Source organism: Coffea arabica, chromosome 2c, assembly GCF_036785885.1.
Source record: "Coffea arabica cultivar ET-39 chromosome 2c, Coffea Arabica ET-39 HiFi, whole genome shotgun sequence".
Lineage (NCBI taxonomy): Eukaryota > Viridiplantae > Streptophyta > Magnoliopsida > Gentianales > Rubiaceae > Coffea > Coffea arabica.
Window position 1 is genome coordinate 23531969 of NC_092312.1, and position 144179 is coordinate 23676147.

The 144179-nt window shown below is 36.2% G+C and overlaps 9 protein-coding genes, 3 long non-coding RNA genes and 1 other non-coding gene across 13 annotated transcripts; 5 read left to right on the forward strand and 8 right to left on the reverse strand.

Moving 5' to 3' along the window:
- Positions 1-17563: 17563 nt before the first annotated feature.
- Positions 17564-25993, reverse strand: LOC113726906 (dihydroxy-acid dehydratase, chloroplastic-like). The gene is made up of 14 exons (XM_027250824.2): positions 25337-25993; positions 23735-23806; positions 23099-23146; positions 22258-22412; positions 21953-22147; positions 21776-21887; positions 21615-21684; positions 21351-21409; positions 21121-21244; positions 20944-21014; positions 19637-19738; positions 19327-19407; positions 18094-18252; positions 17564-17996 (listed from the first exon to the last, which is right to left on the reverse strand). Exons 1-14 carry the CDS (start codon positions 25880-25882, stop codon positions 17946-17948), a joined length of 1845 nt encoding a protein of 614 aa, XP_027106625.1. The 5' UTR covers positions 25883-25993; the 3' UTR covers positions 17564-17945.
- Positions 25994-28559: 2566 nt separating this feature from the next.
- LOC140035875 (uncharacterized) lies at positions 28560-29805 on the reverse strand. Its single transcript, XR_011839777.1, has 2 exons — positions 28998-29805; positions 28560-28905 (listed from the first exon to the last, which is right to left on the reverse strand). It is a non-coding gene; the product is annotated as an uncharacterized lncRNA (long non-coding RNA).
- A 5330-nt stretch (positions 29806-35135) lies between these two features.
- On the reverse strand, positions 35136-37854 carry LOC113726907 (uncharacterized). The gene is made up of 2 exons (XM_027250825.2): positions 37533-37854; positions 35136-35810 (listed from the first exon to the last, which is right to left on the reverse strand). Exons 1-2 carry the CDS (start codon positions 37606-37608, stop codon positions 35212-35214), a joined length of 675 nt encoding a protein of 224 aa, XP_027106626.1. The 5' UTR covers positions 37609-37854; the 3' UTR covers positions 35136-35211.
- Positions 37855-40110: 2256 nt separating this feature from the next.
- Positions 40111-42471, forward strand: LOC113726908 (10 kDa chaperonin 1, chloroplastic). The gene is made up of 7 exons (XM_027250826.2): positions 40111-40286; positions 40398-40459; positions 40630-40680; positions 41642-41707; positions 41798-41845; positions 41974-42003; positions 42167-42471. The coding sequence occupies exons 1-7, from the start codon at positions 40199-40201 to the stop codon at positions 42233-42235; spliced, it is 414 nt and encodes a 137-aa protein (XP_027106627.1). The 5' UTR covers positions 40111-40198; the 3' UTR covers positions 42236-42471.
- Positions 42472-43231: 760 nt separating this feature from the next.
- Positions 43232-48980, reverse strand: LOC113726909 (protein TRIGALACTOSYLDIACYLGLYCEROL 4, chloroplastic-like). The gene is made up of 5 exons (XM_027250827.2): positions 48586-48980; positions 47298-47547; positions 45492-45876; positions 43911-44230; positions 43232-43616 (listed from the first exon to the last, which is right to left on the reverse strand). Exons 1-5 carry the CDS (start codon positions 48858-48860, stop codon positions 43419-43421), a joined length of 1428 nt encoding a protein of 475 aa, XP_027106628.1. The 5' UTR covers positions 48861-48980; the 3' UTR covers positions 43232-43418.
- A 5213-nt stretch (positions 48981-54193) lies between these two features.
- On the forward strand, positions 54194-54922 carry LOC113722819 (putative invertase inhibitor). Its single transcript, XM_027246044.2, has one exon. It carries the CDS (start codon positions 54304-54306, stop codon positions 54859-54861), a length of 558 nt encoding a protein of 185 aa, XP_027101845.1. The 5' UTR covers positions 54194-54303; the 3' UTR covers positions 54862-54922.
- An 8946-nt stretch (positions 54923-63868) lies between these two features.
- LOC140035876 (uncharacterized) lies at positions 63869-66403 on the forward strand. Its single transcript, XR_011839778.1, has 2 exons — positions 63869-64057; positions 66185-66403. It is a non-coding gene; the product is annotated as an uncharacterized lncRNA (long non-coding RNA).
- A 2913-nt stretch (positions 66404-69316) lies between these two features.
- LOC113726912 (acyl carrier protein 1, mitochondrial) lies at positions 69317-72400 on the reverse strand. Its single transcript, XM_027250829.2, has 2 exons — positions 72087-72400; positions 69317-69645 (listed from the first exon to the last, which is right to left on the reverse strand). The coding sequence occupies exons 1-2, from the start codon at positions 72282-72284 to the stop codon at positions 69469-69471; spliced, it is 375 nt and encodes a 124-aa protein (XP_027106630.1). The 5' UTR covers positions 72285-72400; the 3' UTR covers positions 69317-69468.
- A 1788-nt stretch (positions 72401-74188) lies between these two features.
- Positions 74189-78310, reverse strand: LOC113724094 (vesicle transport protein GOT1-like). The gene is made up of 7 exons (XM_072077254.1): positions 78178-78310; positions 77047-77107; positions 75427-75518; positions 75235-75315; positions 75052-75149; positions 74870-74951; positions 74189-74502 (listed from the first exon to the last, which is right to left on the reverse strand). Exons 2-7 carry the CDS (start codon positions 77075-77077, stop codon positions 74464-74466), a joined length of 423 nt encoding a protein of 140 aa, XP_071933355.1. The 5' UTR covers positions 77078-77107; positions 78178-78310; the 3' UTR covers positions 74189-74463.
- An 822-nt stretch (positions 78311-79132) lies between these two features.
- On the forward strand, positions 79133-85088 carry LOC140035877 (uncharacterized). Its single transcript, XR_011839779.1, has 3 exons — positions 79133-79491; positions 79659-79707; positions 84888-85088. It is a non-coding gene; the product is annotated as an uncharacterized lncRNA (long non-coding RNA).
- A 16799-nt stretch (positions 85089-101887) lies between these two features.
- On the reverse strand, positions 101888-101994 carry LOC113728282 (small nucleolar RNA R71). Its single transcript, XR_003458011.2, has one exon. It is a non-coding gene; the product is annotated as a small nucleolar RNA R71 (small nucleolar RNA).
- A 21249-nt stretch (positions 101995-123243) lies between these two features.
- On the reverse strand, positions 123244-124973 carry LOC140035559 (putative F-box protein At1g67623). Its single transcript, XM_072076829.1, has 3 exons — positions 124777-124973; positions 123971-124133; positions 123244-123642 (listed from the first exon to the last, which is right to left on the reverse strand). Exons 1-3 carry the CDS (start codon positions 124971-124973, stop codon positions 123244-123246), a joined length of 759 nt encoding a protein of 252 aa, XP_071932930.1.
- Positions 124974-132816: 7843 nt separating this feature from the next.
- LOC140035560 (putative F-box protein At1g67623) lies at positions 132817-134546 on the forward strand. The gene is made up of 3 exons (XM_072076830.1): positions 132817-133013; positions 133657-133819; positions 134148-134546. Exons 1-3 carry the CDS (start codon positions 132817-132819, stop codon positions 134544-134546), a joined length of 759 nt encoding a protein of 252 aa, XP_071932931.1.
- Positions 134547-144179: the final 9633 nt, after the last annotated feature.

Here is a 144179-nt window from a genome sequence, read left to right on the forward strand (position 1 = left end):
TAGTTCTCCAAATATTGGTGACAGTGATTGTTTGGTCATCTGCGACCGCAAGTGGTCCACATTTAAGAAGGTCTAGGCTAGGATCATGTGTATATATATATTTTTTCTAAAGTTAAAAAAAAAAAAAAAAAAAGAAGGAACATGTATATATCTTTAAAAAAGAAAAGAAAAGAAAAACTTCACTTTCCTATAAACATGGACCGTTTGTCTGTGTCCAAGCTCAACACTCTCATTATCCACGTCTGCCCAACTAACTATTTTCCTGATCCAAATTTTCTAATTTTTTCAACCACTGAATGAATCCAAAGAACACCATGGAGGGTGCCATGTAAATAGTTTTGGGTAATGCCACTTCCCCTTTTTTCTTTTTTGAAATGGAGGCCCACGGATAGCCAAGTTACTGTTACTTCAGAAGAATTAAATAGGGTTAAAAACAAAAAAGTTTTCTATGATAAACTTAATATACAGAAAATTTTCAATGGTTTCAAAACATACAAAAATGACATCCCATACTTTGAACTAAATTGTAAAGGTGATGAAATTCGTTAAACTTAACGGGGAAGGACGAAAGGGCAAAAATGCCCGGATATAACCAAGTAAAAGACAATTCAGCAAAATCATTTGTTTCATTTTTTAGAGAGAGAGAATTGGAAGTTAAAGGGTAGAACATGTATATTTGTTAAAAATTAGATATAAATTTTTTTTTTAGATTCTATTCAGTCATTTCTGTCAATTTTAACGGATTCCGTCACCTTTACAATTTAATTCAAAGTATGAGATTTCGTTTTGTACGTTCTGAAATCATAATTTACGGGGGCTTTTTGTATATTAGATTTACCATAATGTGCTTTTTTGTTGTTTGCCCAATTAAATATGAGGCTTTCTCCCCACCCCCTCCCTTTTGCCAAAAACCTAAAATAGGGACTAATAAATTCCTAAACTTAAGTAGAATTAAACATGAGGACTCCCCTTCTATATATTTTTAGATACTCCCCGGAATGCCAAGGCCGAAACACACTTACACGAGAGGGGTAATATAATTATTGTAGCTAATTATATTTTGCATTTCAATTGCAAGGTGACGCCAAAGGTTATAAAGTTGTCTTTTCATGAATTACTTAATAATGAGATACATTTTAAAGACCATCAAGGGATCAGAGGGGGTTATGTCTCTGGAAATACTTATCGAATGGTGAAAGTATATTAAAGCCAACACAAGTACCCTAACAAGTAAGGGTTAATTCCGTTTTATACTTGTCAATTATATAAGGTTCCCACTTGACTAATTTAGTTCTTAAACTTTAGATGAGGACACTTTGTCTCTAAACTACACCTCAATTCCTATTAATTTGGCTTCCGAATTCTTAGATTGAGACACTTTAGCCCCTCCTCAATTATACTCTGATTCACACTTAATTTAGTCCTTGTACTTCTTTGTTCCCTCTAATTTTAGAATTCCTTAGTTACTGTTTAATTTTTTTAATTTGTTGCTCAGGTGACTAGTATTTTGTTAATTTTGGGAGTTCATTTAATGATTGTGCTTGATTAGGACGGTTTTTACAGTTTAAGATCTAAAATGTCTCAATTTATAGTTTAAGGACTGAAGTTGGAATTGAAGTATAGTTGAAGGTGCAAATTGAAATTAAAATACCAAGTAGATATGCGAGGTCACCAAACAGTTCTCTGAAATGTTCTACGAAGACAAACATGCCAGAAGAATAGTACTGAGATCAAAGCTTTTGCTATCTATCTGTCTTTGCCAAGAGAGAGGCGTACGTAATTACTTGCACTGCACGCCCTGTCTTCCACCTCTCTCTCGTATCTTTATAACCAAAAGCACCCGTTGAATAAGCAGCCTATATATACTAAAGCGAAATTCGCCGTCGAACTTTTTAATTTTGTGCGACCATAATGATCCCATTGAAGTAACTTTTTTCTCACTTTAGTTCATACTCAGCTTTCTGCATTAGACCCATCCATGTTTTCTTGGGTTATAAGATATACATTTAGCTCCCTGGACTGGAGTATTATGAACTCAATTCATGCTACGTATGTTAATAAATGATCATACAATAGATTTTTGAGGTTTGGTTGAGTGAAGTAGTGGCAATCAACGGGAATATATATATATATATATATATATGGGGGGTGAATTTGTGTTCTAGTAAATGTTTTTTGTTATTTCTATCTTCTCTTGGTGATTTGTTTACGGGTGATTTTGAGCATGTTGAATAGTGTGAAAGATTAAGTTACTTCAAGAAAACATGTCATACACTGTTAACCTGCAAAAAATATGTTCATTATAATTATTTGGTGTCGACTATATTACATCAAGCACTAGTTCGTGTATCAGAATATTAATTACTCCTAAATAAAAGCTTAGAAAACATCTGTTATCTAGGAGTTTGAGAAATATGTACATTTGAGACTTTAATATCTAACAAGAAAAAGATAGGAATCATGTTTTTTTTTCCCCTTTTTTGGTACAAAGCAGATAAAAGGATCACAACAATTTAGATAACTTTAAAATTTTATTTGTTTAAGGTTGGTAGTTTTAAAGATGCTTGCAGCACTAATTGGTGATTAAAGAATGAAGATATTTCTGTAAATTCAAATATACAAGAAATTAACTCATGTTTGTATTGTCTGAATCCTGTGTCCCTTAAAGAGATGGAGATCTACATCAAAAACTTTTTGTTTCCAAAAATTTGTAAACAAGGTTTTAAACTATTCGTAAGGTGTCTGTGCACAATATTTAATAAAGTGTTACAATGGAGCCATACATGCAAGCCATGTCTTAATTTTATTCATTCAAATTGCTTTGAAAAAAAAAAACACTATTTGGCATTGAGTTATATTTGGAATTTTTGGAATTAATCAATTCAAAGATTGACAAGAAACTATATCAAGTTTTAGTGACAACATATTAAAGTTATCAGCATTCAGGCACCAAAAAGTGTTGGTATCTAGAAAGCTTTCTTGAGATCCATCTCTCCGCTATCTAGAAAGTTCTGGTATGCTCCTAAGAGTCTCAAACAACTCAAATAACCATTAAAAACGTAATTTGTCCAAAAAAAACTTAAAAAAATTGTCCAAATTATGCAGCAACACATCCACTTGGTGCCAGTAGTCGGAATACTAGCCAATCTATTTCAGCAACATTGTTAAGAGTCTTGCCGCAACACGAATAACCATTAAAAAACGTAATAAGTCCAAAACAAAAACTATTCAAATTGTGCAGCAACATGATCAACTATGTGCTAGTAGTCAAAATATTGAACAATACAATGCTTTGACCCTACAGATATAGCACTAAAATAAATATAAAAATAACACAAAAACACAAAAATTTAAATGGTAGTACTAAATAAGAATAACAGCAATTGGTTAAGAACACAAAAAAAAATCTATACCAAGTATGCCTCTCAATAGGGCATATTTTATCCAACAAAGCTCCTCCAAATTTCTTTTTATATCCCTTACCATGCTATCAATTGGGTTTATTAGATGGCCTATTTTTTCCCGTTTTACAATAATAAAATTTGTTTAAAACACAATATGATGCTTTAAAACATTTACAAGTTTTCAAAAAATAATAAAAAGTTAAATTAAATAGGGTAGTGATGATGGGCAGTAAGTGGTGGAGGCTCTATTTGGATGGCTGATTTTTTGGCTATTTTAGAACAATAAAATTTGTTTAAAACACCATCTCCAATATACTTTAAAACAACCATAGTTTTTCAAAAAAAAAAATTAAATAGGGCAGTGGTGATTGGCAGCGAGTGGCAGAGGAAGGGATAAGTGGTTTTCTGGAAGATAGAGAGGAAGTTTTGAGTGATTTGGAAAAACATCAACATTTTTTTCTAAAACAACTACATTTAGTTACACTAAAATTTGAGATAAACACCTAAAAATTACATCATCCAAAAGAACCCATATATATAACTCACAAAAGAAAGTTGTTCAACCATATGTATAGTTTTTAAAATGATTTGTTAATAATATGAAAGTCTAGATACCTTACACTTATTGTATTTCTTAATTGAAGGTTAAAAAGAATAACATGAATGATCTAAAAAAATTACATACAATATTTGAAAAACTAAACCATCAAAACATTCTCTTATTCGATAAAATATAGACATATATCATAAGATTCTAATGTCCATCTAATATTCTAGAAAACCTTGCATTTCTATTGGGATCTAGCTCAAGCTTGTAATTTTGAGTTGTAAAATCATGCGCTAGAGATCCTAATAGATTTGATTGAAACTTGACCCTCAGAAATATTATCTTATGATTCTATGAAGCCTAGTTATTGCTTTCGGAGATTTCTCTATACAAGTGTATCAGGTTTATGAGTAAAAAATTATGTCCTACATTGATTCGAGAAATAGAGAAAGAGCGGTTAATATGTAAGTAAGGATTCGACACCTAATAGTTTAAACTTTTGGGTCAAAGATGAATTCCTAACTTACATATTAGACTCTTGGTAGGCTCTCTTGAGACGTTTCTCCCAATCAAATTGGTATCAGAGTTTTAGATTGCGAGAGTGGGCTATTCATGAGTAAGTGGATTCTTCCAAGAGTTGGACCGGTGAAAATTTTCTTCTTGATGGTGAACCGAAGTGTCAAAGTGCTAAGGAGTTTGGCTAGTGTTGGACCAGATCTGCCATGGGTTTGGCAGGGAGGTCTAGTTGGTGTTAGACTAGGGAGCCAAAGGTTGGTAGGAGTCCAGAATGCAGTTTAGATGTTAAAAAAAGTGGGTCCATGTTTGGAAGAAGAGATGACATTAGATGATAAGGTAGACTTGTATTGAGTATTAAAGTGGGATCAAAGAAAGGTTTGTAAATTTGGATTTAATGTGAGGGGTTATTCATGAAGGGGAAGGTTTGTTAGGTTCATGAGTAAAGGTTTATATCTCGCATTGATCCGAGAAATAGAAAAAGAGCGGTTAATATATAAATAAAGACTCGGAACCTAATAGTTTAAACTTTTGGATCAGAATTGGGTTCCTGACTACTTATATATTAAACTCTTTGGTTGGTTCTCTCGAGACTTTTCTCCCTATCGCAAGTGATTTAGATTCCTTATCAGAGTAAGTATTCTTACCCGAGATGAGTTAATAGTGTACTGTTATGTTATGCTTGCATTTTTTGGCTTTAGTTCAGTATTTGATTTTCTGCTATTGAGTTTTAAGCAACTTTTTCTTTAGACTTTATACATTTATTTCAAGTTTCCTGATTCAAACTTTATGTTTTAGTGTTTTTTTTGGAAGTATAAATAAAAAAAAAAAGAAGCAATGCCATTATCCCTAGGGTAAAACACAAACCAAACACTTAGAAGAACATTCAACTCCTTCCAACAGTCGACCCAGATCTAACACAAAAAAAAAATTCAGGAAGCAAAATATATTACCCTTTTTTTTCCTTCCCAAAACTTCCTTTACATGTTGATCACCTTTTATCATTACACAATAGGTTAAAGGAGGCTTTTAACTCTTCTCTTAGTTGATCAAATAGTAACTTCCTCTTTTTTTTTCTTTCCTTTCTTGTTGGTTGATAGATTAAGGAAATAATAACTGGGAATAATTAAAATGATGAGAAAAATATTGTTTAGAGAATCGAACCAAAGGGATGGGGATTATGTGCCGCAACTTTGTTGAGGGATTTTAATAAAAAAAAAAAAAAACTATCTCAACTTATTAGTTCATATTTCAGTTATAATTTCGACAACAATTTTAAGACAATTCGCTTATTATAGAATTTATATAATACAATACTTCATCTCATATACAGCACTCTAACAATACAGTTCTTTTAAAATAGCGCAGAAAACGTCTGTTATCTATGACTTTGAGAAATATGTACATTTGAGACTTTAAAATCTAACAAGAAAAAAAGGATCGGAACAATTTAGTTTACTTCAAAATTTTATTTGTTTAAGGTTGGTATAAAATTGGATGGTTTTTATAGTTTAAGATCTTAAGTGTCTTAATTTGTAGTTTAAGAAATAAAATAAGAATTGAAGTATCAAATTAGCCTAACAAGTAGATATGAGAGGTCACGAATCAGTTCCTTAGAATTTACTTGTCCCAGGAAAGCATTTGGACGGCCTTAACTCTTAAGAAAAAGCTGAACTGTTCTACGAAGACAAACATGCAAGAAGAATAATCCTAAGATCAAAGCTTTTGCGAACTATCTATCTTTACCAAGAGATCAGAGGCGTACGTAATTACTTGCACTGCACACCTTGTCTTCCACCTCTCTCTCGTATCTTTATAAGCAAAAGCACCCGTTGAATAAGCAGCCTATACATACTAAAGCGAAATTCGCCGGCGAACTTTATAATTTTGTGCGACCATAATGATCCCATTGAAGTAACTTTTTTTCTCACTTTAGTTCATACTCAGCTTTCTGCATCAGACCCATCCATGTTTTCTTGGATCATAGGATACACATTTAGCTCCCTGGACTGGGGTATTATGAACTCAATTCATGCTACATACGTTAATAAATGATCATAACATAGAATTTTGAGGTTTGGTTGAGTGAAGTAGTGGCAATTAACTGGGGTAAATTCATGTTTTACGTACATTTCTTGCATCAACTTGAATTTGAGCAGCCAACGCTACATTTCATGTTCTTTTTTCTTTCTATTTTCTGTTGGTGATTCGTTTACGGGCGATTTTGTGCATGTTGAATAGTATGAAAGATTAAATTACTGATAACATGCAAAAACAGGTTCATTATTGTTGGGTGTGGAGTGTGGACTATAATACTTGGAGACTTAGTTCATGTATTAGTATATTAATTAGTCCTAAAAAAAAGGCTTAGAACTGTTATCTATGAGTTTGAGAAAAATGTAGATTTGTGACTTTAAAATCTAGTAAGGAAAAAATAGGAATCACGATTTTGTTTTTCCTTTTTTGCTGTAAAACTTTTTTTTTTTTTTTTACGCAAAATTGTAAACTTTTCGTTGATGTACGAAATTGTAGCTTTGCAAGAGAAATAAGAATCTCAGGTACAAGAACCTATAATAAGCATATGCGTAAGAATCAGGGAAATTAAACATTTACGGGGATAAGCCCCATTCCAGGCCCAACTTCCAGTTTTCTTGAGTTCTTGGAATTTTTCTCCAGCCACAGCCAAGCACCACACGTTGGATTTCGTCCAAAACTTCCTTCATAATACCCACATTTGTTACTGGTTTAGATTGAAACAAATCAACATTAATTCTGAACTCTCCAAATATGATATGCCATGACAGCAAATGCAAGTCTTTTGAATCTAGACAGAACAATTTAGTTTATTTTAAAATTTTATTTGTTGGAATGGGTTGACTTGTTTGTTTTCTTCTCTTGGAACAAAAATGTTTCTTATTGTAGAAAATGCCGACTGTTGCAATGACCATCAATCTTACTGGAAGTCTAGATTTTATATGGAACTTAACTGAGGAATAATAGTGACACATGAACTAAAATGCAAATTTGAGAATTATCTATTTCTATACGTACGTACTCTCTTAGTGTTCCAGAGAAATTTTGGAAATTAAGAGAAGCATTATTGATAACTTGAGGAGAGAAATACTATACTGCCACATGCATGGGTTATGAATTAGTTTTTTTTTTTACAGTGATTTTGGTAACCTGAGAAGGCATTGTAAATTAGAATTTTGGTTTGTGTAGCATTACATTTACATTTGTCTTTTGCGTGTTCATCTATCAAATTATCAATTGATCTTTGATAAACTACGTACCACAAAAGCATTGATTAGCTTAATTAATCTCATCAATTATGTTTTTTCAGCTCCAAGAATGATGAGAACCCATGGCGGAGATGGTCATGGCCCTTGCAGAATGAATTCCCTGACCCTCTCTTGTTGGCATCTTTAACAATTATCCCAGAATGAAACTTTGAAAAAAAAAATTATTTGAATCTTTTCGGTAATATGGGTATCAGCACCTCTATTATCTAGGGGACTGAAAGAAAAGTATTGCAACTTATTTGCCTTGATGAGAAATCGCCAAAACTAATTAACATAAGAAAGTGCATGGGAGTTGGTGCAGAATACCCTAAGGAACTCCCAAGCCATCCCCCTCCCCCAAGGGATAAAATTGCTTTAAACTGTCCAGCATTTTCAATGGTGAGCAAGTGGGGCAGTAGGAGACGCGAATAAATAACCTACAAGTCCGCCTATCAAACAAATTAACCATTTACCCCTCCAGAACCCTAACTAGGGATGGCAATGGGGGCGGGCACCCGCGGGGATACAAATGGGGCGGGGGATGGGGCGGGGGCAAAATACCCTAATTAGGTATTTTTGGTTAGTGTTTGAGAATTCTTTCTCTCTCCTATTAGTTCTGAAAAATGTTTGGACATACGAGGAGAGTTTTGCTTTTCGTATAGGCTTGCTTCTGATTTTTTTTTGCTTCATGTATTAGGCTTTTGTGTGCATAAATTTCTGAGTTGTTCAATCCTTTTAGATAGCCGTGGATATAACTTATTATGGTGGGGGTCATCTTTAGCTAACTAGTTTAGGAGACCTGTGAATGCTATTACTTAATGGGAAAAGCTCTATGTTGTTGTAAAGCTATGCTATGGTTTTGGATATGAATCTCTGGCATCTTATGTACTAATACTCGTTTTACGGCAATTAAATGGTTTAAGATTTTAGTATTATAAAAAAAAAAGATAGCCATGAATATATGTATAATGCTGAAATAACTCCAAATGATATATTTCGGTCAGGAGATGGGCTGGTAACTGAAAAGTCAGATATACATAGAGGGGCAATCAAGTGCAACCTAATAAAAAATTCAGTGAATTATTGTAAATGAACATTTTATAATAAGTTGATTTCTTTTCTCACGGGGAACCGCGGGGGAAACGGGGCGGGGCGGGGGACGGGGGGCAAGGGGCGGGGGATGGGGTGGGAGACGGGGGGAGTTATTTGACAATGGGGCGGGGGATGGGGGAAGGAACCCCCGCCCCATTGCCATCCCTAACCCTACCCTTTACGCTATTGTTGGCTCTAGGACCAAATATTATCAACTGATTGAAATAACTTCTCAAGTTAACTAATTGAACTAATAAAATTTTTTTAAAAAATTAATCTTACTTTAATATTACATATATAATGTAGTATATTACCACTTAAAGTATATTAAACATTCAAATCTTTAAGGTTGATAACCACATATCTAGCAGCAACTAAAAGGTTCGGTAAACCAGAGACCGGAAAAAGATGCTTTGGCTTAATTTTGACTGGTGAGACTTGTGGTTCCGTGGAGACACAAGTAGATCACTAGATCTTTTGCTAATTTTTTTTCGCTTGCTATGCTTGTGAGTAACTTAAAAAATTTTGCGATAAGAATATTGTATGGCATGTAACAGTATCTGGGCAAAACTGGGGGGGAAAAATGTGCTATATGTGCACGGTCATGTTAACCATTCATCTTTATTTGACTTTGTGGTAGTAATTATATAATGCAGCTTTACAGTCTCTTTGTATGTAGTCATGTTTATAGACTGAAGTTAGTAAGTAAATGAAATCCAACTGCATGTTTCTGAATGCTATGCTATTAGGAATTAGGACGCAAGTAATCCATTGCATCCGGAACTTATTCTTAGGAGTACGTTCATGGTACTGTAGATTTGAATGGCCAAGTCAAATTTGATCCTGATCTGGAATGGATAGATTGCACAGACAACATTTCAAGCTTCCTGAATTTTGTGCTTTAAATTTTTCATACTAAGGACGTGATATAAGGTAATGCATATCTTGGTGATGGCAATTCGGATAATGATTTCTCTTCTATATATATGATGAATGGCTCTGGTTGCAAGGAAAAAGTTTGCATCATGAAATAGAACGAAAGAGGGAATTGATTAATTCCAAGTACTTTTTTTGTAATCCTAATGTCAAGCAGCATCAAGATTTCGAGTTGCTATTTAGCTATAGCTATAATATTTGTATCTATAGCCACAGTGAGTATTCATGAGAAATTGAAGTAGTTTTGTAGTGAAATGCAAAGTATTCATTCTTCATGCTTATGATCCTATAGAAAATATTACAGTGCATGATTGTGTTATTTGTGTTTGTTATTAGTTTGTACAAGACTTAAAAATGTTACGGGTAAATTGCTAATAACGCCCCTGTAGTTTCATCTATTGTCATCCACTTCACCTCCTATGGCTTCATGTAAACTGAAAATTTAATGAAAAGTAGTCTATACAACGTCATTAGCTAACATGCCAGTAATGCACTTACTTAAGTGTTAAATCAGACGACGACTTAACTATCTTATATAAAATTATAGAGGAATTATGTGGATAAATGTAAAAATTATAGGAATTTAAAGTGGATATTTATGCAAATCATAGAAGATTAAGTAAATATTATGATTTCATCACACATATTTTCAGAGTGTGTGTGATTCAATCGCCATAACTGAGTATGCATTCCGTTTATTTTTGACTTTACATAAAATCATAGGAAGGATTATGTGGTTATTTTGAATCTTAGAGGGGTCAGTTGACACTTGACATTATGCAAAACCACGAGAGGTTATTAGTAATTTATCCAAATGTTAATTCCCTCTATTTTTTTAATTTAATTAACTTTTTAAAGTGAGTTCGAGATCTCTTACTTACACTTCCTCCCCCGCTTTAGTTTGTTGAAAAACATGTTTCCATGCACTTAGATTATTCACCAATTTTCATAGTAGGATCTTTCTCAGATATCATCTCTCTGAATTTAAACAAAGAATTGAGTAATAAAGTGCTCATTGATCAAACTTACCAGGCATGGACTCCTCAGGCTTCTATATATATATATATATATATATATATATATATATATATATATATATATATATATATCTCCAAATAGAACTGTATAGTTTTAGTTGATAGGAATAGATTAGTTTTGAGGTGTTTGTCAATATATCTGGAATTGATGATGGCATACAGCTCTTAAGCACCCAAGACATTTCGTGCATGGTAGTAGTAAGCTCAAAATCAGCTGTCTCAATACTATAAATAAAAAGGTCAGTATAATATGAAAAAAATTACACCACGGGCTATAAAAATGTGACAAATAATGGGGGTTTATAATTCCTGACTAATAGGGATTTTGAAATGTTATTTGCATTTGATTTGCCACAATGTTTTCAAACCCAAACCACTCAATGAATCAATCAGCCTACCCGTTCCCGGTTCAACTGGTTCAATCGGACGGTTCACTGATTAACTTTTTTTTAAAAAAAAAATTTGGTAATCCTACAAAACACATGAAATTAATTACGAAGAAACAATTTTAAGCAACGAAGACCCTCAAATCCTCAAGTGCAATGGTAAGCAATAAAACTCATAAGAAAAAACAATAAAATTTGAATCTTGTGCCTTAAATTACAATAACCCAATAAAATTTTGAAATCTGAGTTGAGAAGCAATAGAAAATGAGCAAATTTAAGAATAAAAGAGAAAAAATTAACGCCAATCACTCATCTTCATCTTCTTCTAGATCAAATAATTTCAAATCAAGATCTTCTCCAATTCTAAGAGAAATTATCATTTTCATCATAAAAGGCAAAATAAATGCTATACCATTTAACCAAAAAAAAAAAAAAGAAATAGATCTGATTGGATACAAAAAAAAAAAAAAAAAGTAGAAGGCTTTTTTTAAAAAAATAGCTCCGTTTGGATTGGTCATTTTTTGAAAAACAAAATTTTCACATATAATGCTACAGTAATACACAAATAAAAACAATTTCAAAAACACACAAAAATACCCAAAAAAATACCAAAAAAACAAAAAACAATCTCAAAAATATCAAAAATAGCCTCATCTATAGTTAAAATTTTTCATCTATATTAATACAGTAAAATATTTCAAAAACACCCCTAAAAATAAGTAATCCAAATGTAGCTCATAAGTAGCTTATTATTAACTAGTATAACTTAAAAAGTTGTACGGACTTTCCATGGAATAAAGTGTAGAAATAATTTTGTTACATATAGTTTGCCACCCGAACTTCTTTTACCACACCGAAAAAGCACGCGCCACTGTCTTCTCACCAACTCTTCGTATTGTCTGATCACTTTCTTGACTATGTCATCTTCGCATGGAGTTGCAGACAAGTCGGGCATAAAACACAAAACTTTTGAAAACTCAGTCTTGAACAATTGTAAAAGATTCTACGCAATTTTTGAAAGAAGGTGGCTGTTTCATAGTAAATTCCAGAATGTCATTTCATGCTATGATACTCATGCAATAGTTGTACTTTTTTCTTGAATCAGTTGTATTATATTTACTTGGAAGGTGAACATTGTTGTTACCTGTCACTTTCAGATGAAATGAAACAATAAACATAACTATGTTATCTTTGTTCCCAATGAAATTTACAAGTTCTTCGCATGCATAAGCATTTTTTAAACATTTACTGAAAATTATTGTGACTTTTCGTGAGACTCGTGCTTCGGCTTAGCCGAAATAAGTACGCTCCAAGAAATTCAATCGTAATTAATAATTATATTAGTTGTCACTTATCCAATGATCGAAATGTGTACTACATATTTTCTTCACTGTGTTTGTATTCGATGCTAAAAACCTTTAACATATTAAATTATTTCTAAAAAAATCACACGGCAGTCGCTTCAAATCTTTTGTCACCAATTTTGTCTCTATCCTATTTGTCTCGTCTTTGTTTAACTTCCACATGTATTGTGTTTTCAATAGAATCCTAAATCTGTTCATCTTTGTTTAACTACCACGTGCATTGTGCCGTTGGACTTATATTCCAATAAAATCCTAAGAGTTATTGATTATTGAACTTATTCACAATAAAATTTTAAGAGTTATTAAGCAGTACACATGGTAATTAAATAGGGACAAGATAGACGGGACAGAGACAAAATTCGGGACAGACGATTTCAAGCGCACTGTAATAGTATATCATTTCGGATAATTTTCAGACTTCTCCAAAACACAGGCTAATAATTGTCCTTAATGGATGTCTTAAGTATCGATGAGATTTCAAGCAATTTTGCTTTCCAATCTCAACTCGAACGCACAAATGCCATGATTTAGTGATTTAGCCAATTCAGAAGCTAGGATAGACGGCAGGGCTTTGATATATATTCTAGGCTTACACTTGGCTGGAGCAATTACGCAGGAGTTTCAGATACTTAACTTGTGTTTTGAATCAATTAGGATAATACAAATAAGTAGGACAGCCTATGTTGATCAGTTTGCACGCATAAGCATTTTAACTTAATAAATGTTAAGCACAGAAAATTTTCATGCAACAGTCTTTTGAATTGATTGAGTACAATTTTCACTTGCAATTTAATTACATTTGATCTAACAAATTCAGAAGGCAAATTTCGCAGGCTTGTGCTTAATATTGACTTGGGTATGATGCTACTTTCTGAAGTTTTTCTAGAAAAAGGCATTGTAGCGATTTAATGTATATAAAATAAAAAAATTAAAAAATATATTCACGAGAAACGTAAAAAATTTTTGGTGAAAAATGAAAATCCAAACAATTAGGCTTTTGAATCTGAAAAATGCACAATATATAGCAAATTGCGGAAACCTTTTTTCACCCAAACTTGTGCTTTTAATTGACCTACAATGCGAAGCTTTCCCCTATATAATTAAAGTGAGAAGCTTTACTCTATATAATTAAAGAATAAGGATTAGATAAAAGTTGCAAAATATTTTATCCTAATAGAGTTTTAAAGTCTCAATTTGCTATCTAGACCAATAATGCCCTTAAGCTATTGCTGTCCATATTTGATGCTTTTATTTCTGAAAATTATATGCAGATTTCCTATGATACATCTCCTGCTCAAATTTAACTTGCGAATAGAGTCATTTGGTTGAAACATAAGTAATATACTTTGAAGAAGGGGAAACAAATCCCTCCTCCTCCTCCTCCTCCTCCCAAATAAAAAAAATTAATGAATAAATCCAATAGAGAAGGATGTCTAACTTACCAAAAGTACATTCTTGGTGAATGCAATGCACTTACCATGGTTGAGATACCATGCTACTTGCTACCTGGCTAGTGTTCTATTTTTTCTCAATTTGCATGCAAAACATGTTGCTTTAACTTATTATCTTTGGATCCTCAAATCCCATCTGGACTAATAATTATCCTTCATCAAAAGCAAACTAAGGCCTCATTTGGAGCTACGTTAACTTACAGGAAGCACTACTGACACAGTTGCTTTTAATAAAAGTGCTCTTAAATTATCAAAAATTGGACTCGTTAAATTACGAAAAATTGGTTATCAAACACCCTAAAAGTACTTTTAGTGTTTAAAAGGGTTTTTTTTTTTTTAAAACGAACCGCAATCCTAAACAGGACTTAAGAAGTATCATTAATTGATTTTTTTTTTTTAAAAAAAAAAAATAAAGGGGGAGATGATATCTAGATACCCCTAATACTATCTTAATTTTCATTGCATTCTTAGCCAAACTAAAATAGTTAAGATCTGAGATATGAAATAGGGTGTGTGGATATCATTTCCTCACATAAGACACTAATCAATCTTGACCAGATTTTTCAGTTCAATATCATGCTAAAAGATACCACCACTTGGGCTTCAATAGTAGGCTACTTGGCTGCTTATCTACGTAATTACTGACCTAGCTATTGTGAATTATTGATCACAACACAAATAGCTAGAAGTTATTAACTACTAAGTACCCATAAATAGTTGGATCCCAATAGCAGAATTAGGTTGTTTTTGGCCTAAACAAGCCAACCATTTGACTTCCAAGTAGCTTTTGTGCCATAAACACTTTATTATATCCCAACTTCGGCGAATTTCTTAGAATATTGTTAAATTTGAAAAAGCTCAGAAAATTGGGTCATCCAGGGGGACTTGCTAATTAAGGGGTCGCCGCAAGTGAGAATAGAGGCTACTAATAAAAACCCTTTTAATTCTCATTTATTTTGGTTTCATGTATTTTGGGTCCCTTTTTTTTGTTTAAACCCCTTTGCTGCACATGAAATGAGCGGAGAAGGAATATTGGTCAAATTGCTTCGCCGCTCATCTGATGAGCGGCTAAGCTTTTGTCCTTATTCGCTAATGGAATTGGTTGATGGGACTGTGGAGGTCAAATTGCTTCGCCGCTAATCAGATGAGCGGCTAAGCTTTTGTCCCTTTTTTTTTCCTTTTTCGAAGCATTCTTCCTAACTTTTATTATTTCATACTAACTTTTATTATTTCATATGTAATTTTTAATAAGTTATTTAATATTTAATTTCATATGTAATAAATGTAATAAGTTATTTATTATTTCATATGTAAATTTTAATAAGTGTCACCACTCATTCTAGTTTATTTTTTTTTACGAAGCATTCTACCTACCCATTATTATTTTATATGTAATTTTTAATAAGTTATTTAATGTTTAATAAAAGGCAGAGGGACCAGGTGTTTTCCTGACGTTTTTATGTAACCTTAAATAGGCGTAATTAGGATTTTACGTTTTACATGAAATACTAATTTTCAAATTACAGTGTAATACTTTTAAATTAAAATTCTTAAATCATATTACTAAAATTCTATTATAAACCAAAATTATCAAAAATTTAAAATATGATATTAGAATAATGAGAAATTTATAAATTAACATGATAATCGAGTATGCTATTAAATTACTAATAAAATTTACTTAAGTCATATTTTTAAATTTTATAATATTATTATCGCAATCAATAATGATAAATAATACAATAATATGACTTAATATAACACAACCATAAACAATACAATAATATGACTTAATATTGTATTATTAATATGACTTAATATAACACAACCTCCCAATATATTGTATTATTTATCATTATTAATTGCGATAATAATATTATAAAATTTAAAAATATGACTTAAGTAAATTTTATTAGTAATTTAATAGCATACTCGATTATCATGTTAATTTATAAATTTCACATTATTCTAATATCATATTTTAAATTATTTATAATTTTGGTTTATAATAGAATTTTAATAATATGATTTAAGAATTTTAATTAAAAAAGTGATATACTGTAATTTGAAAATTAGTATTTCATGTAAAACGTAAAATTCTAATTACACCTATTTAAGGGTAACGTAAAAAGGGCAGGAAAAAACTTGGTCGCGCTGCCTTTATTAAACATTAAATAACTTATTAAAAATTACATATGAAATAATAAAAGGTAGGCAGAATGCTTTGTAAAAAAAATAAATTAGAATGAGCGGCCACACTTATTAAAAATTACATACGAAACAATAAAAAGGTAGGAAGAATGCTTCGAAAAAAAAAAGTAAAAAAACTAGAACATAAGGACAAAAGCTTCGCCGCTCAATTGACCAACATTCTTTTTCGCCGCTCATCTGATGAGCGGCGAAGCAATTACTTAACATTCCTTTTTTTTTTTTTTACAAAAACTGACCCAAAATACATGAAATTAAAATAAATAAAAATTAAAAATATTTTTATTAGTAGACTCAACTCTCAAGTGCGGCGACACCTTACTCAGCATCCCACCCCGAATACCCCCAATTTTGTGAACTTTTTCAAAATTGGCAATATACTAAGAAATTCGCCCCCAACTTCATTATTCAAATTTACATTGTCATTAGCGAGTTATTACAAAAACACCAACAATGAATCCAATCCTTTGCCACAATTGTTCCCTTGTATATTTGTTTGACCATTATTCATGGCACTCCAATTATTACTAATAATACTACATCCTTTTCTTTTCTTTTCTTTTCTTTTTTTTTTGGCTGTAAAAGCACATGAATAAAATAAAGTGTCATTTTAAAATGTGAAGTGACAAACTACCAACAACGTTATCTATTATTAACTAGTATGCAACCGATTTTATTGTGTGATTCAAAAGACAAGTTTTTATTCGAAGGGCTTTTCACATGTGTTTTTATTCTATTATTTCACTTTGATTTTAACTTCTAGTACTCCGAAATCAGTTTGTTTGATGCAATTATTTGCTATTAAACCTAGATTTTAGAATGCTTTTAAAAGACCAAAAAAATTAAATTTTAAAATCTAGGAAGGAATAGCTTTTGCTCATTCTGATTGAACTATGCTTTGCAAAATCTAAAGCAACAGAGAAAAGCCCCTATTGGTTTGTCTATTCTTCTGCAGAAATTTATTTATTTTATTTTTTTAACTTAGGATATCCCAACCTTTCGATCAGACCAATCCCCTAAAGTTATATAGAGTCTTGACCTAAAAATACAGACCAATCCCCTAAAGTTATATAGAGTCTTGACCCAAAAATACATAGCGAGATAGCACACAGGTATCGATCAGAGACCGACAAACATTTATTTCATTAACCCTTATTTTAACCAACACATGCATGTACCATTTATCTTTTTCACTTCCTTTCTTGTGTTATATTGCTACCTTATTATGATTTTTATCGGTTGTTTGTTAATTAGGTCCCCTCTTGGATTGCATAATTACTACTTCAATAATGCTTGAGTCACTTTTCACAGAGCATGCTAATTCTACTTATCTTAGAAATCTGCTTGACAAGGGCAACTGTTTGGATTGCATCTTCTGTAGAAAGCATAATTATGTCTTGGAGAACACCATTATACGTGTTATGTAGTATTCAACTAAACTTACAATCATCCAAGGTGAGCCAATATCAAAAAAATGGTTACATTCACGTGTGCAGGTGAACAATTCAATCATACTCCGAAGCGAAGCTACGAGGAGGAACAAGAAAGAAACAAAAACAGATCAAATCATTCCCACACAACATATTACAGGAACTAAAACTAGGAGAGAATTTTGAGCGGTCCCTTTGTAGCTTTCCCTAAAGAGCCGAGCAATGTTTACCCAATTGATGCATGCAGGATATTGGCCATTGCATATTTGCCTTCTTAACACACGTAGTATCTAGTATTATTCATCAGTGACACATCCCCTTGAAGCTGATTGCACATTCTTGATGTACTGGCAGCAGGACAAAATGGCATAAGATTCGAGTCTCAAATCTTTGTCTGGTAGAAGGAAATCAACTCAATCAAAAGATACAAGGAAAACTGCATACCTTGTAAAGTACCCCTCGGTCGGCCTTATACGTTGGTGGTTTCCATTTCTCTCTTCTGTCATCTAACTCGGTATCTGTTAAATCAACATCCATCCTCCGTTTTTGGATGTCTATGGTAATGATATCCCCATTTTCTACAAGACCAATTGGACCACCTTCCTGCAAGTGAAGTGCATTCCACTCAGTTAAAGAACAAAGCTTTTGCTAAAATAGACTTCATACGATACATGTCGATTTGCCTGACATTTCGGCAGAAAGAACCCTATCAAAAGCTTAGTTGCCGCACTAACCAACCTATCATATTTGGAGTACCATTCTTGCATCACGAAACTACCAAACATTGAAGTTCACTTGAGGAGGAAGGGAAGGGAAGGGAAGGGGGAATGGGTTAGGTTTGTTTAGAATGTGTTCTCTTCAAAACAATAAAAAGTTAGTTCTTCTTAATCACGTTATTCATTTATTTATCTTTAAACCGGGAGACTTTTTAAAGGATCTGCAGAGGAACAAAGGTCGCGTTCCTCTTCTTCAACAACATCATCTGTGGATGCAAAAAAATTGATTAAAATCCACACATAGCATGCAAGAAAACACCAAGCATCTTATCCCTCCTCTAGGTCATGGCTTGTCTAAACCAACGTCAAGTAGCCACAACTATCTTTTGATTGGTATGCAGCTGCGACATGGTCAGGTACTGATGCAACATTAACTATTGACGAGTTCCTAACTTAGGTCCTCTCAGTTCAAATTGTTAAACAAGAATATACATGTATTTATCTTCAATGCCTGCCAAACTAAGGCTCTGAATTATCTTAACTCTTGCATAAGTTAGTCAATTAAAATGCAAGCAATGCAAAGCAAAAATCATAATACAGAAATGTCAAATTGTTATTTTCTTTATAAATGAGAACAGCGCTGCTTAACCAAGTGCGCATCAAGGAAACCCATCTCTTTTACAACTTCAAGTTGTATTTATGATGTCCTTGGAGCAATGTGATGAAGAAGATGGTCAACAGAAGAGAAGACAAGTTTGAACTGCAGAATAAAAGGGCTGACACAACTTGATCATTTGCATAAAGGTAACCAGATACAAGTTCTGCACGTTGACAATTTGAGCCAAAAGCAACAGTACATCAATGTTATCTATTAGTATTTTCTGACTCGTTCCTTGCTTTCTTTAATTATTCATGACCTCCATTATTCCTTCAACACATTTTAGACACAAAACCAGTATACCTGTGCTTCTGGACAAATGTGTCCAACGACATATCCATGTGAGCCTCCAGAAAATCTTCCATCAGTCAGCAGTGCAACATCCTGCAGAATTTAAATTGAGCCACAAATTTTGTTTAGCGTAAAAAGTTGCCACCACTATCATTTCAGGTCTAGACACAGCTAAACCAGAAAAACATTTTAACAAAAGTTTCAAGACAACAAATAAACGTTTTGCAGAACTTCCTGTTCCATCCCCATTATATGCTGACATCATACAAGGAATACATGAACCCAAGTAGCCAATTGTAACTGTAATCAGAGGATAGCACACCTTTCCAAGACCTGCACCCATTATTGCACTAGTTGGTGTAAGCATTTCAGGCATGCCTGGGCCACCCTTAGGCCCCTCTCCTCTAATAACTACTACTTTCCCCTGGAAGATGAGAAATATATAAAAAAACATAAAAGAATATTCCAATTAAAGCTAGTCAATATATCATACCAAAAAGATACGTTTAATTATAACAGTTTACTTCCTGAAGTATAAAGAGGAGAGAAAGTAGGAGCAGCTAAGATTATTGAGCAAGCTGCTCACATTCCAAGTACAACTTGGCTCAAAAAGGTTCATTTTTCCACTAAACTACAAAGAGATCAATCTTTCTTCAACTCATTTAGCACTAATTAACTTATGAACCTGGACCATGGCACAATAAACCATAGGAAGTTACAGGAGAAGGTAAGAGAAAAAGCCAATCAGGCTTTACTCAAAGTTGCAAGGGTTAAATGTTGTTCAGTGTGGCTTGAAAATAAAACCAATCAAGCTTGAAAAAAAAATACAGGTCTGCTTATTGTTCTCTTAGATGTGATGAAAACATAAACGTAAGCAATCATTCAAATCAGAGGATACTGCCTACCGGTATCAGCTTAAACAAAGACAAATATTGGGAAAGCATCAAAGGAGAAAGAATCCAAAGTGGAAAAGGGGAATCATTTATTAAGAACTCAAGAGTTTTCTGTCAAATATATGAGAAAAAGATTCAAATATGGTTCCGTCCCTGCTTGAAATTGTATATGAGAGGCAAAGAGGTGCACATTCAAGATAAATAGCATATAATTGTACACAAATGGGCTGAGAAAGTGTACAGTTTAACAACTACACAGAAAACAGAGAGTGAAATGCCATGAAAAATATTCAGTTTGTTTTCCTCAAAAATAGCGGCAGGCATGAGATCGTAAAATGAACCAAAAATCATGTTTGCGGCAAAACACAATAATGCCATGTACCCTTGAATAACAATAAGTTACTAGGTCCCTATATGAAGAAAGAAAGAAAAAAAGTATTAAGTGGTTTTTAAAGAATTTTACTTTTTGAATTGGCTAACTTCCAATACAGAACTTGTGGAGCCATTTTAAGTGCCAAAAAAATTGACCATGAAACTAGACCAAAATCTAGCAAAACCCAGTCTTTGAAGTTTAATAACATAATCAAGCAGTAACAGGAAGGAATAAATAGGCCATCAGCAATTAAAGCAGGGGCTCAGCATTACACCTTCCGTAGACAGATCTTTTGTCCTGTCTCCTACTCCTAAAAAGCAAGTACACGGTAAAAAACAGAAGTCACACAAGTAGAGACCTCACCTTAAAACTTGCAGGATTTTCTGAGATAGCCTGGAGCATAGATTCCTCTCCTTCAAAGACAAGAGCCGGACCTGATAGATAAATGCATTACAATTTTCTCTTTAGCATGGTAGATATGTTCAGAAGAAAAGGTATAGATTTCATCAAAAGCAATATTATGGTTGCAACACAGCTCACCTGAAAAATATAGCCCTTCTTTTCCTGTAATTTTTGCCACAGAACCCTCAGGTGCAATATTCCCATATAATATTTGGATGTGACCAGTTTGTTTGATGGGGTTTGCCAATGGTCTTATAATTTGCTGTGACAAGAAAGATGGCCTTAATTTTGCTTCTACCAATACCAACAGATAATAACAATACATCTTTGCCACAGATTGACATTATCTTCTGCTGACAGGAATTTACCTGACCCTCAGACAAAGATGGGAACAGTTTTGCATTTTCAGCCAAAGTCTTTCCAGTCACTACACAAAAAACAGGCATAAAAGATTGAAGAACACCAAATCAACTTTTAAGAAATTTAAAGCCACAATAAGGGTGGAATGCACATTTCAACCTATAAAGCAGAATTAAAAAAAGAACTGGAAATGAAAGAGAGCTTTGAAGCAGAATTAGAAATTTCCCCCTGCTACCATTTCCCGACACCTAAAAAAATGACAATAAGCATACCAGTGATACAATCCCCATCCAGAAATCCAAGCTCTAATAGGTATCTGATGATTGCAGGGGTACCTCCAATCTACAAAATGTTCAATGAGAAAGTAATTCATACAGTAACATCATAAAGACGAAAACTGGAGCAAAATAGTCACCCACAAAAGTATACAAACCCTGTGGACATCCTCCATGACATATTTGCCACTTGGCTTTAGATCCGCAAGGAATGGAACCTTGTCACTGACTTTTTGGAAGTCATCAACAGTCAACGGCAAACCAACAGACCTGCCAGCATCTAGCATGTGTTACTTTCCATTAACTGGTAAGAAGGCTAGCATTCGGCATCTCACCTTGCAATAGCAATCAAATGCAAAACAGCATTTGTGGATCCCCCCAATGCCATGACCATCACCATTGCATTATGTAGTGATTTTGGAGTGATAATATCTTGTGGTTTCAGGTCCATCTTTATCAAGTCTAAAAGATATTTTCCAGCAAGGCGGCACTCATCCAACTTGAGTGGGTCTTCAGCAGGTGTTGAAGAGCTTGTTGAATAAAGAACATAACAGTGTCACATAATAGCATCTAGGCTAAGAACAATACAACCTGAGTAACCTGAATCAAAGATGGGAGAAGAATTTATTAAATTCTCTACCTGTAAGGAAGGGACATTCCCATAGTCTCAATGGCAGACGCCATGGTGTTGGCAGTATACATTCCACCACAGGCACCAGCTCCAGGACATGAATTGCGAACTACATTCATCCTCTGTTCATCACTGACAGAACCACTGACATACTCCCCATAAGCCTACAGCAAGAATTATGGCAAGATTCATGGAATCCAAGTATTTACGGATATAGAAATTGATCAATCATTAGTAAGAGAAGACAGAAAATAGAGAAACAGGAGGACAACTAAACTACATGCTCCCCAGACAAGGATTAGCTGAAGTCGTTCCCAGTAATTTTAATTAAAAGAAGGAGATGCATAAGCTTTTGCAGGAGTAGCAAATTAGTTCAACTCCAAACAAATCCTCCAAATCAGCTTGCATAAGATTGTGTTCTGGCAGGTAGACCCTATTTATCTGCACTAGATGGAAATTAAAGGAAGAATGAGGGCAACTTCACTATTCTTCATCTGCTTCCATTTTTTGAAATCTTCTAAAACAAGAAAAATAGAAAAATATTAACGAAGTTATTTTGTCTTCTAAACCTCAACTTTCAGTTGTATGAAAACTAACTAAAATTATCCAAGGAAAACTAAATTTAGTTTCAGCTATGAACTAACTCAAATTATCCAAGGACAATTATAGTTGACATTGTCCATCAGTAAGCCTGTATGAAAAAGCGAAAAGCACTCTAACAAGCAGAAAGGACACAGGAAACAAGGAAGGGGGGATGGGGGAGGACAGAACATAGGAAAGCAAGAAAAACCACCTACCCAAATCAAAAGATAAGCAAAACTTCAGCAACACTGCAATGCAGCATACATACCTGGAAGGCAGATATTATGTCGTATGTATGGCCTTGAAAATGCCCAGGCTACAGAAGGAAACAGAAAAAGAAACTTTAAGCAATACATCCTGAAGCAAAAGCATGATTCACAGGCATTTAATTTAAGAATCATAGCCTACATAACAGATACAACAACAACCAGTTCAACAGCTTATTTGTTTATATCCTAAAAAACAGACTAATGACTTTTATCCTGACACTATCTGCAGACTTTTTCAGCTTTTACAATTAAAGAGCGGATATCTCAAGGTATAATGTCAACATTGGATATTCACACAATATAGAGTACTGACCAAATATCCTACTTGGTAGTATTGTTTTTTGCATCATCTTCTAGACTTTTAGACTCCATGTCTCTTGGTGTCAACTTCACCAGGTAAAGTCTTAAATAACCATCCATGTGATTCCCAGAAGACATAATCTAGATATTAATCTCAATGATGGTCCACGACATAAAAATTTGCAAAAGAAAAAAGAGAGAGGCCCAGGAGCTTCTTGCTTGAAGTTTTACTAGATGATTTGGAAAAGCACCACAGGATCCTTAACAAGCTTCTGTTTTTAACTAAGAATGGAAAGAATAGTTAAGAGTATTAAACAGAGCTAAATAAAACTAACCTTTATGGTTCCCCCATAAACCATAATGCTTGGCCGATTTAGCCGTCCCATTGCCATAATTGTTCCGGGCATCTGCAGCATTAATAACACTAAACTGAATTCATTTCACTTTGAGATTTGTTTCAGTAGTACTTCATCTATAAATAACTTAAAAAATTTGACTCTCCTAGAATGAATTTCCAATGTACTAATTACCATAGATACATAGAAGGCAAAAAGACTGGAGTCAACTATGGCAAATTTATTCAGCAGACAAAAGTATATCCCACAAAAATCAGGGAAATGGCGAGTTCTAATGCTCAAAATTACAAAAGTATCACGCTTAACAAGCAAAAAGTCTCTAGAAAATTAAACAATCAAAGTTCAAAACTTTCTGTATTTTGAGTCTGAGGCCATGATTTTTATATTACTTGACCATCATGAGCTCAAATTGATTCAGCATTTCAAAATGTGCTACAACTAGAGGACTTTTTGCAATGAATCATTTCCTCCAACAAGTAAATGCTTAAAATTCTCAAACCATGCTTTCTGGAGGTAGCCAGCGGAAGTTGTAAAACATATTGGGGAAGGGACAACCAATCAAGAAAAAAAATGCAATGTCTACATATTTCCTTCTATTAAGTTGAAAAGGTGCAAAGAAGCCTATCATTTATCTGTCTGCTTAAGTACTAAGTTTATCAGACAAAGTATTCAATCTCCAAAAATGTCATATCCCATCATGGTAAAAAACATAAAGATTTTTCCTTCCACTTTCAGAAATAATTCTTAATGGCCTCCAGGCTCAGAAAATCTGATTCTTCATTCACCAACAAAAATATCCACAAAGAGATAGCGTCTGCGTTGACATTCATAAATTCAAGTACCTCTTATAATAAAATTAAAAAAATGAAAAACAAGACAACTAGAAATGATTGTATTCCTAAATCACATTCTGGTACCACTACACTAGTGAAAGGATTTGCTCAGAACAGAAGGCAGGTTGAAGAACATTGACAATTTAAAAGAGAAGGTTATTGAGTATTTGAAATTAAGCTAATCTGTCCCACTGAAAAGTTAAATTCAAACAATTTAAGATAAGACCTCACAGACTAGTGTTGCTAACTAAAATGACTACCCATTGCTGGAAAATCAACACGTAAGTTCCAAAAGGAGAACTACTTACCCCTCTGTACAGAAAAACCATGAATAATTCAATAATCGAGACTTTTACATTAATTGTTAAAGTCTCTCATCAAAGCTCAAGCTTCCAATGCAACACTCATCAAAAGTTCGAGCAAGTTGCAATATTATACTAATGTGTCCCTTTAAAAAATTAATCAACATCAAAAGCGAATATCAGCCCGCGCATGCTAACAATATAGCAACTAGGATAAGTTCTCCATCTGAAAATTCAAGGTAATAGTTCCAAAATGAGAAAATGATCCTCCATATAGAAGACCCAAAATGCCAAAAATCACAACTTCTATACAAACGATTAATCCCTCTCTACAAAGGTTAATCCAACAATGAAATAGCATTGAAACGCTCAAATCTTTACCTAAAAATGCTGACCACATTTCATAGAAAAAAGGCGTTACAGCGGAAAAAGATGTAAGGCCTTACATTTTTATCACAACCCGGTAGGGAAATGTTTCCATCATACCACTGCGCAGCCATAACAGTCTCAATACTATCAGCAATCAAATCCCTTGACTGCAAACTATAGCACATTCCTCTAGTCCCCATAGAAATGGCATCACTAACTCCAATAGTATTGAACCTAAATCCCACCATTCCAGCCTCTTTAACTCCTTCTTTAACAGCTTCAGCAAGTTTCAACAAATGCATGTTGCATGTATTCCCTTCATACCAAACTGATGATATTCCAATTTGAGGCTTATGCAAGTCATCATCTGTCAATCCTACTCCATAAAGAACTGCCTGTGAGCCCCCTTGGGACTTGGGTTCAGTGATTCTTGAGCTGTATTTGTTCAGCTTCTCCGATAAAGCGGTAGTTTGTGGTGGCGGAGGTGGTCGTTCAGTCTGAGTCGTGGATGCTTGGATGGTGAAGTTGGGAACCCTTTTCGGTAAAAGATTGAATTTTGGGATGTGGGTTTTGAAGGGAGCAGGTGTTAGGGTGGTTGGCGGGGTTAATAGAGCAGCTTGCATGGTGGCAGCGGTGGTGGTGTGTGCGCCGGAGTTGGTGAGAGGGAAAAGGACAAAGTAGGGGTTTAGTTAGGGGATTAGGACACGACGATGTTTGCTCTGCCTTTTGGAGGACTAGGCCGTCTAGGCAATCTTATACCTCGCGCCGCGCGGTAATACAAGATTTGAGCCCACTCATCTTTGGAGTGGAAAAATAAATGGTTTGTTTGGATTGTGTTTTATTTTTTCAATTTTATCTGCTTACATCATCATTACAATTTTCAATACACCTTTTTATCTTCTCAATTATCTTTTTATCTCACACACATCACATCACAAAAAGTGTTACAGTAAAAATATTCCAAATAAAACACAATCCAAACAAACCCAAATTTTATTGTATTATAGGTGTTATGTGAATATTACTAATTGTCTGTGGACGTACAAAGGTTGAGGAAGAAGATCATTAGTGTTTAATATAAATTTAATGTACGAATGTCGTATATGAATAATAGTTAAAGTGAATAATAATTTTTTGCCAATAAGATAGGTATAATTAGTCATGTTTAGATAAAATAAGATTTTTAATTTTTTGTTTGAAAATTTGTTTCGTTGTATTTTATACCAAAGCATTTGGAATATGATTGTTTTTTTGACAAGTATTAATCTTGTTATAAATTACTTAGTAAAGGCATATTAAACTAAGTGTTTACTTATGAATATATAGCATAGAATAGGAGAGTTTGTTCTTAATTAAACATTCATAATGCAAAATAGAAAAAACTTCAATCTCAAATTTTAATTTAGTTTTGGAATATGAAATTAAGAGAAGAGGGATGGATTTGAATTAAGGTTTGATTTTTTTAAAATATAAATATAATGTCTTGTATAAATATTGTAAAATGCAGTTGTTTTGAGTTTAGTTAGAATGGATGGATATTTGAAATGTAAAAGAGAGAGAATTGATTAGAACAAAAATAAAAAAATGGTAATAGGTGATTAAAATATCTAAAATTAATGCAATATATTATTTTCTTATACATTATATTTGTTATTTGTGTGGCTTATCTATTGGTAAATGTATTGATACAGGGGCGGATTTAAAGTGGGGGCACGGGCCCCCACTGCCTCCCTCAAATTCCTATAATATATCTATAATTTTGACATAATTTTAAAGGTATCCCCAGAATTTGTTTTAGAAAAAATGTGAAAGAATGGATCACAAAATTTATATCATTCATTTTCCTCGTTTAGTTCCCATTTTCCCACCAACAGGGCCAAGTACCAATTATATCAGTCATTCCTTTTGGTCATCACTCCTCAAGTTTCCTTTACTCCTGTGGTCCCCCATTTCTCTTCACAACCGGTTTTTCTTCTTCCACACCCAAGCCAACTACTTTTTATTTTTATCACTTCATCCAATTATCATTTATTTCCTTTGTCCCCACTCTCCAATTTTCCTTTCTTTATCTGGCTCTCGGTTGTCCCCACTCCCCAACATGCATAGGAGAGCCATTTTTTTTCCACAACCAAAGCTTGTTACTCTTTCTTTTGATCACTTCATCCTATTTAGAGATTGCACCAGAATCAATTGATTTTCTAGAACTTGAATCCGCCACATTTTGCAGCTCTTTTCACCAACTTTAGGAAACCATCAAAATCAGGCTCTAAACAATTACTTATTATTATTATTATTTTAAATTTGTTTGCAAATATATTTCTAGAGCATGAGACTATTACTATTTTAAAGAAATTTAAAAATTGATTAGTTAATGTAATAACTAATAAATGGGTTATTTGATAAATATTTTAACTTGTGAAATGGTGATTTTATCCATGAGATTTTTTTTTTGCTTAAAAAATTAGAAAAAAAAAAGTAAATAAAAAATTTTAGTGTTATTTTAGCCCCCACTAAAATTTTTTTCTAGCTCCGCCCCTGATTGATAACTAAGATGTTTACGAAATTAATTGGCTAATTAACGTCTATATTTAAATGATTGGTTAAAATAAGCAATCTTGCTATGACGTGTTTGTATTAAAGGTAGCAATATAGATATGTAGATAAGAGGTCTGTCTATGTTGCAGCTAATTGCTTCAAGAATGAAGGCAGATGTTGAAGAGCAAATGCTGCGGCAACCAATATCACCTTCTCTTGAGAGTTCTCATAGTTTTGATAGTTTCAATAGTCAAAATGACTAAAAATTTTGTTGTACTTGCTGCTAATAGTTTATTTGTTGTGGTATTATTAAATAAGTAGCTATTTGTTTGTCTAATAATTTGCTAATAACAGATTGTTGGATAAAATTTTTATGTTTATTGCAATATATGACTTGGTAAATTAAAAGGTTATAAATTAAAAAGGAAAAATCCGTTGGTGCTATTTGATAAAGAAGGAAAAGCAAAGTAAATAAAATCTTTAAAACTTAATCTGTTGTAGCACAAAAATCTTAGTAAGAATCTATATTGTCATATAATTGGCAAAAGACATTAGTGATACATACTTAAAGAAAAGATGAATTCTCTATTCATAGCTAGAATTTGAAAGGAATCTACAAATAAGAATACACATAATACTTATGATACCAAGGGAAAAGTTTCTCAACTCCATTTGGTTTGTAAATCTGGACTGTAAAGCTGTCAATGGACTCTGGGATGAAGACCAGAGTCTCGCCTAGTTCCAACTCACGTGTTTTGACGAAAATTTCCCAATAGCTTGTGAATTGCCTTCCTTGCATTCCAACTTGAAAAGCTTTACAACCAGTTCTTAAAGTGACAACTGGAGTTTTATTGCTGTCTATGATATGTTCAAGAAACTTTGGAATTTTCTAAAGCAAAAGGTGGGGGAAAATAGGTGAAGTGTGTAAAGTAGTGAATAAGAGATTAGATAAGGAAAGGATAAAAGGACTGAGCACATAGACTTACAAATTTGTCTCCGTTTTTCTTGTTATGAACTTGATAAAAAGCTATAGAATCTGCTTCAACCTCAACCATGTTTGGCTTTATTGATGAGCAAACATGTTGATATAAGATGTATTTAGCCTTTTTACCTGGTATAAATGATAAATAATAAAATTTGTGAGATATGACTATGCAGCTAATCTTTTTGAATTTGGTAGACAAGGATTAGAGCATAACATACCTTTACTTCCTGGAACATGTAGCTTTAGTATATCAGAAAGTGGAACTGTCCAAGGGAATTTTGTGTTCATTTTGAGCTCTGCGAATAACATTGGATCAAACTTCAAGTCTCCATTGTGTCGAAGAAGTATCTTGTCAATTGTATGGATCAGGTTGTTTTTTGTAAATTCCAACCATCCAGATGCAAAGCTGCCATTATTAACTTCAAGGTTCTATGACTGGTTTTAAGAGCCATTATCCGCTAGTTTTAAGATCATTAGAAGACTACACTTACCGTTAAATAAAAACGAGTGAAAGAGCAATAGCAGAAGGAGGAGGAATGCTGAAGAATAAGGAAAGCAAGAGCAATAACAAAGCCAGAGGAAGCACAAAGAAAGAATGAACAAAAGAGCACTTCAATAATTAACATATAGTGAAAAGAAGCCTGAATTAGCAACAGCTACCTCTGACACAAGAACGTTCACTTCAACTAAACCAGCCATTAGCAATCTATTCCGATAGCAGGCACACAAGTAGGGAAATAGCTTGTCCTGTAAACCAGCTTTAAGCTTTATCATTACATCCGAATTAAATTACCTATACAACCCACCCAAGGATAAATGTTGAGAAGACAACAAACAAAGGAGGAAAAATTCACCATGTAGAGGTAATGGAAGGAAACCCCTATAGCATGGGCTGTGTAATACAACCAGAAGAAGAGGGAGAAGGTTTGACATTGAAAAATTGGTGGGGAAAAGATACGTACGGAAGGACTGTTACCAGATAATCTGGGTATGGTTGTTAGAAATGAAAGCTTTTAGTTTTCTTTGCAAGGCATCGGCTGCAAGAGCCTGAATTCCAAGGACGCTTGTAGAAGTGGTGCTGCCTGTCAACGTGGAAGACTTTTAAAACAAGAGGAAAAACCATATGGTCAAAAGTGCAACAACCAATCGGCTCTGACTAATTAAGTGCTTGGTCAGTAGAAAATTTAGTCACGTGAAATACGCATGCAAGGGACGACGAAACTCCAAGAGGCCCAAGGCTCTTTTGACTATATGTTAATAAAAACGTGGGAATGGGAATGTGACCAAATTGATTGAATTGAGAAGAGAACAAAAAAAATGTCTATTTTTTTTTTAATTTTAGTGAGATAAAGACTAATCTATATTTATATAAATTTGAGAAGGGATTTTTAGCAACAAGTCTCAACAAATCTTTCCACTCTCAATTCCATTTTTTTAATATTTTATATTTAATTTATTTCATAAAATTTATCATGTCCATATTTGAAACACATAATCATGTTTCCACCAAATAAGAATTCTATTCCAACTAACATTCCTCTCTTCACCCACCTTTCCACTCCAATTAATACGTCTCCAATTAGTAATTCCACTCCGATTAAAACTCCTCCAACCTAATAATAAGAGATAAAAAAACAAATCATTTCACCAAAAACCGCAATTTACCATCTCTTTCAACTTCTTTCTGGTATCGATCTTAACCCTTAACTTAATATGCAATCACATCTAAGTTAAAAATTCTCTTAATTAATTAATTAATGAACAATTATCTACATATTATTTTGAATTAATAATTGTAATCTCTACGTTTTTTGAATGGTTTTAGGTTAAATATTTTTGGATACTTTCTTACATTCAAAGCATTAACATAGACAATATGTTTCATGAGTTATGCAAAAATTGTGGACAATTATATCAATCTTATTTTTCAAAAATAGTGTGTATTCGTCATTATAATGACGTAGTTGACGCTATTATCAGGTAATTATTTTCATATATCTTTAATTTTAATTACATTTTTTATTGCATATCACAATTTCTTCTTAATAGATACAATGTTAATATACAATTTAGAGATTCTAGTGGTAATCTATACCTTGCTCTTCAAGACAGCCATGCACGATTCATATTTCGGTGTGATACTTCTTATCTTAGAGATTTAAAAGAGAAGGTATAAATTATTTATATGTATATATTTTTATACAATATTATTTACAAACTTTCTAAAACAAATGATAATTTTGAATTCCATATGCTTTTAATTGTTAGGAAAATTGAGGTACATTGTTCGACCAACACATTAATTCATACAAAAATCGTACATTCTCATTTATAGTACGAACTCCACAAAATTCAGCAGAATTAATTAAACCCCAATACTGTCATTCGTACTCAGAATTGATTGGTATGAAGAATGTTCCCACCTTCATAGAAGATTATCAAATCGAATACAAAATATTTGTAAGTATATCATTTACTTATCAAATTAAATATTCAGTTACATTTAATTGAACCCTTATGTCACTCAATTTATGCTATAGATTTCTACTTTTTTTTTTTCAGGATCCAACTTCCATCAATATGGTAGTTTATAAATAATTGGGGATATTTTTATCATATATTGAACTATTGCTACAAAATCTCACTTTTTAACTATATTTTCATTTGCCTTAAATTATACAAACAATTACATACATTTCTTACTCTATTTAAATTCCTCCCTCGATTATAATTTCTTCCAAAAAATATGATCTACTATGCGTAGCACGGGTGTTTAGACTAGTTCGATTAATTTACACTAGGTGGGTTTGAATAGGAAATTGTTTAAAAATATTATGATGTGATATGTGTAACACAAAAATATAATTAAAAATATAAAAAAAATTGATTGAAAAATATATTTACGATACAAATAAAATACTTTTAACAAAAATATTTGTGATTGGCGTATACTATAGATTAATGTAATCTTATGGTATGGATTTAGGGAGATAGCTAGCATGTTCAAACTATTAATCAATTTAAATCATTGATTGCACTGTTGTAATTAAATTTGTTTAGCAAGTACAAAAGGTTTGATTAGAGTAAAACTTATGGTTTTGTATCGATTGAAGATTATTTGAAACAATTTTTGATATTATTTATCAAAGCACTTTTTTATGTGATGTATATAAAATAAAAAAATAATTAAAAATTGAATTTTGCAAATAATTAAAATATTTTCCAAATTATCATATCCAAACGAACCCAAAGTTAGAAATAAAGTGCCTTCTTCAAATGATACAAAAAAAGAAGAAAAAACTATGTAGATAATAAAAAGAAAAAGAAGAAGAAGATGTAGAAAATGCTACTGGAAGTTTGAAGTTTGAAGTCTGAAATGAGTGGTGAACTTATAAAATGGTTCTTAATAGGTTACTAGATTGCTAGTTGTTAGAAAGAAATTGAGATGTGTATACACATGAGAAATTTAAATGGATCTTAGTGGCAGGCCATTAGTCACCTAAATAGATAGTTCCTAATAGTATGGTTACTGGCTACTAGAAAGACGTGGATATGTGTCTATGTTTATGAGCAATTGAAAATGAACGAAAATTTTCTTCACCAAATATTTGGTGCAATATACTTGGGTAATTTAGAGGCTTCTTTGACATGAATGTCACGATATCATATCTTTGCTATTGTATATTTGTATGACACAAGTTTGAATTAAAGATAAGATGTACATTGAGCGGATAAGACATAATTTGATATAAATTAAAACTATTTATGAGTATATAACTGGAACTAAGGTTATGTTTGGATTGCATTTTTCATGATTTTTCATGAAAAAATTACTGTAGCGATTTGATGTATGTGAAGAAAAAAGATAATAGGAAAATGTGATCACGGAAAACGACGTAATTTTCCGACGGAAAACCACAATCCAAAAACTAGGTTTGAAATAAACAAATCATAGAGTGGCTTGAGTGATTGGCATGCATTATATGATGTATGGTGTATTATCAAAAAAAACTTGTCTATCCATATGGTATAAATGCATATATCCCATGACATTAAGTGAGGTTGAAATTTTTAATATCTTTTGACGAGTTTTATAGCCCATATGAGTGGGGTGTCTTAGTCATGGAGTATTTTTGATAGACTCATCTACATAAGTGTAGAGGTGGGATCACTATATATGACAATTTAGGTTAATTTTTTAAAACACTCATGACAATCGGGATAAACACGACTGTAGCATGCTAGCTTGCAAAACTAATTTAGAACATTAAAGTGATATGATTCTACGTGTCCTAAAGTGATCAGTATTTAAAAACTAAGGTGAGTTTGATAAAACTAAAATCTAAAAATTGAAATGTTAAATCTGAAATCTGAATTGTGAATCCAATATGTTATTAAATTGTTAACAGTTATTAAAAGGGAAATTTGCCAAATTGGTCCCTAACGTTTACCAAAAACACTTTTAGTCCCTAACATATAAAATCAGCCAAAATTGTCCTTCACATTTAAATTGTGATCCAATTTGGTCCTAATGCTGGTTTTTGCTCCTTTTTCCGGCTAAAAATAGCACATCCCACGTGGTCATATTTTCAAAGGCAAAAGTGGAAAACAAAAGCTTTACTCAACTGGCTAGTTTGTTACACTGTGTAGCAATTTGTGCACCGAGAGAGACAAAGAGAGAGAGAGATTCATCAACTAGCGGCATAATCTTACCATCATCATGTCCCCAATTGTAATCAGCAATACAATTCCTCTTTCAAAGTTGATAAGATTACTGCTATCATTATTATCATCATCGGCAATACTTACCCGATTTGAAGTCTCCCAATCGATCCGTAATATCCCTCGCATATGAAAACCTTTTCAAGATCAAAACAACAATGGAAAAAGGAGATAGGCAGTGGCGCCAAGCAGAAGCAGCTACCCAAGTGGAAAATCCACTTTGAGAAATCCCCAAAGCAAAAAATCCAACCTCCTCCGGAATTCGTCTACCCCATCCCAGCTCCCTCATGGTTGACCCCGTTATTGTCTCCTCCGGCCACTTCTTCGAGCGTAACTGTATCAATGCCTGCAAGTCCCTCAACTTCAGATCCACCCTCCCCGACAGCTCTGTTCCCGATTTCTCTATCCTCATCCCTAACCTCGCCCTCAAGTCCGCTGTTCTCAGCTGATGCCATTTTACTCTCTTTACCCCTCCTCCCAAACCCTTCGATTTCTGCTCCGCTCATAACCTCATTCGTACCTTATTGCTCGCTTTCCGTTCCCAATAGAAGCCTAATCATCAATTATCAAAGTTCTCTTTCCAAGAAATCGAGCTGACTCGGACGCCTAGTCAAGTTTCCGCCAGCTCCAAGGAATCCGTGACGGCCACCACTGTCATCAACAAGCCCACCACTCCTCTACCTTTAACCACCCGCCTCTATTGTTGCTGCTCTTCTTCGTCCTCCTCAGATATTGAGTCCTTGTGTCACTCTAGCTCCCTCGAAGAAGACAAGTTCCTGACCAAGCTCCAGAGCTCTCAAGTGTTCGAGCAAGAGGAGGCTCTGCTTTTCCTCCGGAAACTAACCCAGACCCAGGAGGAATCTCGGGTGAATCTCTATACTACGTGTCTACTCTTGGCTCTCCGGCCTCTGATCACCTCCAAATATGCTTCTATTCAAGTGAACTCAGTCACAGTTGTGGTGAACCTGTCCTTAGAGAGTCGAAATAAGATAAAGATAGTGAGGTCAAGGATCGTCCCCAGTGGATCTGGAATTTGTGTTTTCCAATTTTGTCCTTGAAAATATGACCACGTGAGAGGGGTGTACTATTTTTAGCCGGAGAAAGGAGCAAAAATGAGCATTAGGACCAAATTGGATCACAATTTAAATGTGAAGGACAATTTTAGCTGATTTTATATGTTAGGGACTAAAAAAGTGTTTTTGATAAATGTTAGGGACCAATTTGACAAATTTCCCTTATTAAAAAAATAACCTCAAAAACACTAAAAACAACTTAAAAAACAACCTCATCCATAGTAAAAGCATTTCATCTACATTATTATAATAAAATATTTCAAAAATACCCCAAAAAAACAATTAATTCTAACGGAATTGTTCTATTAGATTCAGAACATATTACTTAAAGCAACTAAAAACCAATTAGGAAAAAAACAAGACGATGATTTTATGCCATCGTGAAACCAAAGTTCCAGAATTGCCACTGTCATTCCTCCCTTCTCCACTACCTCTCCTTGTTCTAGCCTCCCGTTTACTCATCGTATTTTGCACGTAACTACTGTTTGGAGTGGTGGTGCTAGCCTAGGGCCATTGATCGCTATTGCATAGTATGTGTACACACACAAACACACATTAAAGTCGAGAAAAGCAACTACTTTTAGGTTCTAGTTCAACCAAAACAAGTATCACAATTATCAGCATCTCTTAATGAAAATTATCGTAAGCTTGTTGACAGAAAAAATATGATGAATAACATGACACAGATGTTGACATATGAAGCTTGATCAGTATTTCGATTTTGTCTGCTGCAAGCATCGCTTAGTCCGCTGTAACATCCTTTTATCTGCTTGATCCCTCTCCCAAGATCATCAAGAACAAACGTGGTATTTGTTTGACTACTGCTAAATAAAACACACCACAAATAGGGACCTTTGTGCTTATGGGCTCGAAATATGCCAATTCCTACTTCGTTATGTGATCTGTTTCCCAAAAGGGAGAAAGATTTCTTGTCTCGGAAAAGCACATTTGAGAAGGCTTCTGAAGGCGTGAGATCTTTGTGATGACAGCCAACAACATGGCCAGATATGGTTCCAAAAGTTGGCAGCTCCACACCACAATTGGGAGCAAAAATTTCAGTAAAATCATCGGCGGAAGGGTGACAATTTATGGCATTATCACTAGTGCAGTTAGCTTGACATTCCTCTGCACACTGCAGGGCAACGCACCCCAGGCCAGGACTATTACTTAATTCAGGAAGCTTATGAGCTGTTCGGTTCATGTTGATGAGTTCAACAAGATCATCTGCTGGGTTCCCTATAGCAAAATACAGTACAATACACAAGGGTAGATCTTGCAGTCAGATGACAGTGTTTGAAAAAATCATGTAACACAAACCTGAAACTAACAAGACAAAAGAAATCCAGAACTGCCATGCCTTTTGAACATGAGCAGATATCAATGAGACAGAAATGTATTCTTGCTGCCTGAGTGTTAGTGTAAATTCAGATTACCGAGAATAAATAAGACATAGCAAATTGCCTTTCTAAGTCAATCTCAGCGCTTCTGATTCCTTACCTTTCAATCTAAGACATTTCTTATTTAACATCACAATTAAGGTACAAATGCAGCGACTGCTCCAACAGGTGTATCTGGCCACAAGACTAATGGTGAGGTGGAGGAAAAATTTTCTTTTTATTCGAATATAGGTACTTCCAAGTCAATACAAGTCGTATATTTTCCTATCTAATCTGTGAAGACACTCTAATTAAGGGGTTGGTTTTTGAAGATCCCTCAGGTAAAGCATGAGAATCAGCTGAGCAAACATCATCAGAAAAGTAAGTCATAGAAAATACAACCAAAGTCTATTGGGCATGCCATTTCATGTCCTTATTGTAACTAGCCCCTTCTAGTTCATCATCTCCGAAATTTCATGTCAGTGTGATGGCCGATCATACATGCACTTCTCCTGTCCTCCTTTATAATAAGAGACTAAGTTTCCCTTCTTTCCTCTTAAAGAAATTTGTTATGAAGGGTTGAAGAAGGGAGTTTTAGCCTTTAAGCCATTACTGGTTGGTTGTCCCCTGCTCATTATCTGCAGCTGGACTTCCTATTCCAACTATGAGCGGGTTTAGTACAAAATGCATATCATAACATTAAATTTTTTTTACATTTCCTCCTTAGCTCTTGGTCATAGAAAATGATACAGGGGTAAAAATTCCCCCAAAGAATAAAGCACATTATTCAGATACAGCAAAGAATGACGTTCTATTTGGTCGCAGGTTAGATAATTTAAGCCAAAAACAACCGCGTCAAAGAATTTACAGAGTGTAGTCTAATGAGCTAACTTAATATTTGTTTGAATCACAGTTTTGGTATTTGTTTATGTTCTCTTGTGTCACAACGATCGATACATAAGCTTTGATAATCAAAGTAGAATAAGTGAATAACAAGAACATCACTTGTGATAGAAATGTATTCATAACAATAGTGGTAGAGAGATGGGCTAAGAGAAATGGAGGAAAAAATGGGAGAATAAATTCGATTAAGTTTCAGTCATAAGCTCTTCTATGAATCAATTGCATGAAGGCACAATAAGTCCTTTATTTGAGCGAAATAAATGGGCAATTAGAAATTAACCGGAAATGGAATCTAAAGGATGTTTTTTTTTTCAAAATGCACATAGTTTTTTTTTTTTTTCCAGATTTTCGACTGTTTCTTTCATCAGACAAAAAAAAAAGTTGTTTCCCCAGAAAAATTCTATGACCAACAAAAGAATCAAAGCTACTGAAATTGACTTTTTATACAAGATCTTTCTCCATTAATAATCCCATTTATGCCAGAAACCTAACACAAAATATTTTAGACAGAGAAAAAAAAATTGAAGGTAGCTCATCAAGCTTGTTATTACATCATACAATATTGGAAAACTACAGAAATCAAGCAAAAACTAGACGGGTTATATACATCCCAGTAGTCGTGAAGGAAAGGCAGAGGAGCAGAATGAGATAAGGAGCTCTAGACTCAGAATCTACCTACCGTGGTGCTTTGAGGATACAACAGCTGCCAAGAAAAGGCTGCAAAGAACAATGAGGTTAACAAATGTCTTCAACATTATGCCTTCCTCTCAAAAGAGTCCGATATGCCAAATTCAGAAAGCGAGTGAAAGAGCTAGTTTTCACTCACTTTCTTTCTCGGTGGAAATGAAAAAAAATATGAGAGAGAGATGAAAGAAAGGCAAAGCTCAGACAAAGGGGTCTGCTTAGCGTTTAAACTTAAGACTATAGATAGCATTTCTTGCACATTACTGGAGAAGTCAAATGAGCATTGGAAAGAAAAAGTGAGCTTTGGGTTTTGAGAAAAGTAGACAGAGGACGAGTTTTTGCAGAGATTGTGGGTGGAAAAGATGGCGTAGGGGTCCCAAGTAGCCGTTAATTGGTTTCCTTTTTTTGGAAAATACCTCTCCAGTTGCTTCCAGCCAATTAGCCGAATAACAACAGGCTATTCCTAATGCTTGTTTCCTCCTGAGCTGTGTTTGAATTGGATTTTTCATGATTTTTCATAAAAAAAATTATTGTAGCGATTTGATATTCATGAGAAAAAAAGGTAATAGAGAAATGTGATCACGATATAATTTTTCGACGAAAAATCGCAATCCAAACAAGGTATATTATATTTCAGTTGGTTGATCACTTATGAAGATTTATTGCAACTATTAATACTTGGGATTCTAATGCCAAATTCAACAGTGGAACATAATAGTAACCAGTTAGACCTTGCAAACCAGAGAATAGATTGAAGTTACTTGAAAAGCTGAGGAGAAGTGTTTGTATACCTGTTATTTGAAAAAATTATGGGCTAATTACATTGACCTCCCCTGAGGTTTGACCATATTACCAATCAATTCCTGTAATTTATCCAAATAACGGTCTTACCCTTTGAATGATCAAACATTTAACAAAAACTCCCTTAATACTGAAAATGCCCTTATTGAGATCATGTTGCATTAAAAAAAGAACATATTTTTATTTTATTAACCCTGAAGCAATCCAAAAAAATAGAAAAAAGTTTTGCTTATTATTTTATAAAAATCATATCTTTGCTTCCATAAATAGTTTTGAATCAATAATTATTTTAAATCTTAAAAATGAATATTAAAAATTAGATAAATTGAAAGAAAAATAAAAAAGAAGCAATTATTTTAAATCCTCAAGTATGGTTCGAATTTGTGGTTCAAGGAATTTGTGCTGACACTGTACTGCTTTGTTTGTGATATGATGTATTATATGATATAAAAAAGTAATTAAAAAGATAAAAAAAAATAGTTAAAAATATATTTATGATGGAAGCTAAATAATTATTTCAACTAATGGGATATCCAAACATAAAATTGTTAAATAATTTACAACATTTTACAATATATTTTTTTCAACTTTGCCCTTTATTTATATTGTCAATCAAACCAAAGACTTGCAATCTTTCTTCCTTTTTTTTTTCTTTTTTCCTTTTCTTTTTACTTTCCTTTTTTATTTTTGGTCAAACTAGAGACCTTTTTTCCCTTTTCTTTCCATTTTCTTTCCTCTCTTTTTCCCCCTTTCTTCCATTCTTTTCTCCGTTTCATTCTTTTTCTTGACAATCTAGTTCTTCTTGAATAGTTGAATTATTTCACATAATATTTCACTTGCATCATAAAAATATTTTTCAATCCATATTTTTATATTTTTAATTATCTTTTTATCTCACATACATCATGTTACAAAAAAGTACTACAATTATTATTTCAAATAATACTTTATCCAAACACTCAGACAATTTAGCACTCCAGGTGGGTAAGGGAATGGTTCATATTATCATTTCGGTAATTAAAATTAATAGGGTCAAATTCGTTCCTCCAATTGTCACAAATCAACATATCCACCACCATCTTCTTCACTAACCAACACCACATACAAACGTGGTTTCAGAATTTAATTTTTCTCAAATAGCACCAAAAACCCCACTTGTACAAAAATCCATAAACAAATTTGATGGCAAAAAATTGAAGTGCTAGTCTATCTGTATTGTTCTGGAGGTTCATTGCTGGTCACATCTTCAGGAAAATTTCCAAATTAGTTTCTAGAGTTTGATCACAAGTATAGGGGTTATGTGGATGTTTCCAATCGATAAGGGATCCTTTGACTTGTGCATAAACGATAGAGAAGTTTATTGGATTTTATCCAAATGCATATGATTAGAATAATATCTGTTAATGTTAATTTCTAAGAAGGATTAAAAAAAAAGATACAGTACTACTATCTTAATGCCTCAAGACAAAGATAACTGGTACATTACACGTGTGATTACAAATAACATTGAAAATTTTTGTTTGCATACTGATTTTTTTTTTTTTTTCACTTTACATGGTTTCCAGAATTTTTTTTTTTTAAAAAAAAAACATAATAATCGTAGCAATGGGCTTAACTGAAGCGTGCGGCTGACTTGACAAATGCCAAAAGGCCCAATTAAATGGGCCTCAACTGTACGCGACCCAAAAATCTGTGATTAGGTCATAAAACCTGGGCGAGAGCTCCGACGAACTCTCTAGAATGTAAAGCTGTTATAACCAATAAAAGGGCCCATAAGCGTATCATTTCAAAATTAACATTAACAAAAGCTGCTCTTCCTCCCAGCTTAAAGCTCAAGTCTGTAGCTCTTTCCCCTTATCCATGGCGTCTACCCTTGTTACATTAGCAGCAAAACCCTTCACTTCTCAAAACACAAACCTCCGATTTTTGCCCACCCAAAGACCCAGGGGTAATTCTAACTTCCTTTTCTTGGGTGCCCTGTTGATTTTTTTTTTTTATTCAATTTCCAATTAGGCCTCAGCTTTGTTAACATATATAGCTCATTTTCTGTTCTGATCAGTTTTGCCCAGAAACAACTCCCTCAGAGTCAGTGCGATTGCCAAGAAGTTCGAACCCACTAAGGTTTTCACTTGTTCTTCATCCTGTTTTTCTTTTTCAACATTTTAGAGTAGAATTTTGTTTCAACTTATTTTCAATAATTTTTCCCAGCTCTTATGTTGGACGAATGGGAATTGGGAAGGGAAAAATTCCTGATGGGTTTTGGTTTATTTGATTATTTCTATGTTTTACAGGTTGTGCCTCAAGCAGATAGAGTGTTAATAAGGTTAGAGGAGCTACCACAGGTATTCCATCGTAGACTTTATCTTTGTCATGATTAAATTTTTCTGGCTATGAATTTTGTTCTTCTGCATTCATATTATCGTGGGTATTTGGTGGGTTAATACTTACTTTTAATGGGATTATATATGTAAAATTTGAAGTAATGAATTTAATACGAGACAATTGAGTATCCAGGCATTATTTTCGCGTTAAAATTCTGTTGGATATTTGAAAATGTTGAATCAGAATTTTGTCTTTTTTCACTCATTATTATTCTAAAAAATGTTATAATTTTTGTTTCTGTAATAACCACAAGCATCTTTTGCAAAGTGATGACTACTATGAAATGTAACTTTCAGTGAATAAAAACAGTAATTAAACCATTGTAGTTACTCAGTGAACAGTGACCTATTTTTGCTAAATTCAAGGCCGGCTATGCGTTATGAACTCTGAAGCGGACATAAAAGACTTCAATAATATTGATACTGGGTTGACTATGTAAAATTCACACACTAGCAGATAGTGGATCCCTTTGATTGTGTGGTTATAGATGGTATGATCCTGATTTAATGTGTGAGACTTCAATTAGTTACTTCGAACTTGGTGATAGTGGCAATGTGGAGGAGCAAGTTGACAGTCATACTTCCGTGCCAGAGCCTTCTCGGATTGTTATGATTGTGATAGTTTCATAGATTGATTGGGTCAGTTATAATGATGGGAATGTATTGTTGTAAGTGCTGGCCCGTCCCAGGCTGTAGCACTGAAAATTACTATTGTGTTCCATAACAAACTTTCTTTCTAGCCCTACTTTTGCCTATAGTATGCTCTCATTTCAATCATGCTGGATGGTTAAAGTAACTTGAGGAATTCTAGTCCTAAAGGATACTATAGAATTCTCTACAGACATACTTTTAGACAGACATGCGTAAACAGAGACATGCCTTCCTGGGGCTATGATTGACATATGAAAGAATTTTAATGCAGAAATCAGCTGGGGGAGTTTTGCTGCCAAAATCAGCAGTAAAGTTTGAGCGCTATCTAATGGGAGAGGTAGGTGAAATATCAAAAATGTTTTATTAAAGTAAACACTACTGGACTGAATTTCACTTATTGGCTGCTTAATGGCGTGACTTACTTTAGGTGATATCTGTTGGTACTGAAGCTGGTGAAGTGAACAGTGGAAAGAAGGTCCGTTGACAAATTTGTGCACACAGAACTTTGAACTCCTGTTTTTGATTGCTCAAATACATAGCTGGGACATTGGACTTTGTTGTTTGACGTGATTGTTGTCTTGACCCTATATGATTGTTTTGCAGGTGCTTTTTTCTGACATAAATGCCTATGAGGTATGCAATGACGCGTCACTTCTATGACTTGAGATGTTTTCTCGAGATGTTTGCAGACTGTTTCTACGATTACACGATCTGCGGGAAATGGATACTCATTTAAACATATTTCTTTTTTGAGATATCTATGATTGATTTTTTTTCTTCTTTGATAATCTATTAGGTGGATTTGGGAACAGAGGCTAGACACTGTTTTTGTAAAGCTGGCGACCTCCTTGCTGTGGTTGAATAATTTCAGCATTTCAAAGGCTGAGGCTTCTGATTAAGGCGATTTGGCTTCTCCGATGCATTCATTTTGTCAGATTTGGTTGGTAGAGAGCTCATTTGAAGACTAAACTTTCTTTTCTCTTACATTCAATTGTGCAATAATAATGTAAAACTCAGTGTTGTGGGATCATGACATGCTAATTACTTCACCAGTTACATGCTTAAGATTTCCCTGCCTAAAATCAAATTTCGGGTTTTCCATTTGACTCTGCTTTTTGGCATTGATGTGTTGTTGATTTTAGGCTGGCAGTCTTATCTAAATTTATAGTTAGTAGTATTGTGTGATAAATCAGTTCAAAATTGTTTATCCGGTGAAGCATATTGGGCTTTTGTTGATGTTCACCTCTCAAGGGGTCATCCTGAAGGCAACCGATGAGCATACTAGGGGTTTTAACCATTTTCCTTATCATGATGGACTTTCTTGCAAAGGTTTGGATGGGGGTTAAGTTACTATAATGATAGGTCAGTAATTCAATTATTAAGAAGGATCAGCAACTGCATGCTGGATAGGCTTCAGTCTTGTTTGATATCTGGTTATAATCTACAAACTTATCTTTCAATTATGCCAAGAGAAGAGGGCAAAAGAAACGACAGAGACCAAAAGTACGGCTTCCAATTAGTATCAACAAGGCATATAAACTGACAATAACAATCGGTGAAGACATAATCATGGAGTGGTAGAACTGAGTGAAACCAAGAAGAACTGGAAAACTGGCAAATAAAATCGTCCTTTGTATCGAAAGTGTAACGACCAGCATTACTACTCAAGGTGCAATCTGATTTCACAGGTCAAGAGAGTTACCAGCTTTGGGCTGCAGATGCGCTTCTCTTTTTTTTTTTTTTTTAATCAAAACGGCAACAGATGCGCTTCTCAATTGTGTCAAGCTTGTAGTAGGAAAGCCTTTGACTATTCGTGCTTTTTTGAGTTACCCCCTCTACATATCAATTGCAACAGTGAAGATGCTCAAATTTTCATGTTTGCCAATTTCTTCATTCAGCCCAAAAATTTCCAGAAAGGTGCACATTTTCTGGCAAAAATCAACCGACCATAACAAAAGGAAGCTGTTGCTATTACAAGGGGTATAATACTACAAAAGGACAATGAAATCAAAATTGCCTCAACTACCGAAACAAATTAGAGGTAGAAATCAAAACTCAAACAAGCGTAATTCGATCATCCCTTCCTTCCTTTTGGGAGAGTACCATGCTACAACTTTCCCAGATTGCAAGAGCCGCAAAGCATAGTTCAGGCTGAAAATAGCATCTTCAAAGTGAGGACCCCGGCTGCCTCTTGCCAAATCTAGCACAAATCTAGAGTCCACTCGGAAAACAATAGGTCCTACAACCTACAAAAATGAACATATTCACCAGCTCAATTTATGTCCTACACCTCAAGAATTTCAAAATCAAAAAATAACTCACATTCTAGATGACCCTACAATTCAAAACCTGCACCATCTCGATGATGACGACTGACCTCAAGCACTCGTATGTTAGTTAACCTTGATACACCCAAAAAGTACAAATTTGAAAACAACATGATATCAGAGTCATTGAACTTCCCTCTTTACTAGTATTACCTTCTCTTTCAGCAATTTTATTCTATAAGCAGAAAACGAGGAGGTTTAAAACAAGTTTACCTGCTGCTGCAATATAACATTGAATCTCGGCGAAGACGGAAAGTTTTCTGCATTACTGTAAGAAGCATTCCCAACATTTGAAATCTGCTTGGCTAATGCCGAAACTGAAGCAACATCCAATCGGGCATCTATCCTTGATAGGTCCCCAAACAACTTTCTAAATTTTCCATGCTGGAAAGTATAGCAAAATGACCCAAACATATCAAGACTGAAAGGACTTCTACTCTTAGCATTATAAGGAATGTGATCAACCCCAGCTTCCCTTGATTCAACAGCAACCACACTCTTCCCATTACCAAACCATGATGCACAAGTAGCACCTATATGCACAAAAAAGTTTGAAGCAGAAAGGAAGGTTACAAGAACTGTTATTTAGTAGGAAGAGAAATATTGAAAGCAAATGTATGACTGCAAAATTTTGTACTAATCAACTGCTATCATGACTCAAGACCTACAGTTATAACGTACAGTATTCTCAAGACATTGTATTAGAGCTGATAGTTACTAAGAAGCTGAAGTCGGAGTAAATAAATCAAGAGATATTAGCAAAATATGTTGCATTTATTCAAGAAACTTTTAAGTTCTGAAAATGCAGAAGAGAACAACCATAAGCATGTGCTCTAATTGAGAATAGTCCCTGCAACATAAGCCGAACAAGGTCCAAAATTTAAACATCCACTGCCCTTGATAATTGGCTAATCCTGGTACCCTATTTGTTTTTAAACTCTACTCCATAAGAAAGAACTAGATTTATAAAATCAGTAGACACAAAAAATGGAACACCAGTTGGAGAGTTTGGCATCATTTGAGTTTAAAAGACACTGCATGTTCCCACCAAGCAAAGAGAGTGGATGGAGCAGAGATGAGATCTTCCTTTGGCAGTATAAATAATAACCATGTGGCATTTTGAGCTTACTGCTCAATCTCTGTACATTAGTAGCCACAAAAACTTGATGAAAGTAAATTCAAAAAGATTACTCCAGTTAACAGCTTGAAGGGACAGGATTGGCTTACACTAACTACCAGGAGTAGAGGGCTCCCGTATTCTTAAGTGTTGCAACTAAGGAGAAGGACAACAATAAAGATGATAGACTTTCATATCTAAGAAAGCCAAGGACCAGCAGCCATGGGAGGTAGAACAGCTTAAGCTTCAAATATTGACAAGAGTGAATCGTATCTAACCAACGCAATTACTTGAATGCACTTACTGTATGTTCACTAAAGTAGACCATCATACGGGAGACAGAACACAGATTTTTTTCATGATCCAAGTCTAGAGCACCATGGACATAGGATCTTTGTTTATTCATCACTTCAACATTATATTTTGAATATAGTTGATACATTCATCCAACTTCATTATGCTAACCAAGTACATTGGGCAGAAAAATAGAAGGAAAACACATACCAAGAGTCAGGAGATGCTAATAAATTTTTGACACAGATGAATATTTATTTTTCGTTCATGAAGGTAACAAATTGCCTTTAGAACCAGAAAAGAGTAATATAGTTAAAAGGAAAGAAAAGACAGTCTTAGTTGTTCAAAAACAGAACAAGAACAAGAACATTCAACAACATTACCAATTATTCCAGATATAGCTGAATGAGGTTCCTTAAGACGAACATCATATGAAGGCCGCCAAAACTTGCCATTAGGTGTCTCTACTATGAGATCCTCTTTCGTCTCTCTTTGCCTCCACAGGTCTTTGCTCTTCTCATAAGAAACTGCACCTTTTGCGCAAAACCCTGGCAATAAAGCAAGTGGTGCCTCGGCAGCATTCAAGGAATCAACAGAACTGGGAAGGCCACCATTTTTATGAATGCCAAAGCGATATCTCAACCCAGATTCAGAAACAAGGGACAAACAGTCAAGAGATATAGATTCTGGAACATTCCAGTATCTTCCTCTATTGTCTATAAACAGCTCTGGCCATGCCGCTTCCAAGGTGATGTCATGAGTGGGAAGCTGAAACCCAACAAAGATCAACATGTAAACCTCAAACTTTGATGCATGTCTTAGAACAGCCCCAAACTCATTCAAGCATGTAAATAACACAAGCAGAGAACAGTAATAGATGCCCCCACTCACAACAAAATATTGACCAACAATACACGTTAAACTACTGGATCAAAAGAAAAGAAAAGCATTTTGCAGCAGTCACAGGGAGCAAAGTAAAAGTAAAGCAAAAGGGGCCAGATCTGGACCCGATCTAAACCCAACATAAGCACTGTCAAATGCAACTCAAAGCAGAACTTGATTGGTATTTGTCTTGTTGGCTCCATCAAGCCCTGTTTTCCCTTCATGCTTAACATCATACTTGCAATTGTTCAGTTATTTTATGATGACAAGAACTCCAGAACTCAAAAAACTTTGAACATCAATTCATAAACACCTAGACTCTCACCAGTCAGCTGACAAATCAGAAGATGAGGAATAGACAAAAATTCATAAGACCCCATAAATGAAAACATGATCTCAAATAAATGATTAGCATCACACAAACACATTCAAAGCAATCTAACAAGCAACAACTACAACAAAAAAACCAAAATTCCTTAAAAAAATTTCCCAAAAATAAATGAATAATAGAAATCCTAAAGCAAAAAGGTGATGCCAAGTAGCAATGATTCAAAAGAAAGCAGCATTTACCTTGTCTAAATGCATTTGAAAGTCAAAATTTCATTGCAGATGAATAAAAAAATATATGCACAACTGCCATACGATGGAATGTTAACAATGCAAAGTACACAGAAAATCCTATACTCACCTGATTCTTTAGGCCTATCATGTAAATAACAAAGAACCTATAAGAATGAACATTCTGTATAAAGAAAAGGAAAAGATGGCATGAAATTGATTAGGGGCAGAATTTTGATTATTTAGGAGCGATATATTTTGGGATTAATTATGAGGCTAGTTGATTTGTCCATGACTTACCAGTTATTAAGGCTTTGCCAACCAAAAGATGGCATAACAGCTGATGGTGTATGCGTGTAAGCCAGCTTGTTAATGTGTTATAGACACATGCTTCAAGTGAAGTCTTGGATATATTAGAAATTTAGAGGGAAGGAGAGCAGGCCCCATAATTATAGCATTTATGTTTTCTTCATGATGTCTTACACAACTTAAACGTACTAGTGCCAGATATCCCCAACCCATATGTATGCTAGCTAAACTTTTGAACACTAGACCTGCTTTTAACAGCAGCCCATAAAATAAACATGTAAGCGTAACGAGACCAATGAGGTTGGTCTAACCAAACCGAAATCAGAAAGAAAGAACTGACTATTTGGAAGTGGTGAAGCAAAAATAGCAGTCCAAATCACAGAAATAACATAGTATAAGCAACTCAAGTACAAGAAACCTAGCAAGTTCTGGATTGTTGCCTTATAAAAGAGCATGGCTCTAGATCGTCGTCCTTTCCTCTCTCCATGCTTCTCTGAACTCAACAAAATGGAAGCTGAGGATGTCAAAGCAAGCTGGGAGCACAGACCAATCGAATAAAGTGATTTGTTTAGGAAATGTCTAGCAACATCTCTGAACGCAGGTAATTCCCATTCATCTCCAGCAGATACTTCAGCTTTAATGGAAGAAATCAACTTTTTCGGACGGAATTGCCCAATTAATCCAAGCCACCTGTATGTACGTTTATGAAGGACATAAACCAGATGCAAACTTTGAGAATGCATATTGAAGCAGCTTTTAAACACAAAAGGCTGAAATAACATCTGTTTCATAATAATGTGCCACAATCTAAATGGCATATTTTATTCTTCATACAGAAAGAAAGGAAATAAAAAAAGTAACAAGCTAGTGATATATTTTTTGCATATACTTGTCGTCCTACTTATTTCCCTGTTTCTCTAGCATGTTTCCATTTATTGCAAGTGAAACTTATCATAAATTTTTCAACCCTTACAATTTTGGCTGAAGTCAAACTAAAATAAAGAATTTGCAATATAGTAAGCAGTTTCTTTTTTGGTTTTGGCTTCAAGAAGACAAATGCCATAATCAAAAAGGCAAAATTCCGTAGTATCGAGAATGTGTTTGTAATCAACTGCTGAAACTTGTAATCAGACACCAACTTATACATTCAACCACACGGAGGTTAACAATAAGACGAGTTCAAGTGAATTCAGACTCGGATATTTTTGAGAAGATGACATTCTAGGAATAGTATCATCCACTTCATCGTGGGTGAAAATCACTATTGATGAAGGGGCAAATATAACAAGGTTTATGCTAAAATTAAAGGAATAGTATCATCCACTTCTATTTCTTAATTGAATTATCTTTCCTGCCATTTTCAAGGGTTTCCTGAGGATAGCCTACAATAGATTTACTCTATTCCTCCCAGCTTTCGAATTCAAATGTTCGCAGCCCTTGGCTGGCATTCTAAACCAGATGCTATAGAAGAACATTACCTAGAATAGGATTACTGGGGCTTTAACCAGAAATCCAGCAACTTAACACAACCAGTAATTACACTTTCAACAAACACCCAGTTGTCCCATTTCCAAACACATACAGAAAAATGGTAAAAGAATTTTTTGTTGTTTATCCAATTTGTCAACAGTTTTTCTTTCTTCATTAAGCTATAGTAACGACGAGGAAAATTCCAAGCCAGCTCTTAAATGTATAAAGATAATTCTACTAGCAGGAGAGTTTCCTTACCAATTTGCGGTTGGGGCAGCTCTGAACACGAGGGAATGAAGGGCAAAAGAGCCCAGTTCTTTATGAGGAGTTGGAGACCAAGTGGGAATGATTCCTAGCGGAAACCCATTTCCCAGTAATGACAGCTGCTGAATTCTGAGGGCTCTACTCGCTGTGGCTCCGTCTAATGGAATAGGGTCACCTGGGATTGAACGGGCCACCCCGTCAAGGGATTGTGGAGTGGCAATGTTGAGGTCCCAAAACCCCGCATCCATTGCTGTTCTCAGGTTCGCCATCTTGCTGCCGGCCGGCCGGCTCAGCTGGTGGTTGGTGGAGGCAGTCTCAGCTGAGGAGTGTTTTCTTGATGGGTTTTTTTGTTTTCCTTGTTATCTGATTAGGACTTCGTTTTGGAAGGGAGCGAGGGAAGCTATTTGAAGGTATTTTTGGGGGGTTTTGGTTTCTATTCTTTTCTATTTTTCTCTTCCTTGGGTGGAAAAATGATTGTGTAGTCCCTATACTTCAAAACGGAGATCAATTTAGTCCTTAAACTTCTAATAGTAAATTAGAATAGTCTTTTTTATTTTAGAGGAATTTTGAGAAATTGAAATACGGAAGATACAAAATTCATAAGTTGGATGAATTTTTTTTTTTTAATTCGTGAATGAGGATTGAGTTATTGGTCACTAATTAAAATAACTAATAAATTTATTAGTAAATAACTAAATTATCCTTTAAACATTGTGCACGTTATTCAATAAAAATATGCACTTTGATGAACATATACTTATATCGAATGTGCACATCTAAATCGATAAATTCACATATGTATATTCAAGTGTGCATGTATGAAGTATTATGTGCATATACATGTTATTTTATAATTTTATTTGCCCAGTTAAAATTTTTTTTTCGTAATTTTTTAACAATAACTTATGCCTCATCTACGAAATTCCTAAAACTTATAGAAATCTTATGGATTTCAAATCTTCCTAATCCTATTTTCCAATTTTCTCTTTTATTTCATGTTTGGAAATGTATCAACCATGGATTAGATAATTTTAGAATTATCCTACAAAGTACTTTTTCGGCATTTGAATTTGGAACTGGTCAGAATATTTATTTGTATCCAAATAATTTTCCCTCACATTATAACATTATAAGATAAGCTGGAAGATTCTATATTCCCTCCTTAGTCCTTAGTATTTGAACTATTGACCTAAGATAGCAGTTTTTTTTTTTGCCTCTCCCCACTGTTGCAAGAAGGATGATGACAAAGAAAATTGCTTGTCATTTGACTTCGGGATGACCTCTTTGAGATGACCTCTTTGCCCACTAAACAATTGATTACCACACAATGCTCCTCCTAATCATGAATTAAGACAAGAATACAAATTAATTTAAAAGTGAGTTAAATTGAAACCAGGAATTTGATTTTAGACTACAAATTTTCCTGTAAGCTACATCCTATATATATGAATTTCAATTGTTCATATTCTTATCTTCCAAATTTTCCCAAGATCTTTTGGGGGTCTTGGTTTCTATGTTCTTTTTTTTTTTTAAACAATAATTCTTTCTCTCCATTATTTAAAACGGATATCGATTTAGTCCTTGAACTTCGAATGGATTAAAATAATCCTTTTATTTTACGTTTGGAAATGTATCAACTACCAACTGTAGATTAGTTAATTTTAGAATTATGCTACTAAGTACATTTTTAGCGTTTGACTTTTGAACTACTCGAAAGCCGAATTTATGATCAACCAAACTCCAAATTGATGGTGATTGACACAAGTTTGAATGGCAGAAAATCCTATTTGGACTCCTTTAAATTCCGTGATTGCGAACCTTTTTGATCCATAATCAAACGAACTAACGATCCTTAAGAATTGATGATAGGTGCCGCCACAATCAAGAATGATGAACTTGATTGATAAACAGAATAAACACGAATACAATTTTAAGCGTTTAAGAAAAGCTCGTAGAGCTAAGAGGAAAAACTCTCAGAGAAATATTTTCTATAAAATGCCGTAACTATTATTGAAAGAGAAAAACGATGCTTTAATGTTTCTTGACACAAACTCCTAACGGACTAGGCCAAACAAAAACACAACTAATTGGAACCTAGCCCATAACCCTATTAAGTAACTCGGATCCAAGGTGCTAATCTAGTCTGTTTATTAACTAACAACTCAATCCACTCATAACTAATACTAACTACTAAATTAGTAACTAAGCTAAGCTAACGACCCTATAAGCTCCACACATTCGGCCATAACTAAAGACAAAACTAATGAAACTTGAGTTGGAAATTTCGGTCTTCCAAGCGATTTGGACAGCCCCTTGAGCAAGGAAACAGTGAAGACATAGCTCCACACTTGGAACTCCATGCTCACATCAGGTAGTTAACTCAACTGAAGTGAGTTGATTGTTAGCAAACTCAATTTAGATGAGTTGGTTGTTAGCACATAGTCTCGAGTAGAATTTTTATCATTTGACCGTCATTAACATCTAATACCAAAATAAAAACTGAAAGAAAAAAAGTTTGGGTAAGGAACCGTGCAAGGCAGGTTGATGAAACGCTTTTTAAGCTAATCCTATCTATATGACTTCAACCCGTTCCGTTTGAAAGTCTGAAACAATAATTCAAGTACGAAGTTTGGTTCAGCTTGTATTGTTTCCTGTGCATTTCACAAGAATTAAGAATTGTTGCTAAACAAAGTCGAAATATTGCCATGCAGTCTTATTGTCGCGTATGTTTATTCGATAAAGTATCCTTTTAGAGTTACAATATCATTATTCAAGTCCAACCTCTTTATTTTACGTAGAAAAAAGGGGTTTGAGAAAGTACCACTATCGATTATTCTGTTACTTTACCGTAAGTTTGACACAAAAAGGGGAAAAAGAAAAAGGCCGAAGCCTCCTGTATAAAATTAGCATTTCTCCACACCTTAAAACACCACCATGCTTTAGTATGTCTTTTAAGAAAGTGGACGAATGAGGTTAAAATTTCTGTCTTGTAAAAGGGCTTTTTAGTTCTTTTCAGAAACTAATGTCATAATACTATTCCCATACTGGATGAAGTTACGGTTGAAAAGTGGCGTAGCTTAGTACTAAATTTGGAGAGACAAACCAAATGCTGCAAGTAACCTAAAAACATTAGAGCCCTTCATGCATATCCCTTTTAAATTCGTTTCCTTTTTTTTTTGTTTTAGGAAACCGACGATTAGAACTATCACAGAGAAAGAAAAAAGAAAAGAAAAGAGAAGAAAAACCATGTTTTGTCTAGGTAAGAAGTTGTCACTTAATATGAAACTCTTCGATAATCTAATCTCTATTATTGCTCTTGGGAACTGAAGATGCCACGATGATGGCATTTAGATGCGTATAAGCAACAAAGGATGGGGATTGGGGACGACCCATATTGTCAATTTTGTGATACATTCAAATAGGAATTTTGGAGATGTGTCTGAATTTGGTAATTGTTTTATTTTGGAGATGTATCTGGATAAGCTAAGAGTTTGGCAATTGTTTCCAAATTCGCTTTCTTGAATGGTTTTCTTGAAAGATCCTCCTATTCTTTTGATTTGAATTGCTTTGAAAGATCCTATTCTTATCATTTGGGTGTGCGAGTACTAATTAACAAATTATTCTACTTTAGAGTGAAATAAAACAATAGGAGGGCAAGGAGAAAGGATAGTGAGCTTCAAAATTGGTTGTGAATAACTCTTCAGGGATCGGCTTTAAACTTTTGGAACTAAATAATACACAGAGAAATTCAAGTGTTCGAAAATGTTATAGTTGGTAATACTTTTGGGTAAAAATTGATTTAAAACTATTATCAAGTTTTTTTCTTGCCAGTTTGATCTACATGGAATTCATGATCTTTGGCTGCAAATTACATTCAGCAGTATCATTTTATTCACGTTTTCCTTGATCCATGACGTTCATAAAGAATACTCTTTAATGGCTTTTTTTCAAAAGGATGGGCAAAGCTTGTCAATGCGTTTCTATTTTTCCTTAGATGCCTAATAACTAACCTCAAAAATGACTTCCTCTATCTCATTCTCATAAAGATGCTTATATCAGCGGGCTAGGATTTTTTTCCCTTTTTTTTTTTTATTTTTGGACGAAGTGAGGCTCTGTTACTTATACAAGAAAACGAAAAAAAAAAAAATTAAAGTTTGAGAATTGAACTATAGACCTACATTTAAGGAAGCATAGCCATGGATAGTCACAACGTCTTATAATTTTAATACATCATGTAGTCGTTTATTACTCAAGTAATGATTAATTAGCCATTTAAGAGTAAATTTTTTATATACTGTCATTATACAATTTTTTTATACTAGCAGATTCACCTGAGTCCCATTCTTTTTGCTTTTTCATAGTATAAGTGGAGTTTCAAATTCAAAATCTCTCATTTACACTCTATCCTTCTGTATCATTCAATCCATCTCTTCCCCTACCTGAGTTCAATTCTTGAGATTTTAAGTCCTCAAACAAACTTGGGCTCTCTTCTAGACAAATTAGAGTAGAAATAGGAGTAATATAGGTGTTGTCAATTAATTAAAAAAAAAAAAAAAGTTATAATGATTGTCAGTCCTATATCCAAACAAATATCACCAGCCTTTCAAAAGGAGACGCGTCTTCTATTTTCTCAGTACAAATTAAAAAAAGAAAAAACTTGTCATTGGATTTGGCTCCTGCGTTCTGGTTCATTACAGTAAAAGTTGCTTGAGGCTGGCAAATTTAAGCCAGCATACATGGAATATGCGTAAAAGTAATGAGTTCGTGGCTCTTTTGTAATGATGATCAACTCTTTGTTAGCTCCTATTACAAGTTTGGACATTTGTCTGGCAGTTCTTGGGTGGAGGCATGAAGAGTAGTTAGCTGTCTTTAACTCTTTTAGAACAGTAGCTGACTTAGTTATCTCTCCATTTCTTTAAATAAAGCTCAAGTTTCTTTAAATTCATGCTTATTCTTCTCTGCTTTTTCTTCTTACAGATGTTATTCTAATGACTACTGCCTAGAAGAGAAGTGCATGGGATCACGAAAGGGAATTATCATCTATTTTGCTTAAGAGGAATGTTAATTGCATTCCTCTTTTTGTTAGTTAATTATTCTTTTACTGTCATTTTTATCGTACAATTTTATTCATTAGACTGTATGATAAAGTAAATGGTGAGAGTGCGATTAACATTTCCCTCTTGCTCAATTAAAGGACATATAGAGTTTTGACTTTCATTATAACTGCTGCCAGCAACAAGCAAAAACAATTTCATTTGATTGTAGACATGAAGCTGGATATATAACTATGATGTGTCTTATCAAAACAAGAAAGGAAAAATTAGATAGAATTTTCCACCTTTCATTGGCTTATACTAAGATAGAATTTAGACAATAATCTAATCTAGACATGCTTTCCACTTTTCTTGACCAAAAAGACAGAACTCTGTGTGAAACGAGAAATGTGACACACGACCAATATAAAGTGACACATTAACAGTCCTAGATTGTAACACCACACAAATGGATAATTGATAAAGCAACACGGCTTAGGGCTTGGGACCCAACATCAAGACAGTTATTTCAAACCATCCCTTCCTTCAAATTTTGTTCAAGAATTTGTTCCAAATGTACTTACCAAACCAAACCCACTCCTTGCCATCTATAAATGATCACCACCTCATGAACAGAGCAAGTGAAAGCGGGAAAAACATGCCATATTAAACAAGAAAAATGAGGCCTTCCATCTCCTCTGCCCTCTTGATCACTTTATTCCTCCTGTGTTTCATCCATGGAGCCACCAGCCAAGAGAACCTGATCAGGGACAGTTGCAGAACATTTGCCAAAGATGATCCAAACATCAACTTCAATTTCTGCACGACTTCTCTCCAAGCTGCACCAGCTAGCCACTGTGCTGCTCTTCGCGGCCTGGGGACGATTTCCTTCAGGCTGATCCGGTACAACGTTACTGATACAAGGTGCATGATCAGACAATTGCTCAAGGGCAAGAAGCTGGATCCTTATGTCCGGCAGTGCTTGAATGATTGCTTCGAGCTTTATTCAGATGCAATAGACACTATGAAGCAGGCCATGAAAGCTTACAATACTAAAAGATTCGCCGATGCTAATATAGAGATAAGTTCGATTATGGATGCAGCGACAACTTGTGAAGATGGTTTCAATGAGAGAAAAGGTGTACTTTCACCATTAACAAAGAGAAATAACAACACCTTCGAGTTGTCTGCAATAGCACTTAATGTCATGCGTATTCTTCAGACACGGTCAGACTAATCTTCCTGGAATATTGAACTACTGCGTAATATTACCAGTTATCAGGGTTTCTTTCTTGTTATTCCCCTTTTTTTTGACATCTTCATTTTCTTCTTTGGGATCTTATTTCTGAATCATGCTATTAGTTTTATTCTATTACAAATCCAAGATGCTTGTTCATGCTCCAGAAATAATCAGAAATCAAGAAATAATGTTTTCAGGAAATCAAGAAGAAGCATCACACTAAAGTTAATGATCTAATTAAGGAGTGACTTCTACTTAATCTTCCATATAAGGCGTCATTTCTACACCAAATTTGAGATTTTTAGAAAAATAAAAAAAAATTAGTTGTGGTGATTCACAAGTAAACTTAGCAGGAAAGCATGAAATAGGCTTGGTAGCATCTATATCGATATATGGTCTAGAGACATATGGGTATATTTGAAGGTTCTTGAAAAAACAAGCTTTTCAGTTACTACTTTCTGAAGCCTAAGCAGTCAGCAACCTAGTCATCTTGTCAAATCATGTCGTTTAGTTCCATAAGATAATCTTCAATTATGGGCATCAAAAAGTTGAAAGCCATTCCTTGGTCACATAATTAATTATTTATTTAAAAATATTAAACATTACAATAAAGATCCCCGTATTTAACAGCAATAATTGCATAGGACAAAATGCAAAATATTCCTACAAATAATTGAAGTATGAAACATGCTGAATAAGCACTTCTATACAAATTCAACCTTAGTTTTTCTTGACAAATAAGAACAATACATGCAGCCCATGAGACTTTTCATCTGTTATATTTCACAATCTTTTGCTAATTAACAAAACAAAAGCACTAATGATCCAACTATGATGCAATATTTTTTAGTTAAAGAAATTCAAAGTAAAGACTGTAATGCATAACCAATGGTATTAGAGTCACTGTCTCTGAAGAAGTCACCTTAACTATGGTAAACATTACGAAAAAAAATTAATTAACCAGATAATTGAGAGTGCAATAATTAATTGATTTTTCTGTAGCTTGTCTCTCCATCAACTTAAAATGCCACTTCAACAAACATTTTCTGTCCAATTAGCTTGTGACTTGAGATGAATGGAGGAGACTCATCAAAGCCATCTTTTGTCTGTTGTTCGAGAATCAACTCACTTTCTGATACAGAATGAGGACCCGGATTCCTGTATCCCTCGTCTTTCCTCGTCAAAAAACAGTGCATTACAATGACTTTCGGCAGTGCTAGCTAGACCATTGCTTCAGTCACTTCACCTTTTATCTCTGCCTACTTTACCAAGGGATAATAGGAAAATTCCGTGTTGGCATAATCAGTGTTGTAGAATATGTTACTGTTAGTAATATTCCATGGTTCCCGACCAGTAAAAGTGCTATTTTGCATTAGCACCATAAGCTACCAAAAGTGATTAAAAGACTGTTGGGTAAATACTCTGCACTATATTCTTAGTTCGTGTAAATGAATGAAATAAATCATGAATGTAACATAGAGATTAAAAGAAGAATGACGCATCCCCCACTATTTTGATATGGATTGACCCAAAAAAAGACCAACTCCTAAACCAAAAATTATGTTCCCAGCTGCATGCATAATTGTCGCATGAAAAGTGGCAAAAGTATTGTAACGCAATACTGAAGAGACTTTGTTAATTGTATACTCCTCAAATCATTGAAATCTCAACGCCCAAATTCGTTTGGTTCTCTATTGCTATTAATTATACCTCGTCAGTATCGTTTTATTCTCATAATATCATCAGCTTTGTTTGATTCTCTAATCTTTATCATACCTCGTTAATCTCTTTTGTTTCTTACAATTCTATCATGTTGGTGAGCACAGGTTTGTTCTCGGTTAATTATTTTAATTGATTACAAATTCTAATTTTGAATAATCAGTTTTTGTGATGTTATTTATTGTTTTCGTGTTCTAATTATAGATTTTTTAATGATCAAAAAGCTAAAATTTGTAATTATCTAAAGAATGGTTTTTAATGATTCTGATAATCAGTTTCTATAATCAGATTTTGTAAAATGTAAAGTAACCAAGAACAAGGCCTACTAGATCTTGTCTAGCTACCAAAGTCAAGGGTCCTCGATTCTTTCCCTCCCAAAAGTTATGGATTAGAAAAAAGAGCTTGCAGAAAATAGCTATTAATTCATCTATAATACTGTAATAATCTTCTTGAACTTCTGGATCTTACTAGCTGTACGGGACTCGTACAGCAGAAAGTGGACATAATATAGCTAGCTAGCCTGTGTTTAAACGCCAACTGAAATTTTCAACAAGATTTTGGAAATTTACTCCTCAGATGATGGAAGTCCCGTTGAGAAATATAAAACATAAGCAAGATCAATCTGGACAAGGGCAAGCAATGATCAATTTAAGTCTTTATTGATATCATGCTCCTAATTTACTAAATCCAAGAAAGTTCCCTAGTCATGCTGTAAAAACCAAAAACCATGAAATTCTGTAGACAAACAATAGCCATTTAGACTTTGATGTGGATGTGGCATCCGTACAAAAATGGCTCGTGAAGTATATATGCACGCTTTCTTCTGCAAGTCATATTTACATTGAGCTCAAATTCTAAAACTCCAAACAATTTTCCTAGATACCCCGTCCTCCTCATAGCTAAAACAAAAATCAAATGACAAACAAAAAATGCTTCCACCAAAGAAACTTGGGTTTAAGGGTAAAAATAAAGAGTAAAATCCCAAAAGAAACAAGATTTCTCTTTGAAAATTGAAACTGGCTGGTATAATAGTTACAAGTGCAAGAGATATATCTTTATTAACTTGTAGCCGGCTATTGATGGCTATTCATAGTTGTTAATCTTGTTCGAAACTAAGAGCCTTTATATTGCTATTTTCTGGAGTTTTTGTAGGAAAAAAAAATGTACTATAACAATTTCATGTATGCGATATAAAAAAAATAATTGAAAATATATGTTTATGAAAAATGTAAAAAAATTTTGAAAAAAAGGGCATACAAACAAAGAAAAATATGATTAAATAAATTGGTTCAACCTTCAACAGCCATTATGATGCAGAATAGTTGTATGAAGCAGGTCACGATCTGTGTGATAAAGTTCTTACAAGATAGCCTCTGTAGTTCTACCAAAGTTTCAACTCTAACACTACACATGCTCTGATTCAAGAGGGATATTATTGGTTCACAATCAAGTGAATTTAATCCCCAATAAAGTTGTCTTAATTTCAGGAACTGAAGGTGGCAGCTGATAGAGACGTTCAACCAAAGAGAGGAATGGAGGCCTTATCTTTTTAATTTTGTGATGGAGGCATTATGGGGTAAGATTGTTGATAACTTCCGAATTCGACAGTCCACGACCAGGAAGATATTTTTTCGGATTGATTCTTAGAATCGAATTCAAATCAAGAAAGCAAGGCTTTTAAGGGGAAAGACAAGCAACAGAAGTCAGAAATGATAAAGTAAAAAGAAACAAAGCAGAACTTTTGGGATAAAATGACCATAACGCAGTGCAACTTCAGTTTACAAGTATATGATAATGTGTTTGCTGGAATTGAACTGGAGCCTACCCTTCGAATTGACTTATTTAATAAAGCTAGTGACATTTATCTATTTTCAAGCATAGGCACTCAACATATTTCTTGGTTGTGAGAAAACTTGTCCTGCCCATAGTTTCGAGGCCTTTAAAAAATTAATTTTCCAAAAGCAAAAAGTTACCAAATTTTCTACTAGAAGAAGGCATAGTACCCATGAAAAAACTGGAGTTCCTCTGAGATAATGACGTACTAATACTACTACTAAATTCATTAAATTTTGACAAGGAGTCTCTTCAAAGACATTGTATACATTAGGGCCCCTATTCTTTTAAGAATAGAACGTTTTAAGCATATATCACATATGCACCTCAAGTTCAAAACCTCTATGGAGATACCCCGCTACTCAAGGTCCTAAGCTGTTGAAATTATATGTCTTTGGCATCCTTGTGAAATCATTTATGGTGCTGTCAAACATGTGGACTATATGGACATTTTCTTCTTTTTAACCATTTACCGTCCTATTATGTCATACATAGCTCTGCAATTGTTTTGAATCCAACAACTCATGTTCAATTCAAATGGTGGTTTCATATTGAAAATTTTCCCCTATAAATGAGGGATTTGGGAAGGCATTTGGTGTGGCACTCCTACCACCGGAGGCAAAAACTCATTTAGGGAATCCTCTCCCTTTCTTGCACTGAGATTTCTTGTTCAGTCTCTTTCTTACTTTGAGGTATATTGGGGCACCATCGCAGCTCCATGAGACGAGAGCTCATGTGGGAAACCACTAAGTTTAGCTTAGTGGCCATCAGAGAGGGACTTAAGTCCCTCCTTGGGCTCTAGGTGAGGGTTCTAACCTCACCTACAGTAAAAAAAATTTAAGGTAATATCATAGCATTCTCTTGGTCTAGTTAAGTCTGTATACTCACTAATCCCTAACACAAAATCTCTTTAGGCTCCCCCTCTCCCTAGATTAGGTAGGTTATACAATGTATCGTTGCTGGAACAAAAAAAAAGAGCTCATGTGAGAAATCTTTCCTTTTGTGTCATAACGAGTGTCTCTTTTTTGGCTTGGGGTTATAGGAATTTTGTGGCAAGTTTTGCATTCTTCTTCATTATAATGGTGGATTTTCCTTGTCTCCTCCCGTGAACGGTAAGTCTAATTAAGACGTAAATCTTTGTGTCATTATCTTTTATTATTTTTTTTCCTCATTTTATTATAGTCTTCGTTATCACTTTTATGGATTATCAAATTAACTTTTTCATAATTACCCGGACCTTATCCTAACACAAGGTCCTAATTACAAGTAGCATGGCTGAGGATTTAGTAACAGATGACACGACACCCAAATTTACCCAACTATGAGTGCAAACGAGTCGAATCGAGTCGACTTTTGACCTAATCGATCCAACTCTCAACTTAATTTTACGAGATTCGAATTCGAACTCGAGTTTAAACTCAAAATTTTTTTTAAAATAATTATTTTATATTTAAAAATAAATAAAATATTAATGTTTTCTAATAAATAATAAAATATTATGAATATATATGTAATTTTACTATTAAAATAAAAAATTATATATATATATATATATATAATCGAGTTTACCAGTTTAGTATTTTTGAACTCAAGTTCGACTTGATCAACTCGAACTCGTCCTCGAGCCGCAGTCCTATATCCAACCCACAAGACAAGCGAACATTAGCAAACCAGAGGACAAAACAGCAACGCAATGATCTGACTCTAGACTTCGTAAGTAGATCCAATTATCCATTGAAGTCACAAATCTCTCAAGAATTGTTTGATTAGAAAAAAGTTAGCTTTATTTCCCACCTGTTCTGTGTGAGAGAATTCCTACAACATTCCGACCAGTCAAAACCAAGAAAAGGGCTAGCATCATCTTTTCAAAGAAAATGACAAAAACAAAACAAACGTTAGCAAAATTTAACCAGCAATTGGGTGGGTTATAGACATATTCAACCGCAAAAGGGCAGGAACCAAAATCTTATCGGCTTCCTTGTCCTTGTCCGGGATCTCAAGCTTAAAGTACTCCTCTTCCAGTTCCAGGGCCATCACGATCTCCACAGCGTCTAAACTATCTGAGCCCAAATCTTTCTGAAAAATGAACATCAGGAGTCATGGCCTGTACAGATGTAGCACAAGAAGCGGAAGTCAGCAACTATTTCGATCTCCATTCAACTAATACTTTGTTGTCTAAACAAAATGAACATGATTTGCTCTCAGGAGATGCAATTGATGGCAATTGGTAGGAGTGGAGACAATATTGTAAGGCTGCGTAACGATTTCATTGTGTATTTTCCAAGCAACATGCACAAGTCTGCCATTAACGGTTCATTGTCCAATAAAGTTACAACAGCATGAGATGTGCCATAATTTTCTACTCAAATCATTCTAGATCCAACAGGATGAAAGTTCTTTATGATTGAGAGGACCTGCCTTATTGCCGGTGCAAATTCTCTTTCCTCAACAAACATCAAGCTTCATATGGTTAACGTTAAATAGATGAATTGCCAGCCGAGGAAGCAGCAGCAGACATTTCTTTTGACGAAGAACAAGAGTTTCGTACATCTATTGCGCAGTATCATTCCGTCAAATTGATAGAGTGCAAGTATCTTAAAATTAGTTCAGAGAAAAGCCCTTCCAAGGAAAACAACTTTTTGTTTATTTTAGCCCAGAATGTACACTAGGTAAAAGAACAATTAGGCAGAATATGAAGGTTTTAACAATATTTTCCAGTAATAGATACAAGAGGATGTGATGGATGAACTTAAGTGAGGACCCAAAAAAAAAGAAAAAGAAAATCAGTGTTAGGACAAAGAAAAGCGCCCATTAATATATCTGAATCTTGCATGCTCGTCTATTTTAGCAAGAAGGTAGGCACCACCTTATAATCATATCATAAGTCAATGAAACGAAGTCCAACTGAGGAGTGACTTCTACTTAATCTTTCATGTACGCCTTCATTTCTGCACCAAAAATAGGGAGTTCTAGAAAAATTTAGTGGTGGTAATTCACAGGTAAACTTAGCAGGAAAGCTTGAACTAGGTTTGGTAGAACCTACATCTAAAGTCTAGAGATATATGGGTATATTTGAAGGGTGACAAGCTTTACGGTTACTACTTTCTGAAGCCTAAGCAATCATCAACCGAGTGTTCTCGTCAAATCGTGTCCCTTTTGTTCCATAAGGTGATCTTAATTATGGGCATCAAAAAGTTGAGAGCCAATCCTTGGTTACCGAATTAGTTATTTATTAAAAATGTTAAACTTTACAATAAAGATCCCAATATTTCAAAGCAATAATTGCATAGGACAAAATGCAAAATATTCCACAATTGAAGTATGAAAGATGCTGAACAACCACTTCTATACAAAAACCTGCATTCATTTTTCAACCTTTGTCTTCTTCACAAATAAGAACAATAGACGCACATCACCTCTGTCGTTAACTTCTACCATATGGTCCAGGCGACTTTTCATTTGTTCTATTTCACAATCCTTTGCTAATAAAACAAAAGCAACGATCCAAAACCGATGTAATCTTTTTTAGTTCAAAAAATGTATGTTAACTAGAGCGTAACCAATGGTATCAAAGTCACTCTTTCTGAAGAAGTCACCTTACTATAGCCACAATTGAAAAATGGATAAATTACATATAAACCACCTGTGAGTTCATCTATTGCCATATGACCCCCCTAATGTTTCAAAAAGTCTAATTCACTCTCTATGGTTTTATGTAAAGTGGAAATTTGATGAAAAATAGCTTGTATAACATCGTTAATTGAAATATTAATAGTGCCTTTACTTAAATGCTAAATCAATCGATTGCTTAACTACCTTGTATAAAAGCATGGAGGGATTATGTGGATAAATATAAAAATCACAAGAAATAAAGTAGATGTTTATACAAAATATAAGGAGATTATATGGAGATTAAAATTTTATCACACGCACTTTTAGAGCACGTTTGTTATAAATGCCGAAACTGATTGTGCATTCCGTCCATTTTTCACTTTACATAAAATCATATGATGGTTATATGGTTATTTTAAAACCTTGTAAGGGTCATCTGGCATTATGTAAAATTACAGGTGAATTATAAGTAATTTACCCTTAAAAAAATAGATGACAGATAATTGAGAATGCAATGACTAATTGATTTTTCTGTAGGTTGTCTTTCAATCTACTTAACATGCCAATTCAACAAACATTTTCTGTCACATTAGCTTTGTGATTTGAGATTTGAATTGAATGAAGCAAGTTAGTTGAATTGAATCAACTAAACTTTCCTGGTCAAAAGCAAGTGTTGAACCGTGCATTATAATGGCTTTCAGCAGTGCCGCACGCCATTTGCTTCACTCACTCCACCTTTCATCTCTCTGCCTACTTTGCCAAGGGAGAATAGGAAAATTTTATGTTGAAAGTAGCAATGCTGTAGAATATGTTAACATATATTCCATGGTTCCCAACCAGTAAAAGTGCTGTTTGGCATTAGTCGCATGAGTTACCAAAAGTGATGAAAACTTTTAAGTAAATAAGTGGCACTATGTTCTTGTTCGGGTAAATAAATGAAAGGAAAAATGACCTAAATGATCCCTCATATTTCTGCAAAAGTCTGTTTTTTTATTTCTCACATATGAAATGGAGCCAGATGGTCTCTTACACATTCAAAGTGTACAATTTTGGTCCTAAATTCCATTTCCGGCCACTTTTTGATTATGAAGTCCACGCTCAACTCACATGTTGTGTGAAAGCTCATGTAAGTTTTCTTACCATTGTTCTCATTTTGCTTCTACATTTATTTGCATGTGGGTTAAAGTGTGCACTTTTAAATCTAAAAAGTGGTCAGAAATGTGATTTGAAAACAACTTTGCATGCTCTGAATACGTGAGAGACCATTTACTCCATTCTGTATGTGAAGGACCAAAAGGAGATTCTCTAGAAACATGAAGGATATTTACATCATTTCACTTAAATGAAATAGATCATGAAGGTAAGATAAATTAAAAAAGAATGATGCACCTTGTGAGAACCCGTTTTGCCCTAATATTTTTTCCTAGGGTTTATTTCCCCTTAATTGCATGTTTCTGCATTTTCTGGCTTAGAAATATTTTCTTAGTGGATTTTATGAGCAATTATAGTTTTAAAATGATTTTCCTAGTATTGGTGAGTTTTTAGAAAATTAAGAATATATTTTGGACGTGGGACCCACTAGTGCGAAAAGTACGGAAAAATTCGGCCAATAAGGTTAAGTTTTGGATACTGGTGGAAATTTATCGGGTGTTAAGAGATAAGTAGAGGGTAACATGGCATTGATGTGAGAGGAACCAAGTGATAGGAAGGCATTAAATGAAGTGCCAAGTGGCACTATGTGATTGGTCCACTTGTTGGACATTTTTGACTTTTCTTACCATGGATTAAATATCTCAAAAATTGACTAAAAATTCATTCTTTCTTACCTCTTGTTGGCCGATTCTCCCTCTTGGACAAGGAAGAGAAACTTCTTCAATTTACAAGCTTCAAACTATCTCAATCTTCCATTCCAACCAATTAAACTTAGATTTGCTCCATAAAATTCTTCCTTCTAGTGCTAGTAAGTTGTTTGGTGAACTTTGTTTGAAGAACTAAGGTGCACAACATCTTCCTCTCTCTTGATTTCTTGGTAAGTGTTGCTTGAACACCCTACTACCTCTAATAATGGTTATATGATGCTTAGAAGTGGCTTGAGTGTTTGAAAATGTGATTTATCTCTTGATTTGGCTTGTTTTGGTGAAGTTTTTATTTTATTGGGAATTTTTCTGGTTTAATATGATCTTGATGTTGGGGGCTTGTATGATGAATTGTAGTGGTTGGAAATGACTCTAGTGGATGTGAAATGTGGATAAATGCAACTAATTTTGGATTTGGTGTGAAAATTGAAAAGCTAGGGTTCTTAAATCCCCAATTCTGTCCGGTTTTGGATCATAGGGTTAGAGGCCGAATTTGACTTTTCTCAAAACATGAAAGTTGTAGGTATTGATGTGTTTGAGGTGCCTGTAAAATTTCAGGTCATTTGGATGAGTGCAGAGTGAGTTATGCCATTTTTACTGTAGCTGTTCTGTTTTGATCAGAATGCGAAAACTGCGATAGTAATTGGCCCTTTTGACTGGAATTGGTTTGGATTTTGAAGTTGGTGTCTTCTGATGAAATGTAGCTGGATGTTTTAGCTAACTTATGCCTTTGGAATTTTGGCATTTGGACTTGTATGGACTGAGATATACCGATTACAGTTTTCTGTGTTTTGCAAACCTGTTTTGGTAATTCTGGTATAGTATTTGGCATTTTCGAACTAGTTAAGCTAGGAACTGGATTGAGTGGTCTTCTACATTGTTGTAGCTCTGTTTCATAGCTTCGAAACGGTGGGTCTTGCACCCCCATCCGATAACCGTAGTGAAAGTGGTGTCATTACCGCATTATGAAGTCAAATACGTTTTTTTTTGTTAAGGCCTAAGTTAAAGCCATTTCTTAATTTCTGGTTACCTATGATGCTTATATATGCATATGAAACCTTATTGGGGTTGTGGTTGGCATTGGTTTATGACTCGTTATCGAGTCTCTTTTAGGGCTTGCTTTCATTTCGGTTGTTTCCTAGTTAACTTTTGTACTTGTACCACTTTGAGCCTAGTGAACGGCTTTTGGGAAATGAGATGAATTTTGTGTGAGATGTTGGGACTGATTTGAGGATATAATGAAGCCTTAATGGCTGGAAAAGTAAGAAATTTAGGGGAAGTGCTGCCCGATTTTCTAGGCCGTTTGATTCCTTTAAGTTGGATTTGCCTTTTGGTAGAATGAAAGGCTTTTGGGTTGTTTGCGCCTAAGTCTTCATGCTACCTTTTCGTTTCCAAGAAAATCATGTTTTGCACCCTTGCATTAGTAATTATTTGGCGAGGCATACGACTAGTAGTCGAGCCTCACATGTGCATTCTGTTTACTCGATTCTGGAAGTAAAACCTTCAATTGGTTTATTTTGATTATTTTAGGGTTTCTTGGCGATTAAGGCCAATCTGAAGTGAAAACTTTTGAAGTTGAGCCGGTGAGTGTTCCACTACCTGCTACCCATTATGTGAAATATCTGAATATCTGAATACTTGATTTATGACTATTGAAGCCAAATACTGTTTTGATAAAATGGAGGCGATGGTGTACTTTATCACACTCGTTCTTCTATCTGTTCATATGCCAATTTTGAGTGCCTATCTGAATCTGTCGTCTGAATCTGCTATCTGAATATGCTATTCTGTATCTGTATCTGAATCTGTTATCTGTGTCTGCATCTGTTCGGATTTCTATGACCTATGAGCTCAATCCTGTGGCCAAGTTATTCGAGTCGGGCCGGCAAGGGCCTGGACGATTAGATAACGAACCACGGTAGTCTGTTTGGGGATTTTGGGTATTGAGACCCTTGATTCCAGGTATACTCGAGTATTACCATTTCTGTTCGGTTACGGTGAGCGGGCCCGGTAAAGGGGTGTTTGGTGGACGGAATTCGGTGTAAAGAGGGGTCTACGGACGTTTTGGTTCTATATACGTTGACGGAGAGTCAACCGGTTTGGATCAAGTACTGCGCTGGAAATTTGGCTCCTGAGAGCCACCCGTATCCTTTTGATTTGAATCATTGGTTTCTGTGCTTTACATCTGACATGTGTATCTGATTTTGTAAAATGTGAAATGCCATGATTTTTCTGCTATATGATTGGTACCTCATTGAGCGCAAGCTCACCCCTTTCCGTTCCTTTTGTTTTCCTTACAGGAAAATAAACTCTTTTGGTCTGGATTTGACAAATGGCTGCCAAATTGAGCTAGATGAACATATCTTTTGTATAGCTCATGTATTAAAACCCTAAGTGTACTTTTGGGGCGTTTTCTCTTTTGATTTGGCAAACCGTGTATATGTATTAACTTTTGAAAGCTTTTGTATGTCATTTTGATTTGTAAACGCCAAAGTTCAGATATGAATGTTTGTTAGCTATTTCGGTTGGGTTCTGACGGGTCGGTTACTATTCATGGCCGGCTCCGGATTTCATTTTTTATTTTGGGTTATTTTACCATTTTGATGTGTTTACGCGAGTTTGTAAGTTCCGGAGTGAAGCAGATAGCTCTAATCTGATCCGTAGTCCTGGCGAGAGCTGGGCAGGCAGTCCGCTAACCCCTTTGGTTCGCCTTAGGGGAAAGTGGGGCTGTCACACACCTCCATTAATTGGACTAACTCCACTTTGCACCCTTCAATTTATATCACTTTTTTACTTTGTACCCTAAACTTCAACTTTGAACACTTTGTACTCTTTATTCTCAAGTTTGTCTCATTTAAATCAAATCATTACATTTGCAAAATTAATGAGATAAAAGATGGTAAAAACTAATAACAATGTACAATTTTGTTCTAATTACAATTTCTTAACTTTTTTTTTACCACTTTCAGTGCATTGCCATTAATTTATATGGTCACAATCATTAACATTGTTGGCAAAACTAAGGAGACAAATAATGATGCAAAATAATGAAAATGTACTATTTTAATTTTGCTGTGATGTCTAAGTACCTTTTGTCTAAGCATAAGATGACATGATTGCATGTTTGTATTGTTGAGTGAGGTGGCAAAAAAGTTATCACGAAATAGCAAAAACAGTTTGTCAATTAATTGTACTCTCTCATAGTAGTGAAATCTTAACATCCAAATTCATTTGATTCTGGAGTCCTAAATGTTCCTCACTAATGGCGTTAGTCGCAAAAAACTGTGTGTGATAAAATCATAATATCTACTTAATCCTCCTATGATTTACATAAATATTTACTTTGTATAAATATTCACTTTACCCCCTTGTGATCTTTGCATTTATCCACGCAATTCCCCTATAGTTTTATACAAGGTGTTTAAATTGTCGTTTAATTTAGCATTTAAATAGGGATACTACTGGTATTTTAACCAACGATATTACATAGGTTATTTTATGTCAAGTTTTCACTTTACATGAAATCATAAATGGATGAAGTGGGCACTTTGAAACGTTAGGAGAATCATATGACAATAAACCAAACTATTGGAGGGTTGTTTATAATTTACCCTTAATTTTATCCGGCTATAAGAAGCTATTCTTTTTTTCCAACAACAATAACATTTATATAATATAATCTATTCTATTCTGTAGGAAAAAGTAGCCTAAAGAGGCTGTAGCTGTATAAAGGACTAACAGGTCTATAGACTTGACTAGACCAAAGGTGTGCTCTGACGCCTGTTTTGGATTTTTTTTCACTACAGGTGGAGTTCGAACCCTAACTTAGGGTGTGTTTGATAAAACTGAAATCTGAATTCATTAAGTTATTAATTGTTAAGTATTAAATCCAATACGTTTAAGTATCTATCATATTCAGTGATAAGTAAATAGTTTATCACTTAATTTTGGGAGCAAATTTTGTTTAGAAAATTCAGTGATAATTAATTAATTCATATGTTCAATTTTTTTATTATCAAACGATTTGAATATGTTAACATCTGAATCTATTAAATTTAAGTGTTGAATTGAATTCTCAAACAGAGTCTTAATCCCTTTTCGGTGCCACTAAGCCAAAGCTCAGTGGTCTATAGGAACTTATTCATAGTTGCGAAACTTGGCGAAATTAATACGAGGAAATCGGTTAAACATTGACAGCTAGCTTTAGTGATGCAGAATGGTTGTCCGGAGCACACCACGATCCATTTGATAAAGTTCTTGGAAGAAAGTATCTTTAGTTCTAGGGAAGTTTCAACTGTAACATATGCTCTGATTCAAAAGGGACATTGGTCAACCTCAGCCAAAACAAAACCCCACTGAAGTCGTCTTAGTTTTAGGTACCGAACACTGCCGCCGGTAGAGCCTTTCAAGCAAGAGAGGAGTGGAGGCCTAGTCTTTTAATTTTGTGATGTGGGCATTATCATAATGGAGTGTTAGTCTCAGAACTTGGGGATTTTTTCAATCGTCTAGGAAAACAATATAGATGACAATAGAGATTGATGATGATGGTTTAGAAATATTTCATTCAAATTGAAAAATAATTAAAAGCTTTGATGGAAAAAAGGAATAGAAGTAAGAAATGAGAAAATAAAAGAGAGAAAGCAGAACTTTTTGGAAAAATTATCATAATGCAGATATGTGTCCTCAATCACTTTGACAGAAACCACTGAAAGAAGTATACGATATTAACATGCTGGAATTGCATTGGAGCTTCTAATTGATTCATCTAATAAAGCTGGTAATGAAAATCGTTAAATAAAACTGGTAATGAAAATCTATTTTTAGCGGTGGGCACTTAACATATATACATTTCTTGGTTGGGAGAAAAATTGTCATATCTATTGCTTCGAAGCCTTTTACAATTAATTAATAAAAAAAATCATTTTCCAAAAGTAAAAGCATGAATTCGTACCTACCCCTAGAAGGAATACTGCCAATTAGATCGTTGGGAGTTTTTCTAACATATTAATGTACTAAGACAAATGCAAAATTCATTAAGATTTGACAAGTTGTCTCTGGCACATCTCATTCTACACTTGAAGAGTGGATACAATTAATTAAACAATGTCTTTAAACTCGAACCCAAAAGTTGACCAAAAAACCTTTCTACAATTCAACCGATTCAACTTCAATTCAAAGGTTTAATAACTTTTATTTATTTTTGTATTAAAAATTTTGAAAAAACCAAAAAAAAAATTGTTTTAAGAAATAAAAAAATTTAATAAAAACTGGTTAAACCTCCTCATTTTTACTAGTTCAAACGGTTCTTAATTGAATTTAACCAATTCAATTGAATCTTTGAATTATTCATTAAATCGGACCGAATGCATGACCGGTTTTGCGATTCGACCGGTCGATCTGGTTTCAAAATAAACGTTGGAGTCCCAAACCTGTAAAAGAAATTATGTTTGATCAGAGTTGCTTTATTCCCCACCGGTTCTGTGACAGAATTCTACAACATTCCAACCAGTCAAACCAAGAGAGGGCAATATGTAACATCATCTTTTCAAAGAAAATGACAAAAACAAAAAGAAAGTAGCAAAATTTAACCAGCCATTGGGTGGTTATAGACATATTCGATTGCAAGAGGGCAGGAATCAATCTTATCGGCTTCCTTGTCCGGGATCTCAAGCTTAAATTCTTCCTCCAGTGCCATCACGACCTCGACAGTGTCTAAACTATCTAATCCCAAATCTTTCTGAAAATGAACATCAGGAGTCACCTGTACAGGTGCAGCACAAGAAGCAGAAGTCAGCAACTATTTCGATTTCCATTCAACTAATCCTTTGTTGTCTGATCAAAATAAAATGATATGCTGTCAGGAAACACAATTGATGGATAATCAGGAATGGAGACAATAATGTAAGGTCCTGCAACAGATTGACTGTGTACTTTCTGAGCAACATGCATAAATCTGACATTAACAGCTCCTTATTCCAATGAATTTAAGAAACAGCATGAGATATGCCATAATTTCAATTCATCATTCCAGATCCAACAGAAAACTGGTTTCCTTTATTCTTTTATATTGAAGCCTATTATTGAGAGGACCTGTCATCTTGCCAGCGCAAAATCAATTTCCTCAACAAACATCAAACTTCACACAATTGACGTTAAATAGATGAATTGCCAGCTGAGGAAACAGCAAATACTGAAATAGACATTTCTTTTGATGAAGAAGAAGAGTTCTGTACATCTATCATGCATTATAATTACGTCAAATTGTACTGCCCAAAAGCATTTAGTTGATAGAGTGCCGGTGTCTTAAAACTAGTTTAGAGGGCTTCAAGGAAAACAACTTTCTTCATTGGAGCCCGGAATGTACACTGGTTACAAGAACAATTAAGCCAATTATGAAGGTTTTAACAATACTTTCCAATGATAGATACAAGAGGATCGACAGATAGTGGTAGATGAACTAAAGTGAAGGACATCAGCAAAACAAATGTCAGTGTTAAGACAAAGAAAAGCCCCAATATATCTGAATATTACATGCTCGTCTTTCTAGCAAGAAGGTAGCACACTACCTTATGACCAGCTTACCATGTCATCATCTCAAGCACAAAAAGTTGCCATATGACCAGCTTACCATACAGATTAAGAAGAAGAAGAAACCAGCAGTCTCATAATTTTGTTTGTTCTCCCATATCCAAATACGTTGCTGATAGATATTCTTTTGAATTGACTCTTAATATAAAAGACAACAGATCGCTTCATAATAAAAAACCTGATGGAATGATGTTTCATAGTTGCAGTATAAAGCAACTAGCAGCACCAAGGATTAGACAGGAAGTACATCCCCAACAATAACAACAGGCAGTCCCATGCTAGAGTATGATACTCTCACCAGGAAAAGCAACCCAGCATAAAGAGCAAGGATAAGCTTGCATCAAATCACACCCAATGCACTAAAGTTGACAAGTAGAGCCTGCTCATAGAAAAATATCATAACCAACAGCCATGAAACTCCTACCTCCCAAGCCCTTTCAGGGAGCCTACTGCTCTTTCTTAAAGAAGACTCAATTTCAGCAACTTTCTACTCCTGTACACCTGGTTAATCTAAATGCCATTACTTAGGTGCCCACCCGAGGGGGGGGGTTACATTCCTGTAGTGTCATTTCAGCACAAATTGAAGTAGCAGGGCAAGAAAAACCCAAAATATATCGCTAACAACTGTCAGTGCAAGTGCATATCAAAACTCGCCTTCCCAATGCTACAAGTCCCTGCCCATGCTTGATTCAGATTTTCTACAATTATCGCTAAAGTAGGAGCCTTTTTTTTTCTGATATTTCAATAAACATCTTCAAAAAATTAGCTCCAAGAGTATAGGCCAAAATGTTATCCCAATACAGATTTTGACGACATGCTATTTAGCAGCAAGCAAATGCGGATCAAACCACGTGAAGATTCTAGTGAAGAGAAATTTTTTCTGAAGATGATAGTTAAGATTGTACTTCAATTAATGATAAAGCAGCTCAAAATCAAAGTTTCAAGAATCCCAATTCAAAGCCCACAATACTACTCTCATTATCCCAAGTTGAAATTTCTAACTTATTATACTACTGCAAATCTATCCAAAGGAGCAACCAGCTCGGTGTCTGAGTCTGTACCGGCCTGTCCTTGTTTCATTTCATTAGCAAAGAACACCTCAATGCCTAGTTTCTGAACTTGCTATATGTAAAAACTTCAAACCTCACAATTAATTGCTTCGACAAACTTTTTCGCCATTCTCAAGCCGCCGTACGAAGCACCACTCAAATAACAGAAATTCTTGCATAGACTAAACCTGATAAGGCCCATATGTAGGCATAAACTGTATACATTCCAGAACAATTCAACACCTGCAAATAGCCATCTACGAATGAGAAGTATACATCTCCCAAACCCACCTTCCTCTATCCTATTCCAGCTCCCAGATACCCAAAAACAATGAAAAAAAAGAAGTTTTTTTTTTTGGGCAAAATTAAATCCCTTAAATTTGTCAACCACCACAAACAGATGTTTACAAAACAGTTACTAGATTAAACAAAGTCAAACCCGGAACATCTTAATAGCCAATAAAATAAATCATTGCACGTTTTATGCCTGTTACCACTAATTCAGGAGAAACTTAAAAGCATCAAAGGAAGATGGAAATTGAAGAAAAAACGAGAGGACAAAGACCTTGGCAGGGTCAACTTTTGGGAAGCTCTTGACAACGTCGAGGACTCTAGCAGTGACTTCTTCCTTGTCGAGGTGATCGTCGTGCGACGACATAAATCGGACGGAACCGAGTTTAGTAGATCCATTTAGGGTTAGGGTTTGGGAAACTGGGATTCTGATGCGACGAAGAATGCTGGATCTCAATGCCGATGATGCCATTTCTGGAAGTGAGTTTTTCTTCCTCTGCTTTTCTCTCACTCACTGACACAGCGGACTCTCGTTGCTGACTGCGGGGAATTTTGAGCTCAGGCGAGGGTGATGGGGAGACGAGGACCAATTGGGAATTTCAGGCTATGAAGAACTTTTATTGCATCTTACTACATTTTCGAGATAATATTTTTACTTTGTACCCACACAAGTTTTAATTCCTTTTTTTTTTTTTACTGATCCACAAACTGTGGTTTTTTTTTTCTTTTTATGTTTAATGTCACATCTCTCAAATACAAGGCTGAATGGAAGAAATACAAGGACTCGAAGGAATAAAAGACTGGAATAAGTATTTGAAGAGAACGTTTTGAAGGGAAACCCAAATATATATATATATATATATATATATATATATATATATATATGTATATATTAGGGGAGAAGAACGTATGAAATTTGAGACTCAATACATGCAATTAAAAGTGTCAATACACATAAAAGAAAATCGAGTCCAGTGACTTCAATTTTGAGACTAGACCCGTCATTCGTTGAACTTTTGTAAGGTCATATCTGTTAGTGATTTCAATTTAAACTATAAAATCTAGTTAGTTTAATAAAATCGAACTGTTAAATCGTCTCAACTTAATGGTGAGTTCATGCATCGATAACTATGTAGCTTTTTCTCTAGACGAGGATAACGATCTAGCAACGAGATTGGTTCAAGAACTTTTTAAACCACCAAACATGCCACAACCAAGTTGGTAATGTAGCTAGTCACAAATTAGAATGCGTTGTTTTTCTATGGCTTAGGAGAACAAGCAATGCAGTTAGTCATACACTGGCAAGTTTACGTTTACTTGCCAGTGTATGATGTAATTTGGAAGGGAGACTTTCCTTGGCCGACTAGTGCAGCCAAGGTGATTAGCAATAGCTATTAAATGTTACTTCTTTCGTCTCAAAAAGTTTGACGCTTTTTGAAATTGGAGTTTTTTTTTTTAATTATCAACGATTGATGAAAAGGAAAGAAATTTGCTCAATTTTTCATATTTGTCTTTTTCAATTAGTGGCTAGAATTAAAAAGTTTTACAAGGAGACAGTAAGGTTCTTCTACTCCCTTGCACGCACGCACGCATGACTACACATGCCATTACATATGCACATACAAAGAGTTGTCCATATTTGAAACTCAAGATTCTCTCTTTAACTTGATAAACGACTCATCATATTTAGTACGTGGGACTTACAGTAATTACATATCACAAGTGACAAACATTTTGGAACAACTCAAAAAGGAAAGTGTAACAGTTTCAACAAGATTAGCGAACAAACTAGAAGTGAGATGAAAAGCAAATCTCAGCCAGTTCTTGGGCTCTTTTGACTTTTGCATGCAGCCTAGCCGAGTAATGGCTGGCGTAATGCACTGCTAGTGCCTGCTTGCCAACTTGCTGAAGTATGCAATGCTATGTAGAATCTCAGGTTGGAAACATATCGAATTCGACATGTCACTCTTCACGATTGTGGCCTGAACAAATTGTAGTCGGGCACTGGTTCTCTAACGAGAACAATATTTATAATTTTCCTTTCTCCATTTTAGTGGATAGATGTTTGTGATGTATAGGTACATAAAAATGTGTAAACGATAAGAAAATGATGCTATTATTTGTAAAACCAGGACCTAAGAGCACTAATGCAGTGTAAGGATATGACAAAATTACTTGACGTAACCCCCCCCCCCCTCCATTTTAACTCTCTACGCATATCTGCAAAAATCAATCCCTTAAACATTTCTACCCTATGAAACAATCACAATAAGTTTTCAACCATCATTTTCAGGCAACAACCAACTGAAGTACATGCCTGTTTTGTAATCAAAAAAGATTACAAGCCAGTTTTTATATCCATCCACAAAACCAGTATTTTCGCTCAAATACTGTACAGCAAGTTCTACCAGTTAACCGCTGCTGAAGCATGCAGACAAATCATGGTGAAATACAAAATCAGAAAGCAAAGGGCCTAATCCAGGGAGGATTTTGACAGTTTTTTCTACATGTGAAAGCCAGTTTGTCAATCAGCCATGTCAACCACAATGCACAGGAAAGGACAAAGTTAGGAGGAAGTTGAATTTTCAGCAGACGCAGCCCTATACAGCAACCAGTCAATTCAATGTTTATGATTCATTTGATTCGGATCTTCAAACAGGCACTCGTTTAGGTCTCCCACGTTCAAAGAACTGCAGATATTAAATAAAAAAAAAGTGTCCTTAGCCCTCAGTCCAGGAAAATACGAGTTCAAGAGAACATACATTCTGAGAACCAGACTTCGTTTGTTACTCTGATCTCAAAATTGACTTCAGATAGTATAACACTGTGAGAAAATTCAAACGCAAGAGTATGGCACCATAAAAATTTGGTCAAATGAACCTCACTCTTAGTCTATTAATGACAAACTGATACATAGAAGATAATGCATGAAGATATAACTTTTCTGGCATATGAGGCACGTAATAAGCTTGGAAAAACATTCATGGAAAAGCATATGCTTTGCAACCCGGTCTTACTGGGTTGAAACACAAACAATTTTTAAGTTGCTAAACATACCGATGTCACAAATGGTTGACTGAAGAACCAACCAACAATTGGTAACCTCTGCAGGAAAATAGCAAGGGTAGGCCAGAAACCACTGCAAATTAAGATTTTCAAATTATTAATTATTAATCAACTTCCCCAGCACCCAAACTAAAGATTGAGGTGAGCTAACATGCATCGTATATCACTGATACCTGAAGAGCACAAAAAAACCATAAGTCTCCACGATCATTCCAATCATAGGCCACCCAATCATAACAAAGAAGAAGCCAACACCAAATGAGATTGAACCCTGTTTGCATGTAGAGTATCAGTACTATGACCAGGAATACTAAGAATGAGATGGGGAGAGAATGAGAGAGGAAAAAGGATGTAACCTTGAAATTTTGGCTCTTTGTGAAAAATAATAGGGTGGATTTAACTCCAATGGTCAAGGTCAATCCTAACAAGAAGAGTATCTGAACATCAGAGAAAAGTGGGCACCATTAGAAAAGCTGCAGGTAGAGGTAGACAAGTTCTTAATGCAGTATCAACATGATAAAGAAGTTTGAAAGGGGAGATTTTCTTACATTTCCAATTGCAATAAGTCCCTTGTCAAAGAAGTACAATACTCCAGCAGCAGTGAACACCACTCCAAACCCAGTCAATCCTATTCCAATTTCTGTTCCATTGGTGTAAACATAAGAAATATTGCAAAATAGGTTAAAAGTAATCAGTGACAGAAGAAAAGTAGCATGAAAACATGATCTGAGAAGAATTGCAAATTAAACTTTCTGCCCATCAAAAGTTATTCTGATTAATGCAAACTGATTACACTTCAATAATATGATCCAGATCAAAAATTTGTTCCAGAACCAACAAAAGGAAAGAGCTTTATCAGAATATAAACCAACAAAAGTACTGCAGTAGCATAAAGAAAATGCCAATAAACTCCTCCAGAGGCTTCAGAGTTTAAGTCATTAATTTTTAAAAGTCATGATTATCATTGAAAGATGGTAACAATCAATGTTATGAAAACCAACATAAAACCAATCTGCATTAACAGAATGTACAACCTTCATCAAATAATTCAGTTAGATATCTATGTTTATGATTCGAAATAAAAATGCCACATAACCAAGGAGCTCTTCCTCTAAATCCTGTATTTGCTATTAAGACAAATTCCCCAAACCATATATGTTATGTTTTCTAGTCAGTCTGCCACCTCTATCTTTGTCTCTGCGGTCTCTTCCCCCCACCCCCCCCCCCCAACCCTCTTGATTAGCAAACAAGTTATATTGAATAGCTCACTAGCTCCATTAAAAGCCAAATGCAATATCAACAATCTGTCAATTAATGAATTGATTCACAGCTTGACAGCACAAAGTTTGAAATAAAACTTTAGTCTAGTTAGCACAAATAAGTGAAAGACTATAATCGCAGTTAGACAGTACATGCAAGGATTTAAATTATATTTCTAGTCAAACAGCATACACTTTGCTTTACCAAGTGTTTAAATATATATTCTGTTTTCAATATCCCAATCAATTATGAAGCTCCACCTATGGTGGCCTTTGTATCAACAAACTTGTAATATATCCAATTTCAGGTCATAATCTGATCCAAAACAAATAAAACTTGCATTTAAAACATGCACCACATGTATTTGAATAGTACGGTCAAGCTTGCTGCAAATTGAAACATTGCACTTGAAGTGACCCCCCTAAGGACAAGTCTTGCTTACATAAAGTATTTTGACATGCTTCAACAACAGTTTCGCTTCTTAGAGCCAGTTACTTACCAGTAAAAGAGTGAACTGGCAGTTGCTCACCAGAATGTACAATCTCAAGGAGAAAAGAAAAATATCTTCTCGCAAGAACAATGAGGCCATAAAGCAACTATATTTTGTCCCCTCAGAATATACAACTCACACAATATCTGAAACAAGTTTAGTTTAGAGTAAAAATAAATAACTCTCTTTGTCCACCACAACCAAAATTTTAGGCATGGAATTAATTATGCCACACAGGAGAATGGTAATCCGATCACAATGAATGCAGGAATAACAGAAAACTCTCATACTGATGCTGTCCAAGAGCCAAAAATGATGAAGAACCACAATGTGAAAAAAAATACTTCAAACCAGTATCAAATCATAAAGCAATCACTATGACAAGATGGAAAGGAGATAGAATATTCTGTTGACTCACTTCTCAAATCACTTGTTTCAAATGACACCATCTTGCTGAGCAACCAACTTCTTCCTTCTGGCTGCAGAAACCACACAAAGTTTCAAGAAAAATAGCAAAAGAAATAACAAATTACACAAAGGAATCCAATATATACAATTCTAATGAGCATGAGCTTGCAAATAGCTCTAGGTTATACAGTCCCTAAAGTCACCGCTTCAATCCCCATTCGGAATCAAAAACTGACCACCAATTAATCCATGCATTACGTGATAAGAATCAGGCAGACAATGACAATGCTTGTAATGGTAACCTATTAATCTGTTAATATACTCTTCAATTTTCTCATACTTTAATTTATAAAGAACGACAAAATTGCACTGATGCCGTCGGACATACTATATGAAGATACACGAGTACACGTAACCCCATAAAACCTCCTACAAGCTTTACAGAGTATAGATGACAAATTTCTATGTTTTCTCAATTATTTTGGGGATAAATTATTAGTTTTCTTTTAAATAAAATAAACAACAGAAATACAGCAACCAATTAGCAAGCAATTTAAGAGACTAAATTTATAGTTCCTGAAAATCAAACCGCTAGAATCAGCAACAAATTGGTAAGCTGATTTAATAGCTAAAGATGTTTTTAAAAAATTGCAGAAACATTCAAGGACAACATAGTGCACTACCGTTGATTAACTCGCAAAAAATATATAAATAAAATGTCAGCATCTAAAATAGTTATTCCGAGATATGTCATCACCTAGTTTCTCACACCAAATAGCCTTAGAATATACGAAACATAAAGGAGTATCCTGATATTAATTGATCATTCTTATGTTCCAAAATTAATCATCGCAAAAGCCAGAAACACTAAATTAGAAAATCGGAACCAAAAAAAATCACTTACTTTTCCGTCATTCCCTCGGAAAACAACCACAAATACCGTAAAAAGTAGTAATCAACAAAACGCAACGATTAACTAAGGTACATTGCACAAATAAATTCGATTCCGATAAAATTAGAGTTCACGAACCGATTACAGAAAGTGCACGCTTGATTGTGTGAAAGCGTGGAATTGCGTGAGAAGCCGAGAACGATATAAGGGAGAGAGAGAGAGAGAGAAAGATATGAGTGGTAATGGTACCTGTTACTGGTAGCTTTCCAGAGAGAGAGAGAGAGAGAGGAGGGCGGAGGATGGCGAACTCTGTATACTGCAGGAAGAAAATGGAAGGCGCGTTCTCCGTGTTTGGAGACTGGTACTGAATTTTCAGTTGCTTATATACGAGGGATCGGAAAATCAAATTTGTTTCATTTCTGTTTTTTTAAAACTTTTTCTTTTTTCTTTGACATTTTCTTTTTTTTTTTGTTTTGGTATTTTGCGTTTGTTTGAAAGTTCCGAAAATTTACGGCGTGATTGAATAAACCGGTACCAAAAAATTAAGAAATCTGTTAGATATCTTAATGGCTTAGAATTTTAGTTTTCTTTGGTAATAAGAATTTTAGTGGCATAGTCAATTTGTTCTGTTTTCTGATGTCTATTATGGCTCAGACTGTAAATTGACTATCCGTTTGAATTGCTAGTTTTTAGAATTTTTATTAAAAAAATATACTGTAACAATTTAATGTATGTTTTGATAAAAAGGTGATTATAAAATATATTCACAAAAAATACAAAAAAAAAATTTGTTCTGTTATTTTTAGTTTTATTTTACATTAATTACTTATATCCTTATACTATATAAGAATGAGTTTTGGTGAAAGAGAGGATTGCATTTCAACCGCACAGACAGGGATCTTTTGGAAATGTGAAATATTCTGATGTGTTTTACAAGCTATAGGTATAAGTGAGGGAAGCTTGTAGTTAGGTATATTATCCAAAATACCCTTATTTATAGAGGGGTAAAACTTTATATTGGTGAAATATTTGGGTATTTATGGTACGTGCAATTAATCTGCACCCATTTGTTGCTTTTGGTACAACGCACATAAGCCAGTGAGTTTGTGAAATTACTGTAATATCCCTTAACTAACAATTAGTGGGGCTTTTGAGCCGCTTGCTGTGTCTGAAACGCTTGACTGGTTGCTGTACCCTCTTAAATGCTAAGGCTTGGTCGGAACCCATTTCTTGTTCATTTACATCTGAATTTAACGGCCATAAACGTGGGTCTGTTTACTCCCCTTTGAGCTTTAGTGCTTCAGTTTTGTCTTTTTGGCTTTGACTACCCCGTCTTGCCTCATCGTTTCCCTCTTCATCCAATCTCAGCTCTGAATTGCCCATTTGCTCTTCATTAATTACCCCCCAACTCAATGGCCAAACCGCCGGTATGTTACTGCCGAACCCGTCGCCCATCAGTTTCACCCTTTTCGCATTCTGCAATTGGGATATTTCTTCGTGGCTTCATGCTAAGCACCTCGAAATGTACTTCAGTCGCAGCTACTCCTGGTGGTTCAGCTTGAAGTGAGAGTTGTCCCCCCAATTTTTCCAGCCCTCCCCTTAATTTTGACGATTTGTTCTTAATTCCTGCAATAATAGACTCTTATCGTGCATTTCAGCTGCAAGATAGCATTTTCCGTACAAATCCGGTTGTCCTCTGTAATTTGACTGGTTAACTTATATTTTTATAGGTTTGGAGCAACATTCAGAAGGAGCTCTCGGTTGGGTTTCTGGAATAAGGTTAGTTTTTTGACATACTCTGCCTTTCTGCAGTATGCACGAATTTCATTTTCACAGAGTTTGATTGTCGCGCTTTGTGAAGTGCTTGATTATATCGTGTATTGTTGATTTCTAGCTATTTGGTGTGCCTCTTTATTCTTTTTCGGACTGAATTGCCCCTTTGTCTCGGTTATCCGATTATTCCACTGGTATTTAGTCTCATCTAGGCTTCGGCTCTTTAACTCGAGCTTCAAAATATTAAAGCCTATGCTTTCTGAAAAATTTATAGAAGCAAGCAGACCTAATAAGTAGATAGGTAGATAGGAATTTAGCCAACGAGGTGCCTGTACAGTTTGAGATTATACATAGGGCAGGGGATATAGAAGTTTCAGCTTATAGCAGCCACTGGTCTAGCTTCTCCAACATCCACGGGTCTGATTTCACCGCCTCCTTCCCCTGTCAACCATGCATGCATGGATGCCCTGAAGTAACAGATCAGAGGATCAAAATTACAGTTAATTTATACCGAAAGTTAATAATATATGGAATTTCTAGACCATAAATTAATCCTTGCATTTTGAAGATATCAAGATAAGGAGTAAGAAGTGACAAAGTAAATTAAGTTGATCTAAAAGATCTGTTAAGTTCATTTTTGGAACTCAGAAATCCACTCCCGGAATGTTTAAACTCATACTAACACTCCATAATGTTATTCGTCTCTCTTTTCCTCTGCTTAAAAGGACAACAAATTATGCATAGATTTTTGTGTAGAGAAAAAAACCCTCAGATCATTTGGATGATCAGATGCCTGAAACAGCTAAGTCAGCAGCTTTCTCAACTGCTTTTGAATTTTGAAAATCCATTTGGTGCAGCTGATTTTTTTTACTTTATGTCTACCAAGGATCATATGATCATGCTTGACAAGCATGACTAAACCTAATTGAAACGTCAAAAAGATTGCCAGCTGATCACTCTTCTCTTGTTTTCCCCATGGAGAACAAGCCTGAGTTAATGAAAACATGAATGGATATTATCTTCTGTACAAGTACTTCGAGAGAGGAAATTTTAGGCTCCTTGCAACCTGTTAGTGATTTTCAGTAATCAAATCAGAATATCCCTGAAACGGAAGGGGAAAGGTAGAAAGCATATATTCCAAAATCTAATGCCATTTAGATTAGGGGCTCATTTGCAATTACCTTTAAACCCATATCTTCAGACACATTAGATTGGTATCTTGTTGAAACTTCCAATGGGCAACTCCCTCCTTTGGTAATAAAATTAGCATTGCAAAGACTCAAAAGTTGCAAGAGTATATGAGACCCAATATAGCCACTATCACCCATGGTCACCCTATTTCCTTGACCTTCCACATCTGGAGAGTACTCTGCAACAGATGTTAGACACTGAAAAATGGCTAGCAGTCTTTCCAGTGGGAAAGTTCCGGGACCCTTCATGAGTAATTCCTGTTCAGCAGTTTGCTTCTGTTCCAATGATTTTACAGAGCTCCTGATAAGATAACAAGGAAAAAGAATCAGCAAAAAAAAAAAGGCTTCCTAAGATGACTCATACAATGCTGAGAAAATGATGCAACGAGAAGCAAGACTGCAGCCTTTGGGAACATGTTCGTAAAGGTTTAGCAAGTTTGGACACTTCAAGTTGCATCTGACAGTCATGAACCATACAGAATTGCGAAATATCTTTCAAAGTTCTTTTTTTTTTTCTGATTTCTGAAACTACAAATGACTATTGTTAAGCAAAGTTAAAAACGAGAATGTAAAAAGAGTCCACATAACAAGGCAAAAAGAAAACAAAGTAATTCTATTTTTTTCCCCACCTATGAAACCTATGGGTCTTTAGTAAATCAATTAGACACATCAAACAAATAAGTATACTAAATTTTCATTCAACCTAATTCTACTCATACGAGTTAGTGCTATAAGATTTTTGTTTTTGACAATTCAATTTTGATAACAAATATGTTAATTATATTGTTTTATGTAAGAGAAACACATTTTAATTTTAGTTGTATGTTGATTAATCAATACTTTCATACTTATGAGTTTCATAAGAATAGGAAGGAATTTGTTTAATTATAATTTGTTGAGTTGCGCCTAAATTTGGTACTTAGACTACCGATGTAATTGCTGTTAAGATCAAACCTTATGCAAGTTGAGTGAAATGAGGATTTGCTTTTGTTTTATTGAATAAGAATGAAAATTTTGTTTAATGTCAGTTTGATTCCTTGATCATACTTTAAATTCAGCTATTTTTTCTCAATTTAACGGAAGGATTTTTTTTATCAAAAAATCCATGAAATATTCCTTTATTAAGGTGCATGCATAATTGTGAGGACCCGCAAATTTCCTACATTTTTTTCCTCAAAAATGCCTTTTATTTGAAAATTATTATTTATTAAGGCCCCCTACCTCATTATATCACACTAAGTGTAAATAAACCTAGAAAATAAGGTTTTACGCTTTGGTTTCAAGTTTTGAGCAAAATTAGGGTTTTTGCGATTTTTCCGCCGGATGAATTTTCGGTACTGGCCAAGGATCAATTTGATGATTAAAAGTGACTCTTAAGTGAGAAATAATATGTGAGTAGTAGCAATGATATAAGGTTAGTGAATGGAAGGTAAAAACCCTAGTACGTGAGTTTTTAAGAAAAACGGCGCGAACCGGGGGGTCCCGCGCATTACCGATTGAACGCACCGCTTGACCACCATTTTTTTTCTTATCCAACAAGTTGTTGACTTTGGCACATAATATCTTCTCTCTTGGCAGCATGTTGACCGAAAATTGGTGGCTAAGAAAGGCAAGAAAGAAAGAGAAAAAAAGAAAGGGTGGTGGTGGTGACACTTGTCACCACCTCATGGCTTCTTACCAAGACAAACTCCATCCATATAACCTTAACACTTAGCCAATTCTTCCTCATTTCTGCTGGTGCTGGCCGAACTTAGCTTGGAGAAAACACCAAGGAAGATTTCTTCATTTCACCTTCAAATCCAACAACTTAGTGAGAAAATCAACAAAGTAAACCGATTAAACCTACTCTTGAGTGATTATCTAGTGATTGGTGGTGGAAATTTGGGAAGAGAGAGCTTGGGGCTATACTTGGGGAACTCAAATCAAGGTAAGAGGATGATATCTCTCCAACTTTCTCTTTCAATCATGGTTAAAGTAAGCTTAGTAGCTTGATTGGTGGTAGATTCATGGATGCTAGCATGTGTAGAAGTTTTTCCCCAATTTATTTGATGAACTAGGGTTTCTGAATTTCTGCTCAAGTTGATGTATGATGCATGAATGTTGCAATTAAAGTTATATAAGGTTGTTTAGTGGTGATTAGAACCAGAAATTTGAGGAAATTACACTTAGAGCTAAAAATTCCAGATTTCTGGAAAATTTCCCAAGCATTCTGTCCGAAATTGTATCTATATGTTAGAGGCCGAATTGGCCTTTGGTCAAAGAAGGAAAGTTGTAGAGAATGGTGTTTTATAGGTGCCTGTAAAATTTCAGCTCAATCGGAGCAACGTAGGATGTGAAAAGTCCAAAATACCCTTACTGTTCTAGGTATTTCCCAGCAGTCCGTTTCAGCAGTTGAGTCCAGTTTACCACGATTTTTGACCAGGATCCATTTTGATTTAGCTCTGGACCAAAACATGAAAGTTTTGGTGCTATGAAGTAGCTTTAAAATGCCTCTAAGAACACCTGATTCGGACTTGTGTACACTGAGTTAGGTTCATTACAGTGTTCTGCGTTTAAACAACCGACGAATTGGTTTCAGGTTTAGTAATTCGAGAATTTGACTAAGTTACATTGGAAACTGGACTACGTGACCTTCATGAATGTTGCAGCTCTGTGTCTTAGCTTCGAAACGGCGTAGGTTTAGTTTTAATCCGATAAGCGTAGCCTCGGGTATGGTATTACCGCATTTGTACGTCAAATCTGTCTTGAACTAAATTGCGTTTCTGCACTTGTACTTAATACGATTCTTGTTATTATGATATGGTGAGCCTATGGAACGGCTCTTGACATAAATTGCTGATTGTATGATGTTGGGATGTTGTTGAAGAAAAATAATGAAGCCTAAATGGCTGGAAATTAGGTAAACACAAAGGGCATGCTGTCCGAATTTTTACTCGAAGTCTAGAAAACTATCTTTGCGACTTGAGTGAAGGTTAAGTGATTATTCCTTGAACTATCGAGGACCTTTGTCATTTGTTTATCAAGGGTTATATGTTAGGACTTGGCCGAACTTGTACCCTTAGGAAAACGATATGAAACACTATGAAATCGTTTTACTTGCACTTTTGACTCAAGAGTCATTTTCAAGCAAAAATGTTATCAAATTTTTCAGTTTGAAGAGCGAGCAACTATTTCACGACTCTTCTCAAGTGAATTTCAATTTCTTGATTCTTAATTGAACGAAACGCTTAAGTTTCGAATCTTAGTTGATTTTCAAAGTTCTCAAGTTGAGTTTTATCGCAGATTTGGACTCCCAACCCGGAGTACCACCTCGACGCGAAAACTAGAAGCACTATTGTGATGAGTGCTTCCAAATATCCGATTGTACTTGATGTGTGTGTTCCCTACTTGACTTGCGTGATTACATGACAATGAATGAAAGGGCAAGGGTGTACTTTATCGCACTTGCCCTAATATGACCTGTTCTTGCTATTGATCATACTTGACTTGTTGTACATGTACTTGAATTATATCTTGCCTGGAATTCCAGAAACCCTGTGGCTAGTTAATCGAGTCGAGCCGGCAAGGGTCTGGTCGATTAGATAACAAACCCTGGGTCATTTGTAATGTCGAGTGGAGTGTTATCTCCTCGACTAACGGTATACTCGAGTATTACCACCCATGTTTTGTATGGCGTGCGGGCCCGGAATAGGGGGGTTGATTGGTGGACGGAAATTGGCGTGTAGCGGAGTTTATTTGGACTTGGAATTACTTGAAAGTTGACGGAGTGTCAACTACCACTTGACCAAGCTGGAATGGAGCCGTAACATGAATACCGTATCCTTATATGTGAATGTGCATCTAATACTACTTGACTAGCTGAAGTACTATTTCCTTGATTTGACTTGTTTGCTCGCCATTTCACTTTTATTTTGCTATAACTTGGTTGCTGACCAATTTGATACTTGGGAACTTTACTGAGCTTTGGCTCACCCCGTTAGTTTGTTTTCCTTACAGGGGTACGGGTGACGCGAGAGACTTGTAAAAGACTAGTGTAGCCTTTTGTTTTGACTTTTGACTTTTTGGTCTTGTACTCGCGTTATTCCTCGAACGAAACATGTTGTACTTGGATTGTATACGTTTTGTACTAGTTGGTGTATTAAGACTTTGTACCTGATTCCTATCAATGTAAATTATAAGTTTGAATCGTGAATATTATTTATGGCGCATGGTTGTGTATATATGATTCGATTGAGATAGTGAGTGAGTCCTGGCGAGAGCTGGGCAGGCGGTCCGCTGAGCCCTTTGGTACGCCTTAGGGGGAGGTGGGGTCGTCACAGGTGGTATCAGAGCTTAAGCTTGAATTGATCCGGATAGATTGAGTGCTTGACTTGATAGGCTAGGGTTTTATTATCGAGTTTAGCCTTAGCCTTGTTTTGTGCTTGATGTGTACTTACCTTTGCAATGTTATTTGCAAACTTAGGTGATGGCAGACACTGACTCTTCTGGGGGTGCTGGACCGTCCCAGCCTGCACCTACTGACATACCGACCGAGATACCTACTGAGGTGCCTGAGGTGCCTACTGACGCACCTACTGACGCTCCCGTGGTCGAGCCATATCTAGCGGGCCCTGTATGTCTCGTGATCACATACCAGGAGGTTCCCGGCGGGCCAGTGCAGCGGTGGTCCCCAGCGCGCAAGATCCGGCGCTGCGATTGCTGGAAGACCTACTCTTACCCTGACCGAGTAGTGCTTGCTATAGATGACGATCGGAGACGATTGGGTAGCACCAATCGTAGGTGCTTTGCGGAGATAGAGCGTCTCCAGGCCACTCTCCGAGATCAGGGAGCTCGGATACGAGAGTTGGAGGCCGCAGTTCTGGCAGAGCAGCAGCAGTCTGATGCTTACCGTGATCAGGCTCATGCGGTGACTGGACGTTTGATGCACATAGTTGGACACATACGAGACCGGACCGACCACATCCTGACTGAGTGCGAGGCACTTGTAGAGGATGTGATGCAGGACTTAGCCGAGGAGGGCCAAGCGCCTGTAGCTCCTGCCGCTCCCGGTGGCCCTGAGGAGGATCCAGGGGAGGGTCCTGAGGAGGACCTGGAGGAGGAGCCGAGCGCGTCCTCGGAGTCGGTTGGGTCGGCGTCTAGCCAGACCACTTGTTAGGATCAGGGTTTAGGAGTTTTTGTGAGTTAGTTAGGAACATAGTGGGACGACACGTCTTCTTTTGTTTTTGTTTTAGACGTGTCCTGGTGGATGTAAATACCTTTTGTTCTATGTTCCTTGGCTGTTATAGCCTTTGACTATGTGACTTGTTGGCCTGTATATATGACTTGTTTGATATGTAAATAAAGTGCTTGTTTCTTACGGGTTTCTTTGCCTCTAATTATATTGTTACAACGCAATATATGAGTCGTACCTTACCATGTTTATATATTTCTAGTTGGTTAACTCTCAACATGGAAGATAAGAGAAGTCGGACTAAGAAAGCTAATCGAGAACGCGGTTCTAGGCGAGGCCGTGAAGGTGAACAAGTACAGGAACCGGTGCCTGAACCGAGAGAGGAGAGGGAGGCAGCGGTTGAGCAGCAACCTGAACCCCAGACTGCCGGGGGAGATCAGGTGGCCACTGCCATCCAACAGATGACCAATATTTTGACTCGGTTGGTGGAGCAACAGGGTCAAGGTTCTGTAAATCAACCTAGAGACCCTGATTCAAGGCAGGATAGAGCCTTGGAGAGATTCCAGAAATTCTCGCCACCCAAATTCTTAGGAGGACCAGATCCGTATGAGGCTGAGAAATGGCTGGAGGCCATGGTAAATATATTTGCTGCCCTAAACTACACTGAGGAGAGACAAGTCCAATTTGCCGTATTTCAATTTGAAGGGCCAGCTAGGGCTTGGTGGAATGTAGTGAGGGCCAAGTGGGAGAGAGAGGAAACTGCCTGGACTTGGCTAAACTTTGTACGGGACTTCAACGAAAAATACCTTCCACCCATCGTCCAGGAGAAGAGAGAGGACGAATTCATTAAACTCCGTCAGGGACTGATGAGTGTAACTGAGTATGAGACTCAGTTTACCAAATTGTCTAAATTCGCTCCCGAATTGATTGCTACGGAACCAAGGAAAGTACGAAGGTTTATACAAGGGTTAAATGTGGAATTGCAAGAAGCCTTAGCAGCGGTCCAAATCAATACTTTCACGGAGGTTCTGGAGAAGGGTTTAAGGATAGAAATTGCTAGGACGCAAGTAAGGAATTTCCATGCTAAGCGGAAAGGGGCACCTAGTGGAGCCCAAGGGTCGGTACGAGGCGAGCGGAGCATGCCACCTGCTAAATCCGGTCGTGGAGCTGGAGGTGGACGATTTTCGAACACGTTTAGGGGTAGTGCTCTGAGAGGGAATGCCCAGAGGGGAGGCCAAGGTGGTAGAGGTCAAGGTAGAGGTTTTACTCAGGCAGGCCAAACCTCTACTCCCCGAGTGACATGTGGGTATTGTGGAAAATCGAACCACACTGAGGACGAGTGCTGGAGAAAGGCTCGAAAGTGTTTGAGGTGCGGAAGTGCTGATCATCAGATGGTCAATTGTCCGCTAATCAATGACACTCAGTCGACTGCCAAGTCAAACCCAAAGCCGACTACTGCTGGAGGGGCCAGGTCGAGGGTACCGGCCAGAGTGTACTCGCTAGATCAAACAACTGTGCCTGAACCAACCAGGGTGGTAGAAGGTACAATCCCTGTTTTTCACCGCCTAGCTAGAATTTTAATAGACCCCGGTGCTACTCACTCTTTTGTTAATCCTACATTTATGCTTGGAATTGACTTGAAAGTTGAAAAGTTACCTTATGACTTAGAGGTAAGAACACCTACGGGTAATCAAATCTTGCTGGCAAATGATGTGTATAAGAATTGTGATATTTGGGTTGGAGAACGGAAATTGGTAGTGGATCTCATTAGTCTAGCCATTAAGGGGTACGATGTCATTCTAGGTATGGATTGGCTAGCTTATTACCATGCTCGGGTAGACTGTAGGTTAAAAGTGGTTGAATTTTGTATACCAGGAGAGGCAACTCTAAAGCTTGATGTGAGAGGTATGATAGCCTCTTCTGCACTTATCTCAGGTATAAGGGCTAGAAAATTGCTTAGTCGTGGGGCTCGTGGTTAGCTAACTTTCCTAATTAACACTCCAGGAGAAAATACTAAGTTGGAAGACGTGCCAGTAATCAGTGAATTTCCGGACGTATTTCCGGAGGAATTGAAGTCCTTGCCACCTGAAAGGGAGGTGGAATTTAAGGTTGATTTAGTACCCGGAACCACTCCCATTTCTAAAACTCCTTATCGTATGGCACCTGCTGAGCTTAAGGAATTAAAGGTGCAATTACAGGACTTGCTAGAACGGGGGTTCATACATGAGAGCGAGTCGCCGTGGGGAGCTCCAGTGTTATTTGTTAAAAAGAAAGACGGAAGTTTGAGGTTGTGTATTGACTATCGAGGGCTGAATGCAGTAACTATTAAGAATAAATATCCTTTGCCCCACATAGATGAGTTATTTGATCAGTTACAAGGGGCCGTAGTGTTTTCCAAGTTGGACCTGCGACAAGGGTATTATCAATTGAGAGTTAGGAAGGAGGATGTGCCAAAAACAGCGTTTAATACTCGATATGGGTATTTTGAGTTCGCAGTGATGCCTTTTGGTTTAACCAATGCCCCAGCAGCATTCATGGATTTAATGCATCGAGTGTTCAAACCTTACTTGGATAGGTTTATAGTGGTGTTCATTGATGATATCTTGGTGTATTCGAGGTCAAGGGAGGAGCATGAACAACATTTGCGGATAGTATTGCAAACCCTAAGAGAGCGCCAACTATTTGCTAAGTTCAGTAAGTGTGAATTTTGGTTGGAAGAGGTGGCGTTTTTAGGTCATATAATTTCAAAAGATGGGCTTGCTGTAGACCCGACGAAAGTGGAAGCTGTGGCTAAGTGGAAGCGGCCAGAAAATCCCACAGAGGTTCGAAGTTTTCTAGGTTTGGCAGGATACTACCGCAGATTTATAAAGAATTTCTCGAGAATTGCAGGACCCTTGACTAACCTGACCAAGAAACAAGGAAAATATATTTGGGATGTTAAGTGTGAAAGTATCTTTCAAGAGCTTAAGAAACAATTGACTATGGCTCCAGTTTTAGCTTTGCCCAGTGGAAAGGATAGTTATACGGTTTATACCGATGCTTCAAAAGAAGGGCTAGGGTGCGTGTTGATGCAGAATAGGAATGTGATTGCCTACGCATCCCGAAAGTTAAAAACTCATGAGCAAAATTACCCGACCCATGACTTGGAACTTGCAGCTGTAGTGTTCGCTTTGAAGAAATGGCGACATTATCTCTATGGTGTAACTTTCGAGGTTTATACGGATTATAAGAGCCTTAAGTATCTGTTTTCTCAGAAAGAGTTAAATCTAAGACAACGTCGGTGGGTAGAGTTCTTAGAGGATTATGATTGCACAATTAACTATCATCCTGGAAAGGCCAACGTTGTAGCAGATGCTTTAAGCCGGAAGGCTCAACTAGCAAGTTCTATAGTGAGAGAGTGGAGCCTATTGGAAGATGTATGTGAGTGGAAACCTCGTTTGGAACTGGAAAAGGTGGTTTTTGGAAATATTAAGGCAAAATCGGCATTGATGGAACGAATCAAAGAGGGCCAAGTGAAGGATCCAATAGTGCAGAAGTGGGTAGAGAGAGTGAAGAAAGGGGAGTTACCTAATTTTAATCTAAGCCCTGATGGAATTTTAAAGTTTCGAAATCGTGTCGTGGTACCTAGGGATGAGGAATTGAAAAGGGAGATTTTAGAGGAATCACATTGCTCTAGGTATACGGTGCACCCAGGGAATAATAAAATGTACCAAGATCTTAGGAATCTGTATTGGTGGGAGAAAATGAAGGCGGAGATTGCCCAGTTTGTGCAAAAATGTCTTACGTGCCAACAGGTGAAAGCTGAGCATCAAAAGCCGTCAGGTTTGTTACAGCCTTTAGAGATCCCTGAGTGGAAGTGGGAGCACATAACGATGGATTTTGTGTCAGTATTGCCACGAACACAAAAGGGGCATGATGCAATTTGGGTAATAGTGGATCGATTGACTAAGACTGCACATTTCTTGCCAATAAATATGAAATATCCTTTGGAGAAACTTGCTAAAAATTATATGGATGAGGTAGTGAGACTACATGGGGTACCAGTAAGCATTGTATCAGATAGAGACCCTAGGTTTGTATCCCGATTCTGGCAGAAATTACAAGAGGCTCTAGGAACTAAGCTGAGTTATAGCACAGCATATCACCCGCAAACTGATGGACAATCTGAGAGAACTATTCAAACTCTTGAGGATATGCTGAGAGGCTGTATTGTGGATTTTGGAGGAAGTTGGAGCCAATACTTGACTTTGGTTGAATTCGCGTATAACAATAGTTATCATTCCTCTATTCAAATGGCTCCATATGAAGCTTTGTACGGACGACGATGTCGATCTCCAATCCATTGGGATGAAGTAGGGGAGAGAAAAGTCATAGATCCAACTACTATACCATGGGTTGAGGAAGCCTATGAAAAGGTGAAAGTGATCCGCCAGAGACTTCAAACCGCCCAAAGCCGTTAGAAAAGCTATGCTGATCATAGGAGGAAAGACTTGGAGTTTGAAATAGGAGATAAGGTGTTTCTTCGGATCACACCATTGAAGGGAAAGATTAGATCCGGAAAAGGGAAAAAGTTGCAACCACGATATATAGGACCTTTCAATGTGCTACAACGAATAGGAAAGGTGGCTTATCGACTTGAGTTACCAGCTAGCTTATCTAGGATCCATGATGTTTTTCACGTTTCTTTGCTTAAGAAATACCATCCGGATCCGACTCACATTTTCCCACCCGAAGATGTTGAACTTGACGAGTCTTTAACCTATGAAGAACGACCTATTCAAATACTGGATCGAAAGATGAAGGACCTAAGAAACAAGCAGATTCCTTTAGTAAAGGTACTATGGAAGCATCATGAAGTGAAAGAAGCAACTTGGGAGCTAGAAACGGATATGCAAGAAAAGTATCCTGGCCTGTTCACGACAAAAGGTATGAATTTCGAGGTCGAAATTCTTTTAAGGGGGAGAGAATGTGAGGACCCGCAAATTTCCTACATTTTTTTCCTCAAAAATGCCTTTTATTTGAAAATTATTATTTATTAAGGCCCCCTACCTCATTATATCACACTAAGTGTAAATAAACCTAGAAAATAAGGTTTTACGCTTTGGTTTCAAGTTAGAAAAATATGCATGAAATATAGTAATTTGTCACACAAATATGATTTAGCGCGTAGACGGTCCCTAAGGGTCTAGCATTGGACTAGTCCATGTCTATAAATTCTCACTAGTGTTGAACTAGCGAGAAAACGGGAAAAAAGGTCACAACTAGCATTGGACTAGTGTGATGAAATCATGCATTTATTATAATTGAATAAATCATATAAAATATAAGAAAAGCAAATAAACATATAAATCACATATAGCACATAGCACATAAACATAATATCTAAATGCAAAGACCTTAGGAAAGCGAATAAACACATAAACACACAAGCATGCAAACACGTAGACAAATAAAAGTGAATAAAGACCTAACTATTACATTCGGGAAGGCCTAACTACAATCTAAAGGGGTAAAGAATGAAATGAAATAAAATAAAATAATAACCTAACTATTACAATTTGGCATTTAAATGCTTCTCAAATAACCAAAAATTAAATTAAAATAAATATACAAAATTAAAACAAATAAAGTGAATAAATGACATAAAATAATAAAAAAATTCAAAAAAGCATGCAATTACACATAAAATCACATAGGAGTACATAGGATCAAGTAAAATTAAAATAAAGGAGTAGAGTGTACCTTCCTTGAATTGGTGACCTAATGAAATGAAATTTCTTTTATTTATCTCCCAACATGAAGAACATAGTTAAGGCACCACTTTAATTAACAACTAATCAAAAAAATGGAAATAAACATGAAATTGAATCAATTAAAGTATTTAAATGAAAGTAAACAACCCATATTCAAGAAATTGAAACAAGCAAGGACCTAATTGAAACAATTATAGAAGTTTGAGGGGTCAAATTATTATTATTACAAAATTAAGGGTTTAAATTAAAATAAAATTAAGGGCTTAAGATGAAACCTACCAAAACCAAATACTAAAATTCACAAAAATAAATCAAAACTCTCTCACCAAACCCCAAACAAAATATTACCCAAGTTTTTAACTATTTTACTAAAATCCAAATCAAAACTATAAATCTATCAAAAAATTATTAAATCTTTATCCTAAAATTCACAAATAATCTGTCCAAAAATCACATTAAAACATACCAAAGAAAAATAACGTTTTGAAGGGAGAAAATTGATTAATTTTTCCAATTTTCTGGGCCATAACAGAATTATATGAAAATACAGGGGTTAAGTTGCAATTTTTAAAAAAATTTCATGCAAAGGGTTGAAGCTTTTTTTTTTTTTTTTTTGGGAGAAAAACCCCGTTTACTGGGAGGGGAGTGCCAGCCCCTTAGTTATCTATGCAAAGGGTCGAAGCTTTCTTCTTTATTCATCTGCAACTTCGCAACTATGACATTCAGTTCATACACAGCTAACAAAATCCGAACAAATAGCAAACTTTTGAACCAAAGCAACTGCATCTTATCATCAAAATCCAACCATATACTATGCATACCCCAGGATTCTTCAACCCAGATCACGCACAACAGACAACCAAAAAACAGTCATGAACTCTCGCACACCCAGCAACTAACCTCACATGAATTCCCAAACAAAGTTTTGAAACATGTCTCAGACAAGGAATATCTTTCTTAAGATGACAAGGAATATCTCTCTCCAACTCATCAAGGATTAGCAAACATGTAGCAAGTGATAAAAAACCAGCTTTCAACTCGCAGACATGAAGATCTAAGTGATAAAGGCAGCATAGCTACAACAACAGTCAGACAGTTCAAGATTCACATCTTATAGCCTTCGATTCTCATGGACAATAGTGTTAAGGGATCCAAGAAAGATGCTAGGATTACCTTGAACCTTTTGTAAAGCAGGAATAAACGTGAAAATCCTTCAAGAGATCACGATAATCTAGAAATGCAGTTCAAGAAGACTTGCTGCAGAAATTTCAGCGTTGACGAAATCAGCACTTTGGGTCGCGATTTGAGAGGGTTAAAGGGATTTTTTCTGAATGATTTCTTCACTAGCGTTGCTCATGGGTATCCGTAGATGGTGCAGAAAAAGAAATCTCGCTCTTAGGGTTAGAGGTTAGGTCGGAATCTGACTGGAAAGTGGGCTAGTTCGCCAGCCTGTTAATGGGTATTTTGTAGAAAAAATTTCTGCACTTTTCTGTTTTCTATCTCGTTGTCTCCTTTTTTTTTCTTCCTGATTTCCTAGACTTCCTTCAGCCGTCACCTTCCCTCCAGTCTCTCCTCCCTTCTCTCGATTCTTTCCTCCCTTTCTTTTTTCTTTCTTTTTTCCTGCCCGAAAGCTCTCTTTCTTTTCCTCCCCAATTTCTTCCTTTTTCTGGTTTCTTTCTCTTCCTTTCTGTTGTTTCCTCCTCCTCCCTTGCTTGCTCTCTTGATCCTCAGTCGTCACCTCCTCTCCCAATCTCCCTTCCTCTCTCGGTTCCTTTTCCTTCCTTTCTTCTCCCTTTTGCTTTCTACCGAAACCCTCTTTTTTTTTTCTTTGTTTCTCCTCTGCCTTCCTCTCCCCTGAAGCCTCTCTTCTTGTTCCAAAGCTTCCCTTTTTCTTTTCTATTCAACCATTCCCTTTTTTCTATCCCCCCTCTCGATTTTTCTTCCTTTTCTTCCTTGCTCACCTTTCTTCCTCTTGCTCGTAGCTTTCTCCCTTTGATTTTTCCTCCCCTTTTCCAGATTTTTCCAAACTCTACACTTGTCTTGCCACCTAACCCCTTGCATGTGTTGTGCAAAAAATAAAGACACTTGTCCAATGCTCACCTCATACACTTAGCTACCATGCATGCTTTCCACCTCTTTTATTTTTTCTTTTTTTCTTTTTTTATTTTTCAAAACAAATTTAGGGTAAACAAAATTTTAATTCCTAATTGAAATTGCCTTACCAAAATGTCATTTTATTTGGAAGGAATTGAGTTTGAAAAGATTAAAAACAAATTTTTGTTGAGAATTTTCTTTTTCAGGAATTTAATGCAAAAATGTTGTAAAAAGAGAAATGATGAACCTAATTTACTAATAAAAATAAATGCTAACTATCATTTTGCAAATTTAGTCAACTAAAATAAGCTAAAAACAATAATAAATAATAAAAAAACCAAAATTGAATTAAATAAAATTAAAATTTTGGTGTCTACAAATTAAATTTTTTTCAAATGTATTTCAGCTTTTTGACCAGGAAAATCAATGAATTGGATTTCGATATCATAAGAATTGTAGAGTTAACCAAATAAAAATTCTGTTAAAGATTTGTCCTAATTTAAAGATGATCTCTAAATCACAAATTAGGCCCAAGTCTTCTAGATATACCAACATATGAAAGAAAGAAGCACATAAAAATAAAAGCAATATAAAATGACTCAGATGGATGCAACTATTAACTAAGGTCGTACGCAAGTAGAAGTTAGCATGTAGAATCCTAGTTGAGAGCCAAAAAACTTCCAAATTATAGAAGCAAGCTAACCACGATAGAAAATATGATCCAAACTCTCCATAGTTGGATTTGCGCAACAAAAATGGTGGGAAGGACCATGAAAACCAAGTCTAATCATAGCATTGGCAAGAGGAAATCTATTAGTAATTGATCAAACCATGAAAAAATAGATTTTGAAACAATTACGGCTATGCCACATCTTGTTATAGACAATTGAATAATTTTCGGGTTGTCTAATTAAAAGATAAGTTGACAAAACAAGAAGAAAAACTAATTGAAGGCTATTAACACTGTTATAAACTAGAACCATGGAAACAATAATCCATGTATTCACTACTCCATAACCACCCTCATTGGCAACCACCATTACTTGTCCAAATTTCCTCACTTCTTCATATTTAAGATCCTAGCCAAAAACCATTAATGGAAAAAATTAGTGCTTGTGCCAATAGGTATGTATATAATATAAACATAGATAATAGGGGACAAAAATAAAAGCAAAACCTTACCTCTTTGTACCATAAAGCTTTTCTACAACACCAGAGACTTCTATTTGCAAGCTATATGTATACAAAGAAAGATTAGAAATACAAGAAATATAGCTTATGCAATTTATCTTGGTAGTTACTAGAAGAAGAGAGTTTCGGAGTTTAACCATTTAAGGAGTTTGTCATGGTTTATGATGTGTGTCAAACCACTTAAATTAACATTCCAACTCTAAAAACTTAAATTTAAGTATAGCTGTGAGTAGAATCGTTTTCTCAGGAACTGGATGACTTATTTCCTTTCGAGTAGTAGTTAACTAAGGGGTTTGGAGTATTAAAACTAAACAATCAACAATATTAAAATAATCAAATGTAAGAAAATTAAATTCAAATCAATAATAAACAAGCTCTAACTAAAGAAATAACTTTGGAAGTGGTTCATACAATACTTATTGGTGCAATAATTATTTCACTATTCATTAAAAAACAATTTATAGTTGCCAAACATGCAATGACAACCAACTTTTCCTTACCGTCTCGATAGTTAAAGTATGCCCATTAACTACTTTCCTAACCAACAAATAACCCTAAATATGTCTGCAGAATTTAATTTCTTGATTGCATTAGAAACTATAAAAGATCTGTTTTAATCAATAAACACACTATCAGAATTTATTTAAATTAGATCATATGTTTCCCTAACATAAAATCAATCATGCATGAACATTCGACAATAGAAAAGCAAAAGAAAAGAAAAGACGAAAAGAAAAGCTCTTCATTTGTGATGTTACTGCCGAGACTAGTAGTTTTATTCTCGGAACAAAAACGTTCCTTTTCCTCTCCCCTTTTCGTTGCTACTTACTAATCTACATAAAAAGAAAAAGAGAGTCCTACTCCTTATAGGAAAATAGTACCTATTTCCTAACTAGTTATCGCTACCAAAAACCAAGGACTAGAATCTGCACCCACTGGCTAAGATATGATTAGAAATCAAATGGGAATGGGAAATTCTTTATCGGCTAGAATCCCACGTCTCCGAACTTGGGTACTTAACTCAGGTGCACCCATGCTAAACTAGTTCATAGTCTTCTGGAAAATTGCCTCATTTTACCACTTTTTGTTCTACTTTTCTACAATTAACACAAATAACCAAATATGAGTAGAATTTACTAATTAATGCAATATTTGGCCAAAATCAAAGAAAAATATTCATAAATTTTATAGCAATTACTTACCCCATCAATTCCCCCCACACCTGAATTATGTTTGTCTTCAAGCACGAGAACAACTAATCAAGCACTACTAAGTAATTGATTTCAAACAACGGCTATTACTCAAAATCATCTATTGTCAATGTACAATTAAAATAAACGTCAAGTATTAGTGGCTAATCTCTAGAAAATATCTCTCTAATTAGCTTTTAAAACCAAGGACTCTTCCAATTCTTGGCTAACTAATCTAAAAGCATAAAATATTTAACCAGCATTCGTCAGCAAATGATTCGACTATTAAGCAAAATCTCAACATTAAAACTCATGAATCAGCAGGCTAACATAATCATTCACATTCTCTTTCATTCATATACACTTTTTCATTTTTTTCTTTTATTTTTTAAGATATTTCCCACACTTGATTTTTTTTAGGAGAAAATGTTTAGTCCTTAGACATTCAAGTCTTTGACGCGAATTTCGACATCTACCAAATGAAGGAGTCTGGTTACTCAACTTTCATTGTTGAAAGATCACATACTCATAGTTATCGCTACTTTTTGATGCGAAAGGTGACACTTTTGGTGAAAACCCCCAGTTACTAGACAGTGATAACCAGTGAAGTATAAACAAATACTTTTCACAAATAAGAAACAAAATAAAATTAAAGACAACATCAGTCCGCTTTACTTTCCAAACATGGAGAACTAAGATTAATAACTGAATCAATTTACATCAAAAATGTTTAAAAAATATTAACAATACCTAGAAAAGTTAACCAAACATTGTAAAAATCACAAAATCTTAAATATTCACCAGAGAGACACTCTTAGATCTTACCACATGTGAGAACCCGTATTTTCCTAATATTTTTCCTAGGGTTTATTTCCCCTTAATTGCATGTTTTCTGCATTTTCTGGCTTAAGAATATTTTTTGGTGGATTTTATGTGTAATTATAGCTTTTAGATGATTTTTCTAATATTGGAGAGTTTTTAGAAAATTAAGAATATATGTTGGACGTGGGACCCACTAGTGCGAAAAGTTCGGAAAAATTCGGCCAATTAGGTTAAATTCCGGATACTGTGTGAAATTTATCGGGTATTAAGAGATAAGTAGAGAGTGGGATTTGATTGATGTGAGAGGAAAAAGAAAGATAAGAATGCACTTAATTGAGTGACAAGTGTCACCATCTTAGGGGTTGAAGCTTATGACTTACTATTCACTTTTTTTGACTTTTGACCCATTTGATTAAATATCTTTAAAATTGCTCAAAAATTACCATTTTTCACCCCTTGATGGCCGACCCTCCCTAGCAAGAAGAAAGACAAAACTCTTCAACATCTTGGCAAATTCCTAGCTCAAATCATCCAAACTACTTGCTTAAATTAGTTTTTACTCCATAAAATCCTTCCATTTAGTGTTAGTGGTGAGTTTGGTGAAGTTTTTTGAAGAGCTAAGGTGGTCTACAACTTCCTCTCTCTTGTTTACTTGGTAAGTGATGCTTAAACTTCCTCCTACACCTAATGATGCTTAAGTTATGCTTAGTAGTGGCTAAAGTGATGAAATTTGGGATTTATTTCTTGATTTGAAGTGATTTGGTGAAGTTTTTATTTTTTTGAGGAATTTTCTGGTTTAATGTGATCATGGTGTTGTGGTTATTTATGATGGTTGATAATGAAGGGTAATGACTCTAGTAGGTGTGTTTGATAAGAATTTGCAATCAATTTTGGGTTTGGAATGAATTGAGAAAAGTTAGGGTTTGATAACCCCTAATTCTGTTCGGTTTTTGATCATAGGGTTAGAGGCCGAATTGGACTTTGTTCAAAACATGAAAGTTGTAGGTATTGATGTGTTTGAGATTCCTGTAAAATTTCAGGTCATTTGGATTAGTGTAGAGTGAGATATGTTAATTTTACTGTTTCTGTTCTGGGTTGATCAGAATGCGAAAACTGAACTGGTAATTGGCCATTTTGACTGGATTTGCTTTGGATTTGGATGTTAGTGTCTTCTGATGAAATGTATCTGGATGTCTTAGCTACCATATTCCTTTGGAATCAATGCATTTGGACCTGTATAGACTGAGTTGTATGAATTACAGCATAGTGTGATTTGTAAACCTGCAATTACGGTTCTGGTTTGGTATTCTGCATTTTTGACCTAGTTGTGCTAGGATTTGGACTGAGTGGCCTTCTACATTGTTGTAGCCCTGTCTTTTAGCTTCAAGATGGTGGGTTTTACACCCTCATCCGATAAGCGTAGCGCATTTTGTGCCATTACCGCATTAGGAGGCCAAAACTGTTTTTGTTGTTGGGTCAAATGAGTTACGATTCCTGATTTTCTGGTTTGCTATAATGCTGGTATATGTTTGCAAAACCCTATTGGGGTTGTGATTGGCATTGCTTTATGACTCGTTATCGAGTCTCATTGTACTTGCTTACGTGTTCTAGGGCGTGACGGTGGTTCACGACATTCTCCTGACGGAAGTGCATGAAATAGCACTTAATTGATTGGTGAGTATACTACTCACTTAATTGTTACAATGTGGCTTTGTTATATGTGAATTTGATGCCTTGAAGGCTTACTTGGCTATTGGAATTGATAGAGGTGAGGGTGTACTTAACCGCCCTCACCCCTTGTGATCTCATTCATGACTGTTTACCGTTTACTGAAATACTGCAATTGATATATGAGATATTGAATTCCTTCCATGAAAACTGATTTGGTGTCGTTTGGATGAATACCCAACGGCCTTACTGTATTACTGAGCTCAACCTCGTTGGTGGTCAATTGAATCGAGCCGGCGAGGGCTTGGTCGTGAAAATTGACTTGCCACGGGGACTGTACTGGGGAACCTTGTAGTAATGAGACTCTTGGTTCCGGTATACTCGAGTATTACCAAAAGCTACTGAATTGGAGTGCGGGCCCGATTGGGGTATGTTTGGTGGAAGGAATGGAGTGAAGTGAGGTCTACGGTCGGGCATTCTTAAACATTGACGGAGGGTCAATGAGATTGGATCAAGAATGTAAGCGTGGAAATGGGCTCTTGAGAGCCATCCGTATCCTTTTACCGACTTGTTTTAATTCTTAATTGTGTACTCGAAATGAAAGATTATGCTTATATGATCCTTGTTGCTTATGTGGTAGTAACTCACTGGGCTTAAGCTCATTCCGTTCCATTTGTTTTCCTTACAGGAAAATGACCACTTTTGGAAAGATTATACTTGTTGGTTGTCAAGTTGAGCTCATGTAAATGTATCTTTTGGATAGCTCTTCGAATGAAACCCTAATGTGTATTGGGTTCACTTTCTCTTGATTGGCAAACCGAACATGTATATTTGTAATGAATGGTTTTGATATGCCGCTTTGGCTTGAAAATGTTATATTTCAATGTGTGTATGTTTGGTTGAATTTCGGATCAACTCGTATTTCAAACGGCAAAAGAAAAAAATTTTGCTACTCTCGGCCTAGTATCTGGATTCTGACGTGTCCAGCACTGTTCATCATCGGTTTCGACTTTTCTTCGTTTTTTTTATTTTTATTTTGTGATTTTGACTTGGTTGCGCGCATCGGTAAGTTCCGGAACGTATTAAATCGACGTAAACTGATCCGTTAGTCCTGGCGAGAGCTGGGCAGGCAGTCCGCTAACCTCTTTGGTTCGCCTTAGGGGAAGGTGGGGCTGTCACACCACATCATACTTAACAAATTAGCACATAAAACCTTAACAATAGTCAAATTTCAGAATCTAACTATTGTTTATCAAGGATAACTACAAAAATGCATAACAGGTGGGAAAATTTGGATAAAATTTTAAAAATAAATCAAATAAAAACTTTCAACAAAAATACCTACACTTGCACTTTTTCAATATACTACCCCCGACCTAAATCTTATATTTATTTACAAAACAATGGATAATACTAATATCTCTTCAAGAAATATTTTCAGTTATAAAGCAAATCAGATTCAAAGATCAAGTGCAATTGAAAGGGACAAAGACTGCTGAAAACTGTTGGACGCTTGGATCGGACGTCCGATAATCATTGCGCAACTTCAGACGCATGAAGAACTCCACCATCGGACGTCCGAAGAAAATAAAACATTTCCCTTGACTCACTAACCTCGATCGAACGCAAGTATCGAACGTCCGATAGGATCGTTCAAATTTGACGAAAGCTGTCGGACGCTCACAAAGACAATACCGGACGTCCGATAGAATTGAGATATTCCTTCTAACTCATTGTCTGCTTTCGGATGCAAGCACCGGACGTCCGATAGAATTGAAGAAGATTTTTCAAACTCACTGCCTACTGTCGGACGCAAGAAACCAGACTACCGGACGTCCGATACTCCAACGGCTAGTTGACTCTTCAGCTACTTTCTATCCGTTGGAAGCATTAATGAAGCACTTTCTTGGTCTCCTATAAATGGAGCATGGTCAGAAACTTCAAATAACTTTTGCACACTGAAGATACAAAAGATCTAGAGTGATTTTAGTGAGAAAATACTCTCCAAGGAAGATTTGTAGTCTTAGTGGTGTGAGGTTCATTGTAAGCTTTTCATTTGTGAGTGAATACTTCCTGAGTGTAGCTCTACGAGGGTTATCCTGAGGGATAGTAAAACTTTCTAACTTGACCGAGTGGAGTTTGGGGCAAGAAGGAGGTGAACCTTCCTTTATACACAAGAGTGATTGTAATTCATCAATTTGAATTAATCTACAAGTTCAAGAGGAGTTGGGTAGTTAATTGGTTTGCAATTCTTTCCTTTTTATTTACTTATTGTTACGTTTGTGATCTTTACATTGCTTATTTCTTTTACTTCTCTCAAGTGATCTTGTTCATTCATTAATTGATTCATTGTGTGATCACTTAGAAAAGAGGGTAAATTTCATATTGAGCAAAAAATGCCCATAAGTTAATTAGGTTTTTAATCAACCTTATTCACCCCCTCTTAGGTTATCTTCGATTCTTACACAGTTTTAATTTTCCTTGTATAAACGGTGCCAATTTACTACTTTATATTAAGTAGTAGAATTTGTACTAACTCGTCTGAACTTTGATGTTTTGTAGTGCATGCACCGATCTCTCCGTAACATACTACCATTTAATCCTAAAATTGAGAAAATGGCAAATAGGAGAAGGCGTTTGGCATGACGGAAAGCTCAACAACAAGAAGTGGAGAGTGAAGGTGAAATTGTAATTGAATTGCTCCATTTAGAAGAAATGGCAGAGGAACACACAAATCGCAATCAACAAGTCTTAAGAGATTTTGCTTTGCCATATACGGAAGGATCTCAAACAATTATTGCACGACCGGCAATCAATGCAAATAACTTTGAGATTAAGTCAGCACTGATTCAAATTCTCTGACAAGAACAATTTGGAGGCACTACAACGAATGATCTAAATGGTCATTTAGCTAATTTTGTGGAGATTTGTGACACAATCAAGATTAATGGAGTTAGTGAAGATGCTATAAAGTTTCGATTGTTTCTTTTCTCTTTAAGAAATAATGCTAAGGTGTGGCTTAATTCACATGCACCAAACACTTTCACTACTTGGGCCGATTTATCGAAGGCTTTCTTGAATAAATACTTTTCACCTAGAAGAACTGCTAAACTACGCATGGAAATATCAAGTTTTGGTCAGTAGGATGGTGAATCATCATATGAGCCTTGGGAGAGGTACAAAGAGTTGTAATGGAAATGTTCACATCATGGACTTCTCGAGTAGCTAATTGTACAAATTTTCTATAATGGTTTAATATATCCTATGAAAACTCATATTGATGCTGCTACAGTGGAGCACTTATGGGAAAGTCGGCCAATGAGTCTCAACAATTAATTGAAGAAATGGCGGCCAATAACTACCAATGAACTAACGATAGAGGTAATACTAAAAGACATGCAGGAATGAATGAGTTGAACGTTTTAAACATGTTAAGTACAAAAATGGACAATGTGATGAAAGTGCTAAATAGATAAGGTGAGGTTGATCCAACGTCTAATGGTAATGTAGCATGTTGTACTCTTTTGGAAAAAAATCATGAAAGTACTAATTGTGTTACTATTGCACAGGTACAATATATGAAGTGTATCAATTGACCGAATCAAAACAATCCTTATTCCAACACTTACAATTATGGATGGAGAAATCATCCAAATTTCGAGTGGAGAGACCATGAAAATTAACAATGACCAACCAATCCACCGGATTTTCAATCAAAACAAGCACCTATTGAATCCAAACCCTCATAGGAGATGGCCATTACAAAATTAGCTAATCTAATACTACAATTAGTAATATGGATAGATTAGCTAAAACAACCTTGGAGAGATTTGAAAGACTAGAGAAAAGAATGGACCAATTAACCTCAACGTATAAAAATGTCGAAGTTCAACTCGGCCAAATTATTAACACCGTGAACCTAGAAACCAAGGGGAGTTATCAAACAAAACCCAAGTCAATCCAAAGGAGCATTGCAAGACAAATTATTCTCCGAAGTGGTAAACAATATGATGGCTCTTCTAATGTTGGGCTTAAGAGAGAAGAAAAAAAGGAAAAACAAGAGAGTTTGATTAATGACAAAAGGAAAATATTTCAAATAATATCCTATCCAAAAACATTCTTTAATTTTTTACTCTTTTGGCTAAAAACAATGTATGACTGATAATACTAATTGTATTAAATGTACATAATTTGATATCTATAACTAATAATAATATTATTATAATTAATAATATTAAATATGATATATCTATAATTATAATATATATATATATATATAAGGCGAGGGACAGGGCGCGGAATTGGTGCGGTGTATACTCGCCCGTCCTATGGCTCTCCTAAAAGCACCCACCGTTAAAATTACCCCTTGCCCCATGAACACCGCCTCTCCTAAAAGCACCCGTCCTAATATAAATAAATAAATATATATATATATATATATATTCTTATGATTTTTCTTAGTGCTTGATTTTCATCTTTTTTTGTCTTTTGTGGGATGAAAAGAAACAACGTTTGTTGGGTTTTGTAGAAATAGTTTGATTTTAGTTAATTTAGAAAATGATAATGTGCGTTAAATCATTAAATGGTGATGATTGGCCTCTTATTTGTAGACATTCTTCAACGACTTTTTTTTTTAAATTGATTGTTTTTAATTTCCATTTCTAGAAATAGTTTAAATGACAAAGGCGATGCCTTGTGGTGAACTTTGTTCAAGATACGGTGGTATGCATCTGGTATTCATCAATGATGATGATGGCGACTTCCTATGGTCAAGCTTCTTGATGTTTTGGCCGCACCTAAAAATGAAGAAGATGATAGGTGTGAAGAATTGGGAGCTGCCTGGACATTCTAAACCTCCTTTTTTTTTTTTTTGTTACAAATGGCCCCTAACCAAAAAGTTAAACATGGGGTGGTATCTCTCGTATTATCTACAGCAGCAGTCTTTAAGTCCGTTCGAGGGCTCTCTCAGAAAATTCTAAATATTCTTCTCTCCACTTTATGTGAGCTTTTGAATTTTTCTTTTTTGTTTTGGATATATTAAAGTCCTTGAATCGAGGTTGAATTGTAAAGATCAATTGAATCGTGACCTGGACATTTGACTGGTTCACTTATTGGTTCGAATTTAAAAATATTGACAAAAACATTTCAATTAAATCTTAAAAAGTAACTGAAAAAGGTTTAAATTATAAAACACTCTAAAATACATATTGTATTAGTAAAGCTTTTAAAATACAATATTACAATATTGTTTTTTTGAAAGGCACCCTGAGGAATATTTAATCCATGGAACCCAATTTTCTCTACTCCTCAATGTCCTCCACCATCCTTCAACATCGTGATGGATGATGGCTAACAACCGCAAATCCTCGTACGAATGATGGCTGGATATCAAGACAATTACATTTAAAATAATTATAATTAAAAATTATATCTACTGCTCTAAAAGATATAAAAGAAAAATTAAATGAGAGACGTGACAATGGAGAACAAGTTGCCTGCGTAATTTAACAAAAGGCGGAACTCACAAGAAAGACTGGTCCCAATTCCCAAAATTCGGCAGGGGGACAATAATTTAGTATGGACCGGTTCTAAGATTCTGCGAAAGGACAAGAATGGTCACATTCGGGGTGTCTGATATGTTAGTGTCAATCAATGTCAATATTAAAAAAAGAAAGAAGAATGCGATTATCAAATGAATGGGCATTGGACAAGGGCCGAACGATTATCAAAAAAAATCGTTGGAGGTAATTTTGTGCAAAATATATACGATGTAACTTTAATTTCACACGATATTATTTATTTTTAATAATATATAATTATATAACAAAATTTTATGAATTTAATATATAATGGTGAAAAATTGAGGTACAAAATAAAATTTGGACCTTATATTTTTTTTAATCAAATTTTGACTATGAACTAGCAGGAACAATTCCTCTTCCATGGGCATTACTCTATATTTACAGGCTCCAACGCGTTGGCACAAAAATATCAAGCAAAGTGAAAATTATTTTAACTATTTAATATAAGTTGTCGCCGCACCAAACTTTTCACCATTAATCAAATCTCTACATATTAATAAATAGAATCAAAAACTAATTTGTCTATTTTGATGACAAAAATATTTCACAAGAAGGAAGGGCACTAATTGAAATTTGACTGATTTCGTATCGACATAACAAACATGGAATGGTCCCAAAACAATATGGAAACACAACAGTTTGGAAGGGCTGATTGTTGTGACACTTTTTTTTTTTTCTAAATGTGCCAGCTTTATGTAGTTAATAAAAATAAAAAAATTTTATAAATTGACAAATTTTTACACACGCTCACACTTCACTGCCAATTCAAGTTAAAACTACATCGTTTTATGTATAATTGACACAAGTGATGAAATATATTATAACCTGTGTTGATTTTATAAATTTATAGCGCTTAAGATATATATTGAACAAATGGAGAGATCGATGGAAAAAATCTAACGAAAAGGAGAATCTCATTTTTGACCTGTACTAAATTTATTTGATAAACTGTTTAAAGTTAAATCATTGATATCATGACATGCAGGACCCTTCACTCGTCCAAGTGGACATAAAGCTATAGGGTAAAAGATGCTATCCATGATTGATTGAATAGATGAGGATGCAAGGGACCCCATATAATTAAGTAGATATACAAACTTGGAGTTGCAAAGCTTCTCTCTCTGTAAGTGAGTTAAAAAATTTTTAACCATAAATTACACGTAACCCTCTTGTAGTTTCGCACATTACCATATGATTATCTAACATTTCATAATATCGACTTCATCTCCTTGTAGTTCCATGTAAATAAGAAACTTGATAGAAAATAGCCTCCATAATGTCATTATTTGAAATATGAGTATTGTTCTTATTTAAATAATAAATTGAACCACGATCTTATCACCTTGAACAAAACTCTTGGTAATTTTGCAAATAAATGCAAAAACTGCAGGAATAAAGTATATATTCATACAGATCACAGACAAATTAAGTAGATATTATGATTTTATCACACGTATTTTTGGAGAGCATTTAATTCAATCGCAGTGATCAGTCGTGCTTTCTATCTATTTTCAGGTTGCATAAAATCGTAGGGGATGATGTGGATATATTAAAAATTTAGGGAATCATACGGTAAAATTTAAAACTTTAGGGAGGTCATATGTAATTTACCTTTTTCGTTTCTAATGACCTGGAGAAAATATTCACTTCTCTAGGAAAAATAATTATTGACCAAAGCTGTATTTAGACCTACACGCTAATTTTCAACTTACATCTTATGCATAAGGGTTACATTCTTGCCTAGTTACACAATCAACCCAACCATTTTTTTTTTTTTTTTTTACATTCAACCCAACCATGTTAACAGTCATCATGCCTTCAAAAGTATAATGATTATTGATTAAAAAAAAAAGAGTTCGCATCCAAAAATTATTTGAAAAATACGAGGATCCAAGATCTTATGTGTAAAGCAGACAAAATTTGTCTACCTATACGTAAACCTTGAGACCCTAATAGCTTCTTGATCTTATATGGAAGAAATATTAATTGATTTATGGCGATGCAAAAAAATTGATTAGGTTTAGGCCTCCAAGAACAAAATATGAGAAGATGATAGTACTCAGTCCGGAAACTTATTCCTGCTGTCGGTTCTATATCAATTTGGATACTTTAGGCAATGACTTCTTCTTTGACGTAAAACTACGAGCTATTATTGATAATGCAGGAGCAATCCCTAGTTAGCAGCAGCATGCTACTCTTACGCAGTAACGGAGGACAAAAGATGCCGCTAAATCCTGCACAATGTCAAATTACTAAAGAGCTGCAAAAACAAGTATAGATGGTGAGAACTAGCGGTTCTAATGTATTATGAGCTGCTTGTACAGATTTCTTTTTTGAAAATCAATAAAATGCGATTATTTTTAGGTAAAAAAGGTTAATTATACAATAAACTCTATGACACCTATGAAAAGATGTTCATTGAGAAACTCTATTCCATATAGAAATCATAGGTCTGTTTAGATTTGAAGATTTTCTAAACACTAATTTTACCATATTGAAATCTTAGATCTATTTAGATTTGGAGATTTTCTAAAAACTAGGGGTGCTTGTTTCACAGATTGGAATCGAAAATAGAAATGGAATCATAGACTCTGGTTTGCAATTAAGCTTTTTATTCCAATATCTAGTTTGATTCACACATTAGAATTAGCATCATTCCAATTCCTGATGTTTGGTTTGATGAGTGTTTCAGAATTAAATACAATTAAATTTCAAATTTACCCCTGATATAACAATTCTTATAAAACAAAGGGTTAATTGTAGAAACCTCCCTTGAGGTTTTTGACACTTGCACTGACACTCCCTTGAGGTTTCAAAACAAACAAATTCATTCTAAATTTTGGTTTGGGGTAATTTCATAAACCAAATCGCGGTCACTTTTTGTAAAGTATCACTTTCCCATAAAAGATCAGCTCTTTATGGCTTTCCTCCATTATAAGAATAGAGTATCCATTTTCCCATAAACAAATTTATTTATCGGATAAAATAAAAATAAACCCGTTTTCCAATAAAACACCAGCTCTTTATAGTTTTTCTCCATTATAAGAACAGAGTACCCTTTCAAAATACAAATGGAAAACTGCAAAAAACATAAACAAGGAGAGCCTCCAAGGAGTCAAGGGGTCTGCATAGTTGAGTCCTTGGATTTGTTCTCTTCTGAAGATGGCCGATTCTTCGAGTCAGATTGCCGGACCTCTTCAATCATCCTAACTACTTCATCCATGTTTGGTCGCATGTCTGGCACCTTGGCAACACATGCCATGGCTATTTGCAGCATCTGCACCATTTCTTCTTCAATATTTTGGAACCTCATCAACTCGACATCAAAAACTTCGGCTGTCCATTCGTCCCTGACAACTGATTGGACCCACCTCGGGAGATCAACCATGTCATCCCGTCCTGGAGACTGAATTGGTCGTTTTCCAGTTAACATCTCCGCCATTTTTTCAAATCGCAAATTCTACCTTAGTATTAATTATAGGAGAAATTTGGGTGGAGGGTTTTCTTCAATTTTTCTTAGAGATCTTTCTCGTGGAGATCTTGTTGAATAATTTGCCCACTAAAAATATTTGCCCACTATTAATCTATTTAGATCTTTTTTTTTTCAAGAGATTTTGGATTATAGATGAAGACTATATGATGAAGAAGAAGAGATAGAAAAACTGATGAAGAAGAAGAACAGAAAGACGGCGTGTAACGGAGAGAAAGAGAGGGTAGAGGAGTTTTGTATGTGAGGAGTAGGTCCGTCATAAATGTTGTCCGAGGGAATAAGTTGAGGGTTTTATCCAAAATCTCCTAATTTGTTCGGGAATGGGATAAGTCCTATTTTTTAGAAATGATTCCAAAAATTGCATTCCAATAGGTTTAACCCAAGCAACAAATAAGGGGTTTATTCCATTCTGTGATTCCCAAACCCTTTAACTAAACAGCCCCCTAGTTTTTCAAGTATAACACTAGAGTAAAATCTATCCCAAAAACACTTCAAATAAATCTCAAATACTTCTAATAAAAATATTAAAAAATAGAAAAAAAAAACCACCACCTTTTTCTTCCCCCACCATTGCCATTCCCTCCCTCTTCCTCCTCCTTTCCCTCTCCTTCAACCTCTCTCCTCCGTCCTCCATCCTCTTCTCCCCTTCCCCCCTCCTTCCCCCTGCTCCTCCTCCTTTTTGTGACTAGATTTGCTTATGGTGCCTAACCAACCTGGGTAGGAGTGGGGTTGGGGGATAAAGAGGGAGAAGGAAGCAGCGTAGGGAAAGAGAAGGAGGAGAGGGAGGAATAGTAAATAATTTTAAAATGTCCCAAAAAAGTCTAAATTTTAAAACACTCTAAAATAAAATTATATAGTCCATACAGGACTATATAATAGTAAATAAAATTTTTTTTGGAAAGGCACCCTAAAAAATATTTAGTCCATACAGGACTCCAGTTTTGGGGATCCTCCTCCATCCTTTAACATCCTGATGGATGATGGCTAATAAGAGGGGTGGCAATTTCCGACACGATCTGAAAACACGACACGAATCTAGCACGAAATTAATGAGTTTGGGTTGAGGTTTCGCAGGTTTGAGTCAAAATTAGGTCGAACCCGATGGACCCGAAAAGAAAACGAGTCGAATTTGGGTCAACCCGTGGATGACCCGATAACCTGTTTAAGAATTAAAAATAATTTAATAAACTTAAAAATTATTTTATCTAACTAAACTAAGTTATTCTTTTTTTCCAAATGCATTAATTACTTAATCCTAAATGAATTTATTTAACTTGTGTGAGATTGAAATTATTATATTTGGATAAATAATGCATTATAATTATTTTTTACTTTTATACAGTTTTAATTTATTTTATATTTGGTTCGGGATAAAACTCTTTTACAGTGTTTTAATTTATTTTAGATTTGGTTTGGGATTATTTATTTAAATTTTTGTTACTTGATTATGTAATTAGTCTTGTACGAAATTTGTTTTATTAGAAATTACAGTGATAAATTAATAAATTAAAATTAAATTCGGGTCATTTCGGGTCGACCCACCAACCCGAAATTTTCGGGTTCGTGTCAGATATTCTGACCCGTTTCGGGTTGGCAAGTCAGGTTCGGATCAGCGAGTTTTCTGTTATACCCGAGTCTCAACCCGAAACGGACTCGATTGCCACCCCTAGCTAATAACCTCAATTCCACGTAGGACATGGATATCATAAATGAGAGGCATAACAATGGAGAACAAGTTGAGGAAATTTTGGGACTGGTTTCGGCAGGGTCCAGTGCTTCCATAGAATTTTGGTACCAGACCGTCCTATGCGTTCCTTGTTTTACGGAATTTTGGGACCAGTTCGTTCCAAAATATGTAACTAAGTTGCAAGCATATGCTAAAGGTGTATATAGTATGTGAATTTATATTCACTAATTACTAATTTTGTTTAAGCATAAACAACTAAAACAATGCATATAAATTGCATATCAACATATTAGCGTATTATCCTTTATCATTGAAAGCAATCAAGTCATTTGGAGAATCATTGGATCTTGGTCTAATAACTAAGAAAAGCCTTTTTAAGCTCTCTTGTGCACTAAATTAAAGATTCAAACCCCACCTAATACATTACAAGGAAGTGTGTAGCTTTCTTGTTTTTTCAAAAAAAAATCAGAGAGTACAGCAGTGAACTTGTCTAATCTGACGGTTCATCCTGCACCTCTGATACGTTTCTGTAGACTTCTCCTCTCGCATAATATAGGTTAATGTAGAAGTAGATTAGAAGTTGCTACTAATGACAAAAAAAAAAGAAAAAAAAAAGACATTTGGAGGAGGGGTCAGGACTGGGTCAGGACGATTCGGGAAGAGAGAGTGCAAGTTTGGTGTGGTGATAATTTATATTAAATAGTTAAAATAATTTTCACTTTGCATGATATTTTTTTGCCAACGGGTTGGAACACGTGAATCAAAATTGGCGATGAGTAGGTCCGAATGAACCCTCTCTCTTCACTCAAGGTTATCTCATAATTGAAGAGCATCCTAGTGTGAACTTAGGCTTAAAAAAATGGCTTATGCAAATTTGATGAATAAGAAAGAGTCCACTTGTACATCCTTGGGGATGCACAATTTTGGAGTAAATATATTGAGCCCGACATATCTTTGTACGTTTCCATCACGGTTGCGTGAAGATTGCATTCTTTTTCTGGATGTTGCTGCGGTATGTTTACATGTCAAAACAGAGGTGTAGAAAGTTAACGGAAAAGACATTCAAGCATTTTTGGCCACAAACGGTAGGGGAAGTGTGTTGGGCGGGCACGTGGAAAGGGCTTTTGTGACGTGCAACCGGAAGATCTATTGGGGGTTGAAGAGGACTCCAGCCGGGCATGCCAAATGTGGAGGGGCCGAAATTAAGCAACCGGGAAAGTGAGGGTTTGTACGCGAAAGTACGGCATGGAAAAAAGGCGCGAAGCTTACTGGATAAGCTAAAGAGTGCAGGCGTATTAGAAAGGAAAAAGCGCCAAAACCTGAGCAGGAGGAATAGCAGAAGATAGGGATTTGTTATGGAGCTGGCGGCGGAAATAGATGCTTCGGAGATGCAGTGGGACAGTGAAGGAGAAAGCGAAAATGTAGTATCGCCGATGCATCAGAGTGGAACACCTTCGAATTTTAAAAGTTGCAGCAGTGAACGGAAGGCCATTCGTCGGACGGCGGAAACAATGGTAGTATCGCTGATGCATGAGAGTGGAACACCTTCGAATTATAAACGTTGCAGCAGTGAAAGGAAGGCCATTCGTCGGACGGCGGAAACAATGGTAAGCCACTCAACTCATTCCGTGAAGAATATGGTGGATTGGATCTCGGATGAGCAGCGGCAGGCTGTCAGAGAGTTTGGATTCGGGTCAATTTTGAATGTGAAGGGAGTAGAGGTTGACGAAGAGATGTTGAAGTGGCTGGTGGATAACTTTGATGTAGATCGGAGGACACTGAACGTTCATGGGTACTGTCTACAGGTGACAGCGGAGGATGTGGAATGTGTACTTGGTTTGAGCAGCCGTGGGAAAGATATTGAAAGCGAAAAGCGAAGGCAAGAGATGGATACAGAGTTGGAAAGAGAATTGAATATCAGAATAAATAGCGGTGAAATTGTAGTGGAGGAATTGAGGCACAGTATATGTAGTTTGCATAACGAAGGCTTAGAATTCAAAGTGAAGTTCGTATTGTTTGTTGTTGGTAGGTTGTTAGCACCAAGTTTGGATGACAAAGTGAGCCGGGCTCTGGTGGCTGTAGTGGCTACAGAGGAGAATATGGAAAATTTGAACTGGTCGAAATTCATACTTGACAATTTGGTGAAGAGCATCCGTGATAGAGACGGCAACGGAATAGCGGGATGTGCACTTTTCTTGATGGTATAAGAAAGACGCACCATTTTGTATTAGAGATAGGAATTACTGGAATAATGAAATTAAACTTTGATAGAAAAGACCCGTAAATGATGGTAGGCGTTTTTGTCCGTGCAGATTTACTATCTGGAACGATTCTATATCGAGGGTGAGGACGAGTTTCGCAAGTTCCAGCCGAGAGGGCCGAGGCTAAGATTTTGGGGAAGGTACGAGATTAATGAAAGCGTGCGAATATTGAGGAGGAATCACATATTTGAGGGGGAACAGGTAATGTAAAATCCTTTCGTGTGAATTGTTGTTGAAATTGCAATCTGCATTTTGTGACGTTACTAGTAGTACAAAACTGAAGGGTTGTAGTGACAGGGCAATGTGCAGTTTTACAATAACATAAGCTGTAGAGAAGACATTGATAGAAGACTGATTGAAATTGAATGTGGTAATAAAGATGTGAAGGATAGTATTGGTAGAATGGAAGCAATGATTGAATGTCGTTTTGAAAGGCTGAGGAGCATGTATGAAAGTGGAAGGGTGTGCAAAACAAACCGGGCACTTGGTGTGGAGGGTGGGCAGAAGGACGATTGGCGCGGTAATGTTAAAAGAGGGAGTGAGTTACATAAATTGAGTCCTACAACGCCAGATGTTAGGTCCAAAAGCAGGAGTGAAAATGATAGAGTCACTACGAATAGTACTGTAATGGGTGAAAAGAGTGCATCGAAAATTACAAAGTGGAGGAGTAGAAAGAGACTAAGGATGGACAATACGGAGAAGCCTGTGGGGGAAGACAAACAAAACAGAAGGCAAGGTAAAAGAATAAAGGTATGGATCGGTTTGTGCCAAGGTATTTGTAGCATTAGAAAAGTAAAGTATAAATTGTAGTTTTATGTACAGATGGATAGCAGTGTGATGAACAAGTGTCAAACGAAGATCGTTGCTTTATTGGCAAAGGTGAGTATTCCAACGTTCCAGAATTACTAAAGTATGGGAAATTATAGACAATGAAAGATGACATATTTTTGTGGTAGCAGGAAACGAGGCTAGCATCTATCGGGGGAAAATTGAGTGAGGGACGAGCAAAAATACTGAAGTTCTTGTTTGACACTCAGCTGTCGCAAGGGTATGTACTGGATCATGGATTTGTTAAATCAACAGTTCTATTTTGTTTTATCCTTTATTTGAAATTGCAATGGGAAAGGGGACAGAAAAGTATTTGCAATTATAAGGTTGACTAAATATGTAGTATGATTATCCCCATAGGGGAGAGGGCATAGGAACGAAAATCTTCGAAGCAGTTAAAATTGGTTTACAAGTGAGCACAAAACTTACAATTTGTGTGCTGTCAATCATGCCACCTTTATATAAAAAGCAAGGGTAGGTAACATGGTTGCATATAGAATAAAAGGTGAGTATTCCAGAAGTTTGAGAATGGAAGTACAATGAAAACTCAATGACCCTTATGGTGAGTACATAACCGCCTTAGGCTAACTGAATGACCCTAAGGACCGATTGAGTCATTGAAACCGTGATTGCTGGTTGTATTAGTGAGGAAGACCGAACCTAGTCTGGCCGTTTTCACTCGAGTCATTGAAAATGATGATATCAAGTTTGTAGATTATGAAACCGTAATACACATAGGGAAAACATTAATGTACGCTGTTGTAATGACAGGGAAGTACTGGTGTCAATTAAGGGGCAGACAGCAAGTCGGGATGCAATGGGGTCGTTGCTTCCTGAAAAACCCATGGCATGTGATGTGAGTAAATCGAGGGATTGAAATTGGGTGGTGTTGTGTGGACTGTTTCACGGAGGACGAAGTGATGTGACTTGAGTTTGGTGCAGATAATCAATTGCTATTGTGCGATGAAAACAGCGCGGCAGCAAAGGCGTCCTGACGATCAGTCAATGCGATGGTGGTTCATGCCAACTTGGTTTCAGGTACAAGTGTTCGGCCAAAGTTGGGGGCTTGTGAGTACGTACATTCATATTGAAATGTCATATTTTACTGTCGTGTTGTAGCAAGAGATTTTGGAGTTCAACAAATCAGCAGACGAGCTGTACTGTACATATCTACAGGAATGTAAAGTAGGAGGTAATATAAAAAAGTGTGAGAAGGTACGAGCAGCTGCCCTGTTATGTAGCATAATGGAATAGATACAGATTGCCATGATGATGACTAACTAACCGCTGCTATGCTTCAGATATTCGTGCCAATGTGGCACGATGAGCATTGGTATATGTGTGTGGTGGACATGGGAAGCGAAGAAGTATTAATTTATGATTCATTGAGAGGAGACGAGCAAACGGAAATGAATAGGCGCAGCTCCGTGGAGACAGTGGTAAACTAAGTTGGTTTGTCAAACATTTCATGAACACGACCATCACCTTTACAATTGGTGGCAGTAAACTTAAAATTGGATATGTTTTTCTTGTATGGCCGTCAGATTGAAAGGTTGGAAGCAGCGCTGACTTATGGTTTGGAGGGGCAGTATTCGTCATGCCTTTGGCTGTACAAAATAAAAGCTGCAGCCACATGTCCACAGCAACGGAATGCGTAAGTTGCATGTGCATAGGTTTGGAAGTTTTTTCCATAGTTCAGCAACGGTTGTCTAAAAATGTGGTTATGGTTTGTAATGCAGGTGGGATTGTGGGTTATTGATGCTGAAGTACATGGATATGTTATCAAGTGGAATTGGAAGCTGGAAATGGAATCAGGTAAGGAAAAAGGAATGGCGTCGTATGCTGTAACAGTAAGTGTGTATGCTTGCATTGGTTGCGAACGATGGAGATAGTAACAAATTTATCGGTGCAGTACAATTCGGAGCAGGAGCGGCGCAAAGTAGCACTGTCTTTGGTTCTGGATGATGCCAACGTTGTCCGTCATGAAATTATGCGGAAAGCGAACACGCACAGGAGGTTGGAGATGAATAAAGTTGAGGTTCGATGAAGGTGGCAAGATAGAGAGACAAAGTAGCGGCATTTTGTGGAAAGGGCCATGTTTTAGGCGGTGTCATAGTCGGATGGACGTCGTCGTAGCCTAAAATGTAGAAGACGGAGAGAGAGAGTCCAAAAGCTGCCATAGCAAGGCAAGCGGTTGGTGTGTATCCATGAGTTTCATTAGAGGAAGGGAAAGCAAAGTTCAACCGAGCAAACTCGCCGGTGGTGGTGCGGGGAGACCTTGCCATGGGGATAACGAGTACCACAATCTTCATGTGGTCGAGAGTTAAGAGAAGATTTGTGGGTGGTTATGAGTAGCGTACAGTGATCCATGGTATGCAGTCATTAGAAATAAATGAAAAAAGATTGAAATATTTGATTTGTGGTAATTAAAGTTATGTATCGCGAGAGTTTATGAATTAGGTGTCTTGACGTATCCGAAACAATTTGTCTTAACACGGACTTTTAACCTGCAATAGGTTAGTTTCTTGCTTTGCATTCTATGGTAACGGGTAAATGACACTCAAGTATAATATCGATCCGATTTTATCGAACAAATAAAGTGGCCATACATAGCTGGTGTTTTATTGCAAACCGTGTTCAATTAAATTTTATCCGATAAGTGAATTAGTAAGTATGGCATATTGGTACTCTGTCTCATAGCGGAGGAAATCGATAAAGAGCCGGTGTTTTATTGGAAAAGGGGTTTTACTAGAGAACTGATTGATAAATAAATGTATTAATGGAAAAATGGGTGCATTGTTCTTATAATGGAGGAAGGTAATAAAGAGCTGGCCTTTTATGGGAAAGTGATACATTACGGAAGTGACCGCTATTTGGTTTATGAAATTATCCGAAAATATTTAGAATTAGTTTATTTATTTATATAAAAAATTATAATATACATTTTAGTATAATTTACTGATTGATTTTAATTTTATTGGATAAAAAAATTGTTTTATGGAAAAGGGTACTCTGTTGTTATACTGGAGAAAAGCCATGAAAAGCTGGGGTTTTATTGCAAAACGAGTTATCATATATTTTATCCGATAAATGAATCTATTAATGGAAAAATGGGTGCATTGTTCTTATAATGGAGGAAGGTAATAAAGAGCTGGCCTTTTATGGCAAAGTGATACATTACGGAAGTGACCGCTATTTGGTTTATGAAATTATCCCAAAAAATTTAGAATTAGTTAATTTATTTATATAAAAAATTATAATATACATTTTAGTATAATTTACTGATTGATTTTAATTTTATTGGATATAAAAATTGTTTTATGGAAAAGGGTACTCTGTTGTTATATTGGAGAAAAGCCATAAAAAGCTGGGGTTTTATTGCAAAACGAGCTATCATATATTTTATCCGATAAATGAATCTAGTAATGGAAAAATGGGTGCATTGTTCTTATAATGGAGGAAGGTAATAAAGAGCTGGCCTTTTATGGGAAAGTGATACATTACGGAAGTGACCGCTATTTGGTTTATGAAATTATCCCAACAAATTTAGAATTAGTTAATTTATTTATATAAAAAATTATAATATACATTTTAGTATAATTTACTGATTGATTTTAATTTTATTGGATAAAAAAATTGTTTTATGGAAAAGGGTACTCTGTTGTTATATTGGAGAAAAGCCATAAAAAGCTGGGGTTTTATTGCAAAACGAGCTATCATATATTTTATCCGATAAATGAATCTATTAATGGAAAAATGGGTGCATTGTTCTTATAATGGAGGAAGGTAATAAAGAGCTGGCCTTTTATGGGAAAGTGATACATTACGGAAGTGACCGCTATTTGGTTTATGAAATTATCCCAAAAAAATTAGAATTAGTTAATTTATTTATATAAAAAATTATAATATATTTTTATTTAATACACTGTGTAATTGTACTAATATTTTTTATAATTCTAGAGAATATTATATATTAATAAGTATAATTTTTAGTATATATTACTATATTATACATAACAAATATAATTATATAATATATTATTACTACATACACATATATATTATAAATATATGGACATATATATTTGCATGATGGGAAACATCTGTGCCTGCGTCATGTGCATCCCTTCAATAACGTATTCCAATTTGTACAACGAATGCATCAATACAGGCCCAGAAATGTATTGTAAGTTGTCCAAGCCTGTCAGCAGCATAGACATCCCCATTAAAAAGTGAGGCAATCTTAAGCTCCTAGTCCAGCAGCTAATTTTCCCTATCGAAGTACATATTCAACCAGGGGTTAGCTAAAGGAATACATTACTCATACAGACTTCGTGTTGGGTTTGAAGATTCCATTGGTGGACTTTATTTTGGTACAGACGCAAAGCAAGGTGCCTAGCTGAATTAATGTCAACCATTGCTCCTTGACCAACTGTTAGTATTGCACGTATCCGAGAGGTTAACCAGACGGGCAGATTTAGTGAATTGCATTGTTGTTAATGTTTAGACGATAAGTTGCCAACAAACAATTAGAATGAGAACAGGCTAAACTTACTACATGCCAATGTGGTCTGAAGTATATGGCTGACGCATCCTGCATTTGACAGCAATTACAAATTTTATCTGATAATTTTTCCTCATGTGCATTCGGGAACCTGCATACAACATACGTCATTCCCAACTTCGACATTTTTAGAATTTGCATAAAAAAACTCAGCGATGGCCCTTTGCAAACAAAAACAGAAGGGAAGAAAGTAGTACCAACATATATGAATTAGACAGACCCAGTGTCTGACTAAAGCACAAAAGTTTTTAACCTGTGTGTCCCATCAGAAGATAGGTTCTCTCCTTCCAATGGTTTGGAGAAGCTTCCGTACAGTGAACGGCCCATAAACTGATCTTCCTCATGCTTTCAAATTTTCCTTTTTTTCTTGGTCTGCGCATATGATCAGACGCAATTTTAGCTATCAAAAAAACGAAATGAACTATTGTCAACATAGTCCTGAACATGAATGCATCTAAATACCTCCGGAGGATATATGTTTGGGGCTTCCCGTTTGCGCGTCACTTGCTTTGCTGTGTTCTGCAGTCCAAGCTTGCTGACAACATTAACATAAAAGTTCCAATCCACACTGCCTTCTGTTACGGGTGATTGTCCAAAACGGTTTTGCTTAATGAAATCTTGTACATTATCAGCACGGGCCAATTTCTTCAGGTGTCCTACAAAATCTCCTTCAGGATCTGCAAATAAGTTTTGTGTCAGGCCAATCTTTGAACGGATGTTCTTCCGTAGCAAAAGCCACATTTCAAAGCCAAAAAGACCAGGTCTTACCCAAATAATTGTCTTCTACAGTGTAACATGTATAAGAGGTGGGGAAGATGGCATTGTACGGCTGAAGAACGAGTAATATGGAAACAGTTAGGCCTGATCATGTTGTTTGTGCATACTGGAACATATACAACATAACGATCAGTTCCCGTATGGTGCACTTACAGAATTAAGGACGGATTTATACGGAGAATCATCGACTAATATCGTGTTAGAGCTGTTGTACGACTTATATTCTCCCCACACACGTTTCAGGTCCTTAAACATCACCGTTTTGTCTGGATTTTCCCTAAGCCTGGTTTGTGTCATAGTGCACCGCGACTGATCCTGCACAATATTGATTGTTCCCGACTTTGATTTATCAGAAGTCTTACACACGGACTGACTACACACAATCGAAGTAATTTGTGAATGACATCTCACCCAAACAAATAACAGTCTCTGCTCCAAACGTTCATTCATTTTTTTGGATAGACTGTCCAACACTGGTTGAATGTTGTGGCTGCAGAAAACACAACTGTCTTGAATTAAGGGAACAACACAAAAACTTGTGGACGTTCTAGTTAATCAAGTAATTGAAATATAGGTTGGCGGATACCTTAGCTTTGATGACCAAACAGCGACCTCAAAATATGACAGACAGACCTGCAAAAATTCACGGCAATGTGGTCTGAAGTTAAAGTCCCGATTTCTGGTCATCCTTGTAAATGCACTGCCCAGAAGCACTCCATTCAAATCAAGAATAAGAAGCTTCTTCTTTGAATCATTGCTGGACGCAAGTTCTGGCGGGTTTTTTTTCACCCTTGTACCTTCGGCTGGGGAAAAAATGAAGGCATACAGCATTTCAGCACATGGATTGTGCATGTGAGATCAAATTTGAATGTCATAATGAGAAATCAAACAAGAGGAAATGGAAAGTGTAAAGCAAAGTTCTGGGGCCGAGGATTTATTACAATGGTGTCACAAGGAGATGCATCGGAACAGAGGTACATACACTTTTTATGGTTTCCTTTATACAATGATTAATTTCGTACCAATAATTTGCTACAGCCCTAAAGAATTTAACATTTAATATTGCCTTCATATGCAACGAACCAATTACAGTAAAGGCGAGACATAATGTACCGTTCCCTGTTTCCTGATGGCCCACATCCTTGGTAGCATGATCTTGCAAATCTCCTCTGGTTACAGCCTCATGTGCCTGTTTATTTTCTATGAGGAAAGCAGCATAAGCGAATGGGTCCGCAAGTTTACCCAAAGCGATCTCCCAGGCAATAAATTTTCTAGCAATGACAACATCAAGCTGTACATACATTCAGAAACAATGTCAGACGCAATAGAGTCAGCTTGCCACAAGGGGTTGTCACTGTGTGCACTTACAAATTCTGGCCGACACCCCTTTGCCCAACATTGCGCAAACTTCAAAGTGAAAACCCCGCAACTCGCCCCGTCTGTCTGTTTTAGTTTGTGTTTGACAAGAATAAATGTCCAGGGTTGATTTTCGTGGAAAATTTCCATCAAAATCCATTCCTAAAAAAGGAAATAAATACAGCAGGTTTCGAATGTTAGAAAAATGTTACCTTCTTCGGAAACGAAGCTAAGGTACGCTTTTGGAGTATACTCACCACAGATTGCATCAAACCTTGGTAGATGGTTTTGTAATTGTCCATAGAATCAACAATGTACACCTGTTTGTCCTTGACATGTGCAATCATGAGCAACCAATGATTTGAATAAATGATTGGGAAAAAAATCTGCAATCGCATACAACAAGCAATGTTGAATGTGTTAAAAGCTAAGGCATGTTAGGCTAAATCCAATTCCACTAACATGCAGCTGCTACTCATATTGTATAAGAATGTTAAGGCGAGAATGATAGCTAATGTTTACCTTTTCAGGATTTGACTGATAGTCGTCATTGCTTTGATCAACGAATGTCTTTTTGGTTGCGGGAGATATGCATGGATAGTCTAACACGCATTTAAGCTACAACCAAGTGATTGAGAAGCAAGTATTAGGTCCACATTTTGCAAGGCACAACAGCACATACAATAATTTTCGTTACGTACCCAAAACATAGGATTGAAGAAAACGAATTGCTTATATTCTTTCTGGAGTAAGTGAAGGTACTGGGTCACAACCTTCACAGAATGGAACAAATTCAAACATTCAACATCGAGTGGACAATTTTTAGCGAGATTAGTGAACAAGGTAGGCCTGTGCAATCGCATAAAAAACTTACTTTGTCACTGATTAGTGTGTCCTGAAGCATCACTTCCTCCAGTTCTTCTCTTGTAATATCAAAGAGATGCTGCCTATCTAGTGTACTCACACAGCTGTGAACAATGATTGACATGATTAGAATAATCAGATGAAAGCGAGATCAGTGTTAGCCAAAGAAAATACCGACACTTTAACATACATCTGCGGGACGAGTTCTCTGACATGAAAGCGTACGGCTTCTTTCAATTCATCAGGTGCTACGCCGGAAGCTTGCGGTAGACACTGGACAATAAAGGTATTAGCATATAAAAAGGGGATTACATGAGAGTGCAAGAGCATGTCTTACATCTCGTAGAAATGGCAATTTCTCAATTCCGCAGTCCTTCACTTCGATGGCACCAACCCTTTGTAAAATTTGTGTCACTTTATCCGCAACCTAGTCATACAAATATTGGGTTATGCTCCTGTGTTGCCATCGAGAAGAAGAAACAAAAAGGAGTAAAATAACTTTGTCACATACACTTGCCCCTTTTCTGGTTTGTTCAGACAGTATGACAACATCTTGAAGGTGTGCCTTTTCCCCCACAACCGGCCCCACCTCGACCCCAGCACACTTCCCCCCCTTATCCATCTTATTTATTTCTTCAACTTTTCTATTCGCGTCCCCAGTCTCACCAATGACAGCATCAGAGGTATAGGATTTCTTCCACATCCAACCACCATCTTCAGCTTTGAATGCCAGTTTTTTGAAGTACGATACTCCCATATTTTGGGCGTAAAATCCTCTGTCAACATGGTCAGCCAAGAATGGCACATTAAAGCGCCTAAAGAGCCTGGTCAGCAACATACCAAATGGGAGATGTGTTCTCTTATTCTCCCTGCTCTTAATCTTCCTAATCCTGTTGAGCATTGTTGCAATGATCAAATTGGCTATGTTGACGGGTTGTTTGTGTAACATATGCCACAATATAACTCTTTCTAATGCACTAATGGAAGTGATACTTCCGGCTTTGGGTAAAATGTTATGAGTTATTATCAGATGTAACAGCCGTGGCAACACTTTCATATACGGCGCATAAAACTTAGTTTTTTTCCCCGTGTTCATAACTCTGTCACCATTTTGCCTAATCTCTCCAAGAAATTCTAGGTCATTGTACCCCTTCACAGCAAGCTTATCTACATTCTTTGCGCTAATCCGTTTATAGTCAACAGTGTATCCACTGTCAACCAACCCAAACTCTGAACACAAAACCTCGGTAGACACTGACACTTCTACATTCCTAACGACTGAACGCAGAACTGACTTCTGCTTATTTGCCCTACAGTTAGCATAGAATTCCCTAACCATCGCATCATAGCACTTGTCATTATTTGCCATCAAATTTAACAAATTTTGGGCATTCAGATATTCCGTGATATCAATACACTCACCAGCGAGAGCTTCTACGTCGACCCACATGCCTGCATACACTGGAAGACTCATACAGGCCTCCATGTTACTGCCTATGCTTGCTCCGGGATGCGATTCAATTGTTGAGTACTTTGAGCAACAGAGGAAGCGAACGCGATAAATCTACTTCTTCTTCGACCTTGCCGCGAAAAACTTTTCGAAAAGCTCCAAATTTCAGAAAGGGGGGGGAAAGCTTTAACCGAAACTGTTAAGTGTGTTTACACAACAACGGAGCTTTTGATGGGCTAAACAGGAGAAACGATGAGAAGTTCACGAAAGACAAGCTTTTTGTGGGATAATTGATGAGGCGGGGACGGGCGTGGAGGGGAGGCAAACCCGATTTACATATTCGAAAATCAACCCGTTTCGGTATTGGAGCGTGTATTCGAATCGGGTTATGCGCAAGCCAAATAACTTTGGCAGCAGATTACAATCTATATAATAACAAATGTAATTATGCTTTTATATAATTAATTAATATTATATACACATATATTATAAGGGATACCCTCAGAAACCTCCCCCGAATGTCCTTATGGAAAAATCATGAAATGGATAATTTATGGACGATAGCCAAAAAGAGCTCCCGTTTTATTCAACAACTTGTTTATTTTCATTTCATCCGATAAATAAATTTGTTTACGCAAAAATGGGTACTCTTTTCTTATAATAAAGGAGAGCCATAAAGAGCATCACTTTTATTGTAAATCGCGTTTATTTTTTATATTATCCGATAAATATATTTATTTCTGGAAAAAAGGGTACTCTGTTATTATAATGCAGGAAGACCATAAAGAGCTGGTCTTTTACTACAAAGTGATACTTTACAGACTGGGACCACCATTTGGATTATCAAATTATGCAAAGAAAATTATGTCATCATTATATATTTTTTGTTATGCATTGTATAATTATACTAATATATTATATCACTATACAGTATATTATACATTAATTAAAATTTTTTATAAATGTATATTATAAATACTGTTATAGTATATATTTACATATTACTATTTAAATATATTTATAAATGTATTTTATATGTGCATATAATTATAATATATATGTGTATATAGTAATATAAAATTAAAGATTAGCATAATTATATAATGCATTATATGAATATGTATAATAATTAATTAATTAAGTTGACAAAATCATTCAGCAATTTTCTTCCATTAATTTCATAAATCAAATCGTGGTCTATTCATCGTAGTATCACATTGTCTTAAAAGACAAGCTCTTTATGGCTTGCCTCCATTATAAGAACACAGTACCCTTTTTTGCATAAGTAAATTGTTTTGCAGTATCTAATCAACCACCATTTCGTTTGTACTTAGTAAACTTCTCACTTCACTACAGTATCCGTCACGTAGATCACTGCTGAGGAGTTCCCTCTTTACCTTCTAACTATCATCCTTTATTCTTACATTTCATACACGTTTGTCTACAACGGCGTTTTGTCGAGAAAATGTCAGAACATACAAGGGCCAAGATAAGCTGTTTATGTTTTCATACCAGTAGTATTAAGAGAGTAAGAAGTAGCGGTCAATTCAGTTGGCAAACATAAAAAAAGCGTAACGATGTGTTGTCAACATTCAATCTTACACATTAACGATATGGCAGGGCAGCACAAATTGCTCGAATTTCCTCATCGCAAGCGCACCCTTCACATGTACTCTCCTCCACTTCATCGGGATGCATAGGCCATGAAGATGTTTTCCTCTCATGTGTCATGGCACAACAAATGGGCGTTGGGTTTAGAAACACAGGATTCTTGACCCATATCATCCTCAGCAGCGCTCGCAAATTCTGACGGCAAAGATTCACTCTGCCTTGGAGAAGTCTGGATTTCATGAGCAGTCTCATACCTTTGCGCTTTAACCCGTCCCCACCAACAAAGATGTAAATTATTCCCAACGCATATGCAGCATCGGCATGGCCTGAATTAGCAGCTTCTTCCAGGTTTTCCAATGCTGAGTCCTCGTGCTTATCCGAAAAAAAATCAACCTAAGCAGTTCCAAGGTTGATATTACAGTCTTGCGAAATGTATGAGTAACCAAAAAGTTTAAAAGTGCAGGCAGAACAGTGGCGGCGAGACAACAGTTATTTACTGGGGCCCAAAGCTGCAGTAACCTGTTGTACGCCAATCTTTTGGGTGAAGTGTGCTGACCAAAATCACATTGAAGCTCAAATGAAAGAGATGATGTGAGCTTGGTGTAGAAATTTTGTAACTCAAGTATGGTTATGGAATGTTAGTTCATTACTATTCCATTTAAAACATTACCGAATTTTCCCATGACTATTGCGTCTTACGTTCCAAAGCAACCCAACTTACCACTCCTTTTCGGTACAAGGCTTCTGGATTTTTGCTTTGTCTGCACTTCTTCAAGAACCTCGACACTTTCTGGTTTTTTGGCCACGGAACGATTTCAAACCTGTCGAGGGACATCCGCTGGTAAATGTTCTTTGACTCGGAAACTTCGTTGAACAACTTACAGCTGCAAAATAATAGAAATGATCCATTAAACTAAAACGAAAAGCACAGAATGGAACAAGAATACGCCTCTTCCAGTTTGTATCATCCATAGCAGAACGAACCACAGTTTTGCCCGGAAAAGATCAGCGGATGAAGAAGACGCGACACGTTGAAGCACCTCGGATAGCACCTCGGTTGGAAGGGAGAGGATGGAGGTTCGTGAACTCCGTTTTTGTGCGTTGGCCATGACCGGTTAACTCCTTTTACTGGGCACAGTTTAGTGAATCCCTGAAAGCCCCAACAATGGAGTAAACTTCAAACAAAAACTACTTCCTCATAAAATCCAAAAATGATAGATCAGGTGTAATATCCCACTGTTTCTGGACATCCGACTAACCTTAGCGTTCGTTCGAACAGAAATGGGAAAGTGGCGACTTCTCCTGCAAACGACGCAACATTCTGTCGTCAAAAAACTGTCATCCGTAACATTTTTTCAAACCAACCAACGTATGTGTCAATACGGTCAATTCATCAGAACCGTAACAATACACCGATAGCAAGGGAAGATGAACAGTCATGAACTACACGTACATCGTAAATTTACGGGCGTTAATCGCATAGCAAAGGAGGTTCCACAGTGATAAACAGGGAGGGTTAGTTCGTACCTGTGGTCGTCAACCAACTCGTAGAAGCCGGTAGCACAGATTTGGCAGCCAGGTCGGGCGGGGTAAATGGCAACCAAAAGGTCGCGTCCGATATATATCCACACTGACTCCTCGTATGCTGCCACGAACGGGGTAAATGGCAACCAAAAGGTCGCGTCCTTCAAACTTGTCCAGACTGACTCCTCGTATGCTGCCATTAATGGGGTCGTAACCCGAACCCATTAATTGAGAAGGCGCACAAAGAGCTGGTGTTGACAAATGTTTGGGTAAATGCCATAAAGAGCTGGTGTTTTTCGTCTGTAACGCTCGAAATTCCACACTTTGGGGGGGGGAAGTTTAAACCGACACTGTTCAGTGTGTTGACACAACGGCGGAGGCGTTGATGGGCTAAACAGGAAAAAGGATGAGAAGTTCAAGTAAGACAAGCTTTTTGTGGGATAATTGATGTGGCGGGGACGGGCGTATCATCATGAGGCAAACCCGATTTACATATTGGGAAATCAACCCGTTTCGGTACTGGAGCGTGTATTCCGAATCGGGTTATGCGGAAGCCAAATTACTTTGGCAGCAGATTACAATCTATTGATATTAACAATTGTAATTATGTTTTTATATAATTTATTAATATTATATACACATATATTATAAGGGATACCCTCAGAAACCTCCCCCGAATTAGCTTATGGAAAAATCATGAAATGGATATTTGATGGACGATAGCCAAAAAGAGCTCGCGTTTTATTCAAGAACTTGTTTATTTTCATTTAATCCGATAAATAAATTTGTAATCGAAAAAATGGGTACTCTTTTCTTATAATAAAGGAGAGCCATAAAGAGCATCAGTTTTATTGTAAATCGAGTTTATTTTTTATATTATCCGATAAATATATTTATTTATGGAAAAAGGGTACTCTGTTATTATAATGCAGGAAGACCATAAAGAGCTGGTCTTATACTACAAAGTGATACTTTACAGACTGGGACCACGATTTGGTGAGGCTTTTCCAGCAGTAATACTTTTGTTATAAAACTAATAAAATTAAATACTATAATTGAATTGAAAACATACTAGGTTACAAGTTACGTCCGCTACAAAACCCTTGTTCCCTATAAAACTTTCGGTATGTTTCCAAAAAAAAATCTGAAACTTAACGTACTACAAAACATGCCACTTTATTTTTAAGAGCTGGTATAGTATGCGTTGTTTGTTCAAATTTTCCTAAACCGTCATATAATTATTGTTATGTGAAATAAAAACCATACTAGTTCTGTCTTGGCCAGTAGTTGCTGCTATAAAGAGCTAGTATGTTTGCCACAAAAATTTGGTTCAAAACATACTAGTTTTCCACCGTCCGCTATTTAACCAATATTTCCTATAAAGAGCTGGTATGTTTCCCATACAAAGAAGGTACAATGTTTGCCATATAGAGCTGGTATGTCATGCGCAATTTCGTTTTCTTATTTTAACTTTCACATATTCAATTTATGTTAAATACATAAATTTAACTTTCAAAAAATGGCGCCAAATTACTTCTTCTATTGCCGCCTAGCAGCAATAATTTTTTAATCACCTTCATTACATATTAAATTTCTGTTATTGACCTTAAATGTAATTACCAACCAGCTTTTGGAATTGTCAATTAGTTTACGTGAGTACAATTTATAAGCTGATAGACTAATATTCGTTTTGCATAGGTTTCCTCTATTACGAGTTTCTTCCATTTAATTAGTTCTCTCTCGCTTGCATTTAATTAGTTTAATTACTTACTTATTTTATGTTAAATAGATAACCTACTAGTTCACTTAAAATTTGTCAAACTCGGCATTTTTCCTGGCACATCCGGTGCTTACAAAAAAATGTTTTTGTACTTATAACCCCTCAACTTTAGTAATCATTCTAATAATTTATTCTTCTTTCAATCTTCTACCAATACAAGGACCAAAGGGGCATCCATGGAATAAAAATACCTTCTCACGCATGAAAATAATATTGTAATCAGATTTGGACTGCGTTGTTACCAAAAAACGCAATACAGTAAGGGAGGTCAGTGAAATTTGTGTTAAATGGGATGGGATGCCACTGAAATTTAAATCAACCTCAGGGGAGGATAGTGAGATTATTCATATTTATTGTATTCGTTCCGAAACATCAACTATACATGATGGGAGACTCCAAGTACTGAACCAAGCAATAACCTCATCCACACCCAAATAAGCAAACAAATGTGTTGACTACTGTTGGCGAAAACCTATTCCCTCCAACCCCCAAATTCTTGTTAAAGCTGCTGTCCGTCGACACCGTGGGAGCGCCGTGTCCTTGTGTTTCGCTGAGATAAAGTTAGGCGGTGTCGCGGAGGAGATTAACCTTTGCGAATGGCTTCTTCGTCTTCAGCCGGGTCGGTCAATAGCACGGTGTGGCCTACATTATATTGCAATTGTGGTCGAAGCTGTGCAGTTCGGGTTGTCTGGAAGTCTGAAGCAAACAGGGGGCGCCACTACTATCGCTGCGCTAACGCCCTGGTATGTTCTTCGGTAGAACTGTTTCTTCCATTAATTTCGGATTGCTAAGGTAGTTGTATTGCAGAGGCCCTGTCGAACGTTCATTGGCTGGTGTGATGAGTTTGCACGAGCAACGGGGTTTGAAGTTCCCGATCCCGCCCCCCCGTCAAGTACCGCCCCCGTTTTTCCTAATACACCCGCGGCGGAGGTGTCTGCCATCATAGCTGAACTGAGAAGCATGCAAAGGAACGTGACCATCCTTAACATTGCTGTGGTAGCTGTGGTGGGGGTAGTCCTTCTTCTGGTTCTGAAACCGTGAATTCATGTGTTCGCGTTGATTGCATTCCCTCCAAACCCCCCCCTACAGTACTGGACTATGGTGTCCGTAAGGATAGAATGGCCATTAAGGCTCCTTTACAGCCTCTTGTATTTGTGGTTGCCACTGCTGTGCTCCTTATGTCTTTTGTCCCTCCGTTGTCAACCGGTGGTTGCCGCATGTGGTTTTTCGGCCAACCGGCGGAGTGTTACTGTTTAAATGGTGATTTTGCGTTATATAACAAATTCGGTTTCCGTATTTGGTTTATTTTGACATTCTGCATTATGTGGTTTTTCGGCATGCACTGTTCCCTTTGTCCCACGAAATGTGTGTGCGGATGAGGTACTACGGATCGTTGATTGATCGATGAACGTCATTAGTGAGTGGGATGGCAATCGCTGCGTTGTTAAATATGAACTTCAGCTTAGCCAGGCAACTGAACAAGCTGAAGGTTACGTACAACGAAGTGGGATGTGGCACAGCATTGTTAGGTTAAATTGGAAAATTTGTGGAGTTGAACGACGAAACAAGTTCTTACTTATATATTTGGGTGTAAGTACCATCGCTTACATATCCGACAAACGGTGCACTCCTAATTTTCAGGCCTTGCATATTATCATCCCCTAACCCTTACCCTTGATACGCTAACAATCAAAACCATGCATGGTACGCCCAACAACAGCAAGGGCCATGAACAAAAAACCACCCACCATCCAAATATGATCTTCAACAAAAAAATTAAAAGCACACCGCCGTACCTGCGAACCTTCACTCGAAACGCTCCACAATAAGACCAAACATAGGGTTTAAGGAGGCAACCGTGGTAGCTACCCTCAGAAAGCTGCGGTATTTTCTGCGGCGCACAGTGAGGACAAAGCTGTCAATAGCATCTCTGTCTTCAAACGTGATCTCTACAGCTGATGGATTCCAGCAAATGGTTGCGGTGTGAAGGTTGTCCGCAATGGCAACGTTCCGTGTCATACTAGCGGGGTACCCCTGGTCAGCCAGAAACCTTGTTACAGACCAGTCTTCAAAGTTGGCGCCGAAGAGGATCCAGACGTCGGTATGGAGCAGTGGTTTTAGACCCAGGAAATGTGCAACAAATTCCTCCTTTCCCGCAAACCATGCATTGTAGGTCATGATATAAAACGCCTTCAGGTTCTGCATAAGGGGGAGTGGACGGCGGCGCCACTTGACCAGCGACCGGAATACTTCCTCGTTCGCAATGGGGTTGCGAACGGGGATGCAAGACACCAGCATCGACTGTGGAAACTCCGCTCCGGGAAACCTATCTAACCGAACCAGGGCTTCCTCAACTATCCACTTCACTCCAATGTGGTGAAGTGGTAACACCTCATCTTGAAAGTAGCCGACCATGCCTCCGTTGTTGAGGACATGTATTTGAGGAAATCGTCCAAGTGCCATGAGTCAGTATGGAAAAGGATTTTGGTACGACGAGCCTGGTCGGTTCAGGGGTTAGAAAATGCAGAACGAAGCTATTCTTTCGTCTACTTACGTCTTACAGGTGGTAAACAACTGAAGCGGCCCTTTTATAGCGAAGGCTGTTGTAACTTTGAAGACTGGTCTGTAACAAGGTTTCTGGCTGACCAGGGGTACCCCGCTAGTATGACACGGAACGTTGCCATTGCGGACAACCTTCACACCGCAACCATTTGCTGGAATCCATCAGCTGTAGAGATCACGTTTGAAGACAGAGATGCTATTGACAGCTTTGTCCTCACTGTGCGCCGCAGAAAATACCGCAGCTTTCTGAGGGTAGCTACCACGGTTGCCTCCTTAAACCCTATGTTTGGTCTTATTGTGGAGCGTTTCGAGTGAAGGTTCGCAGGTACGGCGGTGTGCTTTTAATTTTTTTGTTGAAGATCATATTTGGATGGTGGGTGGTTTTTTGTTCATGGCCCTTGCTGTTGTTGGGCGTACCATGCATGGTTTTGATTGTTAGCGTATCAAGGGTAAGGGTTAGGGGATGATAATATGCAAGGCCTGAAAATTAGGAGTGCACCGTTTGTCGGATATGTAAGCGATGGTACTTACACCCAAATATATAAGTAAGAACTTGTTTCGTCGTTCAACTCCACAAATTTTCCAATTTAACCTAACAATGCTGTGCCACATCCCACTTCGTTGTACGTAACCTTCAGCTTGTTCAGTTGCCTGGCTAAGCTGAAGTTCATATTTAACAACGCAGCGATTGCCATCCCACTCACTAATGACGTTCATCGATCAATCAACGATCCGTAGTACCTCATCCGCACACACATTTCGTGGGACAAAGGGAACAGTGCATGCCGAAAAACCACATAATGCAGAATGTCAAAATAAACCAAATACGGAAACCGAATTTGTTATATAACGCAAAATCACCATTTAAACAGTAACACTCCGCCGGTTGGCCGAAAAACCACATGCGGCAACCACCGGTTGACAACGGAGGGACAAAAGACATAAGGAGCACAGCAGTGGCAACCACAAATACAAGAGGCTGTAAAGGAGCCTTAATGGCCATTCTATCCTTACGGACACCATAGTCCAGTACTGTAGGGGGGGGTTTGGAGGGAATGCAATCAACGCGAACACATGAATTCACGGTTTCAGAACCAGAAGAAGGACTACCCCCACCACAGCTACCACAGCAATGTTAAGGATGGTCACGTTCCTTTGCATGCTTCTCAGTTCAGCTATGATGGCAGACACCTCCGCCGCGGGTGTATTAGGAAAAACGGGGGCGGTACTTGACGGGGGGGCGGGATCGGGAACTTCAAACCCCGTTGCTCGTGCAAACTCATCACACCAGCCAATGAACGTTCGACAGGGCCTCTGCAATACAACTACCTTAGCAATCCGAAATTAATGGAAGAAACAGTTCTACCGAAGAACATACCAGGGCGTTAGCGCAGCGATAGTAGTGGCGCCCCCTGTTTGCTTCAGACTTCCAGACAACCCGAACTGCACAGCTTCGACCACAATTGCAATATAATGTAGGCCACACCGTGCTATTGACCGACCCGGCTGAAGACGAAGAAGCCATTCGCAAAGGTTAATCTCCTCCGCGACACCGCCTAACTTTATCTCAGCGAAACACAAGGACACGGCGCTCCCACGGTGTCGACGGACAGCAGCTTTAACAAGAATTTGGGGGTTGGAGGGAATAGGTTTTCGCCAACAGTAGTCAACACATTTGTTTGCTTATTTGGGTGTGGATGAGGTTATTGCTTGGTTCAGTACTTGGAGTCTCCCATCATGTATAGTTGATGTTTCGGAACGAATACAATAAATATGAATAATCTCACTATCCTCCCCTGAGGTTGATTTAAATTTCAGTGGCATCCCATCCCATTTAACACAAATTTCACTGACCTCCCTTACTGTATTGCGTTTTTTGGTAACAACGCAGTCCAAATCTGATTACAATATTATTTTCATGCGTGAGAAGGTATTTTTATTCCATGGATGCCCCTTTGGTCCTTGTATTGGTAGAAGATTGAAAGAAGAATAAATTATTAGAATGATTACTAAAGTTGAGGGGTTATAAGTACAAAAACATTTTTTTGTAAGCACCGGATGTGCCAGGAAAAATGCCGAGTTTGACAAATTTTAAGTGAACTAGTAGGTTATCTATTTAACATAAAATAAGTAAGTAATTAAACTAATTAAATGCAAGCGAGAGAGAACTAATTAAATGGAAGAAACTCGTAATAGAGGAAACCTATGCAAAACGAATATTAGTCTATCAGCTTATAAATTGTACTCACGTAAACTAATTGACAATTCCAAAAGCTGGTTGGTAATTACATTTAAGGTCAATAACAGAAATTTAATATGTAATGAAGGTGATTAAAAAATTATTGCTGCTAGGCGGCAATAGAAGAAGTAATTTGGCGCCATTTTTTGAAAGTTAAATTTATGTATTTAACATAAATTGAATATGTGAAAGTTAAAATAAGAAAACGAAATTGCGCATGACATACCAGCTCTATATGGCAAACATTGTACCTTCTTTGTATGGGAAACATACCAGCTCTTTATAGGAAATATTGGTTAAATAGCGGACGGTGGAAAACTAGTATGTTTTGAACCAAATTTTTGTGGCAAACATACTAGCTCTTTATAGCAGCAACTACTGGCCAAGACAGAACTAGTATGGTTTTTATTTCACATAACAATAATTATATGACGGTTTAGGAAAATTTGAACAAACAACGCATACTATACCAGCTCTTAAAAATAAAGTGGCATGTTTTGTAGTACGTTAAGTTTCAGATTTTTTTTTGGAAACATACCGAAAGTTTTATAGGGAACAAGGGTTTTGTAGCGGACGTAACTTGTAACCTAGTATGTTTTCAATTCAATTATAGTATTTAATTTTATTAGTTTTATAACAAAAGTATTACTGCTGGAAAAGCCTCACCAAATCGTGGTCCCAGTCTGTAAAGTATCACTTTGTAGTATAAGACCAGCTCTTTATGGTCTTCCTGCATTATAATAACAGAGTACCCTTTTTCCATAAATAAATATATTTATCGGATAATATAAAAAATAAACTCGATTTACAATAAAACTGATGCTCTTTATGGCTCTCCTTTATTATAAGAAAAGAGTACCCATTTTTTCGATTACAAATTTATTTATCGGATTAAATGAAAATAAACAAGTTCTTGAATAAAACGCGAGCTCTTTTTGGCTATCGTCCATCAAATATCCATTTCATGATTTTTCCATAAGCTAATTCGGGGGAGGTTTCTGAGGGTATCCCTTATAATATATGTGTATATAATATTAATAAATTATATAAAAACATAATTACAATTGTTAATATCAATAGATTGTAATCTGCTGCCAAAGTAATTTGGCTTCCGCATAACCCGATTCGGAATACACGCTCCAGTACCGAAACGGGTTGATTTCCCAATATGTAAATCGGGTTTGCCTCATGATGATACGCCCGTCCCCGCCACATCAATTATCCCACAAAAAGCTTGTCTTACTTGAACTTCTCATCCTTTTTCCTGTTTAGCCCATCAACGCCTCCGCCGTTGTGTCAACACACTGAACAGTGTCGGTTTAAACTTCCCCCCCCCAAAGTGTGGAATTTCGAGCGTTACAGACGAAAAACACCAGCTCTTTATGGCATTTACCCAAACATTTGTCAACACCAGCTCTTTGTGCGCCTTCTCAATTAATGGGTTCGGGTTACGACCCCATTAATGGCAGCATACGAGGAGTCAGTCTGGACAAGTTTGAAGGACGCGACCTTTTGGTTGCCATTTACCCCGTTCGTGGCAGCATACGAGGAGTCAGTGTGGATATATATCGGACGCGACCTTTTGGTTGCCATTTACCCCGCCCGACCTGGCTGCCAAATCTGTGCTACCGGCTTCTACGAGTTGGTTGACGACCACAGGTACGAACTAACCCTCCCTGTTTATCACTGTGGAACCTCCTTTGCTATGCGATTAACGCCCGTAAATTTACGATGTACGTGTAGTTCATGACTGTTCATCTTCCCTTGCTATCGGTGTATTGTTACGGTTCTGATGAATTGACCGTATTGACACATACGTTGGTTGGTTTGAAAAAATGTTACGGATGACAGTTTTTTGACGACAGAATGTTGCGTCGTTTGCAGGAGAAGTCGCCACTTTCCCATTTCTGTTCGAACGAACGCTAAGGTTAGTCGGATGTCCAGAAACAGTGGGATATTACACCTGATCTATCATTTTTGGATTTTATGAGGAAGTAGTTTTTGTTTGAAGTTTACTCCATTGTTGGGGCTTTCAGGGATTCACTAAACTGTGCCCAGTAAAAGGAGTTAACCGGTCATGGCCAACGCACAAAAACGGAGTTCACGAACCTCCATCCTCTCCCTTCCAACCGAGGTGCTATCCGAGGTGCTTCAACGTGTCGCGTCTTCTTCATCCGCTGATCTTTTCCGGGCAAAACTGTGGTTCGTTCTGCTATGGATGATACAAACTGGAAGAGGCGTATTCTTGTTCCATTCTGTGCTTTTCGTTTTAGTTTAATGGATCATTTCTATTATTTTGCAGCTGTAAGTTGTTCAACGAAGTTTCCGAGTCAAAGAACATTTACCAGCGGATGTCCCTCGACAGGTTTGAAATCGTTCCGTGGCCAAAAAACCAGAAAGTGTCGAGGTTCTTGAAGAAGTGCAGACAAAGCAAAAATCCAGAAGCCTTGTACCGAAAAGGAGTGGTAAGTTGGGTTGCTTTGGAACGTAAGACGCAATAGTCATGGGAAAATTCGGTAATGTTTTAAATGGAATAGTAATGAACTAACATTCCATAACCATACTTGAGTTACAAAATTTCTACACCAAGCTCACATCATCTCTTTCATTTGAGCTTCAATGTGATTTTGGTCAGCACACTTCACCCAAAAGATTGGCGTACAACAGGTTACTGCAGCTTTGGGCCCCAGTAAATAACTGTTGTCTCGCCGCCACTGTTCTGCCTGCACTTTTAAACTTTTTGGTTACTCATACATTTCGCAAGACTGTAATATCAACCTTGGAACTGCTTAGGTTGATTTTTTTTCGGATAAGCACGAGGACTCAGCATTGGAAAACCTGGAAGAAGCTGCTAATTCAGGCCATGCCGATGCTGCATATGCGTTGGGAATAATTTACATCTTTGTTGGTGGGGACGGGTTAAAGCGCAAAGGTATGAGACTGCTCATGAAATCCAGACTTCTCCAAGGCAGAGTGAATCTTTGCCGTCAGAATTTGCGAGCGCTGCTGAGGATGATATGGGTCAAGAATCCTGTGTTTCTAAACCCAACGCCCATTTGTTGTGCCATGACACATGAGAGGAAAACATCTTCATGGCCTATGCATCCCGATGAAGTGGAGGAGAGTACATGTGAAGGGTGCGCTTGCGATGAGGAAATTCGAGCAATTTGTGCTGCCCTGCCATATCGTTAATGTGTAAGATTGAATGTTGACAACACATCGTTACGCTTTTTTTATGTTTGCCAACTGAATTGACCGCTACTTCTTACTCTCTTAATACTACTGGTATGAAAACATAAACAGCTTATCTTGGCCCTTGTATGTTCTGACATTTTCTCGACAAAACGCCGTTGTAGACAAACGTGTATGAAATGTAAGAATAAAGGATGATAGTTAGAAGGTAAAGAGGGAACTCCTCAGCAGTGATCTACGTGACGGATACTGTAGTGAAGTGAGAAGTTTACTAAGTACAAACGAAATGGTGGTTGATTAGATACTGCAAAACAATTTACTTATGCAAAAAAGGGTACTGTGTTCTTATAATGGAGGCAAGCCATAAAGAGCTTGTCTTTTAAGACAATGTGATACTACGATGAATAGACCACGATTTGATTTATGAAATTAATGGAAGAAAATTGCTGAATGATTTTGTCAACTTAATTAATTAATTATTATACATATTCATATAATGCATTATATAATTATGCTAATCTTTAATTTTATATTACTATATACACATATATATTATAATTATATGCACATATAAAATACATTTATAAATATATTTAAATAGTAATATGTAAATATATACTATAACAGTATTTATAATATACATTTATAAAAAATTTTAATTAATGTATAATATACTGTATAGTGATATAATATATTAGTATAATTATACAATGCATAACAAAAAATATATAATGATGACATAATTTTCTTTGCATAATTTGATAATCCAAATGGTGGTCCCAGTCTGTAAAGTATCACTTTGTAGTAAAAGACCAGCTCTTTATGGTCTTCCTGCATTATAATAACAGAGTACCCTTTTTTCCAGAAATAAATATATTTATCGGATAATATAAAAAATAAACGCGATTTACAATAAAAGTGATGCTCTTTATGGCTCTCCTTTATTATAAGAAAAGAGTACCCATTTTTGCGTAAACAAATTTATTTATCGGATGAAATGAAAATAAACAAGTTGTTGAATAAAACGGGAGCTCTTTTTGGCTATCGTCCATAAATTATCCATTTCATGATTTTTCCATAAGGACATTCGGGGGAGGTTTCTGAGGGTATCCCTTATAATATATGTGTATATAATATTAATTAATTATATAAAAGCATAATTACATTTGTTATTATATAGATTGTAATCTGCTGCCAAAGTTATTTGGCTTGCGCATAACCCGATTCGAATACACGCTCCAATACCGAAACGGGTTGATTTTCGAATATGTAAATCGGGTTTGCCTCCCCTCCACGCCCGTCCCCGCCTCATCAATTATCCCACAAAAAGCTTGTCTTTCGTGAACTTCTCATCGTTTCTCCTGTTTAGCCCATCAAAAGCTCCGTTGTTGTGTAAACACACTTAACAGTTTCGGTTAAAGCTTTCCCCCCCCTTTCTGAAATTTGGAGCTTTTCGAAAAGTTTTTCGCGGCAAGGTCGAAGAAGAAGTAGATTTATCGCGTTCGCTTCCTCTGTTGCTCAAAGTACTCAACAATTGAATCGCATCCCGGAGCAAGCATAGGCAGTAACATGGAGGCCTGTATGAGTCTTCCAGTGTATGCAGGCATGTGGGTCGACGTAGAAGCTCTCGCTGGTGAGTGTATTGATATCACGGAATATCTGAATGCCCAAAATTTGTTAAATTTGATGGCAAATAATGACAAGTGCTATGATGCGATGGTTAGGGAATTCTATGCTAACTGTAGGGCAAATAAGCAGAAGTCAGTTCTGCGTTCAGTCGTTAGGAATGTAGAAGTGTCAGTGTCTACCGAGGTTTTGTGTTCAGAGTTTGGGTTGGTTGACAGTGGATACACTGTTGACTATAAACGGATTAGCGCAAAGAATGTAGATAAGCTTGCTGTGAAGGGGTACAATGACCTAGAATTTCTTGGAGAGATTAGGCAAAATGGTGACAGAGTTATGAACACGGGGAAAAAAACTAAGTTTTATGCGCCGTATATGAAAGTGTTGCCACGGCTGTTACATCTGATAATAACTCATAACATTTTACCCAAAGCCGGAAGTATCACTTCCATTAGTGCATTAGAAAGAGTTATATTGTGGCATATGTTACACAAACAACCCGTCAACATAGCCAATTTGATCATTGCAACAATGCTCAACAGGATTAGGAAGATTAAGAGCAGGGAGAATAAGAGAACACATCTCCCATTTGGTATGTTGCTGACCAGGCTCTTTAGGCGCTTTAATGTGCCATTCTTGGCTGACCATGTTGACAGAGGATTTTACGCCCAAAATATGGGAGTATCGTACTTCAAAAAACTGGCATTCAAAGCTGAAGATGGTGGTTGGATGTGGAAGAAATCCTATACCTCTGATGCTGTCATTGGTGAGACTGGGGACGCGAATAGAAAAGTTGAAGAAATAAATAAGATGGATAAGGGGGGGAAGTGTGCTGGGGTCGAGGTGGGGCCGGTTGTGGGGGAAAAGGCACACCTTCAAGATGTTGTCATACTGTCTGAACAAACCAGAAAAGGGGCAAGTGTATGTGACAAAGTTATTTTACTCCTTTTTGTTTCTTCTTCTCGATGGCAACACAGGAGCATAACCCAATATTTGTATGACTAGGTTGCGGATAAAGTGACACAAATTTTACAAAGGGTTGGTGCCATCGAAGTGAAGGACTGCGGAATTGAGAAATTGCCATTTCTACGAGATGTAAGACATGCTCTTGCACTCTCATGTAATCCCCTTTTTATATGCTAATACCTTTATTGTCCAGTGTCTACCGCAAGCTTCCGGCGTAGCACCTGATGAATTGAAAGAAGCCGTACGCTTTCATGTCAGAGAACTCGTCCCGCAGATGTATGTTAAAGTGTCGGTATTTTCTTTGGCTAACACTGATCTCGCTTTCATCTGATTATTCTAATCATGTCAATCATTGTTCACAGCTGTGTGAGTACACTAGATAGGCAGCATCTCTTTGATATTACAAGAGAAGAACTGGAGGAAGTGATGCTTCAGGACACACTAATCAGTGACAAAGTAAGTTTTTTATGCGATTGCACAGGCCTACCTTGTTCACTAATCTCGCTAAAAATTGTCCACTCGATGTTGAATGTTTGAATTTGTTCCATTCTGTGAAGGTTGTGACCCAGTACCTTCACTTACTCCAGAAAGAATATAAGCAATTCGTTTTCTTCAATCCTATGTTTTGGGTACGTAACGAAAATTATTGTATGTGCTGTTGTGCCTTGCAAAATGTGGACCTAATACTTGCTTCTCAATCACTTGGTTGTAGCTTAAATGCGTGTTAGACTATCCATGCATATCTCCCGCAACCAAAAAGACATTCGTTGATCAAAGCAATGACGACTATCAGTCAAATCCTGAAAAGGTAAACATTAGCTATCATTCTCGCCTTAACATTCTTATACAATATGAGTAGCAGCTGCATGTTAGTGGAATTGGATTTAGCCTAACATGCCTTAGCTTTTAACACATTCAACATTGCTTGTTGTATGCGATTGCAGATTTTTTTCCCAATCATTTATTCAAATCATTGGTTGCTCATGATTGCACATGTCAAGGACAAACAGGTGTACATTGTTGATTCTATGGACAATTACAAAACCATCTACCAAGGTTTGATGCAATCTGTGGTGAGTATACTCCAAAAGCGTACCTTAGCTTCGTTTCCGAAGAAGGTAACATTTTTCTAACATTCGAAACCTGCTGTATTTATTTCCTTTTTTAGGAATGGATTTTGATGGAAATTTTCCACGAAAATCAACCCTGGACATTTATTCTTGTCAAACACAAACTAAAACAGACAGACGGGGCGAGTTGCGGGGTTTTCACTTTGAAGTTTGCGCAATGTTGGGCAAAGGGGTGTCGGCCAGAATTTGTAAGTGCACACAGTGACAACCCCTTGTGGCAAGCTGACTCTATTGCGTCTGACATTGTTTCTGAATGTATGTACAGCTTGATGTTGTCATTGCTAGAAAATTTATTGCCTGGGAGATCGCTTTGGGTAAACTTGCGGACCCATTCGCTTATGCTGCTTTCCTCATAGAAAATAAACAGGCACATGAGGCTGTAACCAGAGGAGATTTGCAAGATCATGCTACCAAGGATGTGGGCCATCAGGAAACAGGGAACGGTACATTATGTCTCGCCTTTACTGTAATTGGTTCGTTGCATATGAAGGCAATATTAAATGTTAAATTCTTTAGGGCTGTAGCAAATTATTGGTACGAAATTAATCATTGTATAAAGGAAACCATAAAAAGTGTATGTACCTCTGTTCCGATGCATCTCCTTGTGACACCATTGTAATAAATCCTCGGCCCCAGAACTTTGCTTTACACTTTCCATTTCCTCTTGTTTGATTTCTCATTATGACATTCAAATTTGATCTCACATGCACAATCCATGTGCTGAAATGCTGTATGCCTTCATTTTTTCCCCAGCCGAAGGTACAAGGGTGAAAAAAAACCCGCCAGAACTTGCGTCCAGCAATGATTCAAAGAAGAAGCTTCTTATTCTTGATTTGAATGGAGTGCTTCTGGGCAGTGCATTTACAAGGATGACCAGAAATCGGGACTTTAACTTCAGACCACATTGCCGTGAATTTTTGCAGGTCTGTCTGTCATATTTTGAGGTCGCTGTTTGGTCATCAAAGCTAAGGTATCCGCCAACCTATATTTCAATTACTTGATTAACTAGAACGTCCACAAGTTTTTGTGTTGTTCCCTTAATTCAAGACAGTTGTGTTTTCTGCAGCCACAACATTCAACCAGTGTTGGACAGTCTATCCAAAAAAATGAATGAACGTTTGGAGCAGAGACTGTTATTTGTTTGGGTGAGATGTCATTCACAAATTACTTCGATTGTGTGTAGTCAGTCCGTGTGTAAGACTTCTGATAAATCAAAGTCGGGAACAATCAATATTGTGCAGGATCAGTCGCGGTGCACTATGACACAAACCAGGCTTAGGGAAAATCCAGACAAAACGGTGATGTTTAAGGACCTGAAACGTGTGTGGGGAGAATATAAGTCGTACAACAGCTCTAACACGATATTAGTCGATGATTCTCCGTATAAATCCGTCCTTAATTCTGTAAGTGCACCATACGGGAACTGATCGTTATGTTGTATATGTTCCAGTATGCACAAACAACATGATCAGGCCTAACTGTTTCCATATTACTCGTTCTTCAGCCGTACAATGCCATCTTCCCCACCTCTTATACATGTTACACTGTAGAAGACAATTATTTGGGTAAGACCTGGTCTTTTTGGCTTTGAAATGTGGCTTTTGCTACGGAAGAACATCCGTTCAAAGATTGGCCTGACACAAAACTTATTTGCAGATCCTGAAGGAGATTTTGTAGGACACCTGAAGAAATTGGCCCGTGCTGATAATGTACAAGATTTCATTAAGCAAAACCGTTTTGGACAATCACCCGTAACAGAAGGCAGTGTGGATTGGAACTTTTATGTTAATGTTGTCAGCAAGCTTGGACTGCAGAACACAGCAAAGCAAGTGACGCGCAAACGGGAAGCCCCAAACATATATCCTCCGGAGGTATTTAGATGCATTCATGTTCAGGACTATGTTGACAATAGTTCATTTCGTTTTTTTGATAGCTAAAATTGCGTCTGATCATATGCGCAGACCAAGAAAAAAAGGAAAATTTGAAAGCATGAGGAAGATCAGTTTATGGGCCGTTCACTGTACGGAAGCTTCTCCAAACCATTGGAAGGAGAGAACCTATCTTCTGATGGGACACACAGGTTAAAAACTTTTGTGCTTTAGTCAGACACTGGGTCTGTCTAATTCATATATGTTGGTACTACTTTCTTCCCTTCTGTTTTTGTTTGCAAAGGGCCATCGCTGAGTTTTTTTATGCAAATTCTAAAAATGTCGAAGTTGGGAATGACGTATGTTGTATGCAGGTTCCCGAATGCACATGAGGAAAAATTATCAGATAAAATTTGTAATTGCTGTCAAATGCAGGATGCGTCAGCCATATACTTCAGACCACATTGGCATGTAGTAAGTTTAGCCTGTTCTCATTCTAATTGTTTGTTGGCAACTTATCGTCTAAACATTAACAACAATGCAATTCACTAAATCTGCCCGTCTGGTTAACCTCTCGGATACGTGCAATACTAACAGTTGGTCAGGGAGCAATGGTTGACATTAATTCAGCTAGGCTCCTTGCTTTGCGTCTGTACCAAAATAAAGTCCACCAATGGAATCTTCAAACCCAACACGAAGTCTGTATGAGTAATGTATTCCTTTAGCTAACCCCTGGTTGAATATGTACTTCGATAGGGAAAATTAGCTGCTGGACTAGGAGCTTAAGATTGCCTCACTTTTTAATGGGGATGTCTATGCTGCTGACAGGCTTGGACAACTTACAATACATTTCTGGGCCTGTATTGATGCATTCGTTGTACAAATTGGAATACGTTATTGAAGGGATGCACATGACGCAGGCACAGATGTTTCCCATCATGCAAATATATATGTCCATATATTTATAATATATATGTGTATGTAGTAATAATATATTATATAATTATATTTGTTATGTATAATATAGTAATATATACTAAAAATTATACTTATTAATATATAATATTCTCTAGAATTATAAAAAATATTAGTACAATTACACAGTGTATTAAATAAAAATATATTATAATTTTTTATATAAATAAATTAACTAATTCTAAATTTTTTGGGATAATTTCATAAACCAAATAGCGGTCACTTCCGTAATGTATCACTTTCCCATAAAAGGCCAGCTCTTTATTACCTTCCTCCATTATAAGAACAATGCACCCATTTTTCCATTAATAGATTCATTTATCGGATAAAATATATGATAGCTCGTTTTGCAATAAAACCCCAGCTTTTTATGGCTTTTCTCCAATATAACAACAGAGTACCCTTTTCCATAAAACAATTTTTTTATCCAATAAAATTAAAATCAATCAGTAAATTATACTAAAATGTATATTATAATTTTTTATATAAATAAATTAACTAATTCTAAATTTTTTGGGATAATTTCATAAACCAAATAGCGGTCACTTCCGTAATGTATCACTTTCCCATAAAAGGCCAGCTCTTTATTACCTTCCTCCATTATAAGAACAATGCACCCATTTTTCCATTAATAGATTCATTTATCGGATAAAATATATGATAGCTCGTTTTGCAATAAAACCCCAGCTTTTTATGGCTTTTCTCCAATATAACAACAGAGTACCCTTTTCCATAAAACAATTTTTATATCCAATAAAATTAAAATCAATCAGTAAATTATACTAAAATGTATATTATAATTTTTTATATAAATAAATTAACTAATTCTAAATTTTTTGGGATAATTTCATAAACCAAATAGCGGTCACTTCCGTAATGTATCACTTTGCCATAAAAGGCCAGCTCTTTATTACCTTCCTCCATTATAAGAACAATGCACCCATTTTTCCATTAATAGATTCATTTATCGGATAAAATATATGATAACTCGTTTTGCAATAAAACCCCAGCTTTTCATGGCTTTTCTCCAGTATAACAACAGAGTACCCTTTTCCATAAAACAATTTTTTTATCCAATAAAATTAAAATCAATCAGTAAATTATACTAAAATGTATATTATAATTTTTTATATAAATAAATAAACTAATTCTAAATATTTTCGGGTCATAATTTCATAAACCAAATAGCGGTCACTTCCGTAATGTATCACTTTCCCATAAAAGGCCAGCTCTTTATTACCTTCCTCCATTATAAGAACAATGCACCCATTTTTCCATTAATACATTTATTTATCAATCAGTTCTCTAGTAAAACCCCTTTTCCAATAAAACACCGGCTCTTTATCGATTTCCTCCGCTATGAGACAGAGTACCAATATGCCATACTTACTAATTCACTTATCGGATAAAATTTAATTGAACACGGTTTGCAATAAAACACCAGCTATGTATGGCCACTTTATTTGTTCGATAAAATCGGATCGATATTATACTTGAGTGTCATTTACCCGTTACCATAGAATGCAAAGCAAGAAACTAACCTATTGCAGGTTAAAAGTCCGTGTTAAGACAAATTGTTTCGGATACGTCAAGACACCTAATTCATAAACTCTCGCGATACATAACTTTAATTACCACAAATCAAATATTTCAATCTTTTTTCATTTATTTCTAATGACTGCATACCATGGATCACTGTACGCTACTCATAACCACCCACAAATCTTCTCTTAACTCTCGACCACATGAAGATTGTGGTACTCGTTATCCCCATGGCAAGGTCTCCCCGCACCACCACCGGCGAGTTTGCTCGGTTGAACTTTGCTTTCCCTTCCTCTAATGAAACTCATGGATACACACCAACCGCTTGCCTTGCTATGGCAGCTTTTGGACTCTCTCTCTCCGTCTTCTACATTTTAGGCTACGACGACGTCCATCCGACTATGACACCGCCTAAAACATGGCCCTTTCCACAAAATGCCGCTACTTTGTCTCTCTATCTTGCCACCTTCATCGAACCTCAACTTTATTCATCTCCAACCTCCTGTGCGTGTTCGCTTTCCGCATAATTTCATGACGGACAACGTTGGCATCATCCAGAACCAAAGACAGTGCTACTTTGCGCCGCTCCTGCTCCGAATTGTACTGCACCGATAAATTTGTTACTATCTCCATCGTTCGCAACCAATGCAAGCATACACACTTACTGTTACAGCATACGACGCCATTCCTTTTTCCTTACCTGATTCCATTTCCAGCTTCCAATTCCACTTGATAACATATCCATGTACTTCAGCATCAATAACCCACAATCCCACCTGCATTACAAACCATAACCACATTTTTAGACAACCGTTGCTGAACTATGGAAAAAACTTCCAAACCTATGCACATGCAACTTACGCATTCCGTTGCTGTGGACATGTGGCTGCAGCTTTTATTTTGTACAGCCAAAGGCATGACGAATACTGCCCCTCCAAACCATAAGTCAGCGCTGCTTCCAACCTTTCAATCTGACGGCCATACAAGAAAAACATATCCAATTTTAAGTTTACTGCCACCAATTGTAAAGGTGATGGTCGTGTTCATGAAATGTTTGACAAACCAACTTAGTTTACCACTGTCTCCACGGAGCTGCGCCTATTCATTTCCGTTTGCTCGTCTCCTCTCAATGAATCATAAATTAATACTTCTTCGCTTCCCATGTCCACCACACACATATACCAATGCTCATCGTGCCACATTGGCACGAATATCTGAAGCATAGCAGCGGTTAGTTAGTCATCATCATGGCAATCTGTATCTATTCCATTATGCTACATAACAGGGCAGCTGCTCGTACCTTCTCACACTTTTTTATATTACCTCCTACTTTACATTCCTGTAGATATGTACAGTACAGCTCGTCTGCTGATTTGTTGAACTCCAAAATCTCTTGCTACAACACGACAGTAAAATATGACATTTCAATATGAATGTACGTACTCACAAGCCCCCAACTTTGGCCGAACACTTGTACCTGAAACCAAGTTGGCATGAACCACCATCGCATTGACTGATCGTCAGGACGC

What these genes read in the sequence shown, in the direction of transcription:
- LOC140035560 (XM_072076830.1), top strand. Translation starts at nt 132,817, where the DNA reads ATGGCAGCATACGAGGAGTCAGTCTGGACAAGTTTGAAGGACGCGACC. An exon ending in GAGTTGGTTGACGACCACAG is followed by an intron (nt 133,014 to 133,656) that starts GTACGAACTAAC and finishes ATTATTTTGCAG; the next exon opens with CTGTAAGTTGTTCAACGAAG. An exon ending in CCTTGTACCGAAAAGGAGTG is followed by an intron (nt 133,820 to 134,147) that starts GTAAGTTGGGTT and finishes GGAACTGCTTAG; the next exon opens with GTTGATTTTTTTTCGGATAA.
- LOC140035559 (XM_072076829.1), bottom strand. Translation starts at nt 124,973, where the DNA reads ATGGCAGCATACGAGGAGTCAGTCTGGACAAGTTTGAAGGACGCGACC. An exon ending in GAGTTGGTTGACGACCACAG is followed by an intron (nt 124,134 to 124,776) that starts GTACGAACTAAC and finishes ATTATTTTGCAG; the next exon opens with CTGTAAGTTGTTCAACGAAG. An exon ending in CCTTGTACCGAAAAGGAGTG is followed by an intron (nt 123,643 to 123,970) that starts GTAAGTTGGGTT and finishes GGAACTGCTTAG; the next exon opens with GTTGATTTTTTTTCGGATAA.
- LOC113726912 (XM_027250829.2), bottom strand. Translation starts at nt 72,284, where the DNA reads ATGGCATCATCGGCATTGAGATCCAGCATTCTTCGTCGCATCAGAATC. An exon ending in CAAAAGTTGACCCTGCCAAG is followed by an intron (nt 69,646 to 72,086) that starts GTCTTTGTCCTC and finishes GCACCTGTACAG; the next exon opens with GTGACTCCTGATGTTCATTT.
- LOC113722819 (XM_027246044.2), top strand. Translation starts at nt 54,304, where the DNA reads ATGAGGCCTTCCATCTCCTCTGCCCTCTTGATCACTTTATTCCTCCTG.
- LOC113726909 (XM_027250827.2), bottom strand. Translation starts at nt 48,860, where the DNA reads ATGGCGAACCTGAGAACAGCAATGGATGCGGGGTTTTGGGACCTCAAC. An exon ending in GCTGCCCCAACCGCAAATTG is followed by an intron (nt 47,548 to 48,585) that starts GTAAGGAAACTC and finishes ACGTACATACAG; the next exon opens with GTGGCTTGGATTAATTGGGC. An exon ending in ATGTTATATTGCAGCAGCAG is followed by an intron (nt 43,617 to 43,910) that starts GTAAACTTGTTT and finishes TCATTTTTGTAG; the next exon opens with GTTGTAGGACCTATTGTTTT.
- LOC113724094 (XM_072077254.1), bottom strand. Translation starts at nt 77,077, where the DNA reads ATGGTGTCATTTGAAACAAGTGATTTGAGAA. An exon ending in CAAAGAGCCAAAATTTCAAG is followed by an intron (nt 75,150 to 75,234) that starts GTTACATCCTTT and finishes ACATGCAAACAG; the next exon opens with GGTTCAATCTCATTTGGTGT. An exon ending in GTCAACCATTTGTGACATCG is followed by an intron (nt 74,503 to 74,869) that starts GTATGTTTAGCA and finishes TAATATCTGCAG; the next exon opens with TTCTTTGAACGTGGGAGACC.
- LOC113726907 (XM_027250825.2), bottom strand. Translation starts at nt 37,608, where the DNA reads ATGTTGAAGACATTTGTTAACCTCATTGTTCTTTGCAGCCTTTTCTTG. An exon ending in TGTATCCTCAAAGCACCACG is followed by an intron (nt 35,811 to 37,532) that starts GTAGGTAGATTC and finishes ATTTTGCTATAG; the next exon opens with GGAACCCAGCAGATGATCTT.
- LOC113726906 (XM_027250824.2), bottom strand. Translation starts at nt 25,882, where the DNA reads ATGCAAGCTGCTCTATTAACCCCGCCAACCACCCTAACACCTGCTCCC. An exon ending in TACCGGGTTGTGATAAAAAT is followed by an intron (nt 23,807 to 25,336) that starts GTAAGGCCTTAC and finishes TTAATGCTGCAG; the next exon opens with ATGCCCGGAACAATTATGGC. An exon ending in ACCGAGGGGTACTTTACAAG is followed by an intron (nt 17,997 to 18,093) that starts GTATGCAGTTTT and finishes TCCTGCTGCCAG; the next exon opens with TACATCAAGAATGTGCAATC.
- LOC113726908 (XM_027250826.2), top strand. Translation starts at nt 40,199, where the DNA reads ATGGCGTCTACCCTTGTTACATTAGCAGCAAAACCCTTCACTTCTCAA. An exon ending in GCCCACCCAAAGACCCAGGG is followed by an intron (nt 40,287 to 40,397) that starts GTAATTCTAACT and finishes TGTTCTGATCAG; the next exon opens with TTTTGCCCAGAAACAACTCC. An exon ending in AGCGCTATCTAATGGGAGAG is followed by an intron (nt 41,708 to 41,797) that starts GTAGGTGAAATA and finishes GACTTACTTTAG; the next exon opens with GTGATATCTGTTGGTACTGA.